At 34.5% G+C, this 119,704-nt stretch overlaps 2 protein-coding genes and 2 non-coding genes across 5 annotated transcripts; 3 read left to right on the forward strand and 1 right to left on the reverse strand.

Annotated features, from left to right (window-relative positions):
- Positions 1–28,947: 28,947 nt before the first annotated feature.
- On the forward strand, positions 28,948–101,365 carry LOC114880692. The gene is made up of 14 exons (XM_046286636.1): positions 28,948–29,029; positions 35,488–35,771; positions 73,143–73,280; positions 82,173–82,240; positions 82,317–82,609; positions 84,753–85,057; positions 88,088–89,246; positions 93,060–93,240; positions 94,589–94,719; positions 95,273–95,421; positions 95,679–95,858; positions 96,675–96,779; positions 97,973–98,173; positions 100,340–101,365. The coding sequence occupies exons 1-14, from the start codon at positions 28,948–28,950 to the stop codon at positions 100,499–100,501; spliced, it is 3,438 nt and encodes a 1,145-aa protein (XP_046142592.1). The 3' UTR covers positions 100,502–101,365.
- LOC123988093 lies at positions 53,383–53,503 on the forward strand. The gene has a single exon (XR_006829634.1). It is a non-coding gene; the product is annotated as a 5S ribosomal RNA (ribosomal RNA).
- Positions 101,366–103,474: 2,109 nt separating the features above from the next.
- Positions 103,475–103,538, forward strand: LOC114880693. The gene has a single exon (XR_003790121.1). It is a non-coding gene; the product is annotated as a U6atac minor spliceosomal RNA (small nuclear RNA).
- Positions 103,539–108,526: 4,988 nt separating this feature from the next.
- On the reverse strand, positions 108,527–113,749 carry LOC114880688 (jerky protein homolog-like). 2 transcript variants are annotated; one of them, XM_029196967.2, is made up of 3 exons: positions 113,093–113,749; positions 112,002–112,041; positions 108,527–108,574 (listed from the first exon to the last, which is right to left on the reverse strand). In XM_029196967.2, the coding sequence occupies exon 1, from the start codon at positions 113,730–113,732 to the stop codon at positions 113,100–113,102; it is 633 nt and encodes a 210-aa protein (XP_029052800.1). In that variant the 5' UTR covers positions 113,733–113,749; the 3' UTR covers positions 108,527–108,574; positions 112,002–112,041; positions 113,093–113,099. The 2 variants fall into 2 exon arrangements, 1 of the variants encoding a protein (XP_029052800.1); XR_003790120.2 differs by having other exon boundaries at positions 108,531–108,574; positions 113,089–113,749.
- Between the last annotated feature and the right edge of the window lie 5,955 nt (positions 113,750–119,704).

Genomic DNA, 119,704 nt, shown 5'->3' on the forward strand with positions numbered 1-119,704 from the left:
TAGGAATAAGGAAGTAGGGATAATAATAGTTGATTAAAATTCCCGGGCAGAGCCGGATAACGCAGCTAGAATGGTATAAATATCAACCGAAATTGTTGCTGGGACCGATTCACTATGCTTATACGGCTAGACTGTTAGACCCTTCGTATGTTGAACAAACTTTCAGAGTCCTGTCCGAATCCGAACAAATTTCCGAGTCGAATTTTTGAATAACAGCACATCCCTATTTAGTTTCTTGTATCATTTATTCAAAATAAAAGTTCTTTATCATTGTTTCGGTCGGAATTTTCATGTAATAACTGTTCTCATTGTCGGTTATTTTTGGAATTGTTTCAATTCCTGATTTAAAGACAATCTATAGAGTTCTAGAAATCTTTCCATGACATCTGGTTCCCGCAAATGTAACGATGCGTATACAAAATGCAGTTGTATCTTTTTTGATGAAGTCGCATGTTTCATATGAATCAGGATAACTGAATGTTCTTCGGATAAAGATAATGCGGTAGAAAAACGTTTTACCTTTATATAACGGAAATTTTATTATTATGTTTTTATTCATGTACCAAAGTGACTAGTGAGTTCGAAGAACTGTTCTTTTCAACTACTCATGCTAACAAATAACGGCATGTTGCAATGAAATCAAGCATACAATTTCCTTCTTATTTTTTAGATGTCGTTTCTATATTTCTTTTATAGATGCAAAATAAATAGATTTGTACAAATTAATTTGGTGCGTCTAGTATTACCCTTCCGTATTTACTATTTTGAATTTAAGTATTTTGCCGCTCTTTTGTATATTTGAAAAGTGGTGCAAGTATATAATAAAAATTAGTTCAGTAATTGGAGCTGCCATTTTATATAATTGGACTTGTTGAAAATAAATTTTAGCAAGAAATTTGTATGCTTTTCGAATTCCCATTTAATTTATTCATTTTATTTTCATATTAACAAGTTGTTTATAAATGATCATAAATTACCCATTATTTCCATTATAATGCAGACATGTATGATAGTATACAATAAACGTGGCGCCTTATTTTGAACGAACATCTCCGAAACTGTTAATGGCAAGGAAAAATGCTTTAGATTTTAGATAAGAGTTGGATGGCTTGAAGGAGGCATAATCTGATGCAATTAGTTTATATGTTAATGAGGACACAGAGATATGAAGGTTAACTTTGCTTTTTTTTTTAAAGAAAGTAATATATCTGTTCTTTGCACAAATATCTTCGGGCATTTTCCATATAAATGTTATCATTTTTTGAAATTATCCTTTTTTGATTTCACGTCTTTTCAATTTTTAAAATTGGTGTATTTTAATTGTTTTTTATCAACGAGTAAAAAAATGTGTATTCTCTATTTTCAACTGTAAAGAACTATTTTTTGTTCTTTCCTGAAAAAGTTGGGAAATTATACAGATTATTTTTTTAATTGTCTTTCGAATGGCGGGCCCCAATTTTAATTTAATTTTGTATCTCATATTATTTACGTTCCTTTGAAAATTATTCTTGCAATATGTGAAACTTTTTGGTCGAAAAATTATGCATTTCACTTTAGGTTAATATCTTTGTATATGCTTTGATAGTTTGTGTCATGATTAGCCCAGGCTGCTGTTCAAGGATTAATTGTAATTATTTTGCGGCGTATCGTAAAAGAATTCAAAAGTCAAAACTGGCCATTGAGAATTTCGGGAAGATTCCTGATGGGCCGGTAGGGATTTGAGACCTAATTAATTAAAATTAAGGCCTGTATCTTACAAAAGGGCCCGTCATATCACTAATCTCCCGGTAAAAATTTAAGACCCAGTTCGCTTCTAGCGTGAGTATCTCTTATTCCGAGTTGTAAAGGCAACGGTGATACAATTTTAAGACATCTATATAGTGTGACACTCGCGATGAAATCAGGCTTCCCCAGGAAAAATAATGATGTCCCGGGTTCCCACCCTTTCCGGTAAATAACTCTGGGGGAAATGACAATGTACAAAAAGGGCCACATATACAATATAATTCTATGGCCCAACCCTACTTGCGTATGAATATACGTAAAATTCAAAAAAAATTTGAATTAATATTTATTTCGTTATTTTTAGTTTAAAATAAAAGATCTTGAGAATTACTGCTTCCTCTATATCGCCATTTTTCCCTAAGAAAGGCTCTAGTAATAGAAGTAAAATAACACATTTCGACGTGTAATAAACAGTTTGAATTAAAATATACATTTTCATTTACGAAGGCATTCACAATATAACCGTAAAGTATGAAGAAAATTGTTGCTTTGTAAAGATTTATGATTTAATAAAAATGAAGCTTTGGCACTCTAACAAACGTTGATTCATCTGTCTTCCAAGTTTTCCTCTTTCTATTATGTGAAGTACGTTCCTATTGTTTCGTACAAAGTAATAAATGTGTTTTGGATGAGCAAGTGTCGGATGTGTTTATCGTGAGATCGTGAGGAGCGATTCTAACTCGAGTACGCCTTATAGAAAAATTTTTCTTAGTCGATGGATGTCGCAGACACGGAGGAACGCGGCATTGGAAGTCGATGAGGGTCCCGATAACGTCGCGTAACGCTGAATGTTAGGGTGGATTCACACCACACCACACTCACCGTCAAGAAAGATCGAGCGTTTTCAAGAAACATACTGCTACGTGACAATTCTACTGGCTAATCGGTCATTCATGTTGCATACATGCAGATACTTGTTACATTGACAACGGTGACACGACAACGTAGCTACGTGTAATGTGAACTGACCTTTATTCCCTTCTAGAGAAGCGTCAAATGCCATTTCGATGCGATGTGTTCGTTCTTTCCCACATGAAACGAGTGTGTCGCGATCGTGATGGTATAGGTAAACGCGATAATCGAGAATGAGGGAGAAAGGGACTTGAAAAATACAAAACGTCTTCGTTTAGAGGATTTTCAACTTTTATAACAATAATTACACTGCCTAATGGCCAATTTGTTGTTTAAAAAAACCTTTTATTATATTGCAGATTTTATTCGTGTCATAAAAAACCAATATAAAAAATATAATTTCCATATAACTACACAAAATAATAATTATTTTGAAAAAATACTTGTTTTTATTAATTATTTTGAAAAAATAATTATTATTAATTTTACAAAAGACAAAATGGATGTTAACGGATACGATAGTATAAAGTTATTACTTCTGACATTCCCCATCTTTTTGTTTAATAATCATTTGACTTGAAAATTTAAAACTTAAGCAGACAAGTATTTTGGTTCATGAAACTAATTAAATTACTACGAAACTTATTAAATTCATCTAAATTAACTGCAGCCTGTGCAATCAATTTTGTTGATGCAAACTTATCAGCTTGAGGAGTCAACGACCTGTTAAACATTCTTTATAATAACTACATTGACGTAACTTAGATCTTCTAGAGATGCTTAGGTCTTTAAAAAATTTAGGAATTTTAGAACTTAGGAAATCTGAAATTTTTGAATTTTAAAATTTTTAGAATTTATTTTATTTATTTTAAAAAATTGTATTGTATTTATTTTAAAAATAGTTTACTATAATTTTTAAAGAATTTCAGTTCTATATATTTTTCTACAGCAGATACTTAAAAAGTAGGAAAGAAAGGAATATAAACCTAAATTACTTTATACACGGTGGATGCATACTGCTTAAAAGGAATCATGTAAAGAAATTAATGGATTAATTGAGTTGCAACAAAGTAAAATTTGTGTCAAATTTAAGTAAATAGTTGAAGAAACAATTTATAATATAGAATTGCATTAGACGATATGTATATTATTCAGTAAAGGCACGAAAGAAAAAGTATGGTGTTAATTATTCTTTTATTTAACAGAAATGAATTGTTTTCTCGTTAAATATATCGTGGGAAATACAAACAAGAAATGAATGAAAATAAGGGTCAAACATGATAAACGAAATTTTTTTTTAAAGATCATCTGTTTAGAGATTTCAAGGTATCTTAGCTATTATATCATGGAGACAAAAATATTGAGTCCCATTTAAGAGAACTTCGGTGACCTCGAAAATTCGAAAAAAATAATTTTGAGAAAAATTGTTGCCTATCACCATATTGGCACCTTCGCATCAAATATTCATTTCCTTTAACATTTTTTCGTATCATAAAAATAAGCCAGATATTTTGGATGCTCAAATTAGACGAGACACTCTTTACATTTACGATCAAATCAAGCTTCCTCGGATTCCCGAGTTTTGGGGTTCCTGGATTGCGGGGTTTTGGGGTTCCTGGGTTCTGGGGTTCCAGGGTTCCAGGGTTCCTGGGTTCCTGGGTTGCGGGATTCCTGCCTCTTATCGTAAGCCTTTCCTTCCTAGGATTTCCGCTTTTCACCTTAGGTGTCCCCGAGAAGAATAACGATATAGAAGAGAAGATCCCATATACGTATGTATAGATCTGTGGCCTTCCACCACTTGCGTATAAACATTTGCACGGGAAAATTTGAATTGACATTTGTTATTATACATATTTCTCAGTTATATACTAAATTTTATAATGTACAGTAATTAAAAATTACATTGTTTTTATTAAAAACTACTTCTAATATTAGCATCCTCAATATTAGGATTCTGAGAATTCCTGCTTCTTCTGTCGCTATTTTCCCTAGGCAAGTCTGATTTAATCACGAGTGTACATTAATGATGATCAATGATATTATACTTTCTATCTCTTATTACGATACGATAACAACACTGGAAATAGTTCAATAACTAATTTCACTGGACATGATGAGAAGGAAAACGTATACAGGAGGAATGCAATCAGGATACCGGAGATGGAGAAGGTGTTTCAAAGATTTAGGCTTTGATATGCTAATATTGAAGATAAGAAGCTACCAGGATAGTTTGTGGACGTTGATAAGGCTTCAATTAGTTTAATGCAAATACTATTTATAGCAATTTGAATGAAATTGTAACAGATTATATTCATCAGCTATTATCTATCTCTCTGTATAATATCGAATACCATGATTTTCAGTTTAAAAATGCAAACAAGTTCCGGTACTTTTGTTTTTATTTTAACGTAAAATTAAATGCAGTTAAGAAATAAATTGCATATTTGTATAGAGGAAAGGTGTAATAGATGAACATAAATGTGTAATAGAATGTGCAAATAAAAAAATAAAGAGCACACATGATAGAATACAACGATAATTACTTGAATATGATCATGAGTCTAATCAAAGGATGAAGAGACATTATGAAACGTTTGCATCTCAAACATCAATTCAACAATCACTGTTGCAAAAGGTTAGAAACCTAGGTCAGTAGAATTATAAAATTGGTTGAACAACTTAAAGTTTTAATTTTATAAGCTGCATTGGAATCTTTCATGATCTCCAAAAAATTATTTGTGAAAAGAAATACATGGTTTATTTTCGAGAACATCGCCTCTTCTCCATGAAAAATCTTAAATGATATGTGAAATTTAGAATGAAATAAATACAATAGCACACCTAGATAGGGGCCAAGATGTGTTCTCTAAAAATTTGGGCTAACCTCCTCATCGTCAGTAGATTCTTAAAATTTCAAATTTTCAAAATTTCATAACTAAAATTCCAACGTTTAGAAATTCTTAACTTCTATGATTGCAAAATTCTGAAGTTCTAAAATTTCAAAATTTCTAAAGGACCTGATTCAATCCATAAAAAAATCCTACCTACGCCACGGTATAGATATGATATGAAAATGTAACTCAAGCTTTGAGCATTGGAAGCTTCAAGTCAATGTACATAAAAACCTTAGTGTGCATTAATGAAAAAATACCTTTTGGCACATTAGAAAAGTTATATTGATAAAAACATAATCAGTATTTTACATGCTCAGAAATTTGGAAAGCACCATGTTTGTAAATTAGAAAAAAAACTGTTGCATATATTGCAGTAAACCAATTTGCAAAAATCATTGAAATTATAAATATAAAAATTGTTTTTATTTCTCTAAATTCATCGATATATTTTTCATTTTTATATTAAATAAAAAATCATGTTTGTGCAACAAACAAAAAGAAATGTGTTTATTTAATTGAATACCTGTTTACTCTATGTATATATATAGGGTGTTACGTTTAAATACGAATGGTGGAATATCTGGTAAAGAGTTGAAGCTATAAAAAAAATGTTTCTACAAAAGTTGTTTGACTTAAAGCAGCACGTTATGTGAGATAAATGATTTTTGTGCAGGTGAAATAGTGGAGGAGATTTAAAACCAAAGACAATTTTTTTAAGTCGCACACTATATTGTTTTACTCACAGTATTGTAACGGCGGTTGAGACAAATTCAACGACCTGCTATATCATATTATTTCGTTTAGTAAGACTATAAATTTTCACAAGAGCTACCATACCCTATTTAACGCCTCTGGCTGCAAAATATTGATTCTTGCTATCATAAAACAATTGTAAATGTGAAACTTCTTCAATTTGTTTTGAACACTTGAATTTTCTAGCTGTAAACTACATATCTAACGAAATTTTAATACGTTTTTGACGTGATTTAAATGACCGAAAGTTTCATTATCAGAAAGCCCCTTCTGTAACATTTGGTATTTGTAAAAACAGTGTCTCATTTTAGATGTCTCTACAAAAACAGCGTCGGATCAAGGGGAAATCTAACAATAAAGGAGGATACAGTCCCTTTTAAGCCTTCCATTTACTACGTCAAAAAATATTGAATGCAATCTTTTGCAATATTGCCTTTTCCCTTTATGATTAAATGTAATTTTATTTTGATTAAATTTCAACTTTTCAACCAAGTTTATCAATGTAGGGAGCTCTCAATGGGAGCTCCACAAATCTTAACTCAGTTCTGCACAAAAATGTTATAAAAATTAAACACAACTGATTTTAAATTACAGGAAATAAATATGAAACAAATATTTATTTGGTATTTCAACTTGGAACGAAACGAAGCTGTTCGCAGCTATTGTTTGTAAAAAATGAGCGAAGGCTTTATAGTAATTCAATAAAGGAATTCTGTATTTTAGTTACATTTTAAACATTCCTGTTTTGCCTTCTATTTGTTAGTGTCTGCAACAGGAAATATCGACTTAAGCAATCAGAAGGGTTAAAAGAAAGCTATTAGTTTTATGGTAGTCTTCTCGGTAATCGCAAGTACTTGAAGATCCAGTTTCATGAGAAGCAAAAGTACAGCGGGTAAAGAAAATGGCATCAGACCAGTTTCAACGAAACGATGCTACATCGTACGATAATCAATGTTTAACGAACAAGTAACTTTTCGATGCTTATTTTCATTAAGAATATTCACGTTGAATATTATGAATATCATTATCATGTACAATCAAACCATCTATTTTGGAAAGTTATCAATTGTTTATAAATAAAAAGAACACATTAAAGTATATGTCAATTTTTAGTATTCTCAATTGTTTCATAAAATAAAATTGCATCTTTTTCAAAATAAACGATCTATTTATATTTCATTTGTACGTAACAGTACAATAATTTAATTATTATTTCTTCTGTAATGATGGTTACTGAGTACGAGTAACCTCTATGTTAATAAAACATAACAAAATCGAATAAATTGTATAAGTAACTTACATAGCTTGGTTTATCGAAAACAGTTTGATGTATTATAAATACATACTTATAGTGGGTAAGAAAAGTCTGCGTACAAACATGAGCAAAAATAGTTTGAAAAGTGTTTAAAAATAAAAAAAGGAGCTGTTTATTCATAATGAAATGCGAAGTACAAACTTTATTTTAAGCTTATGTTTAAGTACAGCAAGTTAAATTATTATGTACAAAAGTTATACAACCTTTGTAAATCGCAACAAAAAATCACACCAACAAAGATTCTCTTATATACTAATTCGTACATTATACGGCAATAAAATTAAATTAATACTAAATTAAAATTAAATTAAAACGACAAATTTTCAAACTTATTTTTTTCGAAAATAAAGCGTCATATAAATGAATTTTATTCTACATTTTCGATTCAATTTTTCACATAGAATCACCCCCTACTCGCTTGTATCACCAGTTATGGGACACCCTGTATATAAAATAGTTTGTACATATTGAAATGTTTATGTACATAGAAATAGATAAAACTAGTAGAACTTTGACAGAAATATGTTTCATCATTAGAGAGTCTTAAAACTATCCATCCATATTTTTTGTACACATAGAAGTTTCTAATGTGAAACAAAAGATTTCGAACAATATTAAGAGTTTCACAAATTTTAGAAGGATTACCAAGCGAACTTGAAAGTGCTGTTCATTGGTATATGTTGCATCTTTTTCTGAGGTGGACTGGGTCTTCTATAAATTTTGAAATTTTGAAATTTTGGAATTCCGGAATGCAGAAAGTCTAAAATTTGAAATTCTGGAATTTCGAAAATCTGAAGTTTCGGTACTTTAGAATTTTGGAATTTTGAAATTTTGAAATTCTGAAATTTTTGAACATTGTAATTATAAAAGTTTTAAAATCTGTAATTTTTGAATTTTGAAGTTTTCAAATTTTAGAATGATGAAGGTTTATCTTTTTGGGGAGATGGTAGCCCAGATTTTTAGGAGACCAGGCTCATCCTGGCCCCTACCTAGTTATGCTGATAATGTTACATATTAGAGCAAATTCAAATTTAGTCTATATTTAATAAATATTATTAAATTTATAAAATATAATTTGTAGTACAAATGAAACTTAATAAAAGAAGGGGAATACAATTGTAGCTTGAAGCAAATGAAAAGTTAGTAGATTTTTAGGTCGAATAATAAGTGATCAATAATGTTAGCAAAAGTAAGTATTTAAGTAAGTATTATAAGAGATAACTTATATTCCAAATTTATATTAACCAGCATTATAAATGAAATGATTAATATTTTCTTGATCCCTATATTCAGCACATGGTTAACCTTGACATTTGATGAACTGCATCCAGTCTTCGTCAAATGACTCTTTGTAAATGATGCACTTCTTCATGCTAGGTCTAATTTTCTTTAGAAAATTATATCCATTGAAATTATTTTTTCACTTAAATGATAAAATGTAATTTTGAACAAAGTAGTCCCTCACTTCTGGTTGTTAGTGTGTACTATGACTTATTTTTACATGTGATAAGTAACAGTTAAAATTAAATTTATGAGGTTCTTAGAACGAGTAAAAATAAAGCTTGGAGCAGGTTTCCCAGGTAAAGGCTTTAGCAGGTGTACAACACATGTCATACGTTAGTTACATCCCCGCCCCTCTATTCTACTTCCGCTACATCCAGAAACCTTATTTTATACAAAGTGGGAATTTGAAAAACGAATTAACATTATGTGTATTTGTGACATAAGTGACATCATACATCTAATAATCAGTTATTCATTGAATAAATAGTTAAATTTTTACTTGTTCATTGCTCTAATTAATTATCGAAACTAAATTATTAAGTTACACAATGCAATTTTTCTTTAATTCAAACTAAAAATTTGTTTTCTTTACGTTTGAGCGATGGGTGATGCTAATTAATGGTTAATGAACATCATTTAAAATAACAAGAACATAATTAAAGAAATCTTGACAATGGAATGGAACAATATAAGATTTTATTAACAATTTAATCCATTTTGTGTCAGATAAATTGCAAGCTTTCATTCGTGAAAAGGATTATTCTACAAAAATCATAATATTTGTACGAATGTATGATAATGTACGAATACCTTTCTTCCAGTAGAACTATTTTACGCACTTTCGATTGTTGTAAGTGACAAGGTATTGTGGTTTCTTTGTATTTGTTACTACTAATGTTGATGTAGAATATACGATTACACGTATGTCAATATAATTACTAACACGTTGTGCAGCATAACTATAACTCCACTACATTTTTCAAAAATTTTGGAAATTTATATAATGACTTCTAAATGTTAATAACGTTACATGAAAAAATTTTAAAAGATGATACTTATATAATGAAAAAAATGTGAAAACAATTTATTTAAAACAAAATATAACAATAAATTGAATATTTCATTGATGCACCTCATACAACGTAATAACAATATCTAATTATATAAGTTATTAAAACAATGAATTTTAATTATAGTATAGAACCTCCTTTCTTATGTACTAATTCAAAAATATAAAATATAGAAAATATAGTTTTCATTGTAGGGATACTTTGTGTATCACTACCATATATTCTGACTGAGGACCATATTAAGATTTCTGAAATCCTAGGCTATTCTACCTTCCAGGGTCTCCTTAGTTGATAAACTTGCTTCAAAACTTATTGAAATTGAATTTCGGTCGAATTGTCTGAATCTTTCAGAAAAGTTAGTTCTTACCATGCTGATCAAAAGTCATAATGGACACGGAGTTCAAAAATGACCAGTTTTTGAGATACGTATGGTTAAAAGTCGAAAAAATGGCTTTTTAAGACTAGATTGCTGTATAAGTTATGCAACACCAATAAAGTGTGCATAAGCATAGCTCTGTCAAGTGCTGTTTTATAAACTGAGGAAGCACAGAAAATAATGAAATGCTATGAAAATAATATTAAATACCCGTCAATTACATTATTACAAAGCGTATTAAATATTTAAAACATGGATCTTGACGAAGTTATTGTTGACCCAGAAACTTAATAACCTACCACGCTTACACACGCACGCACCCACCCACACAGTCACACACGTGCGCGCGCGTATGCACACTTTATTGGTGTTGCGTAACCAATACAGTGATCTAGTCTCAAAAAGCCATTTTTTCGACTTTTAACCATACGTATCTTTTTGGACTCCGTGTCCATTATGACTTTTGATCAGTATGGTAAGAACTAACTTTTCTGAAAGTTTCAGACATTTCGACCGAAATTCAATTTCCATAAGGATGTGTACGGGATTCTTTATGAGGATTTATTTTTACAGTAACAATTAGGTATGGGCAAAATTATAGTAGGTTTCAAATTTTGGAATTTTTGCTATAGTAAATAAAAGATTTAGATGGAGCCCCTTTGAAAGCTGGGACAGGAGCTGAAGCCCCGTCGATCCTGCGCTGTACTGACTGCATATTTAATAAAAATACAATAACTATTATAGGCAATGCAGTAACTGTTTGTGTGTACATAGAAAATAAATCATAGAATAAGGATTAATAAGAGGAAAATGTTCTTCATAAACATAGTGTGCCAAAATATTAAGTAGTTTAACAATTAGAGAAGTTACTTTACAGGTTTATAATCAAGAAGCAATGGACTACATCATCACACAAGCTAGGTGTGAAATAGATAATATCATTTAGGTTTGGGAAGTATGTTGTACGATGTTCGCACAACATATTCCTTAGAACATCTTCCCATCATTTAATCGACGCACAAAACTCAAACCATCTTAACTCAATTGTCTTAACGAACATTTCGAAATATGCAAGAAAAATGAGATTTTATCATTTTCTTTGTGCAGTATTTGTTCTTTTCGATTAAATTTCAAAGATTTAGTCGTTTCGTAATAACCTATGTACATAACTTTTTGCAATATGTGCATAGACAAAAACTGTAGGAGAGGGGAGAAAAAGGCGTTTCGTCTCGGGATCGTCTGTCAGACTCGTCAATGAGGCTGACAGCACACGATCCCTGCCCCAGACACCTATCATACCGCAATTCTGAACTTCTACAGGGTGATCCTCTCGCTAGGGGACACAAAGGAATACTGGCGACAATAAAGAGGTCCGTATTGTCACGTGCCAGCGGGGCCCTCCCCGGGCCGAGACGACCCTGTGTGTCTTCATGGTGCGGTCAAGGGAGTCATTGTCGCCAGTTCCTTTGTGCCCGATAGCGAAAGGATCACCCTGTATACAGGGTGTCCCAGAACTGGTGTAGGACCCGTGGAGGGATGATTGCTGAGGTCATTCTAAACAACTTTTTCCTTTGCCAAAATGGTGGTTAAGGCTTCGTTTTCGAGTTATTAACGAGAACTGGTTTAGGACCCGTGGAGGGATGATTGCTGAGGTCATTCTAAACAACTTTTTCCTTTACCAAAATGGTGGTTAAGGCTTCATTTTCGAGTTATTAACGAAAAACACTGGCCAATCACAGCACGCCTTTAGCGCAGGCCGAACCGCAAGAGTGTTGGGTATGCTCTGCGTTCAAGCCGTGGTCGTGATCAAGTGCATCAGCACCGCGTCGGTATAATAGAATTCGTTGGGCAAAAGTTGTATCGAATAGTAAATTAAATAAAACAAGGAAGGAATATCTAATAGTATCGAATTATTGGTTGCTCATGAACTACGAATCCTATTACACCGACGTGGTGCCGATACACTTGATTACGACCACGGTTTGAATGCAGAGCATACCCAACACTCTTGTGGTTCGGCCCGCGCTAAAGGCGCGCTCTGATTGGCCAGTGTTTTCGTTAATAAATCGAAAACGAAGCCTTAACCAACATTTTGGCAAAGGAAAAGTTGTTTAGAATGACTTCAGCAATCATCCCTCCACGGGTCCTATCCCAGTTCTGGGACACCCTGTATATTTGAAGTGCATGCCGGGCGACTGCTTGCGAGAACACTGTCACTGTCATCTCGCCGCCACCTAGCGGTCCCCGGCCCGAACTAAAGGCGTGCGGGGAGACGAAACCCTCTCTACCCCTCCACCAACCCCTACACAACGGTATTATGTATTTATATCTCAATTAATGTACTTTCACTCAACAAATGCTGGGTCAGTTTTGAAACGGAAAAGATAATAGTGTTCAATGTACGGTAAGCGCTCGATAACTCCTTGTTTGGGCTCTCGAGTCGGTCACGTTTAACGTTCCCTGCGACACGAATTGAATTGCATCAGCGGCTAAAGGCCTGGTCACGCGATTATCAATTTTCTGACCCTTGAACAGGGGAGTTTGGATTAATTATGACCCAAACTTACAAAACATATACAAGGATATGCACCTACAGATAAGTGTATAATTTTTAAACGAAAGAGTTTCATATATTGGAAGAATGATTTTTAAAGGAACAGTAAAATTTAAGAAATGAAAATGATATGAAATACAATTTTACATTGATCTTGTGTCTCTCTCTATGGTCCGCTGTTCTTAATAGCAAACATAAACTGAGCAAAAAATTCAGAGTGGACTGGAAACGGTACATACCCAGGCAGAGAAGGTGGTAAGAAACAGGGAATTATCGAACGTCAATCGCATGCGTGCATTCTCCACACTTATTCTGTTTCGAAAAATGCATGCGAACTAGAGGTGTGCGAGTACTCGTAATTTACAAGCCGAGCTGAACTCTCTTCGATTTTTTCGAGTAGCTCGCTTTTGTTTCAAGCAGTTCGTCAATTTCGAGTAGCTCGGCAAATTTAAGCGCTCGACTCGGCTCGACCGACCGATCATTGTTTGACTCGAAATTCGAGTACTCGAATAAATCGAGTACTCGCACACCTCTAATGCGAACACGAGGCGTCCCTAATTATATGGCGGGGAATTAGCAAGCGCCTACTATACTTACCAATGAAACAAAAAGACAGATATGTGACAGGCTTTAATGAATTAAAATGAAGTATAAAGATATTAATTACTGTATTTAACGATAACGGACCTGATTTACAAGCTCCTGAGGGTGATGTATTTTCTGTACTAGAAACTGGATCATGATGCTGATAGTAGTAGAAGTCGTTGGAAGTTCCTGGAAAAAAGAGCCTCAGTTGCGAAAGTGGGAACATTAAAATGATAGGGATAAAGGATTTCTTCGATTTATTTGTGATATTATAGATATATAGGGTGTCTCAGCTAAAGGAGACCACTTGTATCTCCTTCGTATTTTATGACACGAGAAATGTTCATAACATAAATTGAATAACTTCAATGATGGAGTACATATTCTGGAAATCAAATTTTGTTATAAAGTTATTTTTTCTCTGTTTTCTCAAGATCATTGGTGTCTTTAATATGGGAAAAGTGTATTTTTTCTATTACATTTTGAAGCAGATGAAAAAAATACATTTGTAAAATAGAATTTTATCACATTATTAATTTTCAAGATCATTTGAAGTATTTTTTCATCTGCTAATGAATGCAATAGAAAGAAATTTACATTTTCGTAATAAAAAGTATAAATGATTATTAGGAATCACATCTTCCAAAACAAAATCTATCAAAATTGTGAACTGAAGCTATAAGTAAAAAAAAAACATATACACATCGAATTGAGTATCCTCCTCCTTTTTGAAGTCGGATAATAAAAGCTTTTGATTGTTATTAACAATAAGTCTGCTGAACACTGACGTCTTTGGACACTGATCACAAGGAAATAAAAGGAACTACAAAAAAAGTTGAAGAAGAAATTAACATTTTTTTCTTAATTTACAAAATCATGAAGATTAATTTTTAATTGTTATTAGTTTGTTTAGTCTAATTATGCAACGTTCGATGGTGTACTGTATTACTAGACCGTTTATTTTGAAAGTGGTATCTATAAGTCCATTTTTTTTAATTATAAATTGTTCATGACACATCATGATTTTTTACGTCTGAGAGACATATTGAAGATTATGTCAGTTAACACGTTGATTGTCGCCAAAAATCCTTCTCGCAAACATTTTTTTATGTAAAATGAGGCTATCTACAAAAATTTCAGTCGAATCGCATTTGACAGATTTTCGGAAATACATCTGTATTAATCACATTTTTATTTTACGCAATTGCAATGGAATACCACGGATATGAACAACTAACTGTTTTCTTAATTACCTTGTATAATTCTTCGGTTTTTACGGTTTTCTCCTCTAGTAAACCCTCTATTTTTAACTAACGGCCATACGACTTAGGACCACTACCGGTTCTCGTGGTGGACGATGCGGACCTCTTCATGGTGCAGTCATGGTGCTGTCGCCAGTTCCTTTGTGTCCGATTGCGAGAAAATTACCCTGTATATTTCTTCGGGTTTTAACCATTTTCTGCTCTAATAAAGTCTGTATTTTCAACTAACGGCCATACGACTTAGGACTACTACCGGTTCTCGTGGTGCCGTCTCGTCCGTCGATGCGTTGAGACGTGCGACAAACCGAGCGGAAAAGTTTACTTTTGTGACAGTGTGAGCACGATTTAGTACGTATACATGTGTTCAAATAGTGGTGTCGGTACTTTTACAGTCCAAAGAGTGTCCTACATCACACAAAGTGCAATCTATACAGGAAAGTTAAATATATATAAAAGAGAAAGTACAAAAGTGAGGTTAGACAGGCGTCCATACGCACAAGGGGGGAGCGCCCCCTACCTTTACGGTGCCAAGGGCAGGCAGAAGCGCCGCCACCGGTACACGGAGAAATAGACAGCCATCATGGCGCAGAACGCAAGCAGCCGAGGCAGCGGTCACGGTAAGGCCGCAAACCGCATGACCAACAGAGCAATAGCGCTAGAACTGAAAAAGTTCGTGAATAGTACGGACGGCTCAAACGCAACGAGCATCGATACTATGTTCGCTAAAGCACAAGCCCTAGCGGATAAATACGAGAAAGCAAGGGCAGTACCCAACCTAACCAGCGCTCGCAAACGCGCAGCGGAGGAGCACAGCGGCAGCGCGGAATTGAAAAAACACGTAGGAGAATCAGCCGTGCTCGGCGCAGAAAGGGAAGAAGAGATGCGCAACGACCAACCCGAAGAGCAAGTCTGGACTGAGGGAGGGAGAAATGGCAAGGCCATCACGAAGAACCGACAAGAAGCAACGGGGGAAACACACACCCAGCTAGGAACAGGCGAGAGACCATGGTCGCCAACTCCAGGAGTCTCCGGGATACGGCACGCAAAAAAAGGAGTAGGAAACCAGGCGGAGGGATACACCAACCCCAAATCCAAATCCCAAAAACCCCCCCCGATCCACGTAGCTGACTGCTCAATCAGAGAGCTCGCAAGGTGCCTAGCGGCGAAAAGTATAAGCAAAGACGTGTTCAGACTAAAGGAAACGAGCATAAATAATAACACAATCTTCGCAGACTCGACGGCGGAATTTGAGAGAATCAAGGAGGCCATCAGAGAGACAAATAAGCCCTTTTACACATTTACACCCAAGAACGAAAAACATATTTCGCTAATTCTTAAGGGGATAAGAGGTGACTTCGAAGCGGAAGAAATCCTGGAAGAATTAAGAAGCACCTGTGACAAGGATACAAAGATTACCAAGTGTAACAAAATAATTTTCAACAAGAAAAACCCAGAGCGCTTCCACTTCCTCGTACAGCTAGCACCAGGAAGCAAAATCAACAACGTGACGCAAATTGGGAAGCTTGCGTATCAAAAAGTGAAGTGGGAAAAACTAAAAAAAAAGTCAATTATGCAATGCCGAAAATGCCAAAGGCTAGGCCACTCCAGCACAAACTGCGGCATGGCCTACAGATGCGTGAAGTGCACGGATCAGCACGAACCAGGCATGTGCAAAATTAACGACAGCACACCGAAAGAGGAAATAGCATGCGTCAACTGTAAGAGCAAAGGGCACCCAGCTTCATACAGAGGATGCCCCTACCTAATGTTCTCCGAGGAGGTCATGATGGGGACCAAGAAGCAGGCCAAAGCCAAAAGAGAAAGCAGAATTACAAACATCAGGGCAAGAACAGAAAAACTATCATACGCACAAGCCGCTGAAACAGAAAACAGACAAGAACAGCAGAACTCCGATACACGCGCACAGGAAGCAACGAGCAGGAACGCAACGATACCCGTCACGAAACCACAACGGACAACTGCCCCCACATATGAAACGATCGAAGAAACCAAGAAACTCTTAGAACAAACTCTAGAAAACTTCTCCACAAACATCATGCAGGCAGTGACACAGCAAATATCAGGATTAGCCAAAATGGTGCAGGAAAATGCAAACAGAATAGACTATCTTTTTATGACTTTACTAGACCACCAAGATGGATAATACACCAACGGGAAACACAACAATAGACGCAACCCAGAAACACCCAAACAGGGTAGGGGGCGAAAGTCAAACGCTCAACGAACTCAAAATCATGGCGCTCAACACAAATTCACTGGTTACAAACTGGAGACGAGCCGAATTATCCAGCACGCTAAAGAAGCACAGACCGCACATAATGTTGCTATCAGAGGCGAAATTAAACCACAAGCACCAAATGTCCTTCAAGGGATACAGAATGACACGCGTCGACAGACCCAACGCAACCTTCGGGGGAGGCACGGCAATTTTAATAAGGGAAAACATCCCATACGAGGAAATCACAAACCCAAGCTCCAAAAACAACTCCATCCTGGAGTTCACCAGCATCAAAGTGCAAACGGCAGCACAAAATAAATTATTCGTAATCAGTGTCTACGCCTCAAATAGCAACAAAGAGGGTTTTATCGAAGAACTGAATAACCTGTGCAGTGCACTCAAACTGGACGACCCGAACGTGTTTTTCATAATCGCGGGGGACCTAAATGCGAGGCATACAAGCTGGGGAGACACGACACATAACCAGAGGGGCAGATACATGGCGAGCTGGATGAACTCAGCCTCACAATTCAAAATCAACTTCCTGCACCCCATGGAACCGACGTACCCAAGATCAGGATCGTTCCTGGACATGGGCCTTGTGGACGCTAGGCTCACAATTACGGATACGGTAAACGGAAAAGTAAGAGTAGCAAGAGCAGAAAGCGACCACAAAGCCTTAAGTTTTTCGGTATGCCTCCGTAATATGGGGGAAAACGCGGTCGAAACCAGACCCCGAAGATACCGCTTCCAATACAAAAAGACGAACTGGGAAAAATTCCAAGAAACAGCAGAGGTGAACTATCAACGGAACATCCCGGCCAACAGGAATCTATCTAACGAGGAAATCGACGATTGGCTACGTGACACGGATATATACATCAAAGAAGTCATGGAGGAAACCATACCTAGGAGTAAAACCCACAACAGCACGGACAAATACATGAACAAAAAAATTGCAGGACTAAGGAAGGATAAAGCCTACCTGATTACACAGCTAAACCGACGACGTTCCGAGTACAACCCCGAACAAATTAAAACAATCAAGGCAACCATAGGATTAATAAAATACCAAATATCCAAGGAGTTCGCCATAGCAACAAACAAATTCTGGGCACAAAAAGCAAGAGATATCGACCACAGAAAAACAGACAAATTCTTCCCCACAATTAACGCAATGTTTAGGAAGAAAGAGGGGATCGAAATCAAGAACCTTACACTCTCAAACCAACAGACAGCAATAATCGAAAGAGCGGGGGCCCTCGAAACCGCGACGCGAGGAAATGACGGGTCATACCAAATCCATGACCCAACGAAGAAGCTGGATGTGCTGGGAGCACACTTCGAGGCGGTCAACGCCCCGGCACTACTAAACGAAGGATCTCGCCTTAAAGAGTTAGTAGACAGAAGAGTGGAAGAATACAGACTGGAGGATGTCCGCCACACTAGGACCACTGAGTTCTCGGACCAAAACCCAGCGCACAGCCCACGAATAACCGAGGATGAGGATGAGAACGAGTACGCACCCTTCGGCCACTGGGTAGAGATACAGCGAATCTGTAAAAAAATGCCGAACAAGACTTCAGCGGGCCTCGACGACATACCAGCAATAGTCATAAAACATCTACCTCCAAAAATCACAAAAACATACACCATAATCTTCAACAATGCAATCAACAACTGCTACTTCCCTACAGCCTGGAAGAAAACAAAGACTATACCCATTAAAAAAAAGGACAAGGACCTTAGCGCACCGGCTAGCTACAGACCGATAAACCTTGCGCCCAACATAAGCAAAGTGTTCGAGGTGCTATTAAAGGGAACAATAGAACAAATATGCAAGAAAAAAAAGATAATACCGAACAACCAATACGGGTTCAGGTTCGGCCACTCAACGGAGCATGCAATAGACAAATTAATTCATGACGTACATAGACATCTAAACAACAACGAAATAGTAGCAGCATGTCTAATAGACATTGAAAAAGCATTCGACACCATATGGCACAATGGACTCATCTACAAATTAATCAAGAAAGGATTTCCCACGAAGCTAATAAGGATGATCGATAACATGATCGAAGGACAGGAGTTCATAGTTACAGACGGAATCAGGTGCTCAGAAAAAAGCTTCATAATAATCGAAGGCCTGCAGCAAGGTAGGGTGTCCTCGCCCACGCTCTTCAACATATACAATGGCGGCATAAATATGGCCGACCTTAACAACCTCAACAATAGCTACTCAATAGCATTCGCAGATGACGAAATCATATACGTAGCAGGAAAATCAACAAGAGAGGTACAAGAAAGACTACAAGAGCTAGTAGAAAAGAGGAACAAGCACCACAGGGCTTGGAACCTCAAAATAAATCCGACAAAATGCGAAACAATAATCTTCCGGAAACCATACGACAAATTAAGCAAAAGAATCAGAACAGGCCTCAAGGACTTTCACATATCCCTCTCAAACCCACACAATAATGACTCAACACGGATACCACATAGAAACATTGTCAAATACCTGGGAATACACATGGACCATCTACTAAGAATGAACAAACACGTGGACACACAACTAGAGAAAGCAAACAAAGCACTAATAGCTCACAGCAACCTCTTCCACAACAAACACATGCCGAAACGAGCGAAAGTAATATGCTACCAACTGCTGATAAGACCAATACTGACGTATGCACCATCGGCCTGGTGGAACATATCCGCATCCACGATGGAGAAATTGAGACGCTTCGAGAGGAGATGCCTGCGAACATGCCTTAGGATGTACAGATCACAGAAATCAGAATACAAACATTTCATCAGCAACCAGAAGCTCTTAAATGCAGCAAACATCCCGAGGATTGATAACCACATTTTAAAATTGATTAGGATGTTCCTAATTAGATGCAGAAGATCCAGCAATGATCTCATAGAAGATATAACGCTATGCAGCGAAGAATATGCCGGAAAATGCATGAAGACCGGGTATATCCCAATCGCCGCATTTCCTCACATAGATTCCAAGGGCCTCATACAGAACGGGCAAAATATACCAATTTTGTACCACATGAGACGAAATAGAGCGGACAAAACCATCCCGCTCACCGAAACAAGTGCCCCAGGGCAAAGAAACCCAATGAGATTCAACACGAGCATAGCAGATGTGGACGTGATTGACTTCCACCGGACGTCGAACGAATTATGGTGGAGAGCAGGCAACGCACAACAAATGGATGAAATAAGGAGGAGAAAGAGAATAAAGGAGGCACAGACCTAGTTAGGATCCAAACCAAAGAGAAACTATGCTAAGGAATAGCTCACAACCCCCTGTAAATAGTGAACCTCCCATAGTGCATTAATCAAGTGCACACATGTAAATAGCCAGATGTAAATAACCGCCCCACTCCCACTTCAAACCCCCGTAGTATTAAGCTTAGTTGTAAGAAAAACTTAGTGACCGGAGCGACTGGTTTTTAAGCCCGACGAGGCTCTTTTTTCACCAAACGCCGCAAAAAGATGGTATGGACAGTACCTGTCTAAGTCCTAGAAAATAAGCGAGAGGAATATTAATATGTGAAATATATGTGATATGACGGAAGTGAGTGCCATCGAAATGCCAAACATCCAAAGAAGTCCTAGTGTTAGGTTTTTTTTTACTCATATTTTTATACCTTGTACACCATGACATGTATCTTGCACAAAATAAAAATACTGTTTATAAAAAAAAAAAAAAAAAAAACTACCGGTTCTCGTCCGATCACCGAAGTCAAGCTAAGTTCGGCGCGGATAGTACTTGGATGGGTGACCGCTTGGGAACTCCGCGTGCTGTTAGTTCTTTTTTTTTTTGAACTAAAAAAATTTTTTGACAGCCGTATTCGATAAAGCTCTCTCGTATTTAATTTTTAACTGACTTCGGAAAAGGAGGAAATTACTCAATTCGATCAGTGTTTTTTTTTTATGTATGTTCACCAATTACTCGAAAACGAATGGATCAATCGGAACGAAACCATTGCATCTTGTAGAGTATGTCTCCCGATTGGTCCCGTTAAAAAGACATTTTGCATTTATTCATTGCTAACGACTTTTATTGCAAAAATGTAATGCTTCATTTATATTTTTCGCCGTTTTCTCTGCAAGAATTTGTTGTTAATAACTATTGTTATAGCAGAAAACCTATTCCTTGGCGTTACTCTGCAAGGAATGTACCGTTTGCAATGAAAAATTTCATATTTAGTAGGAGATATATCCGTTATGATCCCACTTGCAAAAATTTATGAAATTTGTTGTTTATTAATGAAATAGAGTTGTGTATAAATGAAATAGAAATTATTTTAAACTTTTTAGCACATTTGGAAGTCGGTTGTATTTCTTGTTAAAAATTATTTTATTTAAATTTTACTGTTCCTTTAAAATTATTCTTCTACTATATAAAATTTTTTTGTTTCAAAATTATACATTTAATTTTAGGTTAATATCCGTATGAAGTATAATAAGTATATTCATTTTTCGTTGTCCCAATTTTTTAAAAAAGTGGGCTTACGTCACTTTCAGAATAAATGGTCCAATTTTTATTTCAAACACTCAATTACATTACTTTCCTTAAAAATTATTAATGATCAAGATGTAAATCCAGTTATCAAGTTATAGAATTTAATTTGAATCCTTTTTCTTTAGATACAACAACTGGAAAGGAACTAAAACAAGTATCTAAATAGATGCGAATTAAGTGCACTGCATTGCGTTAAACAGTCATGAAGCGAGACATAGGAATTAAAGCACATTAGAACGAACGGAAAATGTTTAGACACGATCGTAAAAGTAACGAAGTGCGATTCCTAAAGCGAAATCTTGGAATAACGTTGCACAAGTTCAACGAAATAGCCACGTTTGCGACATCAAACGGTCTTGCGGGTTCGCAGTTGCGCTGCTTTTGTATTCAATTAGCAGCCAACTGTTAAAGTTTGTTCAGAATAGAATGATCATAAAACGACAACAATGTCGTGTCGTAAAGCACCAAGACTCACAATCAGTTGGAAGCGTAAAATTTGTCTCTAGAAATGAAGTAAATGAAAATGTATTGTACTAATAGAGAAATGTCTTAAGGATGATCAAGAACTAATTGTAAGTAAATACTGAACTGATCAAACCTATTTTAATAAATTGAGGATCTTCCTGCAACAAGGATGCAATTCCATTGTTAATAGTATCGTACAATTAGTCGTGATGTGGAATATGTAGCTACATATGAAATGGTGCATGTTTGATGTAAATTCGATAAGAAATGATTTAATGCATATTTTGGACACGACCAAATTAAGGTTCCTATGGCCCGGGGCTATCAGATCCTTGGGGGCACCGTTGATAAACTTAGTCCAAAAATTTAAATTTATTTTAAATAAAATTAAATAACATTTAATCGCCGAGAAAAAGGGCAACAGTAAATAAAATTTTTATTGAATATTTTTGGCATAATAAATAGAACCTTTTGCAAAGTAGGATCCGGGGCTATAGTCCCTCTTAGACTTCCCCTTAATTTGTTAACAACCGATATAAGCATTCTAAATAGAGTGTAACACAATAAATAGAACCTCTTGCAAAGTAGGGTACAGGGCTATACTTCCTCTTAGACTTCCCCTTCATTTGGTAACAACCGACATAAGCATTCTAAATAGAGTGTAACACAATACTGAAAAATGAAAAAAATACATGTAAACTAGGAAAGAACAAACATACTTAACATGACTTACAATCAGAATAGGACAGTTTAATGTAAGTTCGGGCGTCCGAAGACAACCACGAACATGCCACCTCACCCGTTCGGGTATATGCAACTTTTCCATCCACTCCCCAACAACCACCACCACCCAGGTGGCGGGGAGTGGAAAAACTGTCAAACTCATTATTTTTCAAAATCATAGTTATCGGGTACGGAAGATCCAACACTTGACTCTTTGTCGGCGTGTAAGGAGTTTTATTCTAGGACGCGTCTACTTTTATCAAGCTAACCTGAGTGGTCCCAGCTCAACCCACCAGGCGCTTCACGTCCACAGCCAGAGCCCCGTTTGCCACCGGTAAACCGGTGCCCGGACCACACCACGAGGAGGAGGGGTTGGCACATGGCTGTCTGCAAGGCCCCGAACGGCATCTTTGTGGCCCAATCAGAATAGGACACACGAGAATAACACAGTCCTACAGCCCCACTGACGAGTCTGACAGACGATCCCGAGACGAAACGCCTTTTTCTCCCCTCTCCTAAAGTTGGTTACAAAATCTTACATACACCTGTCGAATTTTATGTCTGACTTATAAGAAACTAATGCTAAAAATATATATTGCTAAAGGATTGTTTAAGATATGAATGTACTGAGTTTTAGGTAATTGGTGGTACAACTAGGAAGAGGATGATTCTATATAAAAAAAAAGTTTTGTTTTCGAGGACACCGACTGTGAATTCTCACCTGGTACCCATGTGGTTTTTTGGCTCGATTTTACGGATCGTGCTTTCATTTGCACTTGCGTTTGTATTTATAAATACATAAAATGTTATGGACTGATATATTGAAAAAAAAAATTGTTTTAAATTCGGTACACTGAACAGTTTGTTATATTTTGTATCTTCGATGATCAATTAATTGTATACACACATTAGCAATGTTCACGAACATGAATAGAGTTGATATTATAAAATCTGTTGGTCCAGGACTTATCGCTAATCAAGTACTTAGGTACAACACAAGTGTACTTACTTGACGGATGATTGAAGTCCATTTTCTTGAAAATAAAGCTTCATATGTAGGAGAGGGGCGAAAAAGGCGTTTCGTCTCGAGATCGTCCGTCAGACTTATCAGAAGGGCTGACAACAGACGATCCCCTCCCCAGACACCTATCATACCGCAATTCGGAACTTCTATATATATTCGAACAGCATGCCGGGCGACCGCTTACGAGAACACCGTTATCTCGCCGCCACCTAGCGCTCCCCGGCTCGAACTAAAGGCGTCCGAGGAGACGAAACCCTCTCTCCCCCTCCGCTAAACGCCTACACATATGAAAAAATTTTATTCAACATTTTCGTCTTATTTTGTTATGTAGAATTACCCCCTTTTAGGTTGTACCACCAGTTATCTGACATCTTTTATTTCTAGAAAAAAGTTAAAAAATGTAATTATTTAGTTCGCAGAAGTCTACACACATTTAAGTTACTTTCAAAGTTGCAATATTTTGGAATGCAATTGTAGTATAAGGAATGGAAAATTCATCATTTATTGACGGTACTATGCACAATTATAGGCAAGGTAATATTCAACCCTTATAGAAAAGTTTGCTTTTGGAAATTAATAGAGGTGTGCGAGTACTCGTAATTTACAAGCCGAGCTGAACTTTCTTCGATTGTTCGAGCCGAGTCGATCGCTTGAATTTGCCGAGCTACTCGAAATCGACGAACTGTTTGATATAAAAGCGAGCTACTCGAAAAAATCGAACTACTCGAATATTCGAGCCCTTGTGAAACTTCGATTTACGAGGGCTCGAATATTCGAGTAGTTCGATTTTTTCGAGTAGTTCGTCGATTTTGAGTAGCTCGGCAAATTCAAGCGATCGACTTGGCTCGACCGACCGATCATTGTTCGACTCGAAATTCGAGTACTCGCACACCTCTAGAAATTAATAGGTATCCCAACAAGAAAACGATCCCAAGTATACCTACATACTGAATTATTAAGGAATGGTTGTTATATAACAGCAGGGATTCAATGCAAGGGAGAACTATGCTACAACAATGGTGTTGTAAAATATTATTAATTTTATGAAAAATAATCTTTGGATAGAAATTGCGTAATTAGGATTGCTATTATTTTATTTACACTTATTAATATAAAGGTAGAGTGTTTGGGAAAATGTTTTATCTTTTATGCTTAAATCTGAAGATTGGATTACAAAGAAAGCTTTATAAAACTTGTTCTTATTATAAAATATTTTATTTGGGAGTAGTTTACGTTTTTAAACATTTTACTTGCATTAAAGTTTATGCAAAAATTCTAAAGGTTTCTATATATCTTCTGATATTATCAGTCCCATAGTGTCACAATAACATGTGCAATAATTACAAATAGGGTGGGACAGGGACTTAAAATTTTACTTTTGTAGAGTGTGGCTCTAATTTTAATTAATTAGGCTCCAGATCCCTACTGGTCCATTGGAAATTTTGCCGAATCCCTGATGGACAGTTTGTCCATGGTTACAAAGATTAGACTGAATTCTGTATGTGGCTAAGCACCCTCTTACACTGGGCCCCTCAATTGTGTACTACACGCCAATCGTGGAGTCGAATTGAACATATTTCATTGAGTTTCTACAAATTGAACAATAAAATAAAAAAGTATATTTTACAGATGAGGAATTTTGAATACTCATTTAAAATAGGCCTGGGACAAAATAAAACTTCTAATTTATCAATATCAGGAAAATTGTAACTACTGTTATTAATGCTGATAGAGAATCTGAAAAGTATTCATGTAATATTGAATGTACATTTTTTATGATTTTGTGCAACTATAACACCTGTATGTACATTTTTGCGAAATTATATTTTGTATTCAATTACGTTTCTTTTTTAAGTTAAGTTTAAAAAGTACCGCTATTTTTTATCATTTGCCTTAATTTTATTATTACACAATCTGATGGAGAATAAATAATTAGAGCAAACATAGTCAATTTATAGGGTGTATGTAAACTTTGGCAATTTTGTAACTTCTGGGTCCCGAGGCTATCAAAACTTTGCTGGTTCCCTCGGTTGATAAACTTGGTTCAAAAATTGTAATTTATTCTAAATAAAATTAAATAATATTTAATGGTAACGAAAAATAATGATTTACAAATAAACAATATTAAAGAACAAATATTGAAAAGATATATATTTGAACAATTTAATAATTAAAAAAGTCGAAACGGAGAGAATTTATTTTTACATTTGCAGTTAGATCCAAAATTTGCAAAATTAGAGTATATTCTAAAGTTTAGAATTTTTTGACTTAGTGAATGAAAGGCTTAAAGTGGGATTCCCTTGGACAGTGAAGCCCGAGGCTGTAGCCCTCTTTGTACCCCCTTTGATCCGGCGCTACTTAATAAGATAAAAATATTGACCATTAATAGTCAAACTTATCATTATCCTCTGCAGGAAATACAAAAATCACAGGAAAAGACTGGAATATAAGTATGTAGTCATCTACCCATGGAAAATACGTACATATATAATCAAGTACACTCTAGTAGTTACCACATATGCGTGTATAAGAATCTGAGTGTATATGTATAGTCATTGAAAATGAAATTGTAAAAATAACTAATATTGAGGATCAGCATGAAATGGATAAATATGAAAGAAGTTAGATGTTACTATGTTTCAAACTCATATTGGTCTTTTTTATTGACTGAATTTTGTATATTACATGAGTGAATATTTGTAAATATTTTTAAAGTAATCAGGTCACTAGAAACTTTTTGTATAATATCTCAGGTTATCTGTTTTAATAGAAAGCTCATAACGAAACAAAGAAAAAGTGCCGATAAACTTGTAGGTATCTGTTAAAAAATTGTGGGAAATATGAATACTTTACCGTGCGATGGGTTAAATAAAGGGTATAACAATCTATTCTGTCTATACACATATCCATTGGCGAAATTAAGCAGGGGCTGGGGTGGGCTTAGATCCCCCAAAAATGTGGGTTTGGTGGTCTCTCACCATTCTAAGATTCTAGGGTTTTAGCGTTCTTTAATTTTGAAATTTTAAAACTCGAAGATTCTAAAATTCTAAAATTCTAAAACTCTAAAACTCTAAAACTCTAAAACTCTAAAACTCTAAAACTCTAAAACTCTAAAACTCTAAAACTCTAAAACTCTAAAACTCTAAAACTCTAAAACTCTAAAACTCTAAAACTCTAAAACTCTAAAACTCTAAAATTCTAAAATTCTAAAATTCTAAAATTCTAAAATTCTAAAATTCTAAAATTCAAATACTCAAAGATTCTGTAAACTTGGTTTACTCCAAAAAAAGCTCCTAGTTACGCCAATGCACATATCTTCATGAATGTATAATATATCAAGTCAAATCATATTGACACGAATAATAAACCAGTATAGTAAATTCAAAATTAAAATTTCACTGCATAATCTTTATTTATTCGTAAACTTCAATATACATTTTAACCCTCGAAAAGCGGATGTTCTTGGTAGCAATCACTTTAACTAATAACCAAAACGTCATTATATATTAGTCTAAAGGTTGAATCGTATAAAAACCTTAAAATATACTTTCACGCGTAAATAACTTATGCAAAATATATATTCCGTATCTAAACTAAAATAAGTTTGAAAGTCATCGCTGCGAGGGTGAAAAAATAATCTGAAAACATCATCGCTTTCCCTTAGTTTTTCATTGAACGGAGTTGATTAGTTTGCCTTCAGCCAGTGAGTGGTTTAACTATCGAAGAAGATCGAGAGATCGTCGCGTCGAGGTAGTAGCAGCAGCGACGAGCGAGCGAGCAGTTTGATATTCGTTCGACGCGCGCCACGGAGCCCGTCTGCGTATGGACGCGGAATAAATTATCCCGATGTCTATCCCTCTTCTTTCCCTCCCTCGATTCTCCTCTCGCTTCGTTCAACCGTCTTTCTTCCAACGCGATTGTCTCTTTCTCCAACGATCTCACTCCCACCGGCCATCGCCTGTAATGATTTCTTATTCGTAGTAGTGGGACGATACCGGAAGTGAAGTCAGAACGGCGGAACCGGGCATTCACTCAATGGAAAGTTTAAGTTTCTTTCAGTGCGTGGAAGAAGGGCCCGAGCGTGGATCGGTGTTCCGCTCGCGTGGAAAATCCGCTTCTTTCGCTAGGTACGCAGCATTCCCGCTCGTGACTCGCGCGTGCACGGAAGAAACTCGAGGAACGGGAGAAACTCTTGCCAGTCGCTCGACCTCGCTGTTCTTTCTTTCCTCGCGAATCAACGTCGCCAATTTACTTACCTGAATAGTGAAAAAAAAGATTCCCTCGGAAGGGTTGAAAATTCGCGCCAACCGGAGATTCGCATGTGTTTTCGCGACGTTTTGCTGATTTTCCTGTGCTGCGAGAATTACTGTTTCCACTCCGTTTCGAGGAAACAGAAAAATTGTGTGCAATTTCCTCGGTGTCGAAGGAAACGAAACGGACGGAACGATGGTTGATCTTTCGAATCGAAACTAAACCGAATCGTTTGGATTTCGGTTTATTCGTTTCTAATCGTTTCAACGGGATGGCAAGGAAACGTAACAGAACTAGACTTTTACCTCGAAATGGAGGACTACGATAATTAAATGAACCTCGGAGAGTCATCAACTAGTGGAATTAAACGAGATGAAATTTTATTACGTTACTCATCTTCTCGGTTTATAATTCATCCGCAGACGTTTATTCGCGTTTGAGGTGTTAAATTTTTTTTTTTATATCAAACCTCTAGATTGAATTATTCTGGAATATGTTTATGAAATTTTTCGAAATAACACAGAAGGCGACAGTGGTTGTTGAATTAAGGATAATAACATTCTTGTAACGTGGCAAAAATGACTTTATTATATTAGGGTTTCGTCATTTCAGTGCTTCAATTTCGATGATAAAATGTGACAAATGGAATAAAAGAGACTTTGATTGCGAAAAAAGAAAGAGTTGAAAATGTGCAAGACGACGAGGCTTCGTTTTATTACTTATGTTAGTTTCACGGTTGGCGGTTAATTTTCAGCATTTTCTGCGAAATAAGAGAGGAGGTACTTTCACTTCGATGCCGTGAGTGTTTCTCGATGATAAACATCGATTCGAGTATCGGAAAAAAACGTTCCTCGACGAAACAGTGACAAAGTGATGTATGAGACGTTGTTCGAGATATAACAAATCAGAGAGGCGTTGTCGAGACTGACAGAGAGGGTTTAGCTGCATTTGCGAGAGTATTCTTCAGAAATGGTCAGCCAACACGCGATGGCCACCACGGTTCGAAAAGTTAAGCAGGAGAATCGTCTCAGGCGGCAAAATCAAAACCAAGGTACAGAAATATATTAATTGACGTTAACATTCGGATACTTCGATATTCGTGTAATTATTGCTCGATATACTCATTTACAATTACGTTACAAAAATAATTATTTTATGGTATAATAACATTATGGTACAATATATTCTAGTTGACGGAAAAATACCTAACTTCCGTTTATTTAGAATGAAATTATAATATAATTGTATCGATGAATTAAACTTTTAACTGGGGATGACGAGTTAACTCGTCACTGGAAAATGCTTCTCCGAAGCACATGACGAGTTAACTCGTCATGGAACTTTGGAGACGACCCACGTAAATTTAAACTTGATACATTTTTAACTTTTTAACTGGGAATGACGAGTTAACTCGTCGTAATACAATATGACGGCGCGAATAGAATGCGCTTTTGGTAAGTTAGCTCTTCAATTAAAAAATTAATTTTCGTGTGCCAGTAACGTAATTAATTTTATAGTGCTACTCCAACCAAAACAGTTATACTGACCAAAATTATGCTTAAACATTTTTTATAAATATTTATCAATTCAACTAAAACTATTGGACTCGTACTGTTTTTTAATTCGAACCGTTTTTTAGTTAGAAGATTTAAATATAATTGAAATAGACGTTATGCAGTGGAAAATGATTATTAACACTGGGACTTAGAACTACCAAAGGGATCAAAATGACTGTTTTCTAGTTTCTTATTTTAAATTAAAAAATTTTATCAAGGTATTTTTCCTGGAATGTACATATGTTGGCTATTGTCGAGATAGAGAATGGATATATGTACATATTAAATTATGTTTCACCCTGTATTTATTTAATTTTTTGTATTATTTTCAGCTTAGAAATTAGTGTTCATCAAACGTCGGTAGTTATAGTGTTAAAATAAATGTAGCGTGGTACATATTCAAAAAGTCAGTTACTGGTTGTTGGTTAGTAATAACTTTCTAAAAACAAATTTCTTGATATAATGTTGATGTTTATCTTCGGAAGAACTTGCTTCATTAATTTAATCACATGTTGAATCATTTTCTCATTTATTGCCACCGGTTCTGCGTAGGCACGATCTGTTAGTAATGTTTGGTTGGCTTTGTCTTCCACTACATACCTTGGAACTTACAATGGACAATTCATCAATGAAATCATTCGCTTTTATGTATCCTGGCATAACAGTATCGTAAACGAACATTTTGATTTCTAAAGAAAGTGCAATAAACGTACGCCTTTTTTTGGGGAAAAAAGAGAACGGAGTGCCAAGAATATTATAAATATTATTTCTGAAACTGTAGATTATTCCAGTAAGAACAATATATTAACTTGAAACTTTTTCTATAGCATCAACGAAGAATCCTCCCACCCAGTAAATTTAATGAGTTTGCACAAATTACCAAAGTTATAAGATTTTATTGTCACGAATGACCTACTGTGGGTCCAAGAAGTATTTATACACCATTTAAAACAGAGTACCTCGTTTAAAATTTGACCAAATGACTTGAGGTTTCTTGAGAAGCTATACAAATTAATTTACTAAGATATGTGCTTTTGTCGTTTTAAAAAATTACAATTTGTCGAATTCGGGAAAAAAATAGTAAAAGGCAATTTACTAGTGATGTGCGGCCCGACTAATGTGTCGGGTTTCCGACTAGTCGGGTCGGGAAACATCGGGCGGGCTCGGGCAGGCGTCCAATACATACGTGCAGTCGGGTAGCCCGATTATTTCGGACAATTATCTTATTCCAAAATTCCACATAAAACAGATTTTGCATATGTTTATTGCAAGTACTATTAACAAGCGCATGAAAGTTGGGTCGCGGGCCGCGGCCCGCGGGAGCTCTCCCGGATCTGCCAGACTGTACCCGACCGAACCCGAAATAATCGGGCTACCCGACTGCAAGCATGTATCCGGCACTCCCGAGCCTGCCCGAGCCCGTAATATCGGGTACCCGCACATCCCTACAATTTACTATTTACGGACCGTCGCGCGCCGTCATCACGCACTTCTGTATACACACTCGCGATTAAATCAGGCTTCCATAGGGGTAGCAGGAATTCTCAAAACCTTAATTTTGACGATATTAATATTAAAATTGATTTAGAAATAAAATAATATAATTTTTAATTACTGTATATAACTGAAACGCACGAATAACAAAGTAAATATTAATTCAAAGTTTCTCTCGTAAACGTTTATACATCAGTGGTGGGGAGTCACAAACATATACAATTATAAATGGGACTCCCTTCGTTACATTACATTTTCCCTTGAGGTTCCTACAGAGAATGGCGGGAATTTTGGATACCGTCATTTTTCCTGAAGAAGCTTGATTTGATCACGAGTGTACTTACTTGGCATCTATTATTGAGGTGAACTTGTTTTTTTGCTTTCGAGTACGTGTTATACTTTTTAAATTAAAATTTAAGATTGCCTCCTGTCAACACTGATAATATTCCACGAGATATAACTTTTTGAAAGAAAAGGTTGATTTTGAACTTTCAATACTTATAATTTCACAAATTTAAACACTATCGAGGAACAAAGTATTACTTTCGGGTTTCTACATCGAGTTCTTCAAACCCCCGAAATTAAAAAAATACAAGAATATGTGTGGAAAAGTGTGATTATTTTTATGGAATAGGGTACTTTTTTTTACCTCTTCTTGATTCCAATGTGTAGTTTTATGGATTTGATTAGGTTATCTGATATGTAATGTTATTTCTTCATCTTAAACAAAATAAATAAGAAGATATAATATCATTCGTTCCAAACTTTTAATTTAAAATTAAACATCTTTCATACTGATATTTGCAGTTTACTGAATCGTATACGATTCTTTTTCCATTATAACAATACACGACCATGAACAGCAAAAATCATTTTATAGGAAATCAGAAGTTTAAATTAGAAGCACTTGTCTTTAAATTCCTCGAAGAAATTGTTCGACTACATTTCAAAAAGTCTGAATAGAAGGTTGAAAAAACGCGACATTACGATATCTTCATAATATTGAATAATTATTGGCGTAATTAGGTAGGAATCAGGATGAATCTGGCTCCCCTAAAAGTCTGGACGAGCTCTTTTCTAACAATATGGACATTCACTAATCTCAAATTTTAAGATTCCAAGTTCCAGAATTTCAAAACTTCAGAATTTTAAAATTTCAGAATTTCAAAATTACAAAATTCGGGAATCCTAAAATTCTAAAATTTCAAAATACAATTCCAGAAATACAAAGTCACAAAACTTCAGAATTTCGAAGTGTCTAGCCGTATAAGCATAGTGAATCAGCCCGAGCAACAATTTCGGTTAATATTTATACCAAATAATGCTTTTTGTCTAGAGAATAACCGTGAGCGATTTCAACCCCTTACGCCCTCTGATAAGGGAGATATCAGGGTAGTAACCTTAACTGTTCTTTTTTTTCTCGAAAACAGATTTCATACATCTCATACAAATCTTCAAAATTTCAAAATTTCAGATCTTCTAAATTCCAGATTTCCAAAATTATACAAGTACAAAATTTCTAATTGACCAGGCCTACCCCAGAAGAATGTCCAAGTTACCCAATGAGTATAATGAATCTAATGTGAACGAATTTTTCATTCAGCAGTAAGTTTTCCATGACATAAATAGGTTGGTATGGATATGGATAAATAACAGTAGTAGCATTACGACTCATAATTAGACAATCGCAACGACTCATGATTTCTGATGTAACAAAGCGTACAGGGAACATGATTTAATTTCAATTTACAAGTAGACATTAATTCCGTTACGGTAACGCTAATTATTTTGTTAAAGAAGAAGACATCTAAACTCAGAGCAGAATTCTATGGTGGATACATCAAAGTTTGCTCGAACTAAATGCAGCTTTATATGCAACCAAGCACTGCATTAATTACAAACTGTATACAATTAATTCACACACCAATTATTCTTTCATTAGGGCTTAATGTAACACGTTTTTTGTATCTCTGCTGTTTCTTGTTTGAAACAATAGAATTTAATCACACTTCTTACTGTTATGTTTGATTATTATTAACATTAGAAATAGCAACCACTCAACGATAGTATCTGTACCTGAAAGCCAGAATAATCCAACTCTATTTTCTTTTTTTTTTTAATTAAATTCAGTTATGTACATACATCAGTTTACTGTTCTTTCCTTACTTTATAAGAAGTATAGACATATATTTATATTGCATTTTAAATAAAGAAGATATACTCATTTTCTATTTCGATTTTTGTACAAAGTAATTGGGTTAGTTTGGTTCTCAAGTACAGATATGTAAATTGCTGGAATTATAGCTTGTATTCAATATTTATAAAATAATTCAACAAATTTTGTGAAAAATAAGGCTTTCGAATTTTTTGTACAATATTTCAACCTATAGTTTTGAAATGAAAGAAAAATTAATTGATTATGATTAGAAAAGGCAATTTGGGTATAGAATTGAATCTACAAAAGTTTTTCCAGTAGATACTATTTTATAAACAAACTATTGCTGATATTGAAATGATCCACACTATAGAAGATTTGGATCGATTATCCAGTTGTAGGAAAATTTAATAATGTGATATTTTGCACAAAGCTGAAACTTTTTGCATTCGCTTTCAAATACCATCAAAACCAGTGACACAACCATAACTGTCCAGATTTGGGGGGATTTTATGCCTACCTTCTTATCGTTAGTATCGTGATAATATTCAATTAAATATTTTTAATTCGGTTTATTTACAACAATGTTTTCTGAAATTTTCGAAAATATTCTAGTATTTATTAAAAAGAGATGTTTTTTAATTTCTTAAAAAGGAAATGAAGTGACTCGTCCTAATTGCGTTATTGATTAGAAATATAGGAGAATAATATAGGAAAAAAATACTTTTCATATAATCTCGTCGTAAATTTATTTATTAATTGACAAGTGTTAACATTAATGTTTTTGACAATAAAACAAGTGGAGATACCGTTAGAATCTTTGGAACGTCTCTACTTTCGGGAACGACACATTATATCACATGATGTTTCATGCGCTACTAATTTTGTCTAATAAAAATCTTTTCTGTCCTTTACCGTTTTAGAACTACAATTTGGCATATATGTATCTACTTAGATCTCACAATAAAAATGATTGCAATATTCAATTAGCACAATAATTGCAACATTGAGGAAAACGTGCTCCTTAAGGTTTAGAAGAGTCCGGCGACCACTCTATTAAAAATCTCTTCTTTAATAAATATTTAAATATTTAAAAAATTTTTAATCACGTTGTCAAGAATAAACAAAAATTTAAAAAATTTAATTTAATATTATTATGATGCTAATAAGGTATGAAAAAACTTTGTTTGACTCCTATCAAACAATTTAGGGTGCGTCACTGTTTGAAAATGGTATTGATTGACCTATTAACGTATTTATACAAAATAAAATAATAAATCTTTTGGAATAATAATACGTAACCTCCTAGGTACATAAAATACAAATTACTATTTACTTTTTCTTTAAAATTATTAATAGCCATAAAAATTAAATTTATTTCGAATGCTCATACGAGACCTCTTTTAATTGAATTTTCAATTGTTAAACCATTCTTACACGAAAACTTCGATAAGATGAAACCTACTCAATTTAGGTTTAACAAGATTTTAGTGTATTTCTATTTTCATCATATCGGCGGCCCAGTTTAAAAAGGCAACATCTCAAAATGCTATGAGAAGTATTTTGAGAAAATTCCGTTTCAAAATTTAATGTTGCTTTGAAAAATCCAATTAATATCTTAGTATTTAATATAATAAAATAATATTTTTATGATATAAATAATACAAAAAATCAATTTTTAAAATTTTTGCCTTTTTTAACTAGACCATTGATAGCGATAGTTAGCGCATTGATTGACATAAGGAACACCGGTTAAATAATTTTAATAATTATAAGACAATATCGCTTCTGGAAACACTTGTCTTAGTTAAGTATCAGGACACAATAATTACATTCTGCAACAACATAGGAATTCTTAACAGTTTATGATAGACAACTGAGGATAAATATCGAAACGCCACTCACCGAATTAATCAATCTTATGTTCATTATATGTATATTAGAGTTATACTTATTTATATTTATATCTATATTTATATTATGTTTATATTTATATTATATTATTTACTACGCATTTATGATTATTATGTACCACTAACATTGTAAGCCTGTCGGGCTAAGTCGCTAATGACCCTCGCTGTCGATGCGACTTTAAATTAAAATAAATAAATAAGTAAATAATATCTCTTCTGAAATAAAATGGATCTAGTTGAACAAGTCTAACAAAATTATTCTAATGTTATTATACAAATAAGTGGAAACTTATACCTAAGTGGTTTTTATGTAGGTATTGTTAAACTGATCGACTATTCAGAAGCTGCTTCTTGAAAATATAATTACCTTCGAACGAAATATGTATTCCAGATGAGGAGGAACTTTACAAGCCTGTACCACCACCGAAACCGGTGCCGAACAATCAGAAAAATCAGAACGGGCAACAGGAGAGCAGGGTGCAGACGGTAGCCGAGCAATCATCTCGGACGACTTCCGGCGTAGAAAGGAACGCCACGTTAGACGACAACCAGCTTCGAAGTTCTGGGCAGACCATTGCACCGGAATACAGGATGCCACCGCTTTACGGGGAGGAACAGAGCTCAAATCAGTCTCAACAGGCAGCTAATTTGCAGACTCATAGTAGCAAATTTCCGGTAAGTGCTAAACAGCTTATATATTCCTTACTTACTGCAATAATTGTGCTGTTGGATACAAAAAGGGCCACTAGATGCTCAGGCTCTTTTTTAGCAAAATGATTAATTAGATTCTACACTATTTTCTACGTTTCTTCGTTGCATCCTCAAAATTGACGAAGTTACAGCAAATGTTGTATTGCCGCCCTTTCCATGGCCCGCCGTCCGATGGTTAATATATTACATAATTCAAATTATGTTAATAAAACTATGAAAAAGAAATATCAAACTTTTTAACGTTACAGATTGTTTTGCAACAATTCCACTACATACAAGACACAATTAGTTACCTTTTAAATTTTTAGAAACATTTTTATTGAATCCAACACAGTACTTTCTTCGTTACCTCCAACAGTAGAATTGCAACTCATTAATCACAATTTTAGTTTGAATATCTTGAAGCGTTAGAGTTTTATAAGAAAAACGCCAGAAAATACTAAATTGGTGTGATAAGATATCGAACCTCCACAAGAGTATTATAATATTCTCATTTAATATCGTAAACCCACATTTAATTATAAAACAACCTCTATATTGAGCTATGCTACTGTTGCTGCGAAATTCACTCTCTGATCAAGAGGAATTTAGTATACTATGCCGCTATTATTAAAAAAAAATCAATTTCTTTATGTTTTAAAATACTCTAAATTTTATCAATGTAAAAAACAGTGAAGGTAAAACATTTAAAAGAAGTAACTTTATTAATTTAACTATCAAAGATTTTCATTAAGCTACTTGTTTTTATCAATAAAATTGAATCCATAATATCACTTTTTTCTTATTAAAAATGATTAGCTTTAAATAGAAAACATTTGTTAATTCAGTATTGTATGTATTCTTTCCAGTTATAGACGTTATGGCTAATTCACGAACTTTCCTCCTCCAAAAAATATAATCCAAATAAACCTACATACTAGATTTAGCAAAAATAATAATCACAAATTAACCTGAAATATTTTTAGTATTTAATGATTCATAAGAGCTATAATTATCACATTGCAAGATTAGTACGAATTACTTTAACAACAATAACGACGCATGGAGGTAGAAATAATGGATAAAAAAGATGTATTCGATAAGAGAATCATAATACAGGGCCGAATTAATATTTCTGGGGCCCCAAGGCTATCAAACTTTCGAGAGCCCCCTTGGTAGATAAATTTGGCCCAAAAATTAAAAATTTATTCTAAATAAAATTAAATAACATGCAATCAACTGGCAGCAGTAAAAAAAGATTTCATTCAATGTTTTTTAACATAATAAATAGGTGGTTTATAACAGAACCCGCGGCAAAGTGGGGCCCGGATCTATTAACACCTTAGAGCTTCCCTTAATCCTGCGCTGTCATATGTGTAAAAACAAATCGAAAATTATAGAAAATAATAAATGAAGAAATAGGTTTTGTAATAATATTTTTTTTTTAATATTTCTAAAAAGAACTTATCTTTAAACAGTGCCAGGTCAAGGGGGGATTAGAAACCCCATTCCAAATTCATTTATTGTATCAAAAGTTTCCAAATTTTGGAATCCACTATAATTTTGTAAATTTTAGTTTCAGTTGCTATTGTAAAAATAAATTCTCTTCTTTTAAACTTTTCAGATCATTAAATTATTAAAATATGTAATTGTTTAATGGTTGGTTGGTCTCTAATATTATTTATTTGTAAATAATTATTTTTCTTTACGATTAAATGTCCTTTCATTTTATTTAGAATAAATTGTAACTTTTTAACCAAGTTTATACAACAAAGGGGACTCAAAGCGAGTATTGGAATTAATAATAATAGCAAAGAAGGAAGAAGCTATTTTTTCTTTTCTTGAAATTGAAATTAATTAGACTTATAACTATCTAAGTAAAGAAAAATCAATTTTTCAATAAATCTCCATTGTAGATCATGTGAGAAATTCGATATTTTCCAATTCTGTATTTCTCCTCACTTTAAAAAATATTGAAATACTTGCTGAGAATTAGGTACATATACCTAATTCAAGATGAACGTGTAATTTTGCAAATATTATATTAAAATTAACCGGAATTGGTTAGTATATATTGGACTTAATTCCATTCCTAGCGGTGGATGGAACGAACAAAAAACCTCATCATAGAATTTCCATTAATTAACGCATAACCAGCCGTGTTCAAACATTGATCGTGAAAGATAGATATCATTAAAGGAACAAGTAGGGGAGGAAGGAAGGATAACAGGAACATATGAAGAATAATGTAAGCCGTTCTACGCGATGTAACAGCGTCACGAACAGTAACGCCGTGTGTTAATTAGCGATACACCGTATGCATTAATTCCACGTGCGCGAGAAGATTGCGGGCAGCCACGGTAGCTTCGCTCCCTATACGAACAACAGAAACTGGAAACTTTTGTTATAAACTAGATAGGCGTGCCGATGAATTTTACTACTACCGATAACGCGACGAGTTCCAAGGTGTAACTGACTGAATATGGCGATTCCACTCGCGGACTTTGATGCACCTCCGTATGGTGACTGGACTTGTTTCAAGCCGATGAAAAACCACCACGGTTAGAAGTCAAGGCGTAGCGCTTTATTCGGTATGGTCTGCTCCGACTTTCTAGTCTCCTGATTTCTTTGCTCGTGTGATTCCTTTTAATTGCAGTTTTCTCTCGACGAAAATGTCCAAGGACAAATCTCCTGCATGATTTTCTAAATTCATGCGATAACAATACCGTTTGTTTGTTTGTGGTTTAAAATTTCTTAATGCCGAGGAATACGTGTGTCTGTACTAAAATGGTGAGTAGATGTCTTTTGATATTTACTGCGAAAAAGTTTCTTCTATTTTCATAAAAATAATTTAAATACGTATCTGATAAAATTAACATGTTAATTAACATGTTAATTAGCACTACAAATTCAATATAATCCTACTATTATATAAAAGGACAGCCCCTTTTTCCTTTGGAACCGCTAACCGCGAAAACTACTGAACCAACCGTTACCAACTTTTAACTACATCATCTTCATGTTCCCCGTAAGGTTTAACAACATTAAAATCTACCGATTTTCCATTAAAATGTTATTATGCTATTAAGAAAATGATTTATGATATGTGAATCCCTGTCGCGCATGCGCTCTTACCGCCTGCAACTGCGCACGCGCTCTTGCACCGCTGGAGTGTAGTTTGAGAATCATCCACTAGATGGCGAGCGGCATCTCCTCGAACTCCACAAGAGAGTTGGCGAATTCAGGCCTATAAGACTATAGGCCTATAGACTGTGAATGGGGTCATGGAGAACCACGACATAGGCTTGATTCGAGCGGTGGTTAGGATAGGTCGCTGGGATCCAGAGGTGTGCGACCCGAAAGGGCCCCATACCCCCCAGCTGTCCGCCACTGCCGCCAGACTAGTCCGAAGTCGCGGTGAGCTCCATGAGGTAATGGTCTCCAAGCGGAGACCCCCTGGGCCAGCGCAACCTCGTAGCCTGCTGGAGTCCAAATGCAGGCGCCGTCGCTCTTACTCCGAAGAGGTTGTAAGCGACAGCTCCACAAGTGGGCTGAGCGCGAACGCTGGTTTGTGGGCCTCTCGTATGAGGTGTGGAGTCGCGTCCAGATCTCGGGAGGCCCCCCGGAGGCTTGAGCGGCTCCGGGGCCCGCAAGGGCAACAAGTGGGATCATAGGCGTCCTACCCCTTAAAAAAAAAATTTAAAAAAAAGGGAGGGGATCACGTGACGATAGCTATAGAGGCAGTACGTGTCGGAGAGAAGTGAAACAAAATCAATCAATTCCGAAGGAAAATCCGAACGGATAGAGGTGCAATAAATACCGCTAGAAAGAGGAAAAACCAAAGAACACAGGTGTATAAAGGCATCAAAAAGGTACACAGAAACATGTTGCTTAACAGATATGAAACTGGCGAAAGAGGTAAGAGGTTAGATTGACTAATGAGCTGCGTGAAAAAAGTCGATATTGTAGATTAATAAACGACGTGGAATAATACGTCGATAAATGTAGATCGATTGGATGATAAACTGATAAGATAAAGAAAAACGAAGGTAGCGACATCTAGAGGCAGACCAGAGCGGCCGCATCAAGTCTGGCGCAACCACGTAGAGAAGTATGTATGCCTATACACGCCTTTTCACGCACACAGCTGCCTTCACTGCAGGGGCCTCCTCGGTCAAGTAAGCGATGACAGAAATGAGATGTCGACTACCACATTCTATTGTGGCGTCACTTCCTTTGGGTAGCGTAGCGAGAGGATCACCCTGTAGAAGCGAACACAGAGAGAGAAAAACATAGATGAGTAAGACAGGAGACGGAGAGCCCAAAGGATTCCGGAAAAAGAGGAAGGCCGACTTTAGCTGAACAGCTTGGGAAGTATAGGTCGGGCAGCCAAGGATCACTGCTGGACTCTTTTAAAAGAAAAAGAGAAGAAGAAGAAGCAGAAGAAGAAAGAAGAAGAGTGGAGAAAGAACTGATAGAAAATTTCCAAAAAGCAAGAAGAGTAGGAAGATCACCACCGGAAGAAGCTACGGAAGGAGAAGGAACAGAAGGCGAACCTAAAGATATAAAAATGGACAAGTTAGACAGATTGACTGAGCTTGTACTGACAGTGAAGAAGGACACACAAGATATTAAGAACTAAAAGAAGAATGGAAAAGAAAGCAAGAAGCGTGGGAGCGAGAAAAAGAAGTAATACAGAAGAGAATTAAAAATCTAGAAACTAAAAGAGATAAGGCGGACGAATTAATTGAAAGAATAAACCGTATAGAGCGAAAAGAGGAGGCAAGAGAAAAAAGGGAGAAACGAAACAATATCACACTGAAAGGAGAAGAACTATCAAGAGGCGAAACACCGAAAGATACGGTAGTAAAGGTAATATCAGAAAATTTGCAGGTGGAGGTGGAAATAGAGGATGTTTTCTGGACGAGAAAGGGAGAGAGAGGGAGTATTTTGATAGCAAAGTTAAGAAACTGGCAACAGAAAAAGGAGATAATGATGAAGAAAGGCAAACTGAAGAAGAAGGGATATGGAAGGAGAGACGGCTTTGGACGGAGGAAGGAAAGAGACACTACCAGGAGGAAGTGGAACAAATTGAATTCGAAAAGGAGGATTCAAACGAAATGATGAAAGAAATGGTACATAAGATAAACGGGACGGTACTCAAGAAAGTGGTAAAGGTAATGAAATTGAAACCAAGGTACAAGAAATGGTGGGATAAAGAATGCACAGAGAGAAAAAGAGAAACGAGAAAAGAGCTGAGAAAATGGAGAAGAGGGAAAGGGGAAAGGTGACATACATTCAGAAAAGGAGAGAATTCAAGAAACTCTGCGAGAAGAAGGACCAACAACAGAAGAAAGAAGAAGAAGAAATAGAACAAATTAAAAGCACAAATGAAATATGGAAATATATCAGACGGGAAAGGAAAAAAAGAATAGGAACAACAAACAAAGTCAGCATACAGGGCTGGAGAAGATATTTCACGGAATTATTAGAAGGAAAAGAACAAAAGGATCAAGAAGAAGAGAGATTAGAGGATACAGAGGAACAACAGGATACAAATGAAATTATAACGGAGCAAGAAGTGATGAAGCAAATTAAGAAATTGAAAAAAAGGAAAGCAGCAGGGGAAGACGGCCTAGAAAACGAGGTCTGGATACATGGAGGAAGTAAGGTACTCACCAGAATCACAACACTGATAAACAAAGTATGGAAGGGAGAAGGAATGACAAGGAGATGGAAAGTAGGTATAATTAGCCCTATATTTAAGAAGGGAGATAGGGATGATGTAAAGAATTACAGAGGGATAACGCTACTAAATACGGCATACAAGATATACGCGATGATTCTGGAGAACAGATTAAGTGTAGAACTAGAGGAAAAAAAAATCATACCAGAAACGCAAGCAGGATTCAGAAAAGGAAGAAGCACAATGGACAACATTTTTATTCTGAACTACGTGGTAAACAGAGAAATCAAAGAAAAAGGAGGAAAGCTATATGCTTTCTTCGCAGATCTAACAGCGGCTTTCGATAAAGTAAACAGAGAAAAACTGAGCAATGGAGGAAAAAGGAATAAGTAACACTCTAAGAACGAGAATTAACGAAATTTACAAAGAAACAGAGAATAGGATAAGAGTTAATGGGAAAGTATCTGAAAAGTTTTGGACAACGAAAGGATTAAGGCAAGGATGTCCACTAAGCCCTACCTTATTCTCGTTATACACGGCGGACCTTGAAGAGAAATTGAGAGAAGGACAAGCAGGAGGAATGGTGATTGGAAAAGAGAAGTTTTGGTCACTGTCGTACGCAGATGACATCGTACTGTTAGCAACACATCCGCAGGACTTAAAGGAAATGATAAACAGAATGAAAAGATACTTTGAAAGAAGAGAGTTAATGCTAAACGCTGGAAAGTCGAAGATAATAATTTTCAAGAAAGGAAGAAGTCGGAAGAAAAAGGAGATATGGAAATGGGGAGAAGAAGAATTAGAAGAAGTAAAAGACTTCAAATACCTAGGGTATCACTTCCAGAAAAATGGAGGAACGGAGATGCACTGGAGAGAAACAGCGAAAAAGGCGATGATAGTGATGAAGCAAACATGGGGAATAGGAGAAAGGAGATTCAAAAACAACTTTGAAAGAAGGATGAACATCTACAGAAGTTTGGTGAAAAGCGTTATGATGTATGCAGCAGAGATATGGGGATGGAGCGAATCGGAGAGACTTGAAAAACTACATACAAAGTACATAAAATGGGTATTAGGATTGGACTTCAATACACCAACATATGTATAGTAAAGGATGAAACAAAGGAGGACAAAATAAGAATAGAAGCAGGCAGGAGAACAGTGAGATACGAAGAAAAAACAAGGACGAAAGGAATTAACAAGATAATACTAGAATGCTGGAAAGAGGTAGATACAAAATGCAAGAGGAAAAGATCGAAATGGAAAGAACAGAGAAGACAATACTACGAAGAGAAAGGAATAGAAATAAAGGATGTCAAAGCTAGATGCACGGGTGACCTAACGCTAGCAGAAAATTTATCACAGTTAGACAGAGTAGAGCAGTGCCAATCATTTTATGACAGAATAGTAATAGGAAGGTATAGCGGAAAATACAGAGGGATAAGGGAGGAAAACCGAGCTTACTATTTGAAAGCAGAATACAAACGAAGGGACCAGTCAATGATTGCAAGGTTCAGATGTGGGAATGAAGAAAGAGGCAACAGATACTGGAAAAAGAAAGAGGACAACGTCTGTAGAATGTGTGGATTAGGAGAGGAGAAAATAGAACACTTGTTAGAAGAATGTAGGGAAGTAGAAAGGGATAATGATTTAACAAGGTGGAATATTTTGCAGGGTCAAGAGCAGGGGAGAAAATGGATGAGGGAAATAATTCGAAGAAAGAAGAAGATAGGCCAGGGACAGAAGAGCTGAAGCTCACGGACGTTATTGTATTAAACTTAATGTACATATCTTATAAAATATTGTAGGCGCACTCACGTGCCAAATCCCCTTTCAAAGCAGAAAGGCAAGAAATAAAGATATATATATCTATTAGACTGTGAATAATAATGCACGTTTAATATAAAAAATCATAAGTATATAAGATATGCTTAAAATATAAAATATTATTGTTATTATTAGTATATTTAATAATATATACAGGGGTATTTAACAACACCTTTGCAATTGTTCTGGTACATTATAGTTTGCGGTACAATAAATTACAGGCATTTTTTTTAAACATACATAATTTAAAAAACATTTTTTAAATAGATAATACAATTCAGTCATACTATGTACACTCAGTCCCATCGAAGTTGTCGCAGTGAAGTTGCCGCGCTAACGCATTCACGCCGCGGCGGCGTTAGCGCGGCAACTTCACTGCGACAACTTCGATGGGACTGAGTGTACATATGTATATTGTATATCCCTATAGAAACTAATAAAAATAAATCTATGGAACCCAATTACTGAATCGTAAATTTTGTAACTATGTTTTATACTTTTATCGTAAATTTTGCAATAGATTTTCTTTTATCGATTTTGTCAATAACAAAAGTATCACTTTCAACCTACCTTTGCATTAATGTTTGTTTCCTTTTTTAGTGTGATGAAAGATACATTTTTTTATTATCATATTATATTTACAACTAGCTTAAAAAATCTAACCAGTCGTGTTTTTACTTACATCAAAAGTGTTTATATAATCGATAGATTTATCCCTTTTAAGTCTTCTGATTTCTTTAGCCAGTTCATTAGTGTAATTGTTCATTCTATTTTTGTGTATTATTGCGAATTTTTCTATTGGTACTTGGAAAATTTTGTAGCCTTAAGTCTTTATGAAGAGTATACTTAAAGCCTTATTCCGGAATCATTGGGTGATATTTATATCGCTTTTTTTGGCACATCCCTATAGTCATATTCCACGTGTCCATTTTGGAACGATAGTAGCTTTATAGAGAAGTAGTTTATTGTATAGCACGAGTCCCAAGAGTCCCTGATTTCAGTCCCAGGATCCAGTAGACATGCTTTTCGTTTCTAGGTTCAGTTGTTTCCTCTTCATTTTTATGTGATTTTTCCATGTATATGACGTTCTTTTTTATCTTGAGATATTCATTGTACAGTTTGACCTTCAAACACGCAACATATTTTAAGGTAAACGTGCTGTGAACTGATTCACTAATATTCAATTTTAATTTTTCACTTTTTTGTCCATTCTGCTATCTTGTTCACTACTTCCTGCAGGAGTCGTGATGCCACAACAGGGTTTCCGTTCAGAACGCAGTCATCTGTGTACATCGCTGATAGCACACCGTCGCTGTCAGGGAGATCTACTTTGTAGATGACAAATAGTGAATGATAATACACTTTAGCAGCATTGTAGGGTGACTAGATCGATGTAACTAAAAGCCGGGACAGTATGTTTCGACAAAAAAAAATTAGCAAGTAAATCATTTTTGCTACACTTTATGTATGTTTGCATTATACTCTATCGAGTGAATAAATGGCGGATCGATCAATCGATGATTGCTAATTATCGCTACCACGAAATGCAATACGTCCATTGGAATCTTCTACAATAACTCTAAATTTTTCACTGAAACAGTGAAACGTTGAGTCTCTATTTCTAGAGGTGTGCGAATACTCGATTTATTCGAGTATTCAAATTTCGAGTTAAACAATGATCTGTCGGTCGAACCGAGTCGAACACTTGAATTTGCCGAGCTACTCGAAATCGACGAACTGTTTGAAACAAAAGCGAGCTACTCGAAAAAATCGAACTACTCGAATATTCGAGCTGAAAATTCATCTTCAAGTAAATCGAAGTTTTACGACGGCTCGAATATTCGAGTAGCTCGCTTTTGTTTCAAACAGTTCATTGATTTCGAGTAACTCGGCAAATTCAAGTGCTCGACTCGGCTCGAACAATCGAAGCGAGTTCAGCTCGGCTTGTAAATTACGAGTACTCGCACACCTCTATCTATTTCTGTCACTTCTGCTATATGGTAGTACGGAATAATCATAGTGTTTCGATATTCGATCATAACAATTGCGGAGCAATTAATAATGGTGGAAAATTAAAATCATTCAATAAGCAAAATAGCGACATTATTTTTAAAAATAACCCTAATCTAATCTAACCAAAATAACTACATGGAATACCTTTTTCCCCATATTTTCTTCCGAACAAATATAATTTTATTAGGAAAATGAATACAACAAATGTAATTTCTAACTTTCCTCTTAAAAACAAAATGATTTAAATTTTCCGCCGTTCTAACGGTAAGGATAATGATGATATCACTCGTGCAAATATGACTATCTTTAGAAAGCAGTCCTGATTTTCTACTTTAACTGCAGTACTAATAATAACATTCATTATTTATTATATTTAGATGAAAGTTGTTGAAAGTCATTCCCCTTACTATAAACAAATTTCCTTATAAATATTTTTAAGAATTGTGAAATCCAATGTTTTTTAAAACGAGGCAAAAAACGAATTCTAAGGTAACAGACACAGTGGTTGAACGAATACGACTGATTAAATAGGCTCAGTTATTGAATTTGCTTTTCTTGCATCTGATTAATTATTAGAATTGTTCAGACACTTGTAACTTATTTTACTACGTTGGGCGGGATATTCTAACTTTTGAACAATAATGTAAAATTAATTAAAAATTTGTTTCTTTTTTTAGAAAAGCAAGATAAAAAAATGAAAATTGCAAATATTTGAAATTGATCCAGCGAAAAACGTGGATATCTCTATGTGGGCAATTATTTAAAGAAATAAATAATCTAAAAAATCATATTATTGAAATATAAAGTAAATTTAAATAAGAGAAATCAGAATTTCCACTAAATATTTGTATAACTCGTTCTGTATTATTTTCATATAATAATTATGATTTTCATCTCAATCTCTATCTTTTTATCTTAACTATTTTATCTAACTTATCATAATATGTATAATACATAATCTTGTTTTAAAGCATGGTATTACAAAATTATTTCAAATCTAATAAGGAGATTATAGTTGTAAAATTATAAAGCTACATTTGTTAAAACTATTTAAATGAATAATTATTATCTGACATGTGCTACCATTTTGTCTCAGAATGTATTTTGTATTTAATACGACGCAATGATTGACTTTGGGTTTATGTGTATGGAATATGTATATGTACGGAAAAGGCTATGCATTTTTATCATGTTTTGAACAATTCTATTTCCATATAAGTTAATAATGTGTTAGAAACCATGAAAATCAGCGGAGCAAGTAAAAAAATTCATTGCGGCAATCCCCGCTATAAGAGGCAGTACAGACTTAAGTAGTGCAAATTACGTTTGAACGAGTCACGGTTGCAGGGAGAGCGTAATTATAAATGCAGTCGAGTGAGAATAGTTGCTCGTTTAAAAATTTCCTGTTTAAGAAAGTATGGTAAATTTGAAAATAGCTGATTATTTTATAAAATTGCGCTACCTCCGACAGTGAACAATTTTAATAAAAATTACCTTTTCATGTATTCACAACGTCAGTATTAACCCTTATTGGAATAGTCCATTTATGTAACGTGAACAGACAGTCGAAATTCGTTCAAATATACTGCCGCATCGGCTAAAAGCGTGGAACCATCTTATTCAAATTATTCTTTACCACATAAATCACACAGGGTACACTAGACCCTTATTATATTGCCACGGGTGGAGCTGCAGAAGTAGAAAATTTATCAACTTTCCAAACTGTCATTCGGATGGGGAAGGAAAGATAGAAATGTTTTATTTTCATAGACTATGATGGTATAGAACGGTGGCATTAGCATTAGAGGTGTGCGAGTACTCGAAATTTACAAGCCGAGCTGAACTCGCTTCTTTTGTTCGAGTCGAGTTGAGCGCTTGAATTTGCCGAATTACTCGAAATCGACGAACTGTTTGAAACAAAAGCGAGCTACTCGAATATTCCAGCCGTCGCGTCGTAAAACTTCGATTTACTTAAAGATGAATTTTCAGCTCGAATATTCGAGGAGTTCGATTTTTTCGAGTAGCTCGCTTTTGTTTCAAACAGTTCGTCGATTTCGAGTAGCTCGGCAAATTCAAGCGCTCGACTCGGCTCGACCGACCGATCATTGTTTGACTCGAAATTTGAGTACTCTAATAAATCGAATACTGGCATATATCTACTTCTAATAAAGTTTACTAAGTAATTTACTAACAATAAGTTAACTAATTAAAATTTAAAAATGTGTTTTTGTTTTAAAGTGTGGTAAAATCCTTTTTGATCCACAGCATGTGCTTAAATTTAACTATTCTTTAGTAGATTCAAATTGTTCTGTTAATCCTGTTTCTCATGTATAATTTAAAATATCCATAGAATTTGTAATTTATGTTACACTTTCTAACAACTATCTATCATAAAATCTAAACTTGGTTTCAATTTTCTCCTAACTGTATTGATATCTACCTATTTTTATTGAAACACAAGATTTACGATTCTATTGTATTTTGCGAGAGAAAGTTAATTGTGAACAGTTATTAACGCGTTTATACTAATTAAGACTAAAGCAGGAAGCAATTATTTTTGCCAAATAAAGCGCGAACACGATTTACGAGTAGAATGCAAAGTACTGTATTGTATTTAACGACTTATGAACAGTTCTTCAAGTTGCCGACACAAAGCAAGCATGCATAATTTCGTCATGCTAATAACGAAAACATAATCATGCTCTTCATACTAATTACAGGAAACGATTATTTTGACTACATGAAGTTCTAATATGATTTGCAATTATATCGTTTTCAACAAATTATGAACATTTCTTCTAATTACTGAAATAAAGCAAACAGTATAGTTATGCTAGTACAGTGGTACCTCGGTATACGACCTTAATCCGTTCCTGATGTTTGGACTTATACCGAATAGGACGTATACCAAATCAACCTTTCCCATAAGAAATAATGTAAAAATGATTAATCCGTTCTTATGTAAAAAAAAGCTTCTATTAATATTATACCTACATTAATGGGGTTGTAAAATAATTTAAACACTGTTTATGTCATGAACAGCATTTAAATGATTTCCTAGAAGTTTATAAAAAATATTCACTAGTGTATTTAACATAATTAATTTGTAAAATATAAATGTAACCTAATGATAGATTCTAAATTAACAAACCAAATGGAATAAACTTTATTGCTTCCTGTTTCGCAGTTGTATTTTGTTATATGATATTCTCACTTGTATGATCAGTCAGTTAATAATACATCAACTCTGAATATAATTGATTATTGATTTAATTTTTCCTCTGAGATAATTATTTGAAAATGACGCAAAATTCACATAAAAAATTGAAACAGGACGTATTTCGAATTGAACGTATTCCAAAGCAGAAGTATACCGAGGTACCACTGTATAATACAATACTTAAAGAATTATATAATTTTTTCAAATATTCAAGTAATGAAATTTTCAAACATTTAACATGTACCGGGTATTTTGTCATAACTGATGTATTCGCGACCAAATCAAGCTTCTTCAAGAAAAATGGTGATGTCCTGCGTGCTTGACCCTTCTCCATAGGCATCCTCGGAGAAAATGAAATATAGCAAAAGGGCGCCCATGTATACAGAAATATAGCCCTATTATTTGCGTGTAAATATTCACATCGGTAAATTGATATTTATTTATTATTCATATTTCTCAGTTATATACTAAATTTTATAATATTTAATAACTAGGAGTTATATTACTTTTGCCCCTAATTACTTTTAATATTAATATTATCAAAATTAAAATTTTGAGAACTTCTACTTCCCCTTTACTACTACTTTCCCTGGGGGAGCCTGATATGATCGTGAGTTTGCAACCGGAAACCGGGTGATTCTATACCTATGAGAAATAACTCGAAATTAAAAAATTAAATTTAGTTTCATGTTGGATCAAATAAAATACAAATAACATTTATTATTCAATTTATTAAATTTCATAAATTCATATGAAAACATGTTCGAACTTAAACATTTAAGATAAGTCTGAAAAATTATGTTTCGAATGCAGTGTCGGCTTTCGAATTTTTCGAGTCTCGATTTGAGTTCGGTTCCCAAAATTGCGGGTATGTACCCGAATAAATTTGCAGGTCCTCACCTGACCCGCCCGAGGCTTGGGTGCCCGTACCCTCCTATCGATAAATGAAAAACAAGAACATTATTGTTTACTAAAAATGTTTATTATTTACTAACAGAGTCGAATTCTTATTTGACACACTGTAACCTGAAGTTTCTACTTTCTACAGATTCTACACTTTCGCTATTTAGCAATTCTATTTGTTAATTCATGAAATTCTTATTACTGGTGAATAAGAAAATACCGTTGAAATTGTACACAACTTTGTATTGTATCAATTAACGTTGTTCGGTATTTCTGAACAATTGTTTCATGGAATACTCTTTTCATCGCATAGTTCTTTTGACAAAGAAACAAGTACCTGATTCTCAGTATAGAACAACAAAAAGCAAATACCAGTAAAATCAGAATCTCGTTACACGAGTCGTCCGAGGAGCATGCGAGTTCTCGTACTACTATAAGGTGGTGTTTGAGGAAACACACATTTCTATAGTTTTAGTAGGTTGCTATAATGCTTTTTACGTGTACAGACTCGAGTATCCAATAGAACGTAAATGATAATGAAGTTCAACAAAATGATTCTCACGTTATACTTTCATATTTATAACCCATCCACAAATCAACAGTTCGACACCTGATGTGAACAACATTGTAATTTTTGTTACGCTGTTTTGCAACTATAATACAAACGTATTAAAAAAATTAACTTTTTTAATAATAATACTCATATAGCAGTATTGTATCTTTCCAGTATATATTTTGCTCTATTCTTGTAATAACTTCGAATTTTCAAAAAATAATAGTTTTACTATAAGCCGAGGAAAAGTTTTCATGGCGTGACGTTCAGCGAAAAGTTTCATTCATTTATTTCGAATTATATCAGATACGCCGTAAAAAGACTCAATTATAATTTCCCCAATGAAGTTCGCACCCTGCTTAACAGCCACAACCAGTCCAAAAATGTAGTGAATTTTCTAAAAGACATTGAACTGTACGACTCACTATAGCTTATGCGACCTTAAACAATTAAATTAAATTAAATTAAATTAAATTAAATAGTTTTACCTCTTTAAAATTTGAAGAATGTTTAAGAAGGCTTTTTATTTAAGAAATGAAAAAGTACCTCTCTTATTATTTATTACTATCACTGGTAGTTATTATAGTAAATATATATAATTTTATAGTTATTTAAGCATTATTCGTTAATTGTAGAAATATAATACATATTAGAGTGCATATTATAATGCATATTCTAGTTGCATTAGATTCACATTAGATTCTACAATGCATATCTAGATTCAGCTTGCTTCGAATAATTAATTTGTTATATAATGCCTTTATCCACTAGTGGCTTGAATTAATGCTATCGCAAATGGATCTCGTTTAACGTGAGGCAGCTTGTAATTTCCTATTGATAATAGAATTTAGATAAAATTTAAGTAAAAGTATTATCATACGCATTGGAAGAAAATTTAAACATGAAAATCGCATAAAATTCACCCCGTAGACTGGTCAACCAAGAGGTTTTAGCATTGGCGTAGTTAACACTTTTTTCTAGGATGAGCCAAGCTTCTTATTTTTGTTAACAAATATTAGAATCTTGGTATTTTTTAATTTTTTAATTTTGGAGCTCTAAAATTTTGGAATTTTTGAACTTTAGAATTTCAGAACTTCAGAACTGTAGGACTCTGGAACTCTAGAACTTTAGAGCTTTGAAACTTTGGAGCCTTGGAACTTTGAAGCTTTGGAGCTTTGGAACTGTGTAACCTCGGAACTCCAGAACTCCAGAACTCTAGACCCTTATAACTCTGGAACTTTGGAATTTTTGAATCTAGAACCTTAGAAGTTTTGAATCCCGCAATTTTGGAGTTTTAGAACCTTTTTTTTTTATTTTACAGGAAAGGAAATACCTTTATGTACGCAGGGTGCTCCCCCTGTCGCACTATTCCGCTAAGGGAGTCCGGGCAGTGTGGGACTCGTACCACCCACGCCAAAAAATTCAGAGCGGTACCGGAGTTTTAGAATCTTAAAATCATATTGCGAGTATAATCATATAATTATACAATTATAAAGGGGTTCAAATTCCAAATTTTGAGGGGGCCAGGTCCACTCCAGCTTCCACCTAATTACGTAAATGATTTTTAGTTTAGAGACAGGAGACAAGTTGTACAGAAAATGCAAAAAGTTTCTCGAATGAATTCCATCAAGAAATGGAAAAGCAAGTGCGTCTCCAAGGGATTTCACAGACACTCATAGAAAATGGGTGTAACGGTCGATAAACGAATAAAAGAAAATGTGTGAAATTCAGGAGATACCTTAGCTGTATAGAAGAGGTATGGGGGAAGGATATAGTTTGCTGACGAAAGGAAATTTAACATTTTTTCTGCTGATAGAGTACCATTAATCCCATACATGGCCGTGACAGTGACAAACTGATCGCAGTATGTTGTATGTGGTTCTGATGAAAGATAACAGTAGCCAAAGGATTAGAAGTGAAGCGCGGTTTATTATAAAAAAACTAGACACATGAGTTATGTGTCCCTCGCTTTAAATATGTCATAATATTCAATCTTTCAGGCATATTATAATTGAATATTATTGAATGTGCGCATTTAGCTCTGAATTTTGTTTTATTGGACACATAATGGATTAAACAGGGCGGAAGAAGTATGCTCACCCGAGGCAGTATTTCAACCATTAAAGCTGAAATATTGGTCTTCGTCGAGATAATAATTCAAGAATAATTTGATACAAAATATTGTACGAATATTTATACGATATTTAAATTTGCATAGAATAATGACTCTAAGCACAACGCTTGTAAGATCCTGATTTCTACTCACTTTGTATCTTTTTTGAGATTATAAATAAAAAGTATGCAGTAGTTGTAAACAAAATTTTAATTATTTTAACATTTCCGCTACTGCTGCGTGAATGTCAAGCTTCCTAGATGGCGATAAATATTTCTCAAGAAAATGAAGGAACTTATTTTGATACTAAACAAGAAGGGATTAAGATTTCTGGTGCCTAGAGCTATTTAACTTCCTTTCAAGGGTTCCCTTGATTGATAAACTAGGTTAAAAAATTCAAATGCATTCCAAATAAAATTAAATACCTTTTAATCGTAAAGAAAAATAATGGTTTACAAATAAATAATAATTTAATAATGTTAGATTTAAGTAAATTTAAAGATAAGCCATAAAGATGGCGCTGAAGATTTCCGTTTCTTTAGTTATTTTTTGTACGTTACAGTCGAGATGGATTACTGCGTGTTATCGCTTCCCACGTTTAATAATCGATTAAAGATCCATACTTTATTTTTCTTATAATACACAAATATGGTTTATTTTTATTATTATCCTAAAGACTTACTTATATATGTATATATGTATTTTTCTAATATTCTAAGTGTAATTAAGTTGTATAATAAAATGTATATAAAGAACATTCTAAGAAATAATTTAATGATTTAGAAAGTTTAAAAGGAGGGGATTTGTTTTAGCAATAGTAATTGGACCTAAAATTTACAAAATTGTAGTGAATTCCAAATTCTGGAAAGTGAGGCCCGGGACTGTAAACCCTTTAGACCCTCCTTGATCCGGCGCTGACATCAAACTTTAATTGATAAAAACACTTTAAATTATTGGTACCTACTGCAGTATTATAAAATTTTGATTTTTTTACGTCCGAGAAACATATTGAAGAGTATGTCAGTTAACACGGGGAATGTCGCCAAAAATCCTTCTCACAAACATTTTTTTTATGTAAAATGAGGCTACAAAAATTTCAGTCGAATCGCATTTAACGGATTTTCGGAAATACAACTGTATTAATCACATTTTTATTTTACACAATTGCAGTAGATTATACAATGGAATACCATGGATATGAACAACTAATTGTTTCTTTAATTACGTTGTATATTTCTTCGGCTTTTAAGGTTTTCTCCTCTAATAAAGCATTTATTTTCAACTAACGGCCATACGACTTAGGACCACTACCGGTTCTCGTCCGATCACCGAAGTCAAGCTAAGTTCGGCGCGGATAGTACTTGGATGGGTGACCGCTTGGGAACTCCGCGTGCTGTTAGTTCTTTTTTTTTTCTTGAACTAAAAAAATTTTTTGACAGCCGTATTCGATAAAGCTCTCTCGTATTTAATTTTTAACTGACTTCGGAAAAGGAGGAAATTACTCAATTCGATCGGTATTTTTTTTTATGTATGTTCGCCAATTACTCGGTAACGGATGGACCAATCGGAACGAAACCTTTGCATCTTGTAGAGTATGTCTCCCGATTGGTCCCGTTAAAAAAACATTTTGCATTTATTCATTGCTAACGACTTTTATTGCGAAAAACGTAATACTTCATTTATATTTTTCGGCGTGTACTCTGCAAGGAATATGCCGATCGTGATTTTTTCAAAATTGTTTTAGTTTATGGTTATTAGCTAACCAATAAAAACGCAAAACCACCCTACGGTGTCCTACAAATACTGCTCGTTTCACTAAAAAGTGTGAAATAAAATAATTTTTAACAAAAAGTACAACCGACTTCGAGATGCGCTAGAAAGTGTAAAATAATTTCTATTTCGTTTATACAACTACGTGACAATTATTAATAAAACCTCTTGCTGCATTAACAAAATGCGCTAAAAAGTATATAATAATTTCTATTTCATTTATACCAATACTCTACAGCTATGAATAAAACATATTTAATCGTGTATGTAATTGTAACGATTGTATCAGAACTTGGCAGCACTTCTGATGTACAGTGGCTCGGAAAAGTATTCGGACACTTTTTAAAACAGAATACCTCATTTAAAATTGGACCAACTGACTTGAGGTTTTTTGAGAAGTTATACAAATTAATTTACTAAGATATGTGCTTTTGTCGTTTTAAAAAATTACAATTTGTTGAAATCGTGACAAAAAATAGTGAAGGGTAATTTTTCAACTTTTTTATGTGAGCCTATAATAGCCTATAATGTGGTCCTATAATGTGAGCCTAAAACATAAAAAAGTTGAAAAATTACCCTTCACTATTTTCTTCCACGATTTCAACAAATTGCAATTTTTTAAAACGACAAAAGCACATATCATTTAGTAAATTAATTTGTATAACTGCTCAAAACACCTCAAATCATCTGGTCCAATTTTAAATGAGGTAGTCTGTTTTAAAGAGTGTCCGAATACTTTTCCGAGTCACTGTACATCAGAAGTGCTGCCAAGTTCTGATACAATCGTTACATTTACATACACGATTAAATATGTTTTATTAACAGCTGAGGAGTATTGGTATAAATGAAATAGAAATTATTGTATACTTTTTAGTTTTATTAATAATTGTCACGTAGTTGTACAAACGAAATATAAATTATTTTACACTTTTTAGGTTGTATTTTTTGTTAAAAATTATTTTATGTAATACTACAATTTGAAAGATTTGTAATCCTGAAACTCTGATATGTAAAAAATCTTAAATTTTTAAATTTTGGAATTCTAGTTTTGAAGTCCTGGAATTTTGTAATCTTAAAATTTTAGAATGGTGAAGGTCCATATTTTTGTGGAACGGCTAGTTCAGATTTTTTAGCGAGGACAGACTCATTCTGATACTTACTTACAATTACAATGGTTTAGGATGTACCTTAAATCAACAAGGCAATCTAGACAATCTAGCACATATTAAAATTTTTGTGAGAAATCATTGAAAATAATGTAATATTTTATTCAGGAGCTCAAATATTTTTGTAACACAAAAATTGAATATTTCATTCTATTTAATTTTACTTCTTTAATACATAGTAAATAATTTATTGAAAGGAAGAAGAAACTTGTTCCCTTCATAAATAATCAAGATATCGATCTATTTATTCAGTCATACTCTGGTGTCCATGCTGTATATGTACATGATGAGCCAGTAAAAATGACCATCTGAAATCAATAGTTACCTACTAATTTTATTAAAAAGGTGTTTTAAATAAAATTCATTCTATTGTAAGAAGACGAATTCAGTAATATATATTCTAATAACCAAATAGTTTTTCATAGTCACTGACAGTTTTTGATAAAATTAGATAACAAGTTATTACAAGTAGTAGTTTTTATTAACTTACCTGGTTTAATAAAGTTGTATTATACTTTTCAGTTGATAACAAAACAAGATTAAAAAAAAGCAAGTTACTGATTGGTTATAAATTTTAATTACATAAATGAGATTATTATAAAATTAGTGTCTAATGACATCATTTAGGTACAGAAAGTGTTTTGCTAGAACACGTTTCCTGAACCGTTTTAGTTGACCATGTTCTAATAAAAACATGGCCTCAAGCACTTATACGACTTATAAGAATTATTATACGCTCTCTAATAACGAATCGTTGTTGTGACAGATTGATACGTATTTTGACGTTTTACAATATTATAAGATTCTCGAGAGATCTGAACCCAATATCGACTACTTTCGTAACCTAATTATTCCATTTCTTCTTTTGAATTCAAATACTACTGAACATTTTAATATCTATACACATACAGTGTGTTCCACTAATTCCGTCCACCTAAAATATATTAGTTATTTTATCAATACTGTGAGGCTTATAACGGAGTATGGCGCTCCAGGCGCATTTGGGCCTCTTTCCTGTGATGGCCGCAAGATGTCGCGCGTATAATCCATCCTTTCTCGCAAGCGCTCCATCACGGGCCTTGTCGATATACAGGGTGAGTCGCCTAAGGCAAGCCACCTGAATAACTTCTACATTTTTGGAGATACAAACAAATGTTTCAGACAAAAGTTGTTAGATTTCGACGAGCTCATTACGTGGTGTACATAACTTTTCTTCAGATGGAGGCGCTTAGGAGATTTAAAGGTCAACTTAGTTTTTTTAAATGGAATGGAATACTTTTTTATGCATCAAACGATGCAGTTCGACATTCTTTATAAAAAAGTACTGACCTATGTATTTCAAAAAGCTGGTAGTTTATGGGATATTTCAATTTAAATAATTCTAAAATTTGTACTGACATCAGCGTTTATTTACAAATATGGTTCAACATAACGACTATTTGCATCACAATATTTTTGAAATCGATGAAGTAAGGACTGGCTATTTAAAGGATAAAGTTTATGCGAAAGATTCAACTACAGTGACTGATATGAAGCAGCGTATTATTGACGAATGTGACAAAATATCAGCCGTTACATTAAATAACGTAGGCCAGTCCTTACTTCATCGATTTCAAATATGCTGTGATGCAAATGGTCGTTATGTTGAACCATACAGGGTGTTCGACAACAGCTGGGAGATTTTTTAAGGGGTGATCCTAGGGATCACAATAAGACGAAAATCAAGAATGACGAAATAGCGTTTGCGGTTTTGTTTTCCAGTAATTAACGTTTAAAAAAAGGAGTAAAAAGCGCCTAAAACCTGCAATCTGCTCAGCACCGACGACTGAACGTCAAGTCAGCAGGGGTGGGTACAGTCATAACCAAGAAGAGTTGTTGTCTTTTTCGCTTGCCTTCGCTGACACAGTCGTGTGACATAACCAAGCTAACGCCTGATTTTGGCTACGATTCCAAATCGACAGGCTTCTTAGTTAGACGCCACCTTATAACTACTAGCTGAACTTTTGTCACGTGACTTGCTCTGTATTATCCACAAAATGGCGGAACTGGTCTGTGGGAATGCTTTTACGGGACTACACTTTTCGTCCTTATTTCGCAACAAATGAAGACAAAATAGATCTTAATTTGCAGGTAAGTGTTGTGGCTAGAGCAGAGCGCTGCACTCATGATTTTAATCACAGCACTCGTTTAGTGGCCTAAAAATGCTTCGATTCCGCGACTGCATTTTGTCGATTTTTTCCTCCATTTTGGACGCTTATATTACTAAACATGAACATAATCCTACTAAAACATGAGTGCAGCGCTCTGCATTGGACCTTCCTCTTTCGAATAAGCCCTCACTCAGCCCTAAATGTTCTCATATAAGGACGAAAAGTGTAGTCCTGTAAACCCATGTTTAGGCCCATTTTTGCCGGTAAAGTCAACGCGCTACTATTACCCGTGTCTACCCCCTTAAAAGTTACCGTTCCTGAGATAATTTGACATTATTCATTCCATTACTTTTCTTATGAATGCTATGGAACATGTTCGAAGTGTCGTCCATGTGAATCAATACATAGTTGTAACCTTTAAACTGTTGAATTCGTTATTGTAGCAGATAATCCAGATCGAATATTACGTCATTATTGTTGGAATAAAAAAACAGAAATAATATATTATCTGGCAATGAAATGAATTTATAATTAATATAATGAATAAAATTATTCATTTTACAGCAGATACTCATTAGTATGAATATTAATTCCACAAATATTTTGGTTCTGACTGACTCTTTTAATTTAACATTTATGTATATTCCTAGATATTTTGCATTGGTTATATACAAGTATTATCAAAGAGACGATCTTAAAAGCGCTTTGACATTTTGCTTTCAAAAGGAATGAAAGCATTTTATTCCCCCTCTAACCCTTTGCTCCTGTCTCCTTCTGAATGCTCTATTTCTTCTCTGATATCAACTTCAATCTCGGCTCTTTTTCTCTGAGAATAAGCAACCGCTTCACCGGTTGCTGAATTCTTGTATGAACAGCAAGTATGATGCGCGTGATAAAACGTAGCGTCCCTTACAAACTCAATGGACACGAGAATATGTGAGATGATTCGTTAAAAAACGAACGTTGACCCTTTGTGCGGAGGATAATGGAAATCGGATCAGTACCTTTATTAATTTCACACTTCCGCTACCTTTGTATTTAGAATGGTCTCTAACTGACAAGGAAAGGACCCTGAATAACCGGCTTCAATTTTAATATGCTTTTGCAGGCTGTTATTCCAGATCTCTGATGATATTGCATTACAAAATAAAATATATGAGATGAAGTTACTCGGTAGCTTTAAACATACAGTAATTAAAAAAAGAAAAAACACGTGGTTGAATAATGTAATATGAAAGCTTATTCAAAATTTTCAAATGAAATAAATATAAAATTAAAAGTTTAAGTTTTTCGTTTATTCAATGCAATTATCAATGGAAATATCGAAAAATAATTGTTTAACCCTCGATCGGCGGACCACGAAGAAAGCCACAATTTTAGTGTAATTTTGTATTTCATATAATTTTCATTTTCTACATTTTACACTGTTCTTTTAAAAATTATTTTTCCAATATTATAAAACTCTGGTTAAAAAATTATACATTTAACTTTAGGTTAATATTCTTATATATATTCTATAAGTGTGGGTCACGATTGACCCACGCTCCGCTGTTCATGGGTTAAACATCGTCATGTTGAATATTAATGAGAGCTACTATAAACAATTAAAATTACAGAACAATAATTAAAGTTCAATGTGTAGCGTAAATGCAACCGGAAATTGTAACAATATTGTTAGCAAAGTGGAATAATTGCGTGACTGTACTATTACTTCTTGGCTGAACAATTATAAATTGAAATATTAATAGTCATAATTATAGCATGCAAAAATTATAACACTTAGCTAAATAATAAATATTGGTCTTTAGAGACCTTGTGCAATTATATGCCAAAAATAATAGAATCATACATCAGTATAACAAATTTGACATCATTTTCATACGATGGGTGCTAATAATAGTCGCTAATTAAAAACCTCCGCTTGTACAGCAGAGGTGACGAAGTGGAGACCCGCGGGCCAAATGTGGTCCGTTCCCCTACTTGCCTGCTATGAAATATTGCAGGAGAGCTATCCCCTCCATACCTATGTGATTCCGCTGTCTGTATGTAAAGGCTGGTTCAGACACGGCTAGTAGTTTAGTCGAGTGGCGAGTAGTTTAGTGTATGCACACTAGAGTTTAGTCGAGTAGTTTAGTAAAACGGTTTAGTCGAGTCGATCCGTTTCATTGGATTTTGCTGGTCGTGTAGGTTTCCGCCATCACTAACTAGGCTTGTCCCACCACTAACTAGCCTTCGGGACAGACCTATCCGGACGCATTTCTTTAGTCAAGGGATATATCTTGAACTCTTGATTTTCAAAGCTCAATTGTACTAGTCCGGACACTTTTCTATGCACTAAACGGTTTAGTAGTAAGTAGCTACTCCCCACTCGACTAAACTACTAGCCGTGTCTGCACCAGCCTTTAGCTTGACGGTAAGACAAGTAGTGGGGGGGGGGACTGGGGTTGTGCCCCCCCCCCCCTCTCTCCCCGCTTCCCGTTCTGCGTCTACTTACATCCCGGAGTTTCCAGCTTTTCCCGGAGGATTTCCGAGATTTCCGGGTTCCCGATTATCCTCGTAGGCCTCTCCTCATTTACTCATCGATGTTCCCAAGGAAAGTGGTGATGTAATAGGAAGGTCCTATATACAATATTGCCTCGATATAAGCAACTCGCTCGGGACCGAACAGTTGCTTATTACGAAGCAGGTATGCTATTGGACTTGAATGAGAAATCGTCAAGATACGTCATTCGTAGATACGACTGACAATGAGAGATCCGAGATAGCGGCAAACGGACTTCTCACTCATTTCTCGGACCTCTCACTTTGCGGGCCACTTCAAACAAAGAAGAGGGGATACCGTGTTGCTTATTTCGAAGCAGAGACCACTTGCTTATTTCGAGGCAATAATAGGTTTATTGTCACCCCACCACTTACGCATAAACAGTTACGGCGGAAAATTTTATTTGATATCTATTATATTGTTGCGACGGCGAGAAGTTCCCGCTCTTTCGACGCATCGACCGCTTCTTGATGTATCGAAAGAGCCATCGACTGCCCCGTCCGAAGCTGTCGACGAATCATGACGAGAAGCTATTCCTTGTTTCGAGCGGAAACACGTCACCGGATGTTAGAGGTTCTTCTTAAAACTCCTGTATATTTGAAATATAGACAGTCTAGTCCGCTTCCTGTTTATTTATTTGACTATGGAAAGTGCGAGCTCCACTCCCCGGCGCAACAATATTATTTTTTCTAAATATTTTTAATATTAATCTCGTCAAAATTAAGATTTTGAGAATTCCTGTTTCTTCTGCTCGCTTTGCTCGATAATGTTATCAAAAAGTGACTTATGCCATACAAACACTTCGGACTACAATTATAACTCATTTCTGAACTGACTGCATAAACTGTGTAAAATTTTGCTTGCTGAAATTAATTAATGAAACGTTGCACAATGACACTAGGTACTTATCGTGTTAATTATAAATTAGAGGATCGCACGACGCGATGAAACGAATTGTGCATAGTGAATCTACACACACTTATTAATGTTTCTAGGCAGTTGCAACAACGCACATTTGCATCTTTGGTTTATGTTTCATTGATCTCCTATTTAAACACTTCATATTTTATCTGTATCATAAGTTAAAAAAGTATTGTTTTATCAGCAACCAAACATTTTAAATGCATTAAGCTAATACCATATCAAATAAAATCCATACAATTTAATTTTTGTTGTTTATTTTAAAATATTACTTGATGAATACTTGTACCTCATTCATTTGTATTATTACATCTACAATATGATAACACTATTGCACAAATTATCACAATTTTTTATTATCACAAATGAAAAGCTAGTTTTCCTCAACAATTTTTATCAAATGAGAAAACTAGAATGACAAATTGTTGAAATTTGTTTTAAGTTTATTTCTTACCAGCGTCGAATTTCCGGGCCCCATTTCCTAACAGGCCCTGTTATAAGCATTCTATTAACTACGTCAAAAAATATTGAATTAAATTTATTTTTACTGTTGCCCTTTTCCTTTACACTGAAATATTATTTAATTTTATTAAGAATAAATTTCAATTTTTGAACCAAGTTCATCGACTAAGGAAGTCCTCGAGGATTTAATGGTCCCAGGCCTCAGAAATCTTAATTCGGCCGTACTTCTTAACTTATTATTAAACTATTGCTCGAAATAAATTTTTTGTCGGACAGTAAACGAATACCAAACCAGTCTAAACGACTAGCTTCAAGTTTCTTGTTTTAAGTTATAAATTTTATCGAGGCATTTTTGTTGAAATGTATATTAATTATCGTCGTTATAAAATTGGATGTGTATATTAAATTATGTTTCATCCTTTATCTATTTAATTTTCTACATTATTCTCAACATAAAAATATGTAGCTGTACATCAAACGTCGGTAGTTCTAATGTTAATTAACATAACTAGGAACATTGTTGGTGGTTAATTATTAAACTCTTAAAGATGATGTGTTTTATTTGCGATCACATTTTGAAATGTTCTACGAAATGTGTGACCGTCGGTGTGTTAATACACAGTTGCCCGGGGATCTAACAAAGGGAAACTAAGAAATGCTAGGTGTATGTTCCACATTCGAGCCCAAGCATTGCGTAGAAACTAGTGTTCGGTGAAATCTTCGGTAACAGCGCGTTGTACGTTTGTTATGTTCTTGGGAAAATTCTCAGAGATTCTCTGGCGAGACAAAAGGGGCATCATACCTGCGTACCGTTTACCGGAAGTCAAGAAGGGGGTTGCGATAGCCGTTTAGATACATCACTTTTCTCCGTGGATCGGACTCTCAGAGGCGAGAACAAATCGGACAATTGTCGATGACGACATCCTACTTCCATGCTAGTTTGCTGCCTCGAACTTTACAGACTTGTCCTCCGTACCTTTGTTGCGTCTTCGACAATGCAGTTACGCATTTCAGTTAACTACTGACGAATTATTTACCATTACGATTCGAATTGGTAAAGTGCTGTCTCGTTATATTGATTTATCAATCAATAATTAAAGTACATTTAGGTACAATGCGGCATTTTCTCTACTACTGCGTTAAGATTAGTTTATATTATTCAGTCAGAAATAAAATGTTTACGAATATTCTACTGCAGCGATTCTCAACCCTTTCATAAATGCGTACCACCAAAATATGAATTCAAGAATTTTAGTAAATACTATCAAGGAAAGTATGTTCTGTACAATATCGAGCAAAATTGACTTACGTAGGATAAATGGAAATAAAGGGGAAGCAATGATTCGGAAAATCTTAATTTTAACGATATTTATATTAAATGTAGCTTAATATAAGAAAAAAATTATGTAATTTTTAAGCGCCAATAAATATTATAAAATTTAGTATTTATATAATTAAGAAATATGAATAGTAAGATTAATGTCAATTGAAATTTTCTTGCGTATATGTGCAAGTAGTGGAAGGCCACAGATTTATATTTCTCTATATTATCATTTCCCTTAGGAAAGGTGATAGATATTTCTCTATATTATCATTTCCCCTAGGAAAGCTGATGGATATTTCTCTATATTATCATTTCCCTTAGGAAAGCTGATAGATATTTCTCTATATTATCACTTCCCCTTGGAAAGTTGATAGATATTTCCCTACATTATCATTTCCCTTAGAAAGCTGATAGATATTTCCCTACATTATGATTTCCCTTAGAAAACCTGATAGATATTTCTCTATATTATGATTTCCCCTAGGAAAGCTGATTTGATCGCGAGTGACATAAGTATTGCAGAGAGACTATACGTTTAATTATACTGCTATTATATGTTTCTTTTCTTGTTTCTAATAAAATGTAATTGTATAAAAAACTGTTAAAGTTCTTATACTGTATAATACACAAATTATTCACGTACCACCCAGCTTTTTTTTGCGTACAATTAGTGGTACGTGTATCACTAATTGAGAACCACTGTTCTACTGCATTCTTCTTACACTCAAATTCAACAATACCTTCTTAGAGCGCGGATCTTCCCTCCTTTCAAAAATTCTATATACATAACATTGTTAGACGTAGGAGTGCAAGTAACGATATAATAGGCAAAAGGGTTAGTTGACCTATCTACTGAGAAATTGCAACCTTTTTTTTTAAAACTATGTAAAAGTAGAGCGAGATTCGCTCTAAAGCTAATCCTTGGAACTAAACTAAAACTTTTCAACTTATTTTGAAGTGGCAAAAAAAAATTTATCGGCCATTCGTTGAGATTTTGACCTACTAAACACAATGGCGCAAGAATTTTTTCGATAACTCTTCCCATTTGGCCTGTACAAAAGTGATAGAAAGTCTAAATGCTTTAGCCCCCTTCTCAAGATTTTCAATCTTAGATATGGCTTGACTAATAAATACTAAAACATTTTCGAAAATTTCTGAAAACCTTGTTAGGAATATATAAAAATGAAGACAGTTAATATTATTGCGATACTAATAAGGTGTAGAAAAACTGTTTTACTCCGCATCGGACAATTATGGTTGTCTCATCGGTCAGATGATATGTCTGCAAACTCTACTTTTAGTCTTCTTGGTTCTTGAAATTCTAAGGTTTCTTCTTTGTCCAAGAATGATTGAGTTTGAACTACTTGTATTATGATTTTTTCAAGTATTTTGCACAGTGCAGCTTCTATAATAGAATTTATGGAGTTGAAGAGTTAAATTCGATAAGTTTGCAGTAGTTAGTAGAAAGTTAATTACATTAATTTTATAAATACCATTTTGTGAAAACTGGTATATTGCTCGAAGAGAATCACTATTTGTACTTTCACAACTAGTTAACTGCTCGTCTAATCGTTGTACCTTGATATTTACCGCTATTACCTTTCTCATCGTTGATATTATTTTTAATTATATGATCTCTAATCATTTCGCAGGTGTAATGACCATGCAATCTTAATGGCGAGGAAAGCAAACATATTTTATCATCAACGATACCCATTTATGGATTATAGTTTACACTGTAAACTAAACACTTTAGTGATCATTTTGAACACAGTAATTATAGTAATTATGCAGTACTATATGTCGTTCAATTTATAATAAAACGAAGACTTGATTCGTCTGAAAGGCAATACAAACTTCTGAAAAAGGGGGTTGGGAGCATTTAATTGTCTTGAAACAATTATTTTTTTGAAAATTATTTCCGTAGATACATAGACCTTCAAAATTTCTATAAAATTGATGTAAATATTTTTTTAATATCTTTTATCGTTTAGGAGTTATAAGCATATAAATGGAAGGGACGATACAGATAAAAATGATAATTGTTTACGTGCCAGACTACTTTTGTTTTATGTCGAAAAATGTTACGGAATTAGCCTAGTGGACTCAATTATCATTACGTTTACAATCTATAGCAATTGTACACTGAGTTGCAATGAACTTGTCGCAGTGAAGTTGGCTCCAGATTTACTGACACATTCACGTCGCGTCGGTGAGACGATGGGCGAGATCGTCTCACCGACGCGGCGTGAATGTGTCAGTAAATCTGGAGCCAACTTCACTGCGACAAGTTCATTGCAACTCAGTGTACATTGCTCAAATATTACATGCATTGGATAACTAGGTAGATTCAGGGTGAACTTGGTCCCTTCAAATGTTGACCGAACCTTCATAACTAAAAAATTTCAAAATTTTAGCATAGCAAATTTCCGAAATTCCAGAATTCAGAAATTTCAAAATTCCGCAATTATAATTTCATAATTTAAGTTCAAAAATCCATAAATTCAAATTTTCCAAATTCCAGAATTCTAGAATTCAAAAATTCCAAGATTTCAAAATTTTAGATCCCAAATTTCTAAATTTTCAACATTTAAAAATTCGAGGAGTTTCTAAGAGACCTGACCCATCCCAGAAAAAAGTCCTATTATACCAATGGTTACATGATTGAGTATCAGTATTTTTGCAAGTTGATTATCTGCAGATGCAAATAATTAGATAATTAACAAAAATATAAAATTATGTAAAAAACATAGTTATTGCGGTGCATAATGTTTCCTAATATAACAAAAAAAGCGCAATCGCACTGGCACTTTTCGAACGTACAATTATTTATATTGTGTTTCTGTAAGTAACCCTGGCACTCAAACGGTTAAAGCGTCAAAGTAACACCAATTAAATACGACAAACTTCTTATGTTGGTCCAAAACAATGTGTCTTTATTCATTTGACAATATTGCACGCTTCTTCAGTCTCTTTCATGACGTTAGCAATAGATTTATATTATCAATGGCGGATTCGGTGGGGGGACGTGCTCTCCTAAGAGTAATAAAATTTATAAAAATAATGTCACATTCAGAAAATCTTTTTAGATGTATACCCAATAAGATGTTAGAATATATATAAATTACAAGCAATTTTTAAACCTTATAAAAAAAGAAGTGTACTTATGTATACCCCCCATCCCCCTCGCGACTCTTGAACTGGCCATTGTAAATTAGTTCAGAGAAGGAAAAATTCCGAGATACTTTCAAGAAAAGATTGTTATAGGTAATAAGATGCGAATTTTTATACATAATGTAGTGGATCCGTTCAGACACATTATATTTTTAGACATTTCACGTCCGGCATTCTCGGCAAAAATGTTTTATCGGATGCGATACGTGCCCGAAGTTGCCGGAACATGTATGAATAGACACGTCCATATGGTATGCATTATGGTCTGACAGTTTACTTTCAGTTGTATTCTGTTTTTTAATGAAATTTTCTATTTTTCTTAAAGAAATATGTATTGAATTCATACACAGACATCCTGTAATATTGAAACAATTTTTCTTCCTCATTCATTAATTCTTTAAACAATGTTCAATATCTGTATGTTCGCAAACTGTTCGCGAACAGCAGTGTAGACCCGGCATTATAAAAGGGCTATTTGAAGGACCATAAAGATATTGAGTATATTTATAATGAATTTCTTTATAATCACTTTATAAACTCTACACTAAATCATTTATTAAGCTTGCTTATTGTCGGGTGTACACTGTACACATAACATGATACTTTATCCAACTTACAGGCAGAGCAATTATTTTAGACATACAATGTTACATATTCATTAACGTATATTACACATCATTATTACGATGCAGTATAATAAACCACAGTGGTTATTCCATGAAGAGCAATAAAATAACCTATGTGCATATGTATACATAGTCATAAACATACTTAAACAGTATTAATGTTAAAAATATGCATTTTTATAATAACAAGTTAAATAACTTTTAAGTGAATTTATACAAAAGATACATTAGAAAATTTTTACAAAATTAATAAACTTTTTGGTATCATCAACCATAAATTCTATAATGCATTAATTATTCAAAGTTTTTTATTGAATTGTCATTATTATCGTATTATTACAATATAATTAGTATTAATGGAATCATCGATCGATTCCCTTCTTGAAAAAATTGAAATTGGAATTGTGGGATAAAATTTTGTTACAATTCTTTAACCATTTCTGTCTTGCGTTTTGAAGTTCAAACTTTGCAGGATGATTTTATCGCTTAAACTTGAGTTACCGCAGTTAACAAAATTATGTATGTATGATTTTCCACTGTTTTACTAACAGAGGCGGAATCGAACTTACATTTTTATCGGCATTAATGACATGACGGTCCGTCGTGTTGAATACGGACCTTAATTTTAATTAATTGAATCCCAAACTCCTACCGTTCCACTGGAAACTTTCCTAAACTCCTGATTGCCGTCCATCCCTCTCTACAAGTCTACAAAATTTCATCCACGGTTGTTAAACATTGTGTATAAATTGCTACCATAAGATTATAATATTATCGTTATTACTTTTTAAAGAATGCTATTTAACAGACAACATTTTTAAATTTAGGTTAAATAGTTCATTTAGTTATGCTCCATTAATAATGACCAAGTTTGCAAATTAACTTAATATAAAGTAATTACATGGTTCATTAACGTTGTAAGTAGACTGGGAATATTTATGCAAGGTAATATCGGACATTACTTGATTGTTTTCTCCAATATAACGTTTGATTTCTTTAAGGATCCTTGTCTCTTTTGCATGGAAAAATAAGGATAGATTTCGAAATTTCTTAGTTCACAGATTTTGTGGCGAAGTAGCAATATTTTCTCATAATTCTTTTTTAAAAATATTCTTGGTACAATTATACAATGCCGTACAGAGTCAGATCTTGCGATTTGGCTTTTGAAACATTTTATAAAATACGTTTGTGTGAAAGAATTGTTTACAATTTTTTCCAGAAAGCGCTCTGTGCCACGCTAGACATACATATTTCTGCTTCATATGAATATCATAATCATTACGCGTTTCTCTCAGAATTGTTTCCGAAAAACATGAATTACGTTTTTGTGTTTCATTTTTACTCTGCCTATTGGAAACAGGTGGTGAAACAAAATTAAAATTACAGAAAATACTTTTAAATAAAAACTTTATTTTAGCACTTGGAAGGGCACATCTGTACAGCTCGAAAGAAACAGTCAGACTAAGAAAGGTCAGTGACGAAGAATTCGTCACGTACCCATAGACTCTATCGGTACTATTCATTGTCTAAATAAGCCAAGAAGGAACACAGCTGCACCCTCTTGACTTGTGTCTCGAAAAAAGAAACTCAATACGCACGTCGATGGTTTTTGTAAACGGAATGAAAAACTTTCTCTTCTTGAAAGATAAAAACCAACACTGTCAATAGTGCTATTGTCATATCTTTGTAGCCGTCGAGCAATAAACAAAACCATTATTTAATTAACTAGGTACAACCTGCTCGTCTCTCGCGGGCCCCTCGTTCCCCGGAAAATTCGCGTTTTTGAAATATAGATCGTCAAACTCTGAAAAGACTATTGTTAGGCGCGCATGCGCGGCATAGTGCCAGCGCATCCCTTTTCATAGACATTATGTACTGTTGGGAGCATGCGCGCGCCGCTAAAATGTGCGACCCATAGACTTTCTACAGGATATGGAAACCCCTGTAACTTTTCACTCCGACCACATAGACGCACAGACGCAATGGTTTTGAACTAGTCTCAGCGATATCTTTCTAATGACGTGTAGAATGTATCTCTAACCCCATTAGTTCTCGAGTTGAAAAGTGACACGGACAGACGTCTTTGAGCTTTATATCCAGGGTGTCTCAGCCGATTTTGACATCTTCATTTCCTCGGTATTGTGGCACGTAGTGAAAAATATTTCATAGGGAACTTAAATGGTATCGAGTGAAGCCTAGTTATTTAATGTAACGGCTGATATTTTGCCACATTCGTCGATAATACGCTGCTTCATATCAGTCACTTTAGTTGAATCTTTCGCGTAAACTTTATCCTTTAAATAGCCAGTCCTTACTTCGTCGATTTCAGAAATGTTGTGATGCAAATGGTCGTTATGTTGAGCCATACCTGTAAATAAACGCTAATGCCAGTACGAATTTTAGAATTATTTAAATTGAAATATCTTCTAAACTACAATGCTTTTCGACATACATAGGTCAGTACTTTTTTATAAACAATATCTATCTGCATCGTTTGATGCATAAAAAAGTACCTCGTTCTATTTAAAAAAACAAAGTTGGCCTTCATATATCCTTGACGCGTCTACGTACGAAAAAACTAATAACACCAGAACATGCTCCACTCGATACCATTTAAGTTCCTTATGAAACATTTTCCATTACGTGCCACAATACCAAAGAAATCAAGATGTCAAAATCGACTGGGGCACCCTGTATATAGATAGATTATTTAAATTATCGTTTACTTCGACAACGCTCATCGTCAGTACTGTTACAAATGTATATAAACATTTGCAGTCCAGTTATATGTGTCTGCAACCTGATATAATTGTTTTGCTCATTTCTCAATGTCCTGATTAATTATAGTATAACGATATACAGTTATTTTGTTAATCTAACAATGTTCTAATTATTTCTAATGTTCTATCTCTGATCTACAATCACATTAGTGTAACGTAATTCCAGAAGATTCTTCAGAATATTCTGTAAATTATACTTTCTTCTCATCTTTGTCGTAATAAGATAGCGCTAATTAGATATTTCTGAAACATGTGGTAGCGATGTACATCTTAATGGGACACAGAAAGTACGCGTGATTCATCGCATCAAGTAAATCTTATCGAAAATGACTTAGAAAAATTTTTTAATTACACTTTGTACCGCGTAACAATGTAAACATGCATAAATGTATAATTCCGTGTTCTTCATAATTATAATCCTTCGATTAAAAATTTACCGTTTCCAAATTCATATCTTGAGTATCTCGCACTTAACTTAAAATTTCAATTCAGTTTCAATTAGTTTACTACAGTTGATTTGTAACAAGTGTTATCTCAATTATTAAAAACTTTATGATGAAAAAAAAGTTAATATGAACTTTGAAATATTAAAATGATATTATTTTTGAAATGTCATAAGTTCTATAATTGACTGTAAGATGAATTATGTACTTATATATTTAAATAGTTTTCTTACTATAAACGTGTACTATAAAATTTTTATTATTACTTTAATTTGCGTTATTGTAGGAGGGGGGAGAAAAAGACGTTTCGTCTCGGGATCGTCTGTCAGACTCGTCAGTGGGGCTGACAACAGACGATCCCTGCCCCAGACAGATCATTGTATAAGGAGCCTTGTGGAGTTTAAAACCCGCTCTGCCTTTCCCAAGTTTGCACTTATACCGGCGATGATAAAGGGCGCGATTGCGCTATTATACCTACCTCCCAGCAGCCACCTCCCAACCGAGTGGCACCAGGTCAGCGGGTACGGAAGGCCCAATACTTGACTTATTGTCGGCGTGTAAGGAATTTTGGTCTAGGACGCTTCTACTTTAACACACTCACCTGAGAGGGTTAGAAATTACACTCACCAGACGCTTCACGTCCACACCATGAGGACTCGGGCCACACCATGAGGAGGAAGAGTTGGCACATGACACCGCTGGGGCTGGGTGCAAGGCTTCGAACGGCACCTTTGTGGTCCCCCTGCCTCTGCATTCGAACTGCATGCCGGGCGACCGCTTGCGAGAACACTGTCACCGATCATCACGCTGCCACCTAACGGTCCCCGGCCCGAACTAAGGGCGTCCGGGGAAACGAAATCCTTCTCTGCCCTGCCACTTAAACGCCTACATTATGTTATTTGTTGTTATAACTATGTTTTTTTCGAAGCTAAAGTGAATGTTATTAAAAATCGTGACTTTTATTGTTAGTTAACATCATATAGCAAATAATATATAAATATTATTTAATAATAGGTAAATACCTGGGGAATAACTAGCCGTTAGGAATGCCTCATGCTCATTATTTATACAAGCGTGAGTATTCTACTCTTTGTCGCCTTCTGTAGCCAATAATGGAGCGTTTCGATTAGGCAAATAACAACGGGCACAGAAGAATGGGCCAAGAGTAAGGAAGATAGCCCGCCAGAGCTTTATCTTACTTAGTTTGAACATTACTATAAAAAAAATCTTCAAGCCTGTGGAACGGCCATCACGAAAAAAGAAACAGACGTTTTTAACAATTTCACCGTTACGTACAATCCTTGCAATAATTGTTTCATGCAATCCGGAATTTCTGAAGTGAGTTACCGAAGTTTAATAGTGTAGTTATCTCGAGAAATAAGCATAACGCTAACTATGGGAATAGCTTATTTTCACGTCACGGTGGTTTCTTATTTGTAAAAGTATACAGGGAATTCGTGACGACTTGATTACTAAATAATAATTTTCTTGTACTGCAAAATTTATGTAAGAGAAATTTAAATGAAATATGTTTCCTTATGTAGAAAAATAATAAGTGATTAAAGAAAATTGATGCAAAAGTTGGACATACAATTATCAAGGAAATGATACATTTTGTTTGAAAAGGTATTTGATTACTAGAAAAAATCAATTTTTTTCGAAAATGTTTCTACACTGACTTTACCCTGTGGTGAGGGTAAAACTGTAAGTACCTATTTCAATGCATGTAAAACTTAGTGTTGTTAGACAGTTTTGAATTTAAGGTAAGGAACGTATAGTTATTAAATATTTTAATCACAGGAGTTCAGTAATCCCAGACAAGGTTATGAATTTTTCATTTCTCTGGATATTATAATTTAATGGCAAGTAAGCATATCTTTTAATTTTTCTTATTTAGGTACTTACACCAGTGGCACTCGGGAACGGCATTCTGGAGCCCAGGGCTACAAAACCTTCGAGGGTTATCTTAGTTAATAAACTTAGTTTTAAAAATTGAGATTTGTTCTAAATAAAATTAAATACTATCTAATCACAAAAAAAAACAATGATTTGCAGAGAAATATTATTAAAGAACAAACATCGATTTTAGTAATTAAGTAATTTAAAATTTTATTTAACTTTATTTAAATAACATTATATTCTCAGGCTCCAGAAATCTTAATTCATCATGATAAACATTTTTATCATGATACTTGTTGTTTTGAATGCTATTAGAACAGATCAGAGTGAACTGGAAGAAATAATATTAATAATTCATAAAATGTCGAAAAAATATGGACTTGTACTATTTTGGAATCTATGGCTTCAATTGTTTATCTATTCATAAATTACTATCATATAATTAACATGATATTTACATAATCCATATTCACATGAAACAATGAATTCAGAGATGGTGGACTATTCAAATATTAATATAATTTCAATTCTTATTATTTGTATATGAAAACCCTATAAATTATTTCAATAGAAGAATATAATATTTCAGTAATAAAATATAAAAATACAAAAAATGGATTCGCATGCGTAACGGTGAACTCGTTTTACGGACAACTAATTTACAATTAGCGACAGGCTCGAAAGTTTCCTTCTTTATTCGTTTTTATTGTTTTGTTCATAAAAAGTTATAACATATAAAACGGTATGAAAATGTACGGAGAGTTATTCATAAACGTTTCACGTTGCAACGCCATGATTAAACGTGCTCGTTTTCCGCTACAGTAGCTTATTTTATCACACTTGCTTTCTTCAGGCCGTGATGCGATCTCAAGGCGAGTTTAGTTCAGTGACACCTCTTTTTAGATACATTATTATATGAGAGCAAACATCGTGCAAGTTGCTCGTTTCACGAGCCGTGTTTCTGAGCTTTCAAATCCTGTTCTTGATGTTGTTTGGAAAAATTAAATGGTTATCACGCAAGCGAGAACGGCGTACAGTGGAATAAAACGAACTAACTGCAATAAAAAATTCAATAAATTGAAGAGATATTAACGTATTCTGAAACAGAACTAATTGTGTTACAATATTGGAAGCGTCGTTTCATTTATTCATTTATGATGTTTATAGATTATATGCATACAAATGCAATATACAGAATGAGGTATCTAAAACGAATCATCTGAAAAATTATGCAGTTTCCCCGTTGGTGTAACGAGGTAGGGGCCAGGGTAAGCTTGCCCCCCCCCCCCCCCCCCCATCCTAAAATTTGGACTGACTCCTAAAAACTGTGGACTTTCACCATTCTAAAGTCCTAATCGTAAGGTTCAAAAATTCCAGTATTTCAAAACTTTAAATTTCTAAAACTACAAATCTTAACAATTTCAAATTTCTAAAATTTCTAAATATTATTCTAGAATTCTAGAATTTTTAAATTTCAGATTATCAAAATTCCAGATTTCCAAAAATTTCAGACTTCTAAATTCCAGATCCTAAAAATTGAAAAATTCCAGTATTTAAAAATTTCAGACTTTTTACATTCCAATATTCCAAATCCTAGAAATTCAAAAATTTCAGACTACCAAAATGTTTGAAAAAACTATCAAAGAAGAAGGTGCAAGTTACGCTAATGCAGTTCTGATAAAAAATAGAAATAGAAATGCACTTTTTAAACGTAGCTATATACTCCGGTTAAAATAATGTTAGTAATAAGAGTAACAATTAAACAATAGTTTTTTAATTTACAGATAGAACGCGAGGTGGTTTTGTCGTCAGGAGACAAGAATTCCAAAATCCCTATTCTTCACGAGTACAAACAAAGGACTGCCGGAAGAATCGCTATTGCACCGGATGCACCGGTCAAGCAACAAGCTTGGGTTCAAGAGGTAGGTTAATTCTCTCACTAATTACCATTATACTCCTGACGTGCAGTATCTTACTCATAATTTGTAAAAACAACTAAGTTTCTTTATCTGTATAATTACTTTATTTTACTGTACACGTAGGAAATTTTGCTAAGAAACGGTGTTGTACGAAAGAAATTTTTTTATTCCTCTACATTTTATGGAAAGGTACTTTTTCCTTAAGACTTTAACGTATTTTTTTTCTTTAATTTTTTGTTTTAGAACAAAAATTATTCGATAAAAGATTCAATTATTCGAAATTGTTCAATAAAAGATTTATAAATAATATTTATGTAAAATTCTATGAGGTACAAACAGGAGAGTAATTGTAAGATAAAACCGAGATCTTAAGATAAAATATTGTGACTCTGAAATTAATGAACTAAACCACAAACAGCAATTGTGTTTTATTACAAAAGTCTATGCTATTCTGTGATAGCTTACGTTCAATTTTTTTAGACAGAAGAAAATTGTTGAAGAATGGTGATTTCAAATATCGGTTCAAATTTATGATTTTCTATCTGTAGCAATGGAATCTGTCCAATTGGTTTTCCAACTAGCACCGCTTCCATAGGCTCATTCATAGCATATTCTATATATGCACCTAGTCTTTGTTCAACTTCAATATACCATAGCATTCCTGACAATAAACATCTTTTCTTCTATTCAGTATTATTTCTATGACTATCTCTTGATCTTTTGTTTATTTTTGAAGATTTGTTTCTTCATTATTATTTAGTTTTAATTTTAATTACCGACTCGGTATACGATTATTAATACTACTTTCGTGCTGACGAGAAACAGTTTTCAGATTTATAAATATTCAACATTGGTCTAATTAGATAAAGGCTAGCCCCCCCCCCCCCCCCCCCCCCCGGGGGGGGGGACCTCCGTGTGGATTGATCCCCCCACCATTCTAAAATGTTAACACTCCAAGATTTCAGGTTTTCCGAATTCAAACATTCCAGATATTCAAAATTTCACAATATCAAGAGTCCAAAATACAAAAATTTCAAAATGCGCAAATTGCAAAATTGCAAATCCAAAATTTTTAAATTTCGGAAGGACCTGGTCCACTCTACAATAAAATCCCAGTTACACTAATATTATTCACTATATAAAAAATGTATATTGGATGCTAAAAGTCTAAAGGGAAGACGTATTATCAGCAGTGAAGGTATAGTTTGGAAAAATAATAAATGAGTAATTTTATCCCGATCGGTTCTTCTAGTAATGGGATGTCGCGTAACAAATTTTTTTTGGATATATTACATGACTGAAATCGACGGCTAGCGACTTTTGGTGATGGAGGGTTGGCGAACCTGAGTGAAATCCAAAAGAGACGTTATGTTTTTTCAGTTGAAGCTGAAGCTTATTGCGTTTTAGTTCTTTGTCTTAGAAATTATGGTTTTACGTTTTAGTGTTCATGCATGATGCAATTTATATTTTTGTTTCAATTATTTTAAGAGTTTAATATGTGTTTAGTTCCAAGTATTTTCTTACATATAATAAATAATATATATATCATAGAAGATGAAAGTGTTTAATATTTTTCAATCCCACAACATCCAGTCTTACCTAAGATACTGTAGAAGTTTCTACTGTTTGTTAGTTGTTCGTGTGAGAGGCCAGTTACGGGGTTAATGAGAATCTATCTATCGCCAGATCTTAGTTATTACGAAATCTTTTATTGACGCGATTAGTTCACGTGAGTGCAGCTCATGCGGTGATTCAACACCTACGTGAATTGTTGAAGGTGCGAGTAGGTGTCGGTAATGCACGTGTCACAGGACAATGTTCCACAATTGTAGGTTACTTAGGGTACTAACGCCAAAGGGCGTGCAAGGAACGTAGAAAATTATCTTATGGATCTGTGATCAGATTATTCTCTTTCTCCAACATACTGGCACACCAATGGCATTTAAATAACATTAACCACAGAGGCGGACTAGGATTTAAATTTTTACTGGAACATTAGTGACATGGACTGTTTTGTAGTATACAGACCCTAATTTTAATTAATTAGGCCCAAAATGCCTACTGGGATTCCTGGGACCTACCAGAAATTTCTCCAAACTTCCGACGACCACTTCACCCCTGACTAACCGACAGCCAATTTGTATCCCGATACTCAGTGTGGTTCTTATACATAGAGGTTTATGCATTGTTTAAAAATCTGGAAACCTATACTGTCCATCATTCCTAGGTTTTGAGAAATTTAATTTTAAAAGATTTGAGCTTTTTGTATTTAAACAAATTTTATGACATAACTGTAAACGATATTCAATTTTTGTTTACATAAAATAATTCTGTAGACTCAGGAATAGATTAAAATTTCTGGGGCCCGGGGCTATCAGACCTTGGAGGGCCCGCTTAATTGATAAACTTGATTTAAAAATTGAAATTTATTCCAAATAAAGTTTAATTACATTTAATCGTAAAGAAAAAGGGCAATAGTAAAAAAAATTTCATTCAATATTTTTTGATATAGTGGATGGGAAATTTATAACGGGGCCCCCTGCAAAGTGGGCCGGAGATTGAAACCCCGCTTAGTCTTCTTAAATCAGCGCTGTGTAGACTTTACTGACTACATTGATATGAATTTTAAATACCTTATAAATGTTTAGATTATGTTGTTAATTTATGAAGAATTAATTCAGTGCTAATAATTTTGGTAATCACTTTAATATTTAAAAAATCTTTAATCGGTTGATTTGAACAAATTTTATTTTATAATTCTGTTTTATGTTTTCATGTAGAATCTTATTTTTCCCGGTTGTACCGCTAATTAAATGACACACTGTGTGTTGACATCCGCCTTTTACTTACTAACACATTACAATCGTCATATATTTTTCTTTCTATTCCTCTCCCATCATTGTTTTGTTTATTTCTTCATCATTCTAACTATTATCTGTGATGGAATATAACGTTAATTAATAGTTTTAGTTGAAAGGCACATTGATCTGAAGGTAATTGTTAATATTTTCTAGAATCCAATTTTTTATTACGATCAACTATGATTTCGTGTCAGAACACATCGTACGCCTTTTGAAAGTTTCTGATATATTAATGGTAGTCTCTTTCTAAAGCTAAGAAGATAGAAGAACAGAAAACAATTGAAAAGTGGAGGTTACTCTATTTGAAAATGCGAAACATAAATAATTGACATGATTCAACAATTGCGCCCATGCACAAGCTCCTGGAAAGCATAGTATTCGCATTCCTGTGATACCTCCTCTATGCGTCTTTTTCTCATTGACAACAAGCCTGAAATCTAAAAATGTTTTGCTGATGGACCAATTGTTACGTTCATCATTTCTGTAATTGCTTTCATTAAACATTGGTAGGTAGTAATATTTATAATTTAAAACTTCACGCTATAAATGATTAGAAACTAAGTACCACACTAAATCGTTAAAATTTTAATTATTTTTCGATTGCCATGTAAACATACCTATAGTAATGTTTAATAAATTCTTGAACTGTATCATCAAAGATACTTAACTTTTATCACTAACTTCTAAGGGTTGAAAAGTAGAGGTGTGCGAGTACTCGTAATTTACAAGCCGAGCTGAACTCGCTTCGATTGTTCGAGCCGAGTCGATCGCTTGAATTTGCCGAGCTACTCGAAATCAACGAACTGTTTAATATAAAAGCGAGCTACTCGATAAAATCGAACTACTCGAATATTCGAGCCCTTGTGAAACTTCGATTTACGAGGGCTCGAATATTCGAGTAGTTCGATTTTTTCGAGTAGTTCGTCGATTTCGAGTAGCTCGGCAAATTCAAGCGATCGACTCGGCTCGACCGACCGATCATTGTTCGACTCGAAATTCGAGTACTCGAATAAATCGAGTACTCGCACACCTCTATTGAAAAGGTTGTTCCCACTGCCTAAATTTTGCGGTAGCTTGTTCTCAATTGCTCAAGGATTTGCTTTTTCCAAACTCGTAAAAATCAACTTTTCTGGTGTTGACTAAAAAAGTGGTTAAGTGAAAACACGCTATCGCTACTTAACTAAGTATGTGTCTTGAATATCCTGGAGTTGACAGAACTTTTTGAGAAAACAGAACTTTCAATTTTTTAATGTATGTATACTGCTGATGTAAATATCTTAACAGTATCTTTTAATTTTTTACATGAAATTTTGATAAGGAATTACTCAATTTAAAGTATATATTTTTTATTATTTTGAAAGTAAAAAGATTCGATAGCAATTTCCAATTCAGTAAGTTGTTTTTAAAATTCTCACTACAGTAACCTATTTATTCAAATCCAAAAATCCAAAGATTCAAAGATCGAAAAATACAAAAATTCAAGAATCCAAAAATGAAAAAATTGAAAAATTTAAGAACCTTTTCTTAAAATTGTGCAAAATATTAAACACTTAACACTGTTAATAAAGCTAAGGAACTAAATCTAACTTAAGACAATCCTAGTTACGTCAATGAGTTCAATACCTTTTTTTATTCATACACATCTAATTGTGGAATATAAATTTCATAATAAATAATAATTCCATTAATAGTTTATTGAAATAAATAGCTATCATAATAAACTTTTTATATGTTATTTATGTACTAAAGTGATCAGAAATTGAATTCTTGATGGAATAGCTATCATGTACGAGTCGAAGTGAAAGCTTTTGCCTACGAATCTAAAGATTAAGAAACAAGATTTACACGAAAGGTTGGTGTAACTTCATTCCATTATATCAAGTGCAGATGATTTTAATGATGATAGTTACATTGAATGGAGAAACGTCAATACAAACCACAAATAGAACAAATTAACATATTTTTTTACTACTTACAATTGTACCAACATTATTATTACCACTCTAATAGTAAACGATTTTCTAAATTGTGGTTTAGGATTTGAAAAATTTTAGAAACGTATGTATCGTAATTATTATGCGTTTCTTTCAGAATTATGCCCGAAAAACGTGAATTATTTTTGCATGTTTCACTACTATTCTATTGGAGGTACTTCTATCATCTTTAACTCAGAACTTACAGTATAGTATTTGGAGGTTAAATTTAGCAAATAATTTCCGAAGTCATATACACGATACCACCTTTAGACATACATTTCTTTTTACGTTTTTCATTAAATGTTTGATAACATATAGCAGGGTTTGTAATCTTACGAATAAGTTTTATTCTGTGGAGAAAACTGTTGTGTAGATTCAACGAAAATATAAAAACATAATAATCTATTCTCAAGATATCATGTTGATTATGTAAGAAAAACGACTTTAAAGTTTTTAAACAAGTTCGTGTTTTCTTGTGTTAAGCCGGTCGTTATCTTTTACACTGCAACATCTATAATTTTAAGAATTTTTTATGGAATTTTCTGTTAAAAATTTCTAACAATAAGATGCGAGGCTTTCATAAACAATAAACAACAATTTCGTTTTCTAAAATTGAGATATCCATCTAGCTACTTAAGTTTTCGAAACTTAATGGCATTCAATAGGTTTCATTATTATAATCTTGTTTTATAAGCTTAATATTGGAATTAGATTTTTCATTTAACTGAAATTAATTGGTTCGACTACACGCTTTACAGTTACAATATTTTTTTAATATTAACCAACGTCAGAGAAAGTTACTTTCCATTTTCCTTCATTCCTTGATAACAGTACAAAGTATTTTATTCTTGAAAGTTGCATTTTATAATTCATAATCATAGAATGGTTGACATCAATAATTTCACTGTTTCATGCTCATTTTCTCATCATATCTATTGTTCAGAAGTGCACACTGTGTCTTGTTTTCTTTTTCCCAACTCTCTATTCAGGCGAAATTATATCACAAAGAAAATAAGAATGTCTCGTGATTAGATACATATGACAAATATAACCAAAATGTCCTATTTTGATGTTGTCTTAAATATTGCTAAATTGTTGCATATTAATCCTTTCAGCTCTGAATTTTCTGATACTCAAAAAGAAAATATTCTTGTGACACAAAATATGGTTTATTACTACCATTAGAACTCCACTGCAAGTTTAAACGAATTTCCACCATAGACGTAGAAACCAGGACATCGTGGCAATTGCTACCACAATCCTGTTTTGGGATTAGCTATTAGCCATTGCTAGGTTCATTGCAAGTACAGCAGAGCTCTAAATAAAGATGGCAATTACCACCAACAGGGCCGAAGGGTTAAATGGCCTATTTCGAAACATTTACTATAAAATTACACTTATATCTTATTAATTTAAAGCTTTAATTTTGCTTGAAATACATCAATCGTTCATCCATATTTTGAATGTGAAGCTATTATATTAGTTACAGTGAACAATGACCGACTTTTGTAAACATAAAATTTGATACAATTTGGTGACATAAAAATATCACAAAATAACTTTTGACACTTTTAAATAATATATTTTCTTATTTTTTATTAATAAGGTTAAATGAATGTATATTGTAAGTACTTACATTGCTTGCTGCTGCGAATACGTTTGGGATTTACCTACTTGTCGTTTGTTTTATCCATTTATGACGAATTTATCAGTCAATTTTTTAAATGATTATTTCACTGATGTACCATTATCTGAAAAAGATAAAGAAAAATAACGAAAAATTATCAGAAAGCAAAATTCTAAAGTTTTCATCATTTTTCCATGATCCCAAGGAATATAATAATTGTGTGTTTCGTGCTGTTTAATACTTGCACAAGATATATTCCGTAAAAATAAAAAATTTCACCTAAAACTCACAAAAATTATTTGTATTTTATTTATTGAACAAATAAGATTTCCGTATCGCGTGTACATTCAATTTTATGAGTAACTGTACGTTAGTTTAACGTAGCATAATCCTTACACGATAATCGTTACTTGTGGGGGAATCATAAATCAGAAAATCCTTTTTGGTATGCGTAAAGCGTGTCGCGTAGCCCTACGGGGTATAACTTCACTCTTCTTCTCTATCTCTCTTACCCCCTCCTCTTTATCTTTTCGCTTAACAATGTCAGTTGTTATTCCAACCACATCCCTTCCTAAGAACCGGAGGATTCAGTCTGACAACTTTGAAATTCTCTCTGCGGTTTTGAACGGACACGCTGCTATTAGCCATTCTCCGTTTTCTTCGACAGAGAATTGTTTTCGGTGGTTCCAGGCAAATTCTGTCAGGAAATTTCCCTGCGTGTCGGTTCAGCGAGAAATTTGTTTCGTTTCGAAGGAATGTCCGCGAGAGGAATGATTTGAATAATTTTCATGTATGCCTTAAGCCCCAATGCTATGAAATCTCCGTGTTAAATAAGAGACGGAAATTTCTGTAAAGCTACAAACGAAGAGATTCCGATATACACTGCCTAACAAAAGTATAGGGTCATCTTATTCAAAATTGCATTTCATCACACTAATGTAATCTCATTAATGTAATTTTTCATTTTCCAAATTTTACATTGTTCCTTTAAAAATCATTGCAATAATGTACGAAACTCTTTCGTTTAAAAATTATACACCTAACTTTAAATTAATATCCTTGTATACGTTTTATAAATTTGGGTCACGATTGACCCAGGCTTTGCTGTACAATGGTTAAAATCATTTATATATATTAATTATAGTAAGACAATTTATAGGCTACAAGGTAAAGCTTAATTTCTGAAAATTCGATTAAAATATGTAGAATCAGACCAAGGGTATACACGTGTATTCTTGATTGCTACATATGAGATCGTTTTATTCCCCTTTGTATCGTGAGAGTGATGAAAAAAAGCATTTGAACATGGGACATGTTTCATATTGCCCGTACTCGACACGTTCCATATTGCCAGCACCTACACTATACAATGATTTACAAAATGCATTGGAAGTAATATATAATATTATAGACTTAAACGTGCAATAAATTAACAATTAAATAAAAAAGCAGATAAAATTCAACAGTTAGTACACTGTTCTTTCTATCTATTACGTTACATACATATGGACCACTGTATTACACACATTGCAAATGCGTGTTCCCCCATTAAGATGTGTAAAAGGATGTAATTAAATTTGGTAAATATACTGAATAGAGGACACCCTTCCATTGACCTTCACTTATAACTTAACCGTCAGTCAATGTTTATTAAAAATTTATTAACAAAAGAATTTACTAAATTGAATTGTTTTCCTAACTCAAAGTAGTATTGAAATCGATGTATAGTTAGGGAAGGAGCTCAGCTCGTCCTTCTGCGCCCCACCCATGAAAACACCCTAACGTAATCTAACCCTAACCCCGTTTTTATTTCCCATGAGTATGATTTCAAAATAGAAATCAGGTTAAGTTAGGTTAGGTTAGACTAGGGGAAGGGCAAAGCCTTTTTACCGAATTTCTTTTTTTACTTTACCTAATAGAAAATTATTTTTGTTGCCAAAAGAATGCAAAAGTTTATTTTTAATTGGCCACGTTTCATACTTACACTTAATGAACCAATACTATGAACCGCTTTAGATTTCCAGCACCTTAATTTATCATTTTGGTGCAGTTTATCAAACACTATTAGTTATATTGGCAAATATAGGTAATAAAATTTAAGTTTATTTTATTCGAAACTCCAATCGGTAAAATCAGGACCGCTTAAGCTTTCTGAGGCCTAGGGCTATCAAACCTTAGAACGCTCCATTGGTTAATATATTTGGTTCGAAAGTGGAAATTTATTCTAAATAAAATCAAATAACATCATAAAAAAATAGGGCAACAGTAAAAAAAGATTATAAAGAAGCCTCCTGCAAAATGGGGCCTGGGTCTATAGCCCCCGTAAACTTTCTCTTTATCCAGCACTGGATGAAATATGTGTCAATAAGAATCTGAAATCCTCTTACTTTTTGAAATGCAATTTGAAAAAATGAATGTAATAATTTTTCAGGGAAGTCAGATGCAAGAAGTGAGACAAGAGGGTCAAACAAGGAATTATCAAGCCCCGGAATCTTACGCGTAAATATTTCCTCGATAATACCGCTCGATGAATCTATGAATTGATTTTTCCAATAAAATCCCGATTTCTACGAAGGTCGACGTCGGCTGCATCGGCACCGAGGACGACGAAGATCGATGAAGAAAAGAGTAAGTCCTTATCGAGGACTTACCACACAATTAAGGACATGATATCCAGTCGTTTCGGTCAAAATCGTAAGGAAACCGAAGCGGAACCGGAAGCGAGCTTAAATAACGTCACGGAGGAATTAAGGAAGTCTAGTAGAAGCATTGACGAAGAAGAGGCAAAGAAGAAGGAAGGAATTTATGGGAAACCACGGGCACAGGAACCTCCCATTAATATGCAACAATATCCGAAAAATGCTTGCGGTAAGTGTTTCTTCAAGACAGAACCATTTATCTTAATCTTTACGGCTTAAATGTTTTCTTGGCTGTGTTTCTGAATGGCCCTACCAAAATTGAGAACTCAGGTTCGGTATATAACCTAAATTGACTACAAGAAACCGATTAAAGCTGGTTTCAGAGCTGGATGTCTTACCGTTTTCGAGATATCGTGGTAAAGTTAGGTTCTGTGTATGCGCACTATCGAATAGCATATGTTCAGTATCGAATAGCATATGCGCAGTATGGAATAGCGCATGCTCAGTACCGAATAGCGCATGCTCAGTACCGAATAGCGCATGCTCAGTATCGAATAGCGCATACGTTGTCCCAAAATTGTACAAAAATTCTTTACCTCGATATTTCAAAAACCGTAAGACATCCAGCTCTGAAACCAATTTTAATTGGTTTCTGATAGTCAATTTTGGTTATATACCTATCCTGAGTTCTCAATTTTGGTGGGGCCATTTGGAAACTTATCCGTTTTCTTTTATCAACGGTACACTTCACATTATTTTTGAGGAAAGAAAGCTTCTTTGAACCCGTACAAAATTATAATAAAACTTCTGCATCTTTAAGAAGTAACTTCAGAGGTCAACCTATTTAAATAAACAAATTGTGTAGAATTTTAACTACCATTGAAAACAATCGGTAATTACCAGTATCAAATTGGTCATCGATATCTTAATTATTTTAATTGTAATAAAAAATGTCTAACTTATCCTTTTGAGAATCTGTTTACCTGCTTCCAAACTTTTGAACGATATTATATATTTAAACTAAAAATTAATACCAATATATTTGAAAAAATCGACTGAAGTTTGAATCTTTGTCAAAACCAACTTTCTAAAAAACTGAAAGTGATAGAAAAAACGGTTCACTGATTGGTAATCAGCGCATGAAACTGTAAGAAATACATACTGGATATCGGAAAACACAAAAACAGTTGGAACTTGTTAGTCAGTATAATTAACATTTCCTAAACTCATGCGTCACAGTTTATTGCCATTCATGAAAACTGTTATTTTTGCTTGCTTCGTAGAGCATATCGAACGATGACCTCCTAACAATACAGTAGTTTTTAATTAGCTCCAGAAAATGGTTGCTGAAGAACCTTTAGTAGTTACACGTGATGTTTTTATTTCAATCACAGCTATAACTTTTAACGAACAAAAGTTTAATATAACGAGGAATAAAATGTGTAATTAATAAACAGATAATTTAAACAAATTGTTCCGTTTGAAGAATAATTTTTTGCAAGAAATAACTCGCCTATTTTGCAATGCGAAATTAATTAATTCTGTTCCTCATTATTAAATTTATAACTTGCAATTATTATTTATGAATAATCTTTTTAAGTTTTTATTACTTATTAATTATTAAATATAATAAGTTCTATAATATAATAAACACTTACCCATTAACGAAATCAAGTACTAATTTCTTTTTAACTAAAATTTTAAAGACATGTATTTTTACATTACAACTTTACTCGATGAATTAAATGGTGTAAAAATTAATTCGATAATAAATTCGTTTCATTGTTTAATTAAACAACTTTGGAGTAAAATTGATCCTATTGAAAAATTTGTACTATTTTTCTTATAATATAATCACATGCCATACGTATATGTATCATGAGTTCGAGAATGTCAGGGCTGTCAATATACCTACTCTACATTATTCGAGAGTGAGTAGCCCCAGATATGATAAAAGTGCATCATTGTTTTAGAGAACAAAAAATATGTATAAAATGAAAAATATGAATATTAAGAAATTGAAATTTGACCACGAAAAATGACTTTTAGAATCTCTATGGGGTAGCCAGCAGTGGTTATATGTAGTCTGTACCATCTACATCAGCGTTTCTCAACCTGTTTTGACCCGTGAACCGGCGGTTAAGAATAACTGCATTACAGGAATTTGTCTTCAGTGTCTTAAAATTAGTTAAAAATATTTTTATTTTGTAATTTTATAAATTAAAATTTTATTATTATGTTTTTTTATAATAAGAAAATTTTTTAACGCAGACAAGTAAAAATTCTTCACGGACCGGCGGTTGAGAATAGCTGATCTATACTATAATATAAAACGTAATACATAATATTTGTGTAACATTTTGATGCTCCAGGTCAATATGGACACTCGTATAGTTACCTGAGCAATCAACAGAACGTCCCACTTCCTGGACAACTTCAGCCGACATCGCAGCTTCAACCTAATTTGCCGGGTCAGAGTGCTCAGCTTCACGTGACGCACCATGCACCGCCTGGAGGAGTTCAGACGGTCCATCAAACTCAAGTTCCCACTTTTGGCCAATCAGCGACAGGTGGTCAACAGGTGCAAAATGTTGCTAGGGAATACGTTGTTCAGGGACCATCTGGATTGCCAAGTCAGCAATTGCATCAAGGACTACATCAGAATTCTCAGAACCAGGTAACCTTTAATTTCCTTTTACGATCCGTGAACCACTTCTAACTGGGAATTTTCATCTCAATTTCAAGCATTCAACGTAAGAATTCTTTCTGGACGTGAAATTGTGTTTGGTAATACCGGTTAAAGTATTATTTCAAATAATATAAATAACAAATAGTTCATCTTATTTCAAATCATGAATATAATTGTGGAAATAAAATATTTTGTTTATTGGAATAAGTTTTCAAAGTACAATTGTTTAATTTTATTTCAAAAATTTATTTCATGGAATAAAATATTTTATCCTAAAACATCCACATATTTTATTTGTTGAATAAAATACATGGAATTCATGAAAGAATCGAAATAATACAAGCTACAAGGTGATCATTTATTTATGGGTAATATTTTTCTTTAAATTTTTATAATAGAAAATAATTGATGGCGTATCAAAACTATTGAAAATGATACAATTATTTTAAAGTAAGAATTACAAACCCTTAAAGCTGCCCTTAATATTAAGTTTAAAAACTCGTTTCTGTTAACGGTGCGACTTTTTTAATTGCATCTGTTAGCTATTCAATATGGAAATTAAAGTGCATTTAAAGCAACTTAAGCAAAGATAGACGTGATCATCATGCATTTTTACGTTTTTACCACGCTATATAATGGATTCCCGGTTTTGTCTAATTCAAACACTACAAAAACTTTAAATGTAAATTTCTCTTTTATTTCGATGAATTACGCAATTTTAAATATGCGCAGTTATTGCTTGTGGTGTTCTATATAATTGTACATATAAAGTTTTGATAAAATCGATGTTCCGAAAGGGGTGCGTTCCCCCTCGCTAGTTTAGGCAATTTCTCCTCAGAAATCGGTCATGCGGAAATACCGTTTAAATAAGGAATGATTGGAACGTTTCCGATACGCGTCAAATGAAATTGCCGGAGGCTATTTCCGCCATCATCTCTGGAAAGGTTGTTTTTACGTAAGGGAAGATAACCTTTTCTCGTACAAATTTAAAAGGGGCTTTAGCATGATTCGTACAGTGATGAACACGCTAGCTTTCCCTGGGGAAACAGACAATATAGAGAATGGAGGCTCCACTAGTCACTTTATTATTCGAAAATTAATACCTTCATTCAATCTGGAATTTACTTTGGTAAATTCAAATTTAAATTGGTTCATTCATCAATAATGAATAATGGCCTATTTATCTATTTTGTTAACGGTTACGAAATGTACCCCCATTCTGCATCTATTTTCCCCTCACCGGTTTCAAACAAAAGTTAACACGTTCGCGGGCGTCTACTGCATATGCAGTATTTCCGCTTTGTTTTGGTGGGTCACCACTGCATATGCACTACATAATCTTTCTTTAATTTTCAGACTATTGGAAATTATATGCCATATTCAGCTAAACGTTTTGCTGGCTATCGCCTATCGCGGAAGTGTTAATATTCGAATTTGACAACGCATTACCCCTAGGAATGATATGCATTGATTGCTTTAGTCGTTACTAAATGAACCAATTCACTTTCAAACGAATTAAACCGAATATTTGTCTTATGAAAATCACGTAGTATCTCTCGCGTATTGCATCGTGTGATGGGTCCCTTCCCTTACAACTTACACCGTCTTTTTCCCTAGGGAAAGTTGTTGCGCTCGACACTGGAGGTCCTATTCAAATATCCACAGTACGTGATACGTGTTATATATTTATACCATTTAAAGCCGACCACACGCAACACAACATACACTGCACGTACAATCCTTGTCAGCTACCTGATGTAGCACCTTGCGTTACGGAAGAATTTCAAACAAGCTACTAACGACAGATTTTCATGATTCTTCCGATATGACTCATCAACGGCATAACGTGTGAATTGAAGGTGTTGTTGTCGATATCATATTGATACTTTGTGACGACGAGAAGTTCGGGTATGTGACAAACGCACTTAACACACACCTGTCACACTGCAAAATAAATGTCGCTTGATTGATTGATATTTTTCCCTCGATTTTGAGGACGGCATTATCTAGGGGTTAACGGCCCCCTTTCTGCCCAACAAAAGTTAGCGTCCACGCGCACATGTGCGCCTTCTTTCAAATCTCGTCTATTTTAGCTTTTTACATTACTTGTTATATTTGTGCCATACTCTTATTTTTCATTCATACGTTTCGCTTATTCATTTATTCATTTTCGCTTTCCGCTATTCGATGCCAATAGGACACGGTAACCCATCTTTTGGCGAAACCGTGCCCACTTATTGTTAGCTAGACTTCGGTGATCTTACTGGTACCGGTATGGCCTAAGTGGCTAAGGCCGTTGAATCTAGCTTGATATTTTTATCGTTCAAGATGACTAATGTACTGTTTATGGGAATTTTACGTGTAACGTTAGCAGTTGTTGCTTTGTTTGCTTTTTACAAGAACTACTATTAACTCTATTAAATACTATTAATTAAGATTTCTGGAGCCCGGGGCTATCAAACCTTCGAGAATTCCCTTGGTTGATAAACTTGGTTCAAAAAATGTAATTTACTTCAAATATAATTAAACAGCATTTAATCGTCCACAAAAATTATAATTTACAAATAAATAATATTGAAGGAGAAACATCTAAAAGATGCATATGTATTTTAATAATTTAATAATTTAACAAATTTGAGAGGAAAGGATTTATTTTTACAATAACAGTTGATTCCAAAATCTGCCAGATTATAGTGGATTTCAAACTTTGGTATTTTTAATATAAGAGAGAAGCTTCCCCAAAAAGTGGGGCCCAGTACTGCAACCCCCCTAGACTCCGCCTTGATCCAGTACTGGATGTATCTCAATTTTTACCCATGATTATCTACTACTGCACTCAACAACTACAAATATTTTTGCACCAAATTACTATTGCTTGTTCTGGTTCACAAACAGTTATGTTGATGCTAGAAATTTATGAATTCATTATCTTGATTTACATTCCAATTTAATTTGGACAATTGGACATTCCAATTGTTTTTTACTATTATTTTTTAATGCAAATGATTATTGAACTAGGGACAGAACTCCCAAATGCAGAAGGCTCACGGTCTACCCATGCAACAACATGCAGTAGGAAACACTATGCAGCCAACAAATCAAAACTTCCAAAGTCCGCAACAGCTTTTGCATCAAAATCAGAACCATCATCAGAGTCCCAGGTTCGCACAGCAGCACGCGCAGAACATGCATCAACGTCAACTGATCCAGCAGATGCATCAGCAGCAGCTTGCTGGCCAACAAAACACTCCATCCGGCGTGAGAAACGTGCAACAGAGCTACTTCTCGAACAACGTATCCTATCAACAGTATCAGCAGGCTCGACAGGCAATGTCAAGGTCTCAAATCGACCTGCCTAGTACTTCGAGGCAGACACAGGAGCTGAGATTGTCTGGGCAAGAAGTGTACTATCATTACGCCCAAGGTCGACCAAGGTACGGAGTGCCTCAGGTGTACATGAAGACCGAAAACAATCAGGAAGTCGAATTTCAGCGACGAAACTCGACGAAAGGCATCGAAAAGGCCGCATCGCAACCTCAACTCTGCTACGAAGACGAAAGGGTGAACGAACAATCTAGAAATCCAGTTGACGGTATGAAGAGTCTCACGGTGGATCCGTTAGATAAAGAAAGGTACGAAATCACGGTGGAAGACCGTGGGCTTGGCGAGTTTGGACGAAGCGATTCTCAGAGAAAGGACGAATACAGGCCAGAGACCAGTTTCGGTATTCGTCGAGATGACACAGTTAGATGTTCGAAGAGAGAACAGGAACAAGTGGGAATATCTGGCCAAGACAATCAAGAATCGGAAGCAACATCCGTTCAGAAGAGGATCGAGGAGCTACAGAAGCGTGCTGAAGAGAATCATTACACTTCGAAAGCGTCCAAAGAAGGTATGGAAACGGACGGAGCCAGAAATTCATCCAATTCGAAGATTGGAAATACCGATAACTCAAAAAGGGGCGAGAATCAATATTCAAAGGAGTCTACAGTGAAATCAGAAACGAGGAAAGACGATCTGGAACATAGCATTGGCCGACTGAAGATTCAGAATCAAGGATCTGGATCGGATTATGACAAAGCTGGACAAAGTTCCTCCAATGTTGATTCGGGAAGAGGATCTGCTGTTTATTCCAGCGGAAGGAGACCACCACCGGAAGACCAAACCCATCCTCCAGGTTTGTTGTTTAAACTCCACTTATTCCTGTTTGCTGTGATGCATGTTTCAAATGTTTTGCAAATAGCTATCTCCCTTTGAGTTGTGAAAAAATGTGTTAATGTTGCTGGACGAGGTTAGTTGTAATTATCAATATGTGAGTCACTTAACCCTTTCGGTCATGGCGTCCTCATATGATGACATACTACAGGACGATCCTCTCGCTAGGGGATACAAAGGAACACTGGCGATAATGGACCCCTTGATCGCACCATAAAGAGGTCCGTATTGTCACGTGCCAGCGAGGACCTACCCGGTCCGAGACGACTCTGTGTGTCTTCATGGTGTGGTCAAGGGATTCATTGTCGTCAGTTCCTTTGTGTCCCTTAGCGAGAGGATCACCCTGTATACAAGGTGTTAAAAAATACCCTGAAGACCTCTACACCGTTGGATAGATCACGAAAAATCGAAGTAAAAAGTTCTGTAACATTTTTCGATGGGATCAATAGTTTAGCCACATTTCGTTGTTGAAAATTGACCAATCAGCGCGCAGCTTGAGTGGCAAGACCCGCAGAGTAGGAGACTAGCCTCCTCTGCCGCCGACGAGCCGCGCCGCTAACCGTCGCGCTTACGCATGCGCGTTGAAGGCGTCACATCCATATGTCTGTTAATACTGTTAATTATTTTGCTTATTTATTAAAGTATGAAAAAGGTTGCTTTAGACAAGTTATATGGTATCAAAAGCGCCTTAGCAATACAGTAATAAGTTCTTTTTTTGCATCAAAGCTTTGCAGAGATTTAAAGATCAATTCTGCTTTATATACATACCTGATCTCTTGCTATACGCGGTACTCTTTACAAGACATAAGTACCTTACTATCTACCTGACAAAAAGAGCTTCCTTCAACGCTGTACCTTTTATACGTAGTTTTAATTTTACGTAGTTTCATTTTACAATTACAGTGAGACAAAACAAAATGAAACAAATGGGTTTCTTAACACTATACATCAGCGGTTCTCAACTAGTGATACGCGTAAGGCAACTGTAACATACAGTACAACAATTTTAATATGGTTTGGTAATCGTATATGTTAGTGTTTTCTGTACAATTATTCTGTTATAAACAAAGAAAGAAATATACATATAACAGAAATGTAATTAAATGTATCATCTCTCTTAAATTCTTGTGCATGTTCGTGATTAAATCAAGCCTAATGAAAATGGCAATGTAGGGAAAAGAGCTCCATATAGTATATTCGACAAGAAGTGGGGCGAATTTTAAGAGATGGTTCTAAGGGTCGAAGTAAGACAAATATGAATAATTTCGAAATAGCGTTCGTAGTTTTGTTTTTTAATTATTAACGTTAAAAGATTCGAGTGAAAAGCGCCTAAAACAGGCAATCTGCACAGCACCGACAATTAAATAAGGGGTATTATAAGTGATTAATTGGGGCACGTACAGTCATAGGCAACAGTCATTGAATACTAGAACCTTACCACGTGATATTGTGTTCCTTTTTGTTACAGTATGAAAAATAAAGTGCTGACAAATCGTTGCTTAATATTAAACCCTTTTTATTAAACTCGGAGGAAATGTTATAACCCACACTGTACTCGCTAAAATTAATATTGAGTTGTCTACTGTACAGACGTTACATTAACTATTGCAGCACTTAGGAACAGAATAGCACGTTCTAAGCTTCTAGTATTCAATTACTGTTGGCAATAACTTTACACATCCCTACTGGCACGACGTTCAATCGTCGGTACTGTGCAGATTGCCAGTTTTAGACGCTTTTCATTCGAATTTTTTAACGTTTATAACTAAAAAACAAAGCCGCGGCGCTGTTTCGTCATTTTTAGTTTTCATTTTATTTTGACCTTCAAAATTATCTCTTAAAAGTCCTACCTATTCCTGGACACCTTGTACACCAATTACGCATAAGCGTTTCCGTGGGGGAATTTGAATTAATACTAATTTTATTATTGATATTTCTTAATTATACACTAAATTTTATAATATTCAATAATTCAAAATTACATTAATTTTTTTCTAAATTACTTTTAATATTAATATCCTGAAAATTAAGATTTTGAGAATTGCTGCTTCCCCTGTATCGCCATTTTCCCTAGGGAAACTTACTTTGCTTGATAATCTCGAGAACATAAGTACATACTTCTCTTAATGGTACTGGAATTCCTGAATTTTGGTTTCTGTGGTACACATGTATGAAAAGGTTGAGAATCGCTGCTACAGATTATACCTTGCGTATCAATGGCTCCTAATAAGAAACCACTATCTCACGGGAAACGATTATAAACCACGTATTTCGTGAGAGTCGGTGATAAACTCAACAAAACATACGTTGTTGAGACAGGTCAAAAAAGCCGTATCTGTGACGTATCGACCATCAACCTTGTATTTTTGTAGCACCACTGGAAGAATCTTGTAAGTCGATTCCTGCGATTTTATAGAAGCCGTGATAGTAAATGTGTTTGCAGGCCTTGAATTACTCCCGTTTTTATATTATAGAAAAGTCATTACAAATTTTTATTAGCACCATGCCTGCAGGGGTAAACGAATCTTCCTTTACAACCGCTGTCAATCAAAACCGAGATTTTACGTAGATGCACAGAGGGACCAGTGTATATTTATTATTTTTACATATATGTGAAAAAATAACAAGTTACGATGTTAAAAATATTGACAATTCAAAAGATATTTCAAATTCTGTATAAAATATTTCATTTTTATTGTTCTTTTTTTAAAAATAATATTCATTCTTTCGGGCATGAACTCTGTAGCTGTAAATGAATAATATTTAAAGCTGTATTTTCGTCAATTTTTACGTTGCCAATTTCTGTCAAGCTTTTGCATGTGCCAATAATTTTCTGATGCACTATATGTGTATAAGTAACAGAATTGAGATGAATGTCGCTGTTGTAATTTCAAAGTTCATTTCGCTGACATAGTTCGTATGTACAGTAAATCCTACATGCTAACAAGATTAATTGCACATTGTCTTCTACTAAGTATAAATTCCCTGCATACTAGATTGCATTGGCGTAACTAGGAATTTTGGATGGGGTGAGCCTGATCCTTTAGCTTTATTAACAGTGTCAAGCGTTTCACTTTTGTATTTCGTACGCTTTTACGTAAGCCTTAAAATCCTAGAATCTCAAGGTTTTCAAATCGTAGAATTTTATAATCTGAAAATTTGAAAATTTTTGATGTTAAGATCTCGGAAACTTTGAATTTTAGAATTTTAGAATGATGAGGAAACCAGTCCATAAGGGTGAACAGGGGTAGGCCCATCCTAGCTTCTGCCTAGCTATTCCAATGCTAGATTGGTATTTTTAAATTAATTTCCTTAAATTATAGATTGGTAGGACATGAATATTTGTACTTATCATCACAACGCTGAAAACAATTAATTACTTTATTATTTTCTAAATGATTATTTTACCAACTATTTCACTATCACCCATAAACAACAAAGGCCGACGATCAGTAGTTTAATTAATTACGTTGTACCTATCTGTATTTCTAATCATTTTCCCTTCAATGTTGAAATGACCAATTTCTTAAGACATGTAAAATCATGTTTTTTTTTTTAAATTCACAGTATTGTTTAATAATTTTTAAAAACTAAGGATTTTTTGGTTAAAAAAAGGTGGCTAATCATTTTAATTACTCATAACTAATTAAAATTGGGCGTTCATGTATTCGAAGACAATCCTTACTTTTGTCGTACCAGATCGATGTATATTTTTTTTTTTCAGTACAGCCACTCACTGTTTGTTAAATGTCACTCTTCTTTCTCGTTTGTACAGTACAAGATTCTGAGTGGGTGGACATCGTTGAATCAGAGTTGAGGAGCATTCTGGAGCCAAGAGATGTCCCTGCGATGGCACATTCCACTTTATCTGAAAGTGTATCATCGGTAACACCACCCCTGCCGCCGCTTTCGCCCCATGAAAGTCCCAGAACACCGAGAAATCGATACTCGGCGAGGTAACGTTACTTCAAACAGATCTCTTCGTCTCGTAACCGATGTCACTTCCGGTCACTGCCCCGGGCTACTTCCGATTATTTCTACCCTTCGCGTAGATTGAAACACCGATATCGGTGTGCTGAAGCGACCAACCGATCAAACTACAACAGGGGCGAATCCAGAGGGGGGCGATGGGGCCGATCGTCTCTTCAACAGTTATAAAATCCTAAAAAAAATTAATTTATATCGTGAAATAACATTGCTTTTGTTGGTAATTTTTTAATTTTTATTACATTTTAATACGTTTTATATTTGATCTTTCATTAATGAATAACTTATTTAATAACAGGTATTTACTGTAAGTCTGTCAAAGGAGATTCAAAAATATACTTTTACATATTTCATACCCCCGCCCCCAAATAAGGCTTTTGGATTCGTCTCTATCGAATTACGTATTGTAGATAACCTAATATACTTTTTCTATTAACAACTATTACATACGGTTAATCACAATAAATAGAACGAAATATCTAAATTACATAAATACCTTCATTGATAGTAAAAACATAAAACAAATTTATTAATAAAATATATATGAAATCTAAAAGGCTATAACATAGCAGTAATATTTCTTTTAAGCGAAGGTTCTTCAAAGATTTAAAGATCAACTGTACTTATTTAAACCAAACTGTATATTTTTTTACAAACAAAATTGATTTTTTTATAGATCTGCATAAAAAGGTGTTAAGATATGATTTGAAAAAAAATCAATGATATAAGACTTGTTTCATATAAGAAATATAAAAACACATCACTCATTGTTAATTTTTTGACACTGTACCCTTATACTTTTTTATTCAAAATATTTCAAAAAATTAAGCTCTCTAACAGAGTATTAGGGTATACTTATAAAAATATTTATATTAAATTAATGAAACTTGCGTTTCTATTAACTAAAATAAATTCCTTATCATACTATATAACAATTACTTCTTTAACATCATTATAAATATGGAAAAGGGAAAAATATGAACCAATTAATTAACAGTCAATATATTTATCAGAACTTTTGGCAAATAAATGCATCTAGCAAGATTAACAAATGTTTATTGTATTTCCATTCGATTTGTAATTTCGTAAGTAACATACTGGCTGATATGCTTTCCGTCTCTCGTATCGAACAATAATTACTTAAATGTCGTGGTAACTGAATATTAATACGGCTTAGTGTAGCTAATGATTCATTAGATGCTAACTAAAAGCGAGCTGTTCGTTCGACTATACTATATTACATACTTTCACGATACTTAACCGTCTTCCACTGCTTTCTCGGTAACCTTAACAGTTGCATGTTTGTGGGTCTTTTAGCTTACCATACGGATCGAAACCTAATTACAGCGATTACAGCAAGGTCATGGAAAAAAGAGGATTCTCGGGCAATTCGAAGCATCGTGGGGCCTCGACTTCGAAGAAAGAGACGGCAAAGAAATTCTCCCATCGTAAGTAATACCTTATCCCACGATACTTGCAATTAGTTAACCACTTTATGGCCAACGAAACGTGTGTGTCCCATTTGAATAATTGAACTCCGGATTACAGATAAATTCTGGAATATTAACCATTTTTTAAAGAGCTGATTTGGTGATTTTGTAATTTAAATAAAAATTCTATTAGAAATAATATTGGGAGGATGAAATTCAATATTATATTAATTTTGATAGTATTAGTTGCTTTTACTGAAAGAGCTCACATTCCTTTTATTTTATGATGACCTGTTACAATAGTAACTTCTATACCTGTATTTTTGTTTTAATTTATTCATCAACTTCAATTACAGTTGGTGTTTATTTATTACTTCGTTATAATAAATTTTTATATTTAAGAAATTTTCATGAATATATTTTATTCATTTCAAGATTAATTGTATTTACAGCTAGATTAGTTGCTAATTATAAACCCGATTTTATAAAAATTATTACCTTATCAACACTTAGCCAATTAAGATTAGGATTTAAAACATTATCTGTTCTTCATTTTGTTATTCATCCTTAGTTTTTGGCGTGGAAGCGGGAGATCTAACATCGACTACAACTGGACTCGATTTAGACTCCATGTTGGATAGGAGCGATTCTGATCTGAGCACAAATGATGCCAGAACCATTAGGAAGCAGTTGGAAGGCTTAGAGAATATGTACAGCGAGGTAAGATATACCATTAGATATAATCTTGTGTGATTTAATTTCATTACTTCTCATCGCCAGTGTACACATATCATATGTGTATTATTTTTATAATAATTTTTTTATTATTTTTATTATTTAACATTAATATTAATTAATGAATAAACCCGTTCATATCTAGGAAATATCTGATCAATTATGTGATTCACTGTAAGTGAGAGAAGTAACGTCGACTCACGAGAAGCCATAATAAAATGGTGCCTAATTGATGATTGCAGGTACTAAAATTGCTAGGTGGGAGTGTGAAGAAAAAACGAAAGGCTAGAGGTCTTACTAGTTACGGTTCGGTCTCCTCATTGCCAACATCATCCGTTTCGTCTAGACCTGTCACCAGGCATCATGATAAACGTAGATCCCATGTTATTGACGATAGGATGAAGAAAGCCAAAGACATCAAGGTCAGTTATACCTATACGAAACCTTTGTTTTATCAAACATACACTGTATGAAATTATTCATGCAAAAGAAGCATTTGATACAAGGGAACCCATAGGAAAGGGATGGAAACTATTAATAAAACTATATATAAATATTAATAACAAAATATAATACAGATGTATGCGACATGTGTGTAGTAGACGTGTGCTAGAATCCGAAAATATCGAACTTGGTCGGATTCTCGAAAGTACAAAAGTTCGAGAACTTGAAAATTTCCAGTCCCCGATAGTCCGATCAGGTTGGCAATAATTTTGACCGTCTCGGGATGCATTAAATACCGCTCCCTCTGAACACTTCCAATTTACGGCCATGTTTAATAAAGTTCGTTTCAAAGTATAGTTATTCAAATTTCAGAAATCTCGAGTCAACTGAAATATTATAATTCCCGGCCCGATCCGAGCGTCGGGTTCTTGCAAAATCCGACCCGACCCGAACACTGTAGATCCGACCCGAGTATCGAGTACCCATTACAGGTGTACTGTTTATTTTAAAAATATGATAAGATTAAGTACAATGTATGGTATTTGCAATTGAATTAAATGTAATTCCTTATGAAAGCTTAATATCTATTTTACCAAAAAGTAAAGGTACCTTTTTTCATGAAAAAATGTGAAATTCAAAAAGCTTAAACGTAACAAGGAAATATACTTTATAAAATGTCAACCAATATTTATAGTTTCTTTTACATTACTTGACTCTCATGTTTAAGAATACATAAATCACTATCTAATTTTTTCTTTTCAATTACTGATTGCAAACGTATTCCATGTTTACAGAGTATAAATAAACGCTTTCAACGATTAGAATCTCACGTAGTCACACTTGCGAGATCGGTGGCACACTTAAGTTCAGAGATGAGAACCCAACATCTAATGATACAGGTGAGAGAATCTCGTTAATATTTATTTATTTATTTCATAAACGAATAATAATCAACCTTTGATACAATAATAATGAAATGCAAAAATTGGACCTAAATTCTGAAGAAAACTAATTGTAAAGACTGACGATTTGAAGCTGTAATAGTTTTGAAATGAAAAAAAAATCTAGTTAAACATTACAACTATAAGGAAAACTACAAATAATAATTTAATCATATTTAAAATTAATGAGCAATCAGTGAAAACATTGATAATTTTAAAAAGAAAATTTTGTATTAACTGTGAGGTCCAAAATTGGCCAATTTCTACCGTTGTAGTTTTAAAAGTAATACTGTTATTTAATATATATAAAGTCAACAAAGTCACAAGAGTGCGCGTCCTTCTTTTCTGTTTTTGGTGTTGCGATCGTTCTTTTGTTTTAGTCAGTTCACGAAATGTCCTTTTGTTGTGTAAAACGCGAATAAGTTACTTATACTATTGAATATGTCTTTTATGTCCCATGTTTCATTACGTAAATATAAATATATTTGTTTAAGTGCAAAACAGTGTCCTGTTTGAGAAACCTTGACATATATATATTAACATTGTTCTCTTAAGAACTGATATTTTTTCCTCAAGACTAATGGTTCAAATAGGTACCACCACAGTTTTTTCATCTCCAACTTATTTCTATATTATTAAAAATTATTAGAATTTCAAGACTAAAATTTAAAAATTTTAGAATTTTAGTCCCCTCATTTTTTAATTTTCTAATTTTTAAGTTTTAAAATTTGAGAAAAACCAAGCCAAACCTTTGATTATACTTATATAAATTATAAAAATTTATCGGAGTTACGAATGAGTACTAAAAATTTGTTTTCAAAGGGTTAAAAGCACCTCGAATAATCGAAATTCCACCGTACCTTTATGTTATCAAATCATATCAAACTTCTAATATTTTGAAATCGGGCACTTAATATGAAACAGCAAATTTAAAAATGATTCGTTTCCCGAATATTAATGTATTTGATGCAAAATTAAGTATCTAAAAAGTTTTACATTTTAACTTCTCGTAAAATACATAGATATTAAATTGTCTATCAAAGTACGTACACAATGTAAATGAAAAGTGGAGGGTACGAGAGATTAGTAGAATAGGTAAATAGAAAATCGTGTTGGAATTTCCGAAACTCATTACTACCAGGTATTCGCAGGAAATGGAGAACATAAGGGGCGAGATTGCTGCACTGAGGACACAAACGAGCATGGCAATGGTGAGGTCACAGTCCCAACCACTAATCAAGGACTCCGAATTGCCAGCCCTTTCCAATCCTTCAAGGGTGAAAAAGCTCACCAAGTTCTTCGGCACGGAACCACCCTTGATCCGATTATTCCTCAGGGAACTTGGGTATGAGGTACGTATATATTTCAAGTTTGCGCTATCGTACTTTCAACCCAGGGACGCTCAAAAAAGTCGCACGCACAGATGCATGAGTGTTGTTGATCGATCTACGATTAATAGTAGGAAGTTTTGTAATGATGAAGCAGTTTCCCCACTCCTAAATAATTCTTCTCCGAGACGAAGATGTACAGTATCGAGCAAAGTAAGCTTTTCTATGTAAAAAGATGTTAGAGGCAAAACTTTAATTTTGATGATAATAATATTAAAAATGATTTGGAAACAAAATAATACAGTTTATAATTATTGAATATTATAAAATTTAGTATGTGATTAAGGAAGATGAATAATAACATAAATATCAATTCAAATTCTCCTACGTGAACTGTTATACGGAAGTATAATTTTTGGTTATAAAATCACCCTCTGCTCGGTTCAGTGCGGGCGTTAGGGGGGGCGGTTGGGCAATCGTCCATGGCGTTAGATCTGTAGGGAGCGCAGCAGCTCGGTGTCCCTAATATGCAAATATACCGATATTTTCTCATTGTCTCTTCTCTCTATCTACATCTCATATGTAATATTACATATATGCTATATGTATACATATATTTCAATGGGCGCCACGATAATCTTGCCCAGGGCGCCAATATTGCTAAAACCGGCACTTGCCCGGTTGTACTAGCCGACCCGAGACACCCTGTATTCACCCATCGATGTGTTGTATTGGTTTACAATTTACCAGCAAATTACATTATTTTATCAGCCATCAAATGTTATACCTACTTCACGGTAAAGTGCGTGCATGCGTTATAATTGCCCCGTAAAATGGAATTTTACTCGCGAATATCCCTAGAGGTAGAATCATACTGGCGAGCGATATAGCTGTATCGAAAGGGTTAAACTAAAACGATCATATACAGGGTGATTCTCTCGCTACGCAAGACAAAAGCCATGCCGCACAATGGAACCCCTGCTGTTCCGTTTCTTGTTTTCGTCTCAGTCATAAACACACACAGAACAGTTTTGGGTCCGGCGATATGGCCACTGGGTGTCTTTACCCGCAAAAACAGCAGGGTTCGATTATGCGGCACGACTTTTGTCTTGCGTAGCGAGAGAATCACACTGTACTATATGATCCTCTCGCTACGCTACCCGAAAGGAAGTGCCGCCACAATAGAATGTAGAAGTCGACATCCCATTTCTGTCATCGCTTACTTGACCCCTGCAGCGAAGAGCAATGAGCAGAAGAGTCCCATTTAAATGCTCCGGAAAACAGAATACAGGGTGATCCTCTCGCTACGCTACCCAAAGTAAGTGCCGCCACAATAGAATGTGGTAGTCGATATCCCATTTCTGTCATCGCTTACTTGACCGAGGTGGCCCCTGCAGCGAAGACGGCTGTGTGCGTGAAAATGTGTTAAGAAAATATTCTGTTTTCCGCAGCGCTTAAATTGGACTCTTCTGCTCAGTACACACATTTTCACACACACAGCCGTCTTCGCTGCAGGGGTGAAGTAAGCGATGACAGAAATGAGACTTCTATGTAAATACATATATTCTATTGTGGCGACACTTCCTTTCGAGTAGCGTAGCGAGAGGATCACCCTGTAGAAGTGTGACTATCCACGTAGTTATCAATAAATGTCGATAATATCGAAATGTTACCGATATTTTAATATATCGATAATATCGTTACGATATCTCTAACTTATTCATAATAATCGATAGTCGCACGTCTAGTGGTATAGTCTCGGCCCTAATCGACCCTACTACTGTTCACCGAAAACAAGAAATCTCGCGGGACGGCACAGGAGCAAGAGGGGATACTACGCACACATTGACTGACCCCCTAGTTTTATACGAGCCTGATTGGTAGGTGTGATCACTTCAACCAATCATACGTCACGACCGAAAGTACGTGTGAGCTGAAGTGAGCCGTGACCAATCAGATTGCGTTAATTTCATGAGACTTCTTGTGATCGGTGGACAGTACTTTCAAGTCTATCAAATGTAAACGAAACTCGCTTGTTGTTAAAACGTTTCAGTCACTTTCACTGATATCTACAATTACCTACTTTCCCACATTACAATTTCCCTTCTTTTAAATATCATTTCTGTTGAACTTCAAATCAGTGAGTAAATATAATTTAGTAAATTTTTAACGAAATTATTCTTGTTACAGAAATATGCAACTGCATTTGAGAAGGAAAAAGTCGGAATGGTGGAACTTCCGTACCTAAGCGAAGAAAGGCTGCAAAAAATGGGAGTACCTCTGGGACCACGGTTGAGGATTCTTCAAGAAGCACGAATATCGGTGTGCAAAGATCCAATTTACGTTGTGTGAATTCCATAATACGTAGTTCTCTGGTAAACTAAAGAATAGTCTATGCACCGAATCGAATGAAAGGGAATAAGAAATAAGGTTCGAGTAACCGTTTCCTTTTCATTTTTTTGAAGACATTTAACAATCTTCAGTTTTAAATTGTGAAAAGTGATCCGCTGAAAAGTATTTTTTAACAATGCATCGAATTGTTGCTTGCAAGACCAAACAAACTTGCAAGAATGAAACAAGAAAACGAATGTGTAGCAAGAAGATTGAAAGAAGAATGAACAAATATTGCTGAAGTCTTATGCAAATATGTCTTCTGCTATTTCAAAGATAAAACTGGACTTATCATTCTGCTATAAATTCCAAATATGAGACTCGAAACTGTCACTAACATTGTGCACTTTGTTTCCCGTCTAACGGAAAGAACATTAATATTCTCTTACGTTTATGTTTGATACAAACTTTATTCAAAGAAGCGATAATTAAATAGGGTACATTAATTAATAAAGATACTAGTTTCAAGAATAGTAATAATTCTAGAAATTTAGTTATTCACGAAATTGTTCAATTTCGCTTAAATAATTTATTATAAATTATTAGTGACCTAAACGTCGTTACATAGAATAGTAACTTCCTTACTCATTGCCTTATTATTAGATACAAATTTCATGAAAAAATAATTGATGTTAATCAAAACGTAAATAATACCATCCACGGTATTATCATTAATTATAAAAAATACTCATTTTTATTATGCCAGCGTTTGATTAAGGGAAGATCTAAGAGGGGCTACAGCCCCGAGCCACACTTCCATGGGGCTTCGTTATACCTTCCACTTGTTACGTCATAAAATGTTGAATTAAATTTTTTTTACTATTGCCTTTTTTTCTTTGCTATTAAATGTTATTTAATGTTATTTAGAATAAATTTCGATTTTTCACCATATTTATTAACCAAGGGAACCCTCGAAGGTTTGATAACTCTAGGTTCCAAAAATCTTAATTTGCTCCTACTTCATGCAACTGAAGTAATTGTTTACCAACCATTCCAAGTGATTCCCTCACATTTTAATAAAATTTTATACGTTGATAAATCATATTATTACGAACCTTTTCGTATGTACATACATATGTACATACATGGCTATGGACGTAGATAATCAATAATTTAAAAGATACTTAAAATAAAGGCTATTCGGGCCATTATAATTCAGGTACCATTTTTCCAAATTAGTAAGTGCAAATGAATTCGCTTTGTAATATTTAAACATTTGATGAAATAATATAGGATAGCATAAATTTCCAAAGAATTATATCAACACGTATTAGGACATGCATAATTTAAAGTTTAAGAGGACCATTCCAATCCCTATAATACAGAAAAAAATTTTAATAATTACTCAAAGTAATTTAAAAGAAATTGATTTTTCTGTTATACCTAACAAATATAAATTATGAAGACAGCAGTTTATCACGCACTTATGTACACTGAGTCCCATCGAAGTTGTCGCAGTGAAGTTGGCGCACTAACACATTCACGCCGCGTCGGTGAGCCGATGCACCTCACCTATCGACTCACCGACGCGGCGTAAATGTGTTTGTGCGCCAACTTCACTGCGACAACTTCGATGGGACTCAGTGTATTGTGAGTTGCATTGAACTTGTCGCAGTGAAGTTGGCTACAAATCGGCTCACCAACGCTGCGTGAATGCGTTAGTGAATTTTTAACCAACTTCACTGCGACAAGTTCAATGCAACTCAGTGTACACATATTCACGCCGTAGAGCCGGTTGACGAGGGGCACGCGAAGGAGGGACTGCAGCCAATCGACTGTTGGCGTGAATGTGTGTTAGTGTCACACGCCGCGACAAGTTCGATGCAACTCAATGTATTTACATACAGTACCGAGCATAGCAGACTTCATTTCAGAAAATGCCGGGAAGGATGAATTTACAAAATTCTAATTTAGAAGATGCTAATATTATATATAACATTAATTTAGGAAAAGTTAATATGATTTATAATTATTAAATAGTATAAAATTTATTATACAACTACAAAATATTAGGTAAATAAAAATTTCTAATATTTCTAATATTTAGTGGTTATATATTAAAATTTATAATATTCAATAATTAAACTTTATATTAACTTTTTCTGAATTAATCTTGATTTTAAAATTTTGAGAATTCCTCCTTCCCATCATTTTTTCTAAGAAAGTCTACCATGCTTATACTGTACCTAATTATATAATTATGAGAAGAAAATACAATTTGAAAAGGAATACTCTTTTATTTGATAGGAACTGTTACAGCAAAGTATTAACCGTCTACGTGGAATATCATATGGTATATACAGAAAGAATTTGTAATAATATCATCTACCAATATGCAAAAGTTTACTAATTGTAAGCTTTGAAGAGGACACTTGTGGCGGTTTCCTTGTAAGACAGACGTGCACAATTCCACCTATGTTTTCAGATGTTTTCACTACTTATAAGAAATTTATAAACTAAGAACTAGATTTGTTAATTAGCATTATTGTAGAGTCTGTAGAAACAAAAAACTTCGGTTTACAGCGTCTCAACCAAAAATTACAACCTGCTAATAAATAATAAATATTTTTGTTAAAAGCAACGTGATTGATCTTATTTTTTACTTAGAATGGAAAAACCCTAACTGTTCGATTTTAATTTTATTCGACTTTTGTACGATACAGCTTCCTAATGAAAAAAGCATGGAAAGTGTAAAGCGTAAAGGGTAGGCACTCGACTGTTTGACAAATTTAAAAATCTAAAAATGCATATTTCTGATATGTACCATGAAGTTCTCAAAAAAAAGGTACTAAAGTTTTATTTTAGTTTTATTAACGGAAACTTATCTCTTTTTTTTACAATTTTATTGCGACACAGAAAATATTGTAAAAGAATATTGCATCGAAATTATTAATATTTAAAAGAAAGTTACAGCATTATATTAATAAATATTTGGTGTAGTATGAAAGGAGAGACGTTTAGCACTCTCTTAAACAAGGATGAAAGTATATATTTTTTTTAGATGTACTTGTAATTTGATTAAATATTAGTTACAATTAAAAAATTTAACAGTATTTGTTAAAGAACATTAATTTCTTATTTAGTATAAAAGCAACCGTAAAATTGTACAAGTCATAAATTCCACAGAATGTATAGTTGTTAAAATGTTAAACAGATGAATTTGGTATGGAATGTATTGTATCTGCAATAGAATTGTAAAATGAAATATAATACTTCAGTGAACCGGATTCGATTCGACGAATTCTCATTATCAGCTAAGTAATCATTTGATTTCATCAACAATACTTTGGCCAATTTTAGCTTCACACTAATCTTGAAAGCGTGTATTTTTAATTGGTTATATCTTTAAAGTTACCAAGTGCCCATACCTAATATTTTACACTTATCATTAGAAATATACAGGGTGTTTCAACTAAAGGAGGTCACTTCTTCTTCGATTTTTATGACATGAAAAATGTTCACGGCACAATTTGAATGGCTCCAGTAAAGCAATACCTTAATAAAACAAACTTCTTTTATCAAGTTATTTATTCAGTGTTTTTTAAAGGTCACTGTTATTTTTTAAACAGGAAATGAATATTTTTTCTATTACATTTTGTAGTGGATGAAAAAAAATACACTTGTAAAATAGAATTTCATCACATTATTGGTTTTCCAGTCCATATGAAGGTCATACGTACTCGAATGTATTTTTTCATCCCTTAGAAAATGCCACAGAAAAAAATAAACGGTTTCGCAAATAAAAAATCACGAAGACTTTAAGAAAATACAGAACAAATTATCTGATAAAACATTTATTTTTCAAGGTGCATATTCCTTCAAATGAATGGTTTGAAACCATTCAAATAGTGCTCTGAGCACTTTTCATATTTAGGTGGCCTCTTTTAATTGAGTCAGCCTGTATATGGTATCATCTTACAATAGCACGTTAAAATCGAAGTTGAACAGTTAAGATTCTTCTCTTGTCAGTGAATATGTTCCATAATTTATGAACTAGTAATTTTAATGTTACTGTTAATATGTTACTGAACATCATGTTATTGCTTCTGTGTGAAACCATAGTTTATTTCTATGTATTATAGTTAGTTATTTTTAATAAACAAGTATTGCTGTCTTGTTTGCAATTTCACCATTAGCAAAATTAAAGACAGCACAGTACACTGGTGTTTGTTTTACCGTCGAATTTGTTATGAAACAGAAAAATGTTAATAGAAACCAAGCATTATGTTGAAGAAATCAAGAGAAGTATTGCAACAGATCTGATGTTGATTTAACTTAATAGATAATTTTCTAACTTTGTTCGGTTTGTACTAGTTAATTAATTATACATTTATTATGTCATTATTCAGAAATATTTCATTATTTCCTCTAATAAAGTGTAAGTTGAAACATAAACTGTACATATTTTGTTACATACACCTTTGTCTGTACACTCGAGATCAAATTAGGCTTTCCTAGGGAAAATGGCGACATACGGGAAGCGGGAATTTTCAAAATCTTAATTTCGATGATATTAATATCAAAAGTAATTTAGAAACAAAATAATATGATTTTTAAGTATTAAATATTATAAACTTGGTACATAACTGAAAAATATAAATAACGAAGTAAACATTAATTCCAATCCCACGTAAACATTTATATGCAAGTGGTGGGGAGCTGCGGACTTGTATGTATACATGGTGTTTCACACAACTCGGCCGAACTTTGAAACTGTAGATGATGAAAATAATTTTATTATGAATTAATGGATTAATTAATCTAATGGAGCATCGTGTGATGCATGTGTAAATTCTCAAGGTGGAGGCATTTCAACATCATTGTTTTATACGAAATTGTATATTTTTTCAAATATCATTTGGTGCATGATGTTATTCTCTATAAAAAACTATTAAGAGACTCGGGTCGAAAAATGATTAGTTTGGATTCTAAACTTTAAAAGATATTTTACGTAGAAGATGTAAAGAAGGAAAAATAATCATTTTTCGACCCAAGTACTGTTGAGAGATGGAAAGTACTTACATTAGCGGGACGGCACAGGGACAAAGGGAGCATTTCGCACGCTCCGCTCTATCCCCACGTTTGATCCTCGCGTTCAAAGTTCACCGCAACGCTGACTTCGTACCATCTCGCTTTGTCGCAAAGTTTCATTTTTCTTCTTTGTCAGGCGACGCGATTAGTGTGTGATCGCATTGGCCAATAGCACGCGACGATCTAGAATGCATGTGCGTGAGGCGTGACGTACCGACTACGACCAATCGTACCCGCATTCCTTTCCCTAATGTACTTTCCATCTCTCAACAGTTTTATGGAAAATAACGAAATGCATCTAATGATGTTTAAGAAACCATATAATACCATTTAAAATGTAGGCGTTTAGTGAAGGAGGGGCGAGGGTTTCGTCTCAGCGGACGCCTTTAGTTCGGGCCGGGAACCGCTAGGTGGCGACGAGAGATCAGTGATACTGCTCTCGCAAGCGGTCGCCCGGCATGCGGTTCGAATATACAGGGTGTTCGACAACAGATGGGCAAAATTTTAAGAGGTGATTCTAGGGATCAAAGTAAGACGAAAATCAAGAATAACGAAATAGCGTTTGCGACTTTGTTTTCCAGTAATTAACGTTTAAAAATTTGAGTAAAAAGCGCCTGAAACCTGCAATCCGCCCAGCACCAACGACTGAACGTCAGGTCAGCAGGGGTCGGTACAGTCATAACCAAGAATCGAAGCCGAATGTTGCAGTACCGAGAAACAGAATAGCACGAGGTAAGTTTCTACTATTCAACGATTCTTGGTTATGACTGTACCTTCCCCTGCTGACCTGACGTTCAGTCGTCGGTGCTGGGCGGATTGCAGGTTTCAAGTGCTTTTTACTCGAATTTTTAAACGTTAATTACTGGAAAACAAAGCCGCAAATGCTATTTCTTTATTCTTGATTTTCGTCTTATTTTGATCCCTAGAATCATCACTTAAAATTTTGCCCACCTGTTGTCGACCACCCTGTATAGAAGTTTTGAATTGCGGTATGATAGGTGTCTGGGGTAGCGATCGTCTGTTGTCAGCCCCACTGGACGATATCGAGACGAAACGCCTTTTTCTCCCCTCTCCTACAAAAAAATGAAGTTGACCCTAAAATCTAGGAAATACCCCCACTTCCGGAATTGTCATATACGTCACATGATGCTCCATTTGACACCGTTTCATTCTGTCTCATGAAATTTATTTCTATCTCCTATCGTTTCAAAGCTATAGCTTGGCCCAGATGCGTGAAAAACCCTGTATGTATACATATGTGACCCCATTTTGGTACATTGTCATTTCCCCGGTGATGTCTACGGGAAGGGTGGGAGCACAGGGGAGAGAAAGGGAGAGAAAGGGAAGGATGAAGAGCCGGGACATCACCATTTTCCCTGGGAAAGACTGATTTGATCGCGAATGTACATTATAATGCGATTACACGTTTGTAGCGAAAATGCAAATTCGCAAATATCGTCGAATCGAGTTTTCGAAAGCATAGATGTTTCAGAACTCGAAAATTTTGTGTACCCACCACTCGGACCGAGTCGGGAATTGTTTTGGCCGGCTCAGAGTGAATTGGATACAGTTTTTAATGAACATTTTCAATTCATGGTTATGTTCAACAAAGTTTATCTCGAAATACAATTCCCCAAATTTCGGAAATCTGAATATCTGAAGTTTTCGGGTTCTCGCACACCTTTAGCGCTATGTATAATAATTTTACTACTTGTAATCTATTCTTATTTTCCTTCTAGACTTACTATACATCACTTTTAAGTACTAATTTATTCCAGGAGGCAGGTAAGAACCTAGAAAAAAAAGAATTGTACAATGCTCTAAATATTAACATAGTTAAATTGTGCACACCTACATGCTTTCGTATTGAATTAGTATAAGTTCTCATTTTTAATAAAGCAAAATTTGTTGCTTTATTATAAATTGAAAAATCAAAAACATGATTCACTAAAAGATAAACAATCAATCAGCTATATGTATTTGTATACACATGTACTTAAGTACATATGTACATATGACAATTGATAGAATTATTGTCTAGAGAATTTTCAAAGAATATTTTAAAAAAATAGGATTTTATTGGACCTCATTATTAGATTAAAATCTTTAAATGTGTAAAGCGTTGTACATATGTACTTTTTAAATAAATCTTCATCGAATTGTACTTCATAAATTGATCTAATTTCCTTTTATTGCTTTAATTGGTTTAATTGTTCGCTGGAGAACATGCAGGCTTAAATTATTGCCTATTGATTGCGACGCACACTCTTACAATTTTAACTACAGTTTCGTCAATTATCAGAATTTTCTGATAACACTTGAAACAAAATATTCTTTATATTATATACAATTAAATAAACAAAAAAAAAGAAGAATCAAATTTTTAAATTTCAAGAGCTTTGGGTTTACTACTCGAAAAAGTTGTTAAAGGCTTCGGCAAGGATAGGATTTATACTGTGTACTTACGTGATTTCTGCTATTTTTGAGGCTGTAGATAATCGTGATCTACAGCTTCTAACTTCTCGTAATTTATTACCAGGAAGTTCCTAAGCAGTACCAGTTTTCGACAGCAAGGGCAGCGAACACCCAAAGTTACCTTAAATCTAATTTTTAAAAACGTATAATAAAAAATTGCACTATCTTCGAGCCGGAAAATTTTTATATGCATACTCGCCCAGGATAAAAGATACACTAAATCCGGCCCTATCTCATAAGGGGAGTGGATATTTTCTGCGGTAACTTGTTCTCAGAATGTACTGCAACTATCAACTTCAAATTTTTAAAGCATCTAGTATCACACTAGGTGCATACTTTAGCCAAAGAGAGTTTTAAAATACTGAATAGAACAAATTATACAACCTTATTAACACTTGAGTTCCACGCAGTGCAATCGCGCTGTTCAGATTTCATGTCGAAAAGACCCACTATATTTCATCTTGATGTTTAGTTTTTTTAGAGGCTGAGGTGCGGGGCAAGGGCAAAGCCTATTTGTCAGTTCCAATACTAGAATGTTTAACTAATGTGGCAGCACTTCATGCGGAAATAATATAGATTTTTAGAAAAATAACGGTACATTTTTCAATCTTTCATTGTTAATAATTTTTTACTAAACAATGACCGACGATTAAGTTATAAGGAAACATTACTCGGAAAGGTGTCGCCTATAAGATATGTCAAAGTCAGAGATCATAAATACTACACTCGAGAAGGTTATGATAAATTCTCTTACCTCGATGAAATATTACAATCTAAAGCAACGAATGAGAATGTCTGCGTTTTAATAAAATTATTGATGGACACAAACTTGAATATTTTGTCATTTACCCGTCACATGATATTGTTTTTTTCGATATACAAAATTGCAAAAATTATTTTCAACTCATGAGCCATGCAGAAAAACAGGGCGAACCAGATATAACCGGTTTTTGTTAACCCTTCTTCTAATCGATGACTAGTTATGACCATAAATGAAGAGTTAAGATTTACGCCAATTTTAATTGATGCTAACTTCTAAATGCGTGGACCGATCGCGATGAAATTCTCAGCATGCACATGTTACGAGCCGGAGGGGGCGGCTGCATGGCCGGGGCTATATTTTGGTTATGGAGTTGTTAATGGCTTGACCAGTGTTGTTAATTAACACTGGTAGCCTAAGGAAGTAGACGCGGAGACGAACCTACGTATGGCTAACGTAGGGAGCTCCAGGAGGTTGGCTATGGTGGACGAACCTACGTATGGCTAACGTAGGGAGCCACAGGAAAGGTGAAGAGTGGAGGACGAACCTACGTATGGCTAACGTAGGGAGCCTCAGGAGCGTGATATGCGGACGAACCTACGTATGGCTAACGTAGGGAGCCGCAGGAAATGTTAGTATTAGGCCTCGTAACTTGAATTATTAGTACACCTCGAGCGGTAAAGGTACACCTTAGTAGATTCCCTAGACAGGTTATTGTAACTGAATGTTACGAGCCGGAGGGGACGGCTGCGTGGCCGGGGCTATATTTTGGTTATGGAGTTGTTAATTGGCTTGACCAGTGTTGGTAATTAACACTGGGAGCCTAAGGAAGTAGACGCGGAGACGGACCTACGTATGGCTAACGTAGGGAGCTCCAGGAGGTTGGTTATCGTGGACGAACCTACGTATGGCTAACGTAGGGAGCCACAGGAAAGGTGAAGAGTGGAGGACGAACCTACGTATGGCTAACGTAGGGAGCCTCAGGAGCGTGATATGCGGACGAACCTACGTATGGCTAACGTAGGGAGCCGCAGGAAATGTTAGTATTAGGCCTCGTAACTCGAATTATTAGTGCGCCTCGAGCGGTAAAGGTACACCTTAGTAGATTCCCTAGACAGGTTATTGTAACTGAATGTTACGAGCCGGAGGGGACGGCTGCGTGGCCGGGGCTATATTTTGGTTATGGAGTTGTTAATTGGCTTGACCAGTGTTGGTAATTAACACTGGGAGCCTAAGGAAGTAGACGCGGAGACGAACCTACGTATGGCTAACGTAGGGAGCTCCAGGAGGTTGGCTATGGTGGACGAACCTACGTATGGCTAACGTAGGGAGCCACAGGAAAGGTGAAGAGTGGAGGACGAACCTACGTATGGCTAACGTAGGGAGCCTCAGGAGCGTGATATGCGGACGAACCTACGTATGGCTAACGTAGGGAGCCGCAGGAAATGTTAGTATTAGGCCTCGTAACTTGAATTATTAGTACACCTCGAGCGGTAAAGGTACACCTTAGTAGATTCCCTAGACAGGTTATTGTAACTAGATGTTACGAGCCGGAGGGGACGGCTGCGTGGCCGGGGCTATATTTTGGTTATGGAGTTGTTAATTGGCTTGACCAGTGTTGGTAATTAACACTGGGAGCCTAAGGAAGTAGACGCGGAGACGAACCTACGTATGGCTAACGTAGGGAGCTCCAGGAGGTTGGTTATCGTGGACGAACCTACGTATGGCTAACGTAGGGAGCCACAGGAAAGGTGAAGAGTGGAGGACGAACCTACGTATGGCTAACGTAGGGAGCCTCAGGAGCGTGATATGCGGACGAACCTACGTATGGCTAACGTAGGGAGCCGCAGGAAATGTTAGTATTAGGCCTCGTAACTCGAATTATTAGTGCGCCTCGAGCGGTAAAGGTACACCTTAGTAGATTCCCTAGACAGGTTATTGTAACTGAATGTTACGAGCCGGAGGGGACGGCTGCGTGGCCGGGGCTATATTTTGGTTATGGAGTTGTTAATTGGCTTGACCAGTGTTGGTAATTAACACTGGGAGCCTAAGGAAGTAGACGCGGAGACGAACCTACGTATGGCTAACGTAGGGAGCTCCAGGAGGTTGGCTATGGTGGACGAACCTACGTATGGCTAACGTAGGGAGCCACAGGAAAGGTGAAGAGTGGAGGACGAACCTACGTATGGCTAACGTAGGGAGCCTCAGGAGCGTGATATGCGGACGAACCTACGTATGGCTAACGTAGGGAGCCGCAGGAAATGTTAGTATTAGGCCTCGTAACTTGAATTATCGGTGTATCCCGACCGTTATAAGTATACTTTACTATAAATGATCTAAATTTATTGTCTTGTGCCTGGACTATACATATGTTGCGTGTAATTATCGCGGTATTGAATGAACGATTCTAGATTTACAACCTTGTCAAAGGAATAAAACGAATTGAGTTAAACTGTTGAGTTTCGATTCCACGAAGCAAGAAAATAATCCTTCTCGGTTTTAACGAACGCGAGCAAACGAGGGCGGACTACAACTGTAAAACAATGCCTAACAGCAGACAATGTACTGTATTGTTAAGTGATAGCTCGAAGGGAACTTGAATATCCGAGCTTGCAGAGTTCCCTCCTTGCAGAGATTTTCCGTAAGTAAATCGCACTGACACGTACTGAAGTCTTTCTAGACTGTAACTAAACCAAAGTGCCTTCGTCGCCACCCTTTTTATACCCAGAAATTGGAGTAAAGAGAATGGTAGGGGAGGACTCTACGTGACTCCGAGGGACCGCGCCCTTGCTTCGCGTTGGTCTCGAATTTTCTAGAAGGCTGTCTATGCCGGGTGTACCCATCCAACTCCAAATAAGGAAATTTCCGAGAAGGGATCGTAACACCAAATAAGGAAATTTCTGAGAGAGAAACGTAACATACTTATAACTTCTAAATGCATTGACCGACCTCAATGAATACACATAAATTATTTCAATCTATGAAAGACATATTTTTAATGTTCATTATAGGCTCGCATAAATAAGTTGAAAAATTACCCTTCGCTATTTTTTTTCACGATTTCACCAAATTGTAATTTTTTTAAAACTACAAACGCATTTATTTTAGTAAATTAATTTTGTTAACTTCAAACAACCTCGACATTTGATCTAATTTTAAGAGATATATATTTTATTTTAAACGATGTCTACTTACTTTTATCCATGACTGTACATAGTTGCCGGCCCACGTGGTGCTGTTTAGAGAAAAGGTAGGCAAGTGACAATCAATGGCCGACGCATACGTATACGCAGAATTCATTGTAGTGGTAATGATATTTTTTTGCGAATACAGTAATGCTTCTCACGTTGTCCGTAAGGTCGAAAACGAAGATAGACAATACAGTTAGAACAGATACTATTTCTCAGAGAAATTTAAATCTAGCCTATCAATGTGCTAACACATATGCACAATGATGTTATAATAAAAACAGTTTAACATACTTATTCTTAGATATTTTTGCATGCAAATTGTTTTAACATATTGGTACAATTTTTCTGATTAAAATGAGACTAACTATGACATAATTTGGACTATATGGTCGAAAAAAAATTCGCATTGTAAATGTTTCCTTGTATATAAAATAAGTAAATGTGATCCAAATTATATCATGTTTGGTCTCATTTTAACCAAACAAATCTCAACAATATGTTAAAAAAATTTGTGGGTAAGAAAAAGTAAAATTAAGAAAGATAGTTCTTTGTTATAAACTGAACTCTCATCAAAGAAGCCGCATAGCGTGTCGCGTGGCTGACTTCAATAAACAGAACATAGACGTCAGATGAGACATACATAGGCGTAGGAAGAAACCGGCGGACAAAGTGGATAGAACAACATTGGGACAACGTGAGACGCTTTACTTTACTGTAATTCGAAAACCAAAAGAGTTCGATATTTTTGTAACAGGAAAAAGTTGTTTAAAATGTCAAAGTCTACAACATAATCAAAAGTTATCTCAAGCGGTAAGGGAGCAGCTTTTCTACGAATTCACCCCGTTTCTTTGACGAGAGTTCATGGCTGGTAGTTAATAATAAAGCAATAGAACCTTTTAAGTTTACTTTTTTCGCTTACAAATTTTGTTGACATAAGAGATTTATGAGATTTTCTGATTAAAATGAGACCAAACGCGATATAATTTGAACAATATTTATTTATTTTATATAGAAGGAAACATCCGCCAAGTAAAATTCTTTTATCGTTCAAAGTGGCATGAATTTGTAGAGTTAAATGCAGATATACGCACTTACCTTCCAGTTAATGCTCTTCATCCAAGAAAAATATTTTCAGCCCTTTCACTATGCATTGAATATGCGCTGGTGCTCTAGCACTATAAAATGTGAGTCTTTCGAATATATTTATTAGCTCCGTTTTTGTTGCTTCATCGTTGTGGTCCTCCATCATTTCTTCAGACTTAAAACTCTCCTGGAGTTCTTTTGGAGAAGTTCCTTCTTCTTTAATTTGCTGATTTTCATTTTCTGCCGTCTCTTCCTCCGCATTAGATTCTTCGTGATACAGACGCACCAAACGTATGTTGTGGCGTGCTTTAAATTTTGCCAACCAGCCGTGGCTGGCCTTGAAACTTGAACACGATGGTAAGTCTTCTTTTATTTGCGTAGCTTTTGCAAGCATTAAAGCGTCCGTTATCTTATCCCCAAGTGTCCTTTTTTCAATGTACCACGTTAATAAACGTTCATCCAGTTCGTTATAAACTGGTTCCACTATTCTTCGTCGTTTTTTCTCTCGCTTATTCTTGTTCGCGAACATGTGAATCCTGGGTGCATTGTTTATTATTCGACGAATTGTCTTTCTGTTCACGCCGTACTTTTTTGCAATCGCGGATACAGATGTGGTATCTAAGTCCTTCAAAACATCCAGGCGTTGTTGCATGGTTAAAACAATGTGCTTTTTCCTACCCGCCATAATTGTCACTTACAACCAGCGTTTTGATATTCAGGGACAAAGGGACGCATATGACGCCACGTTTTAGTTCTTTCAGGAGCAGATGATGGTGATGTCATGTATTAGTTTTTACGACTGCCGGCTGATGGCGCTGGTGTCGATTATGCTGTGGGAGTTTGAAAAGGGGTTCGTAGTCACTTACCACCTTACCGACTCTTATATGATAACAAGAGCGGTCAAACCGAACTTCAAGCACGCTCCGTTTTTTTATTACTATTCTGATTAATAAGTCCCGAGGTTCAATGGTTTGGCAGATACACAAAAGTCCTGACATAAGCCTGCTCTTAGGAGCGTGCTAAAAACGCGCTAGAATAAAAGTTAAATAACTAACCGAAAATTGAAACCCAAACCGGGCTGTTATGAAACTTATGAAGGTGTCCTTTCGGTTCTTAAAAAAGGTTTGAGCTAAGCATTTGAATGTTGCCGAACTTAGAAAAGAACAGAGAGGAAACAAGAAAAAGGTCTGAGAATCAAAGAAACTGAGAAAAACATATTGACGAGATAATATTAATTCAACAATAAAACTTTTTTTATTTTTATATTTGCTAAATGCAACTTTTACCTATGTAATTATGAGGTCCATGGTTTATAAGGTAAATCAAACCAATGTAATGAAACAAAATGAGTTATTCAACACCTGTTGATAAATAAATATGATCCAGATTACGTCATATTTGGTCTCATTTTAAACAGAAAAATTGTACCAATATGTTAATAAGATTTGCATGTAGAAAAAATAAAAAATAGGAAAGTTAAACTGTTGTGTTTATTATAACATTGTAATGTATTTGTGGCTGATAAGCTGGTTTTTAAACTCGGTTGCTACGGGTTTCATACCATCTTTTTCTTTTACGACTTGTCCTCCACTACCCATATTATCCATTTTTGATTCCGAACTCAGAGACAATTTGAGAGGATTTGCAATAATGATATACATTATATAATTCATCAAACTTATCTTTTTTATTAAAGCTAATTCATTCTGGATTGATTGGAATTATATAGAATTGTAATAGAATAGGTCAGGTTATATTTTAAAGAAAACCTAATCTAACTTGACCTAATCTAACTTGACCTAAACTTGCTTAATTTGTAGTTCATCACATCCCTTTTTATAAAAAAGCTACTCCAATTTTGGTTGGTTTGAACTAGAACAGTAATAGGTTTGGTTACACTTTGCCTGTAACATATACGTATAAGACATTTCTGTAGTTTAAATTTGTCATTCGATCAATTCGGGCCAATAAAATAATCGGAACGTTAACAAACAATTAAATCAATCGACTCTATTGGTTTGATCAATAAGAAACTCAAGCAATTAACGTGAACGAGCTACGAAGCATTGAAAACGAAAAGCAAAAATTAATTTGCCAAAGGAACACGTCCAAACACCATTAACAAAGTGTCATGTTCAACGCTTTCATTAAAAGAATTACATGATATTTTCTTTCAATTGTACCCTCACTATATTTACTCCAATCATTTTACAATGCCATAGCATGCAAGTTTCACAAGTAAAGAAGAAATTCATATTTAAAGTATATTTTAATATTTACTTAACCATTTGCATAAGTAGATATTAATCAAAATTACAGTCAAGCTGCTCACAAACAGAATCGATTAACTTCATAAAATGAAATGTAGGAAAAAGCGACGATATTACAAACATAATTCTTTTTTAAATATTTTAGAGTTTATGGATAAACACAGGGTATGTATTGTGATAACTTATTTGAGATATAGGTTTCATATTGTAAAAAAATATATATACAAAACATTGCTCATCTTCATTTATGTTCTATTCTAAGTTGATCTTTCGTGCTAATTATAATATTACATTCACGTATAAGATTTACAGTTGTTGTTAACAATCGTTTAGTAACTTGCAATTAAAGACTTAATTATAATTGAATGATATCCGAGATTTATTTAATATCGCTTTCAAGTACATAATGCCACAGCGATACGATATTGTAATACGAAACATCCAAGCGAGATAAACATTGTGGTATAAAGGTAATAGCAGTAATAATAACAATTCATTTCTGGAAAAAATTGATTTATACAAGAAGAAAATAACGCATTTTGCAACAGTTTCGCAACTGGCAGAAGTATGAACTTTTCTTTTTTTAAACTGCATGTTTTTGAATAAAGCATCTAGTTAATGGTCATTTGTTTAAATAATATTGTTGTGCCAGAAGAACTCATAAATTAACACAATACTAAATGAACTAAACGATATATTTAAAGGGGTAGACATAGGTAATGCAGCGAGGTAATATTACCAGCATAAACGGGCTTAAAAAGGGGCTTACAGGATTATACTTTCCGTCCTTATATGAAAAGATTGTGAGCTGAATAAGGGTTCATTCGAAAGAGGAAGGTTCAATGCAGGGCGATCTGATCATGGTTCAACGAGATTCTGTTGATATCTAATAATATGAGTGTCCAAAGTATTTAGAACAAAAATCGACAAAATACACCCGCAGAATCCAAGTATTTTTAGATTACTAAAAGAGTTTTGTGACTCAAACGTTGACCAGATCGCTTTGCATTGAACCTTCTACTTTCAAATGAACCCTTATTTAGCTCAAAATCTTCTCATATAAGGACGAAGAGTATATTCTAGTAATGTCACCTCACTACATTACCTGTGTCTACCTTCTTAATGCTATAACAGATGTCATTCATAGAGTTCTGACAAGACAATTCGTAGATCTGTTCTCGACCACTTCCCGAGACCTTCTCTTTATTTAAATATCGCGCGGTTGTCTAAGCGAGCGAAGCAACCGGAAATCCGTATCCACTCGATCGAAAGGGACAGTTTCTTGTGATAGAAAAACGATAGCTTCTCGCTGTCGCGTCGCAACAATATATTAAGAATTTGAGTTTTGCATTATTAGTTTAAGACATATGATGGTCATGTTCTGTTTTTTAAATGGATGGTAATAGTGCTTCTCAAGACGAATTCATTAAGCTTTAATGTGTACACTCGATTTTAATTAGTTTTCAAGATATAACGTTTACAAATTTCCCGATTTTCGGTAGACACGTCTCGGTTTGAGTGGCAATTCATAAAAGCGGTCCTATTGGTTCGGTAAGTGCCACAGCGGTTATTCTTTGGGTTTGCCGTTCCTAGCGTAGACTCCCGCTGTGGCACTTACCGCAATAATAGGGCCGCTTTTACGACTTGCCACTTAAACAGAGACATATCTACTGAAAATCGGGAAACGTTATACAGTGTGATTCTCTCGGAGCGCAACACAATAGCCGCCCCGCACAATGGAACCCTGCTGTGTTTGCGGGTAAAAAGACCCAGGAGGTCAAGTCGAGGACCCAAGACTTGGGCCTGGCGACTTGACCTCCTGGGTCTTTTTGCCCGCAAACACAACAGGGTTCCATTGTGCGGGACGGCTATTGTGTTGCGCTGCGAGAGAATCACCCTGTATGTATCTTGAAAACTAATTAAAATCGAGTGTATACATTGGAACTTAACGAATTCGTTCTAAGAAGCATTATTACATGACCTGAAAAAAATATATGGTTCCATTTAAAAAACCAAACTTGACCATCATATTTCTTAAACTAATAATGCAAAAGATTTTTCACTTCGGCCAAAACATAGCCCTTTTTTCATGCAATTTCCATATCAACAATTTTTTCTATCATTAATAGTTACGAAATAAAAGCTCTGTATCATTTTAAATGGGACACCGTGTATACATATGTATACGAACTGCATGCCGGGCAACCGCTTGCCACCTAGCGGTCCGCGGCTCGAACTAAAGGCGTCCGGGAAGACGAAACCCTCTCTCCCCCGCCACTAAACGCCGACAGGATATGTGTTTATGAATATGAACTAGTCTCTAAATAATTTTATTATGATTTTATTATGATCTTATCAGTTATTTTGTTAATAAATGAGGTTTTATATTGTCGGGTAAACCTAAAGCTTAATGAACCTTTCCACATTTTTTGTAGTGTTGAGAATACGAAACTGAAGAAGGTAATTATTCGGAATAGCGAGATCCTCATCGATTTCAATGGCTTTGAAATACATATGTTCTCAAGGTTATCATTCTGAGCAACTATTCCCCATTAAACTAATCTATTTATTAGCTAATTAACCAGCTTATTATTGTTTATAAATCAGTGAATTTGTACGCAAATAACAAACCGGCTAGTTAACTAATCAGAGAATTACGTTAGGTTAAGCTAGATTAATTTCCTGGTCGTCATTAACTGGTCGGCTGCTTTTTATGTTTTTTAAGTAAAAAACTGAAAATATTCTACTTTTTCGAATTCTTCTGACTGATTCCTGGTTTTAATGACAAATTGAAGTTCCCAAACCTCATTCAAGCTACCATATGCATGTCCCAAACATTAACCCTTTGACTCTTGACTCTGTGTACGAAATAAGATTTTTATTCCATTTCAATTCTCAGTTTATTCATTTAGTTTCTTTTTCTTTTTCAATGTTTTGTCATATCATTATAATGTGATAACATATGGTGTGTAATTAGTAATATGCATAGATAACTTTCATTTGATTATGATTAGAATATAAAAGAAATAATCTATGGACGAAGATATGCGTCCATAGTCTGCACCGATAGCTTTTATCGGACGCATATGTACGTCCATAGTAGTCAAAGGGTTAAAGATGTGATATAATATAATAAATACATTTTTGCGAATATCGCAACAGCTGAGGAATGACAGTTATAGCGGATGTGCGTGTGGGTTGGAACCTCTGAAAAAGGGCGGACAGCAATAGGTACAGTTAATTACTTAACGGAAGTACATGTGTGAATAAAGTATAAACCGGTGTAAAAAGCAAAATCGACGATTATCAGGTACAATCTTGAATTTCTCTATTTTTGCAAATACAAGTATCAAAATTTTATGTAACCATACTTGTAATTGTTTATATGTATATTAAAACAGTAGAAACAATTAAATCATTTTATTCTTGGCACGCGCACTCAACAGTAACATGTATAGGGAAAAGTTGATTAAAATAATGATCTTGACAACATATTTCGAAGTCATTGAAATCGGTGAGGACACCATCTCCCTCCCTCCCCCTCCTCCTTCCTCCCGCCATTTCGAATAGTTACCCTGAAAAAAGTAAGAGCTGTAACATTATCAACAAGAGATACCTATTTACTTAAAGACTGATTTATTAAAAAACATTATTTAAGAAACCTTTTGCTTAAATAATGCAATTATGGTAAATAGTTTAAAACTGCAATTTTATTGTGTATTATTAATATTGTATGATTAATATACCAATTAAATTTCATGTGCTCTATTACTGAAACTGAACCTCAACGTAAATTGATACGAAACCTACTTTAATCAAAATCTGTTGTTCTAGTAGCATTTAGTAATGTTGCAATTAGAATTACTGGAGCAGAAAGTAATTTCAGCTGATATAATATAGCCACACGTAATATTAATATCAAAGAATCGATACCAGCTCCTGTATAATAACAACATAATCGTGACCACAAATAAAACCAATCATTATCAGTGATCTTGATCATATAAAGGACACACCACTTTAATTCTCAATTGATAATATTTCTTATTATCGAATTCTCATCATTTATTGCTAGCTGTAAGTTAGGTATTAATTTCATTAATTTACTAATATTTGTGTTAATTAACACTGGGACTAGCAGCGTTTTATAGATACTTATTTGTAAATTGAAAATAAAGTACATACATATAATTATCTTTTTATCTGAACAGAACTCAGCATACAATTAAGAAGAAGTACCTTAAATTCTGTAGTTTAAAATAAAACGTCTAAAACCAGTCGCCCATCGCACCGTGCGAACTATTAAGAAAAAACTATTCGTCGAGTATTATTATAACTCTAAAACATTCATGAA

The sequence above is a fragment of the Osmia bicornis genome, chromosome 8 (genome assembly GCF_907164935.1).
Source record: "Osmia bicornis bicornis chromosome 8, iOsmBic2.1, whole genome shotgun sequence".
NCBI classification, from domain to species: domain Eukaryota; kingdom Metazoa; phylum Arthropoda; class Insecta; order Hymenoptera; family Megachilidae; genus Osmia; species Osmia bicornis.

Excerpts from the sequence above, each read along its gene's own strand:
- LOC114880692 (XM_046286636.1), top strand. The coding sequence starts at position 28,948 with ATGGTCAGCCAACACGCGATGGCCACCACGGTTCGAAAAGTTAAGCAG. Across the intron at positions 89,247-93,059 it reads AGACCAAACCCATCCTCCAG|TACAAGATTCTGAGTGGGTG; the intron begins GTTTGTTGTTTA and ends TCGTTTGTACAG. Across the intron at positions 98,174-100,339 it reads TCAGGGAACTTGGGTATGAG|AAATATGCAACTGCATTTGA; the intron begins GTACGTATATAT and ends TTCTTGTTACAG.
- LOC114880688 (XM_029196967.2), bottom strand. The coding sequence starts at position 113,732 with ATGCAACAACGCCTGGATGTTTTGAAGGACTTAGATACCACATCTGTA.